The following is a 133,472-nucleotide window of genomic DNA, read 5'->3' on the forward strand; positions in this document are numbered from 1 at the left end:
TGGCCAAGTTTAGAACACCAAGGGGTAAGCCAGCTGTTGGGGGAAGGGAAAAAAGACACAGATGGTTAAATTAAAATTCACTTTATCAGGCATGGAGAAAGCTTCAGAACAACATGCAAACCTTAAGTTTCCCTTGAGTCAGTGCAGGATATTAATATCATGCAATGCACACACTTGCCCAACCCTTGCTATAAGCCAACGTAAAGGCTGCCTCTTAGTTAGGGACAACACAATGTCACCTGCCAACAACTGCAGAAATTGGAGGGAGGTAAAGGAGTTCAAAGTTTTGGGGTTTTTTTAATTGATGAAAACATTGCCAGGCACTGAGCCAAGTTCTAGCCTACGAAACTGATGTGCCACTCAACTCCAATTTTAGTTAACAAGAATACTGGAGGGCAGAATATGGCCCCATTATTCTTTTTTAAAATGGCATTGACCTTTCATTGAATGAACAGAGTGTAGAACATTTAAATATCTCATTAAAAATTTGAGTTCTGAAGTCAAAAGGAAGGAGAACCTTTCAAACTTTTTTTTGGAGAAGGGAAAAGTAAGAAGGGACCAAGTCTCATGAAGAAAAAAAAGTTCTGAAATGGGAAGAGGAGAGGAATTTCAAAGACACAGTCAGGAAACTGGACATCCTGAATGGAATAAGCTAAATTTATAAATTTTTTTTGAAATATTGTGACAAAAAACTTGCTTGCCTCATTTTATATAATTATTGTAGGCTTTAAATAGGAAATGCAGAAAGTGAATAGGTTATGGCCCTTTATATTTAGAACTCTTCCAGTAGTAATCTCACCAATTGAATAATATATCATTTCTAAAATGTAGCTGTAAGCCCAATAGCCAAATATTCATAACCTTTTTATGTGAAGAGAATATTTACATTAATCCCCTTACCATCGGGACTTTCAGGGCTGGCTTAACAGAGAGCTGGTTTACAAAAATGGATTTCTACTGAAAGATTGACAATTTCTCTGCAGTATCTACAAGTCTGGATACAACTTTCACACAAAGCAGAACAGAGAGAGCAAAGGACATGCCTTTACTGGCTAAAGAGCCATTTGAATCAGTGATAACAAACTACTCCAGTAGTGTTACTGAACGTTAGCTGTGCTAACGGACACAAATTTGTAGAGATATTAATTCCCATTGAAGATTCATATCAATAGTTGTTTGTTAACCTGTGTCCATTCCTTAATGCCCAATTTGATTTTCTTCCACCCTCTTCAATTAATAAATTTGTAAAGTTTCAAGAAATCCTGTCAAAAGCTCTCCACTCCTAAATGTCAGACTGACTAATTCAGAGACCAAAGATGGAGGTGGGCAAAAGCTACACACTGGAATAGAAATCTCTACAAATAAGAGTCTCAAAAGGTCCAGATCCAAACCAGCCCTGCATTTTTCGTTCCGCATCATAGCCAAAACCAGATGGGACCGATGTTTTAGTACAGAAAAGACCCAAATCTTGTGAAGGAAGCTCAGAGTTCAGCACCTTCAGACTTTAAGTCTGATCCTGATTCACCCCACATCCTAGCCTAAACCTATTTCAGATCCAAAGCACCACCTCATTGATTCATCTCTGAACGACATCTCTCCTCAAGTTAAACAGTGCATTTCCTTCAAAAGCCTTTACACAGGACTTTTAAAGCACAGAGAGACTCAGAACTCCTTTTTCAGCTGAGAAGTCCAGTCTTCCATATTTTTGTTTATATAGCAGCAAAAGGAAATTCAAACACTTGCCAGTAAGTAAAATACTTTAACTTAGAATGGGTTCAAAATCTTAGCCCTAGAGAACTTATAATTCAAAATATTGAAGAGGACAGTGCATTGAACAAAGTCAAAGAGGCATGTGCCCATTACCACCACCAAGCTTCACAGAAAAAGGGACCAATTTTTTTTTAAATGATTTTGAAAGAGAAGAAACAGGATAAAAAGACAACGCTAAGGCACAGATTAATAAGTAGGAGCAGAGGAATAGTCAGACAAATGGCACAGAAAGGTTGTGATATTCAGAGGCTTTTGCAACCTGAAATAGGGGAACATAATTCAGTGTGGTGGGAGAGGAGTACAACCTTGACATCAATGTTTGCGAATTCATGCAACAGACCTTCAAATTGCAGTTCATTTGATTTTCACAACACTTCAGAGAGTCTTTGTTTTTGAAAACCCACATCTGCCTGGATTCATTCATTAAGATTGTATATGCTCACCAAAAACATAGATACCTTAAACTATATTTATACAGATATCTACCAAACTTCTTTTTTTAAGTTTCTATTTGTTTTCTACCAACTGATTTCTTGACTTTCTCTAGTATCTCCGCATTGTGCGATTCATATAATTAAAACAGCTCTCACCGAACTCATTTTTTCCAGATTCTAAAGCAGCTAACATTCTATTCAATAATCCACTAGTCACCTTATCAATATAGAAATATAACTGGTACTCCCCATGTTAAGTTGCCTGTTAGGCACTCATCTCTTTGTGGTCCCTTTCATCCTCAAGACGGCTCCAGTTTCAAAGTTTTGATCTAGAGTTCTCAGTGTGTTGTAGTTCTCTTCCAGACACCTTCAACTTTCAGAGACAAGACACCTTCCTTTCTGTATCCTTGTCGAGCCCCTCATCTAGCAGAATTACAAAGTGGTACGCACAACAGACTTCTGATCACAGCAAGTGTTTAAAATAGATTAGATTTGGAAGGATTAGATTTTTATCTGTGTCTGTGAGCATCAGTTTCACCACACACACACACAACCTATTTCTATAGATAAGAAAATTTACAGCTAGGCAGAATAAGAAAAATGATGCTTGAGAATTTAGAGTTTGATGTCTGGATATTTACTACATTTATTTTGGAACGTGATATTGACAATTTGTGTTTTGATTGTTATAAACCTTTCCTTTCTTGAATCTCAACATCTGTCATTAAATAAATTGTCTGACCCCCATATTGTCCCAACTTTTTGCAACTAAACATTTCCAAAGTGCATGATAAAATAAAAAATGCATAAGAACAAACATGGATAGTATCCATGTAAATTACTGTTTTTTTAAAAAAAATCGATTTCAGCTAAGCCTATTTATTAGTTATATCCAGACAACTAGAGAGCTTCCTTAAGTGAAATTCAAAGTTTCAAGTCTCCTTCTATAGGAGATGCTGAGAAAGGGGCATCAGGTCTGGCCTTGCAGAACTGGAATAGGAGGCGAGTCAGCCAGATTTTGTTCATCTCCTGCCTCATCTCCAGCTATTTCAAGCCCCCTCAAGTCTAGTCCAAATCACAGGGGACCCTAATTCCAATAGAGGTCAACTTTGATAACAGCTTAGTTATTAAATACCTAGTTCTATCTTTAGAAAATTTTAGATCACAAAAAGCAGTGGAGCATACACCCAGTAAGATGGCATCTGCTAAAATAAGCCTCTTTTGCTGCTACAAGAAAAGCCTGTCTTTTCTCCTCCTCTTATTCTTTATATAATGGTGTATTACTTGTATTCCAGCAGCACCAAGAGTAAACCAAGTACTGCACACACCTGCAGACGCAGATGTACTCTTCAGGGCAAAAACTACCAGTTTATCCAACCTCTGTTTCCCTCCAGCCAGGAAAAACAGTCAATAGACAAATAATGTTCATTCAGAAAAAAAGAAGAGTTAATCAATTCCTAATAAAGCCCACTAAGGCATCCCCAACCAGAGTGGGCTCAGATTAGGGTTGCCAACTCTCCAGGATTGTCCTGGAGTCTCCAGGAATTAAAAATTAATCTTGAATTGAAGATTACATGTGATGAAGCCTCCAGGCATATGTCCAACCAAAATTGGAAACCCTAGGTCAGATGCATGCCACCCACACTACACTGGCACCGTGACAATGCTCCATATTTCAGTCATATGTAGCCCCTTGGGCTACATGAGAATTAGAAGTTTCTTAGAAAAGTCTTTACTCCACGTACAGCTGCCATCTTCAAGTTTCCTGGCTGTGCAACGTGAGTATCTTGTATTACTCATCTAAAACAAAAGGAAGAGGCTGCAGCTGTCTCTTATTGCAGCCCAGCATTATATACCTTCTGTTAACTGATTGTTCTTCCTTATTTTAGAGAGATTATGACAGAATATAAAGTTAAATACAGGCACTAACTTTGTTTAACATAGTTTCAATAAGATAAGACAAAGTGATTATTACTGTCATAGCAGTTACGTAATGGACCCTGAACTGGGGGTAAAGGACAAAGGCATTACTGTACTGTTCTAAGAACAGTCACAGTTCAAGATAAGAAAAAAAAAGTTCTCCTCACTTTATTTAAAAACAAAACTACGAGTTACTCTTTTGGTTTGGTGACACTTGTATCTTTGAAGAAGCATCATCAAGAACTTAATCTCAGATTTTAAGTCTAATTTCCTTACTCATGTTGCCAATATTAAAATTGACTATGTTAAGAGTCTAGCTTACTTCTAATTATGCTGTTACTTACCCTTCTCTCTCCCCTTTCCTCAGTTTGAGTAGTCAGAAAACTATTGTAGCTCTTTCAGTCTTAGCCATCACTGATTTCACTTCTTGGTTCTCACATACTAGACACGCTATAGTATTTGGCTTGCAAACATTGTAGGAGAATGTTCTGGACACACACACACACACACTCTTTGTTTAACTGAACCCGAAACAAAAGTAGTTTTAGGCACACAAGTTTCATATCTGGGCCGCAGTCATATACTCATGTGCACTTGTTTTATTCCCAAAAATAAAGTTATGCATATGCACACTACTCACAGCACCACAGCATAAAGTTAAGCACATAAGTATGTTCCTGAAACTCTTACTCTTCTTGTCTAACAGAAAAAAGAAATTGGCTGTAACCAAAAATGGCATAGGCCCCCTAAATTTAAGAAGAAACTAAAACAGTTTATTTTAACTTCAAAACTGAAAACTTTGTAGGAACCTAATGAAATATTGTAAGTTAACAAAACTTGGGAATGGGGAACCTGAATATGAGAAGTCAAACAGAGTAATATTTGGCAGGCTCTGGGGTGGGGTGTAGAATGGGACTCTGGGCTGGAGCATGGGGTTGGGGTGCAAGGGGAGTTAGGGCTCCAGCTGGGGGTGAAGGGTTTGAGGTGTAGGAGGGTGCTAGGATCAAGGGGTCAGAGGGCAGGAGGGGAATCAGGGCTGGGGCACGTGGTTGGGGCGTGGGAGGGATGCAAGCTCTGGGCAGCGCTTTCCTCAGACAGCTCCTGGAAGCAGCAGCATATCCCCCCGTCTGGCTCCTATGCAGAGGCGCAGCCAGGCAGCTCTGCACGCTGCCCTGTCCGCAGGCACCACCCCCACATCTCCCATTGGCTGTGGTTCCTGGCCAATGGGAGCTGCGAAGCTAACATTTGGGGTGGGGACAGTGCGCGGAGCCACCTGGCTATGCCCATGCCTAGGAGCCAGAGGGTGGACAGGCTGCTGCTTCCAGGAGTCATGCAGAGCCAAGGGAGGCAGGGAGCCTGCCTTAGCCCCACTGCAACGCCGACCGGACTTAACAGCCCAGTCAGTGGTGCTTCCACTCTGACCGTGTTCTGGTTGAAAACTGGACACCTGGCAACCCTACCTTTGTGCAATGTGGAGAAAGGCAGCTAGTGACCGGAAGGTGAGGCTGGAAGCCAGCCTCTCTTTGACACTATCTCCTAAACCCTATGACTCACCCTTTGCTCCCCTCCAAGCTAGCCAGCAGAAGAGGCAACAGATATCAGGTCCAGGAAAAAGCTCTCTAAACTAGCTTCTTATACCACAAGACTATTAACTCTGGAAGATTGTCTGAGAGTCTGGGAAGTCATTCTGACACTGAAGTGAATATGGGGCTTCACCAAAGGGATACCCAGAATATAGTTTTATTAACTATAGTGATTTGCCATTTAGGATTAAAATCTGCTTTTACTCAGAAATGTGTTATAGCTGGCTGAAATGCTATAGTATTCCCCATAGACAAGAACTTTATTTGACAGGAAACAGCATTAGGCTCCACCAGTGTTCAAAACTAGAGCTGACCAAAAAGGAGGAAACCCTTTCCACAAAAAACTTGTGTTTTTGAGAAAGTTTCATCCTGAAAAGCAAGGACATCAAAAGTGGAAATGTTCACATTTCAAGAAAGATTTCACTGCAGAAAACACTAAATTTTACAGTTTTCCAGCTGCCCTCGGGGTTTTGTCAATTTCACTTGTGCTTTCAGGCCAGCTGCTAGAGAACTCAGCTACTCTGCCCCTCACTTCTCAGCTGGGGGAAGCAGAGCCAGAGCACCCTGCTGTGTTTCGACAAAAGTTTAGTGGAACCTCTACAAGATTCCCTGAAACATTTTGTTCTACCAAATCAGCATTTTCCAACAAAACTTAGTTTTACTGGAGGATTTCCAATCAGCTCTTTTCACAACCCCTTCATTAGGCTTACAAATTTGAAGGTTTCTTTTGTAATTAGATTTTACTACATAAGATATAACGTTCTATTTCAAGAGCATTTTTGTTGCTCAATAAGGGGGAACGGTTCCAATTCTTTAAGAGCATCATGGGGGGGGGGGGGGGGACACACCCAGTGACAGGATTTTTTTTTCCTAGTTTATTATTTGCAACTAAGTATAGACTTTAAAAACTGTCTTTGATGCGTCTTTCCTCAAAACCAGGAGGATATACTATATCTATACATAGTTATCAAGCACTGATATAGATTACCCTACATTTATTCCAATTCTTAGCTTTTGTGTTGCTATGTAAAAAAAAATGCATTATTCATCATTTTCTATTTAAAAGAGGATTAATTTTTTTACTTGTGATTTGTCTCTAGCTCTATTTGGGAGGAAATTAAAATGCACAAAAACAGCATTTTAAAAGTTGGTTGTTTTCTTTTGATTAGTTAAATAAGGCTACCTTAAATCTGCTGGATACATAAGAAAAAAAGGCATCAAAAAGTTATCAAAACACGTTTGTCATTTATTAACCAATACAAGTATTATCAGCAAGTCAGGAATTGGATTGTTTGTCACCCTCTCAAAGTCTTAGAATTAGTAGATCTCATCCTCTCACACCGATATTTTATTCACAGACAGCATGACAAAACTTTCTAGTTTTTCAACTTTGAATGAATGAATCATTGACTAAACTAGCTAAATAAACTGAAATGAAGAAAATATTCTCTCTGCACTTGCAAAAAGGCTAATACTGTAAAAAAAAAATTTAAAAAAAAGCTGTTTTAGTACTTCAACAAACTCTAGTTCCAGGTCCTTAGCCAGTGGCTTCCAGAAGTTTATTGGTCTTAATTTCTTTTTTAAAAAGTTGGCAGTAAACAGATACAAATTAAAAAATTCAAAAAAATTAAGCAAAGTGATTAATAGATTAGAGTAAGTTTTGGCCTTAACAGAGGTTGCCATAATTTCAAACAGGTTTATGTATTAAAAATCCTAATATAAAAAACATTGTTTTTATCCAGTCTGTGTAATATAAGTGGATTGCCATTTTTTCAAATCCACACCCGTATCTTCCTTCAACTTGTCTTTAAACTAAAAATGCCACACATGCTAATTCCTAGAGTTATGCTGGAGTGCTGGTATTCTTGCTTCACAAAAATCATGTCACTATCACTCAGGCAGGTTACACCGCTTCATACAAGGTGTCTCCAACAGAATGCTATTCATTAGCAAAGCTTAGGGCTTTTACAGGTCACATTCTTAACTCCTAGAATTATACTGTGACCTATCCCAGCACTCAGCTAAACATTCCATCACAGACTGTATAACCATAAAAAGAATAGGAGTACTCGTGGCACCTTAGAACCTAACAAATTTATTTGAGCATAAGCTTTTGTGGGCTACAGCCCACTTCATCGGATGCATGCAGTGGAAAATACAGTAGGAAAATTTTATACACAGAGAACATGAAACAATGGGTGTTACCATGCACACTATAGTGACAGTGATCAGTTAAGGTGAGCTATTACGAGCAGGTGAGAAAAACACCTTTTGTAGTGATAATCAAGATGGGCCATTTCCAGCAGTTGACAAGAACGTGTGAGGAACAGTGGGGGCGGGAATAAACATGGGGAAATAGTTTTACTTTGTGTAATGACACATTCACTCCTAGTCTTTATTCAAGCCTATGTTAATGGTGTCCAGTTTGCAAATTAATTCCAATTCAGCAGTCTCTCGTTGGAGTCTGTTTTTGAAGTTTTTTTTGTTGTAATATTGAGACTTTTAGGTCTGTAATCAAGTGACCAGAGAGATTGAAGTGTTCTCCAACTGGTTTTTGAACGTTATAATTCTTGACATCTGATTTGTGTCCATTTATTCTTTTACGTAGAGACTGTTGGTTTGGCCGATGTACATGGCAGAGGGGCATTGCTGGCACATAATGGCATATAGGTTCTCAGGATTCAAGCTACAGTGAAAATGGAGTTTTCCCTATAAACTATGCAAATATATAAGTGTTGTACAAACATTCCTATAAGATAATGAAAGGATGGATTCTGTGGGAAGAGAGTGCCCAGGACTATTAAAAATTCAATTTGGCAAACAGTGGGAGTTTTGCAACAGCTAATCAGAATCCTATGGCCAGCAAAGAAACTAAGTCAAGTCAGATTCACATTGTTGAGGAAAGTCAGTGGGCAGCTGCCACCAAGAAAGGTGCTGCAACTATTCACTTCAGGGAAGACCACCTCAAAAACACCACACAGTTGGAGGAGTAGAGGTAGTAGAGCCCACTTACCTGCCCCCCCTTACCCAGAGCAGCCCGGAGGCTGGCACAAAGCATAGACCAATAGAGAGAAAGGACAGACAGAACTGCTTAGAGGTTCTGCAATGACTGGAAGAGAGAAGAGACAAAGCTCCTTGAAACAGAAGGGGGAGAGAGGTGCTTAGAATTTGTCAAAACACCTAGTAGCTGAACAGAGGCAGATACAGAAGGTGGAGACCAATGCACCCTCTCTATTCCCAGCAGTGAGGAGTGAGCAAAGGGAGAAAAAACTGGGCTGCTTGCCAGAAGGCTGCCCCTGGACCTCACTAGCAGGTTCCCTTTACCTTGTCTTTCATATTTATACCTGGCTAGTAGATCTTTCCTGCCCTGACTGTAAGTGCCTAAGATTGTTAGCTGAAGCATTTTTTAATACTATCATGTTTATATCAACCTAATGGTTCTGATACTGTAATTTTAAAAAGCCTTCTGGCAAACAGAGAGGGTACACATTTGATTAAAACTATACTAACTATAATAAAACTGAGCTAACATTTCTTCCTGTTCCTTTTGTACTGTTTGCAACTTTTTTTATTTGTGAGAACATGCTAATAACTTGCTGGGTGGCTGAGGAGGAATAAGATTAAGAAGAGTAAGAACCACAATGCTCTTTAATAGCCACCCCGCTGGCCCAGCCTGGTGTGATACTGATGGCAACTCAAAGAGGAAGTCATTTACTGTGCCATTCCTGCTGGATAAGGATGGCTGTGGCTGCTCAGGAGCACAGAAGTGAGAAGGGGAAAGGATTTGTCCTCTGGCTTGGAGGAGCCTGTACATAGACATTCTTGGGGCTGGGGGTGCGAAGGGGGGGGGTGGATTTCTGCTTAAATCATGTATTGTAAGGACTCGTTTATCATCTCACTGCCAATTAAGGTTAGCTCTATTAAATAAGAGATTCTCATTTATTATCTACATTAGCCACCCCACTTAAAAACAAATTACACATAACATCTTTGAAGAATGACAGGTTTCAGAGGAACAGCCGTGTTAGTCTGTATTCGCAAAAAGAAAAGGAGTACTTGTGGCACCTTAGAGACTAACCAATTTATTTGAGCATGAGCTTTCGTGAGCCACAGCTCACTTATGAAGTGAGCTGTGGCTCACGAAAGCTCATGCTCAAATAAATTGGTTAGTCTCTAAGGTGCCACAAGTACTCCTTTTCTTTTTGCGAACATCTTTGAAGTGCCTTATAAACATGAGCTAATCTTAACCACCCCTGTTTTAAGTATGCAAACAAGTACAATTTGAGTTTTACAGACTGTTTTCAGATCTGAAAACAGATTTCAGAGTAACAGCCGTGTTAGTCTGTATTCTCAAAAAGAAAAGGAGTACTTGTGGCACCTTAGAGACGAACCAATTTATTTGAGCGTAAGCTTTCATGAGCTACAGCTCACTTCATTGCATCCGATGAAGTGAGCTGTAGCTCACGAAAGCTTATGCTCAAATAAATTGGTTAGTCTCTAAGGTGCCACAAGTACTCTTTTTCTTTTAGAGAGAAGAGAGGCAGTGACAGGTCAGTGGCCTGATTTTCAGAGTTGCTGAGTACCTGTAAATACTACTGACCTCCACCTGTACATTCTGCTGCAAATATTCAGCACATACATTAGAGTAATTGATTTTACCACAGAAGTACAGGTAGGAATATACAGTGAAATTGAATCTGGCTGCACCAGCGTGATCACTTCAAAATTTAAAAAATTTATTAAAAAGGAAATCAACCTTGTCATTTCAGATTTTGTAGCTGTCCAGCCCACTCATATCTAGCCATCCCTATTTCCAAAAAGGAAACAGGCTGTCAAACAGGTGGAAAAATTCTGCAGCTACAATCAGATTTTCTGTTTAAAAGTCTGTGTGTAAAATTAATCTAGTGATTCAGGTTTTATTCAAAGCTTGTCAGGTTACATGGTTTGAACATTTCCCCACCCCAAGCTAGTATACATTAGACTGCAACTGCTGAAAGTAATTTCAAAGTCAATGACCATGAACTCTGTACACATGACTGATTTTTAACTATGGAAAGATGCAAAGGTTCTCCTTTCCTGAGCAGCTTAGTAAGAATGTAACACAGCAGTGTTCTACTTAAACGAACAAGGTTCTTAACAGATCCAGGTTATATGATGGCAGTGTTAGAGAAACTCCAGGTTTTCCATAACACACTACACAGTCCCCAAGACCATGCCATTTTTCCATACTGTATCACAATAGCATGCATCAGAATATGAATAAGAGAACTATTTTAATAATCAGGGCCAGGCCTTCTCTTGGCAAACTGGAGTTTTCATAACTTATAACTGTTTCCAGAGCACACCAGTAGTGTCTTTAAACTGTCATTATTACACTGTTTGAAAATAAATGTGCATTAAAACGCAGTTTAAGTAATTAAACATAGTATGTGTTTTTGAAAAAATATTTCTACTTTTGAATCCGGACAAGTTTGTTCAGAGTTAGTTTAAAAGTAATAAGCCTAGATAAAGTAATAAGCCTTTATGTAACACTGTCACATTTGAGTACACAAAATGATTCTACGATACGCTCAGATACATCTCTTATCTAACTTTTCTCAGCTTGTATCTGTATGAGTAAGAAGGAAGCTAGGTGATCTAGGGAAGTAAGTGCTTAGACACCACAATATTTCGTGTGTGTAGAGGTATTATCTGCCCTGTTGAAGATTATAATAGAACCATTAGCTATATACAGATCAACAACTGCCTTGCCATATATTTTAGGTGTCTGTAATTAAGAACTTTCCCTTTGAGAAGAAAGTTCCATTTCCAAAGCTGATGTGACCACAGATCTAAGAGGAGAATAAGAGGTGACGGAGTCCTGAGTCTGAACGAAATTCTGATTTTAATACAGGTCACAGAAAGACCTGTAATGGTGAAAGCAAATAATGTGTGTAATGGGGAGGATGGAAGGAGAAGTGGACTACTGCCTATTTTGTGGGTGCTTCTGTATATGTAAGAAGTCTGAAAGATTAATTTTAACTAGAAAAAAGGAAAAATAATCAGGTCTTTTTTTATACGATTCTGTGGTAACTGGGGAACCTCATGAAATGATATCACAGGAGGCTGAAAGCTAAGCCAAAGAAAAAAAGAAGGGGAAACATTTTTACTCAGCCTGCCTAAAACATTTTAAATTAATATCCATTTGATCCCAGTACCTGCTGTCACTTGGTATAAAGGATGTCAGTTAAAGAACTGACATTAAACTCTTACAGCTTAACTGGAGGGGTACAGTGAATGTTGGAGGCCCACAGAACAGCTTCAAGAAAAACTACCAAAGAACAAACCTTTGCTGATTTTTCTATGTCAAGAAGAAGACGACTATCTATATGATAAAGCAGCACAAGGGGCACAAAACTTAATTTTTCTACATCTTTTGTAGGTCATTTTTAAAAGTATCTTGATTTCAAAGGCTAATCTCTTCAATGACTTACGCAGCTCAAAAGTTTAATATTTAAAAAAAATTAAATACAAGTGACAGCATTTAACTAGTTTTCAGATAAATATTAATTAGAGAAGTTAACCAGAGTGGAACCCAAGCAATGGTAATAAAGTAATTCAGCATTCAGGTTGGAAAGCAGTTATAATCAAATGGTGAGCTCATTCCCTGTCATCCCGGAAGAATGGCTAGGTCTCCCATGAGTAGGTCTGCAGTAGGAGGAAACAGCATAGCCACAATGAAAAGGGGCCAGTTTCTGCACTAGGACTGCATAAGTGTTTCTGAAGTGATACCTGAGCACAGTTACACACACACACACCCCTATCACTAAGAACATATGCAGACACTGGGAGTATAAGCACGCCCCAAATCCTTAAGGGCGTTTCCTGCTTTAGATCATTAACTGTCAAAAGTTAGACCAAAAAGAAGAAGATGATAGACAGACAGAACAATAAAACCTCGCTCAAAGAGCCAGCCTTCACCGCCCTAAAAAAGGGCACAAAAGTAATATCCCATAGGGCAGGGGTAAGCAAACTTTTTGGCCCAAGGGCCACATCTGGATATGGAAATTGTATGGCAGACCATGAACGCTCACAAAATTGGGGGTTGGCTGCAGGAGGGTGTAAGGGCTCTGGCTGGGAGTGTGAGCTCTGGGGTGAGGCTAGGAATGAGGGCTCTGAGGTACAGGAGGGTCCTCCAGGCTGGGACTGAGGGGTTCAGAAAGCAGGAGGGGGATCAGGGCTGCGGTAGGGGCACAGGAGGGGGTCAGGGCACAGGTTCCACGCAACACTTACCTCAAGCAGCTCCTGGAAGCAGTGGCATGTCCCTCCTCTGGCTCCTATGCAGAGATGTGGCCAGGCAGCTCTGTGCACTGCCCCCGGAGCTCCCATTGGCCATGGTTCCCGGCCAATGGGAGCTACAAGGGCAGTGCTTGCGGTGGCAGCAGCATGCAGAGCCCCCTGGCTGCCCCTAAGAGTAGGAGCCAGAGGGGAGACATGCTGCTGCTTCCAGGAGTCGTGCAGAGCCACAGCATGCAGGGAGTGGGGCAAGCCCCTGACCTCGCTCCCTGGCAGGAGCTCGAGGGCCGGATTAAAACATCTACAGGGCCAGATGCAGTCCCCAGGCCATAGTTTGCCCACCCCTGCTATAGGGGGTTACTATATCCTCTTATTACAATTTACAAACATCTCCCCCCGTTCAGGATCCTTGCAGTTATGTTTTGGTTTTATGCTGCAAGTTTATTCTGTGGTTAGAACTGCAGCCACACATCAGTTAATACATAGTAGTTGCAATGCTGTGGTCATGTAACAATGTATCCCAAGAAGCTAAAGTATATTTTAAGAGAGTCCGGTTTCTCTCCCACAGCACCACTGTGATATCTTCATGTTAATCTCACAGGGCCCAGTCTTGCTCCCTCTGAAGTCAAGCAGGAGATTTGCCATTGATGTCAGCAGGAGTAGGACAGGTGATGGTGAAAAAGTTTATATTAGGGTTTCTGTGCTTCACGACAGGTTCTAAATAGACTGTACAGAATTGGCAAAACTGGGAGTTCTCTTTTAATCTTACACTGACGCCTGACATCCAGACAATTACTGTTTAAAAGTCTACTGAAGTCAGTATTTTCCACTGACTTCAACAGGCTTTGGATGAGGCCCAAACTTACTTTATTGAAGCAGACTCCCAGCAAAGAGGGGGAAGCCCCCCCTTTTTTAAAAAAAAGGGACAATTAAAAGCAGGTTGGATGGAGCACTCAAGACCATACAGAAGGGAACAAACCACACTGGCAGATCAAGAGGATGGACTGCTTGTACTTACGGGTCTTTACCATCTCTGACTTCTATAAGTAGAGTCTAGAATTCTAACATACCCTGCTAATTGATTACTTTTTATTGAGGCTTTTGTGAACTTAACAATCCTTTGTGGCTAGTAGGGAATTTTCAGACTTTTGTAACTATATATTGTGTTCTTCCAGTCACACACTTTTGATAGCTGGTTTCACATATTTGGTCCAGCTGAACTAAACCTGAAGACATTCTTCCCACCTCCACCCATAAGTGCTGCCAACAGTCATGTGCTTGGGGGGCTGAGGGAGGGCAGCAAAAACCCTCCATGTTGTTTGCCCAATGTAAAGGGTCTCCTTAGTCAGTTGCTCTGTAACTGATTGTGTAAGAGAACCTCTTTTACTTTCCTTTGACTATCTTATTTGATCTCCACCCTTCCCCTCCCCCCTGCAACCACCTAATATAGGTAATATGTTTACCGATCAATTGAACTGTTCACCTGCATCTTCATACATTGTTCCAAGGACAGAATGATAAAATTTTAAAATTTAATCCATCAGGAGCCATGGGGAATATGGAGAACTACCCTAAAATATAGGTAGCGCAGAGAAAAAAGTTTTCCCTGCAGGTAAACAAGTATAGCAAATACACTGAATACAGTTTGAACTGCAGCTACTAAAACCCAGTTGCTTCCATCTAAAACATAAGAGCCAGACCAGTGGCTTAAGACAATGGCTACTAACTAGTAAATGCTAGATTAAGACTAACTCTGGATTTTTGCTTCCTAATATGGCAGAAATGATAGCTTCTGCGTTGGGTGGATCACGTGACATTGTACAAAGTGAACGGAGTTTTTTGGGTGCTGTTCTTGGCAGTAAAAACATTCCGGGATTAGGAAAAACAAAAACAGGGTTAGGAAAAAGCCTTGCTGTTTTGGTCAGACACCTGTACTCTCAGAAGATCTTAGAAGAGAGTGTTTCTCTCACGTGCGCTGTAACTAATTTGAAGACACTTTCAGCTGACTCTGTGAAGGTTCAACAACAATTTGTATTCTAGAAGTTTAACATCCAAATGATGAGAAAGTTGGAAGTGGTACCAACAGTATGTCTGTGAGTCACAAGAAGTCAACATAGAGGTGGCAAGGCTGGTGAACTACAGTACTCAGGAACTGCAAAACCACACAGAAATAGGCATTGTTTGATCAGCACTGACACCTCAATTGTCATTTAAGCTTTGCCTTCATTGAGGCTATATCTACGATACACACACTGGCAGCTGCATGTAAGACATGTGTAGTTACATGCCACAACTGTGTCCACACTGCAGCATGTAGCTCAGGGGTGGGCAAACTACAGCCCGCAAGCCGGATTTGGCCCGTCAGCCGTTTTAATCTGGCCCTCAAACTCCTGCTGGGGAGGAGAGTCTGAGGCTTGCCGTGCTCCAGCCAGGAAGCAGGGTCGGAGGCCACTCTACGCAGCTCCCGGAAGAAGCTGCATGGCCCCCCTCTAGCACCTGTGCATAGGGGCAGCCAGGGGGCTCTGCTTTGCATGCTGCCCCTGCCCCATGCTGCCCCCACGGCTCCCACTGGCCAGGATCCATGGCCAATGGGAGCTGCATGGGCAGTGCTTAGGCACAGGGCAGTGTGCAGAGTGTAGGAGGTGGAGAAGGGACATGCCACTGTTTCTGGGAGCTGCTTGAGGTAAGCGCTGCCCAGAATCTCCACCCCGAGCCTCCTCCCACACCCCAACCCCCTGCCCAAGCCCTGATCCCTTTCCCACCCTCCAAACCCCTCGATCCCAACCCAGAGCATCCCAAACCCCTCACCCCCAGCACCCCATACCTCCACCCCAGCCCAAAGCTCCCCCTGCACCCTAAACTCCTCATTTCTTGCCACACCCCAAAGCCTGCACCCCCAACCAGACTCCTCACCCCCTCCCACACCCCAACCCCAATTTTGTGAGCATTCATGGCCCGTCATACAATTTCTATTCCCAGATGTGGCCCTCAGGCCAAAAAGTTTGCACACCCCTGGTGTAGCTACACATCAGTGAAATACTTCAGTGGTGAGGGAGGAGACAGAGCAGAGCAAGAAACAAAAAACAAAAACAAAAACAGAGCAGCAGCAGCTTGCTGCTACTGGAGCCTCTCTCTACAGCAGGGAAGGGCTCCAGCAGCACGGAGCTGCTGGAGCCTTTCCCTGCAACCTCCCCATTTCCAGACCCTCCCCTCGCACTGGGGGAGTCTTTCTGCAGAAGGGAAAGGCTCCAGCAGCACAGGAGCAGCAGGACACTATGCTGCTAAAAATAGCAGTGTAGACAGAAAGCAATGCTTGGGATAGTAGAAAGTGTCTAGGGCAGGGGTGGGCAAACTTTTTGCCCCGAGGGCCACAATAGGGTGGCAAAACTGTATAGAGGACCAGGTAGGGAAGGCTGTGCCTCCCCAACAGCCTGGCCCCCCACCTCCTGCCCCCTGGCTGCCCCCCTCAGAACCCTTGCCCCATCCAACCCCCCCCTGCTCCTTGTCCCCTCACCACCCCCTCCTGGGACCCCCTGCCCCTATCCACCCCCCCGAATCCCACGCCCTATCCAACCCCCCTGCTCCCTGACAGGCCCCCCAGGACCTATGCCTATCTACCACCCCCCACAGAATCTCTGCCCCATCCAACTGCCCCCTGCTCCCTGTCTCCTGACTGCCCCCCCGGGACCTCCCACCTCTTATCCAACCCCCTGGCCCCAACCACCTTACCATACCGTTCAGAACAGCATGTCTGGCAACCACGCTGCCCAGCCAGAGCCAGACACACTGCCACTCTGCTCGGCAGGAGCGTGCAACCCTGCTGCCCAGAGTGCTGCCCATGCAGCGGCGTGGCTGCGGGGGAGGGGAGACGGGAGGGGAGACAGCAGGGGAGGGGCCAGGGGCCAGCTTCCCCAGCCGGGAACTCAAGGACTAGGCAGGAGGGGCCCGTGGGCCATAGTTTCCCACCTCTGCCCCACCCAGAGGTGAAGAGAGATACTGGTCCACATTTGTTCCATACAAATTATAACACAATGCTCTATGTGATCCAATACTCTTCTGCAAGTTTCACAATTCCATCCATCACTTTTAATAGATTTAAATCGGTTTCATTTTTAAGATAACAGAAAGTCAGCATTCTCTTACCTTATCTGAAGTATTTACTAAATTTAAACACAAAAGCATAATTATAGTCAGTCGTGTTCTCTTTGGAAGACAAGAGCTTTCTCCCCCCTCCCCCGTTAATCAACAGTGACTAAGTGATATTTGTATGTTATTGCTTCAGCCACACTGCACCAGCTTTATGAGAGGTGGACAAGATGATCTGCGCTATAAAAGAAACTCATCTTTTTCCATGTACACTACACAATTCAAGAAAAGTTATTTACAAAGGTTGACGATTACCTATCATTTAAGGAGGAAGTAAAATATCTAGTTAGATTTCAGAGTAGCAGCTATGTCAGTACCTTTTGCGAATACAGACTCCTTTTCTTTTTATCTAGTTAGAAGAGTATACATCTAACAGCGTCACAGGTGTTTCATCAACAATGTTAAGACATCAGTAGTGTCAATTCGTCATCAACAGGAAGAAGAAAAAAATTCTATTTCCTCATAGCTTACAGCTTTATTGTACTTACAGCCAGGGATTTCTACCCCACAACTGTGAAGTCAATAGTTTATTCTGTATGGGTTAAGTAACAGATTGAACAACCAAAAAAAATCAAAGCCCTTAAACTGCTGAATTTGTTCACCTTCCTCAGTACGAAGTCAGCACATCTTGTAGGCAAATGTCATGTTTTTTTACCTGTGGGCCCAGAGTGCAAATAACTACAGTCTTCAAGGAAGACATGAGTCAGGAAATAAGAAGCCCTGTAATTAATACAAGTTTGTCTAATTAGAAAATCAGTTTCTATGTGACTTTGGCACCCAGTGTTACTTGTAAGGGTGTTGCATTTTCACTCTGTCTTTTTTGTATTAGACTGTATATTCTTTGGGGCAAGGACTGCATCTTACTATCTCGTAGTCATTGTGTTCCTCTATTGTAATCTAAATAATATATAAGTGAGGGCTCAACTGCAAGATACCTTGACAACCTATACACACATTTCTCCATTAGAAAAGAGGGGTATTCTTGACTGTGCAGGAAGAAGAGGTAGTCTGTAGTTCAGACCACCTGTTTTTTCTAGGGTAGAAAAAAATATTTCATAGTAAACAGAAATATACAGCACAATCACCTTGAAAACAGGCTATTGCCAACAGTCTTGCAGACCAGTATAGAAAACACTACAGGAAAAAAGACACTCGCTCAAGATACAGTGAAATTCTAATCTAATCATTTTGTAGAAGACTCCAAAAAGAAAGAAAGTTTATATATGAAAATCTTAGCAGACCCCCTCCTGCCCCCAAATAGAGTAACAACCTTTTTCATGATAGCATATCAAAATTTGAGGTTGGTCCCAGATTCTGGCTGATCTATCAAGCTAGAAGTGTTTTGAATGACACTGCTAAGGAAGGTTTCCCCTGCTATATCAGACACTCCTCAGTTGTCACATTCATGAAATATTAAGCTCAATCTCCAGTAGGGACCTATGGATCTCTTCAGTCTCACAGGCACACAGATCATTTGAGTAGCACAGAGTGAGACTCAAGGATGTTTGGAGAACTAGAAGCATTTCATATCAGACAGGAGTTTTCCCTCAGAAGTGTAAATATCTTTCATGAAGACCTGGAGCTAAAGACACAGTCTCCATAATACACTGAACTAAAATCAGGTGCTCTTCCCAGGGACTCACTCACTCAAGACAGACCTTCTAGCACCAAAGTCTATTCATGTCCTGCACCCTTCTTGTATATACTAAGCCATTCCCTAATTTTACAAATAGTACAGCCCACATGTCTGAACAAATTAGAGATGACCTGAAGAAGAGCTCTGTATAGGTGAGAGATACAAGCTTTCATGCAAACAGAAGTCGATCCAATAAAAGATATCACGCCGTCCACCTCATCTGTCAGGTTTTGTCAATGCATTTAAGCCTGCAGGTGTGGAACAATTCTCTTCATGTGACACACTGGCCACATTTCCCCCACCCCCCAATCTTGTTAACTAGCTTAAGCGAAGGAAGATGTGTTTGTAGAAGAGAGTCCAATTCAGGAAGGCACCTAAGTGCGTTCTTTTCTCATTCATGGGCCACACAGGAGCTCACTTGATTAATAATAATTAGTATTGCCTAGGAACCTCAGTGCTAACTACTGCACACAGAACAAAGACAGTGCCTACCCCAAAGAGCTTACAGTCCAAGTAAAACTGATGCATGCAGACAGATGGGGTAGAAGTATAAGGAAACAAAATGAGACAGCATTGGTCAGCTGGATTAGGCTATTGTGTTAGCACATCGACAGCCTAGCTGTTGTCAAGTTTTCTGTAGGCTTCATGGCAAAGGAGAATTTTAAGGAGCATTTTGAAAGAAAATAATGAGTCAGTTTTGAAGATGTTTACAAGAAGCTTCTCCCAAACATGAGGGGCAGCATGGGAGAAAGCATGAAGGTGATGATGCTGTGAGCCAGAGGTACAGGCCAACCTTTTGATTAGATATTGAACGAGAGAGAATAGGTAGGGTGAGGCTAGAATGTGAAGGACCTTGAAAATGAAGACAAGTAGCTTATGTTTGATGCCATGAGAAGCAAGCACAGTAAGGAAAGTAACTGAAAGACTTCCCTGACAGATTGTATTCCTTAAATGGACAACCTACCCTACTTCTCAATTACTGAGGGACAATCTCCACTCATTGATATATTTTGCTTTCCACAACCAAATCTCTGTACAGCTTATCATGAGTGATATACTCAAATACTTGGATGCTAATATCTAAACTGTATTCTTAAATGTATTCACCTAAATTTGGGTTATTGCCGATTATGTACTCTATGTATCATATGACTTAAAAACAAACACTGTATTTGTGAATAATCTAAGCACTATACTCAGATGTACAGACACTCTTTTCTCAACTTATGTATTACATAATTTTTTTAACTTTAGCTTTAATAAAAATTTTAAATCTGTTTTTATCAAAAGGTGAACCAGTGGAGGGATTCAAAGAGAAGAATGGTTTCAGAGTAGCAGCCGTGTTAGTCTGTATTCGCAAAAAGAAAAGGAGTACTTATGGCACCTTAGAGACTAACAAATTTATTTGAGCATAAGCTTTCGTGAATGCATCCGATGAAGGGAGCTTATGCTCAAATAAATTTGTTAGTCTCTAAGGTGCCACAAGTACTCCTTTTCTTAAGGAGAAGAATGACAGAGTCAAAATAACAGGGTAGGAAAATGATCTTTGCAGCAACATTCTGAATGGAAATGAGCACAGAAAATTGATTTAACCAAAGACAGAGAAAGAGACACTGCAGTAATCAATGTGAGGAAAGCCTAGATGAGAAGTTTAGCTATGTGGATATATTCAAATGGCCATATTTTAGGGAAGTTATGCACAAATATCTGCAAGACTTTGATATAACCTCGGTGAGAGAGCCTAGAAAGATGTCTGAGTCCAGGCCTGAGTAACAGGCAGAATGGTAGCACTGTCCACAGTGATCAAGAAAAGAGATATTGGGGAGGAGAAGGCAGCTAAAACAGAACTTTTAGTCTACGTTAAGTTTGAACTGACAGACATCTATCCATAAGGGGAGGTCAGAGGAACAGGCTCAGATTTTAATAGTACCCATCACTGAAAATTTAAGGTTCATGTAATTTTTTTGGTCACTTTCCCTTAATTTTAAACTTGCTGTGAGTGCTTATATATTTTACATATTTTAAATTAAAGAAAATTTTACTCTGTCTTGAATTTAAAATGTAAGTGTAATGCTAAATACTTGACCCATTAAAAAGGCATTTAAAAATTCCAATATAAAATTAAGACTTAACTGCTTGAAAGACCACAAAAAAGGTATCAAATTTAATATAGCGAGGCTGTTAAAAATATTCTGCTAAATTTTGTAACTGATCACAACTTGCAGCCATTTGGCTACATGGAGCCAAATCTGCTTTCCAATAGTGTCCTATTGATGTTGATGTATTATGATGACTAATGGAGCATTTCAGAATAGAATTTAATTTAATTTTTGTGGGTGTTTTTGTGGGTTTTTTGTTTTGTTTTTTTTAAAAGATAGACAGTACTTCACTCCTTCGAGTTCCCTCTGGCTGCAGGTAAGGAATGTTACAGTTCCAAATTGGCCAGTCAGGACCAAATTATAATCTGACTCAACCACTTTGGCAGTATATCACTGTATACACGGATGAGATGGTTGCATGCTTGAGGCCATTTTGGAAATGTCTTCAGTGCATGCATATGTACTTTTGTTTTGTTTTTTAAAGTGAGTGATCATTAGATGCAGATCTAGATATAAATGATGAAAGGAGGGTTGTTCCAAATTGACATTAAATATTCCACTGTATTTATTATTTTTGTTAAAATTAAATTGATTCTTCAGCAAGATCACATCTATGCTTCCTTTTTAAGGTCCAAGGGGGGGGGAGAGGAGATTTGTCTTTTGGATCAACTGAAGGATGTTTTCACCTACAGCCCAAAGACCAGACATGTAATCCTCGCAGCAGTATGACAAGGTTTTGATGACATGACACTAAAACCGTCAATTAGCCTTTATACCATTTATACCAACAGTGAAGCTGCACTATTATTGAAAGATGGATACTAATGCCAGGGAAGTCACACTAAATGCTGTTAACAGTTTTAATGGGGCAGCGGCATGCTAGACAGTAGACATTACTAAGTTGTAGTGAAAGAACTTGTAAACCCTTAAACATTCCTATTAGTCTCCACCAAGTCCAATACTGACATCTGCTTATGAAAGAAGATGCTACATCACCACCAGCATGCTGCTGAGATTACGAGTTATACGTAGAATTCCATCCATTTACTTGTATCAGCTTTTACTAAAAAGTAGCTTTCCTATTACTAGCTATGTAAATTGGGGGTTACCTTTACAAGTGCCTAGGGTTAGAGAGTGGAGAACATTGACAACAACCAGATGCTCTAATCATCAGGAATTTGTTTGATCAGGGTTTATTGTATATTTCATCTGCTGCATCATTATTACCATGTACCATCCTTCATGTCACAAAAACAAAGAACAAAACACATTTTCCAACTAGCCCTCTTGTTGATTTTTCTGCAGAAGAAAGTGGGCTACCTAAACCAAGGAGAAAAGGAAAAACAAATCTCCAAACGACACAGCCTAGGAAATACAGAAGTTCCCTGAGCTGTAACAAGAATAGGTTTGCTACTCATTGACTGACAAAGCAGATGGAAAATAAAAACCTGAAAAAGGTTAGAGACCTGGAAGAGGTTGAGAGAGTAGATTTGCATCACATTACACAAGACAAAATTAGTAAGGTTTAGCCTTCTAGAAATAAACGCTCATTTCCTATTCATCACCACTGTCTCAAGCTGGTCAACTACATTAAAATACCTAGGCAAAGAAAGGAACAAAATCGTAGTGAACCTCAAACACCTACAGAAAAATAGCCCAAGTAATCTGCTTTCAGGTGGAACCGACTGCCAGGACAGCCCCCTCCAATGCTTCACTTCGGCTGGTAACGAACCGCGGTGGGTCTATATACAGTACGTGCTTCTGGTTTAGAGCCATTAACTGCGTTAGCCAGCTGCTGATCCTCCTGATTTGGGGCAGTCACAGCGACCAGGTTTCTCCAGGTGAAGGGGAAGGGAGGGCGAGAGGCGCCCAGTCGCTCTGGGGAGGAGGGAGAAGACAGCGGGCGGTGAAGGGATGAAAGGGGACGGGAGAGCAGCGGAAGCAGTTCGCCGGAGAAGGCTGCCCCCGTGCTGGCAGCTGGAGCAGCCTCCTTCCCAGGGGAGGACAGACAGCCCGTGATTAGCGTGTGGCCCGCACCGCGAGCCGAGCGGAGCCCTGCCGCAGCCAGCCGCGCACCCCACACCGCGGCAGGGAGGGTGCCAAGCCCCGCGCAGCCCGGGGGACAGCAAGCGAGGCAGAGCGAGGCACCGAAGCGGCCGGGGACGTACCCAGCACCACGCAGACTACATCCAGGAACACGAAGGGCAGCCGCGCCTTGTCAAACATCCTGCCAGCCCGGGGCGCCGGCGAAGGCTGCTGCGCTGCGAGGGGCGCGGGCTCCGGCGGGGCTCGGTGCCTGGGGGTAGCGGGAGGGGCTCTGCCGCATCCAGTCAGCGCCCCGGGGCGAAGCGTTGCAGCCAACGGCGCCTGGCACTCGCCGCTGCTAATGCCGCCACTGCGACTCCCACTCGGGCTGCGGCTTTAAGGAAGGGGCGGTCCCGGGTCGGGCTGCGGCGCGCGTGCGGCCGCCCCTGTGCAGACGTTCCACTCCGGCACCGCGCAACGGCCGGCCAATCGCCTCGCTCCGCAGCGCGCTACGTGTCCCCGCCCCGGCGACCGAGATTCATGGCCCGCCCCCTGGCAGGGAGCCGCCCTCACCTTCCGCGGCAGCCCCGCCCCCTGGCGGCCAGGAGAGAAGGCGGCAGTTGGCTGTGAGCCCTCAGTTCCCGCCGCGCGGTGGGGGCGCCAGCGCGTGCCGCCCGCGCCTCGGCGGCCGCCCAGCTGGGCCAGGCCCCAGAGAGCCTGGGGTGAGGGTACTGCCCGAGCTGGCTGCGTGGTCACCGCGGGGAAGAGGGGGCAGAATGGCCTGTAACCCCAGACATTGCTCCCCTCTTGAACCCAGGAGTCCAGGGTCTCTGGAGTCCTCTGCTGGCAGCGAGTAGCTGTGAACCACTTTAAGGGTAACAGCCTACTACTTCTATCAGTCACGCTCCTAGCGCAAACCCTAGCAGCCTGTGCTGTGCCTCTAGCTGTCCAAACCCTGCTGATGACCCAAGCTGGGAGGGAGTCAATATATGTGGTTCCACAGGATAGAATTTCAGTTTTTCAGGTTTTTTTTTTTAATTAGGAAATTACATCGAAAACTGCATTAAAAGAACATCAATGTGGCAAAGTCAAGTACTAAAACACCAGGAAATTCGAGAATTAAGGTTGCAGTTGCAATTTTTAAAAACACTCGTTTTTTACTTTTTTCCCCACCACCACCACCACTGGCAAAGGGACTGGAAAGTAAAAAAAGTCAGAGAAACTCTTTTTTCCCCTCACCAAAATAGAAAGAGTTTTTAATTTAGAAACTTTTAATTGAAAAATTAACATTTTCCACCCAAGTGAAAACCTTTTGTGAACATTTTTGTTTTGGTTGATACGGCTTTTTCCACCAAAATGCTGATAGAAAAATCATCAGCCTAATACTGATATAAAGCAAAAATCCATCATTCAAACCCCTGAGTATACCTACATATTTATAAGAAACATAAAATTGCAGGCAGATTTACTGACACCATACGCAGAAATACTAGACCCAAACTATTCTGAGATTTCCCATGTATCCTACCTACCTTCTAATACATCTGTCAGTAAACAGATGGGCTTTGTGCTATGCCTGAAAGGTTGAAAAACAGGTTCTGGCAGATCAACAAGGGAAACAAGTTCCAAGGCTGAAGATGCCCCTCTAAAGATGCTGTATCTCCCATCCCTTAGAGTTCAAATTTAGAGACGGTCAATGAGTGCCTTAGCTGATCTCACCTGTCAAGGTAGTACATACGGGGAAGTGTCTTGAACAGCTAGCAATAGAGCCAATATGACTTTAAAGATTGAGGCTATGTCTATGTTACAAGCACTACAGCAGCAGCTCTGAAGTTATGCCGCTTGTAACATAGACGCTTCCTACATCAATGCAAAGGTTTTTTTCCATCAATGTAGTTTATCCACCTCTGAGAGAGATGGTTACTAAGTTGACTGAAGAATTCATCCGTTGACCTAGCCGCATTTACACGGGGTTAGGTCAACATAACTACAGCATTCAGAGCATGACATTTTTCACAGCCCTGAGCAATGTAGCTAGGCTGACCTAGTTTTTAAGTGTAGACAAGGGCCTTCACAAACACCTTGAATTGTGCTCAAAAGCAAGTATGAAGTCAAGACCACATACAGAGCACGGGTGTAATGTGCTTTGTAGAGATCACAACTCTAAGCAACTGTTCTTACATATTCTATGCTAAGTAACACTTCAGAGTGGTCTTCAAGCATATCCCCAAGTAGAGTGAATCACAGTAGTACAACCAGCAAGTGACAAAGACTTTATTCATAGTGAGGTCCATTTCTGAAAGGAAAGTTTGCAGTCACTTTGCTAACTGGTGTTATGGCCACTACTTCTACCCTGTAATCCAGAAGCAGACAATGGCCAAAAGAACTTTTAAGTTGCAAACCTATTTGACCAAGAGAAGAGGGAAACAGATACCCCCACAAGTACTGTGCCTGTTTCCTTTTGCCCCACACTGTCTTGTCCAGATCAAACTTTGGACAGCTCCTCTCATCCATACTCCTGCTCAGTCAAGTAATGGGAAAGCCAGGACGGCACCATCTAGTTTAAATGGAAAAAAGTTATTGAGATGAATATCATCAGCAATAGTGGTGGCACTCTAGCACAAAACACTTCAAAATGGGAGTTTAGCAGCCTAATGCACAGGAGAAATTAATTGTACTTTGTTACCTTGAAATCCTTATGTCAATCCCTCGAATTAAGTCATTTGACTTAGAAGCCATTTGTGTCAGTTAGGTAAAACCTGCACTGGGGTGGGGAGGAAGCTCTGCACTGTCTCAAGAGCCTTTGGGTCAGAAATCAGACTCTGAAAGCTCCAAGCTTTCCAGTGCACTGGTGGAGCACTTCCCACTGGTACACGTCTTTGTGGGCGTGGCTTATTTGCACCATTATGCAGGCCCCAGTCCAAAGGCCAGCCCACAGAAGGTAGGGGGTGAATCATGATCATTTAGTTATAGTTCATATTGTGGGTGATTTTTCTCTGCCCTGCCTTTGGGGATGCTCAGGAAGGAATTTTGCTTCCTCATACACCCATATAAAGACCAATATGATCGTTGTTGTAATTTGTGATCATAATAATTATATTATCCACATTAACTATTCTTTGAATATCCCTGTTGTTGAGCTATATCATTGGATATGTAGCTTGTAGTGGAGATGTCTGGCAGAAGCAGAAATCATGTTGAACATCAAGGTTGTTTTTTTAAACATTTAATACATACAAAATAAACATCAGAACTTCTACATCTCAATCCAATTTTCCCTATGCCAGGAACATTCTGTAGTGATCAGTTACAGTGACTTTGTCTCATTGACACTGTCAGAACTAGTGTTAAGGGTCATAGAGCAACACAACCATGAATTGGGTCCCTGACTACAAAAAAAGAGACACTTTCCTGTCCAGGTTCTGATTCACCAAGGTACTTAAGCACATGCCTAACTTTAAGCACAGAATTAATCCCATTTAAATTAATGGGACTATCTACCTGCTTAAAGTTAGGCATATGTTAAAGTGCCTTGCTGAACTGCGGCCACAGAGCGTGGCTGAAATGTTCAGTCCCTCCAGTGTGCATTGGTTGTCTTTGACTTAATCTGCCTCTTAAGAATCTCCAGTAAAGCAGTGAAATCACATTATGTTCAAATTCATCTCATGTTTTCATGTCTATATTATATAGGTCAGACTAGATGATCAGAATGGTCTCTTCTGACCTCAACATCTATGCATCTTCTCTTGGAGTGGAAGGTTGGAAGAAGGCAGGAGATGATACTCTCAAGACACATTGTCCTTTAATTAAAATACATCCTTGCTTGATAATGTAATTTGTCCCAGACACCATAAAATACCCTCTCCTTCCTCCTTTCTTTATTTCTTTTCTTTTCTCCATTCCCCCTGTATTTTCTTGTGGAGCAGTTGAGTAATAAAGGATGTTTATGACCAAGTTAATGTCCTCTGAATTTGTTTTGCCTCTGCTGGTTACCCCAGAAATTATCAATAATGTTTTCCTCATCCTTCTTAATAGCTTTGTTTATGCTACTATCCACATCTTAGGAAATCTACTGTCTTTCTCTGGTGATACTTACTTGCTAAGTAGGACTAGCCAAACAGGACTCTTAAAGGCAATTAGCAATCAAATAGACGAGTGACTTCAGTGTGTGACGAGATTTTCCCAAGCTCACAGATGAAACACCCATTTCAGGATTTAGCTTTAGTGGAAGGCTAGTCAGCAATTATACTAGACATGCAAAATTAAAATTAATTAGGACTTTTGGTGCACTCAGAGCCTGATTCTGTCATCCTTTGTATCTCCCTTACTCAGAAATTAAACCCTTTGAGTCAGAACCCCCCCTTGTGCAGTAATAATTGCAGGAGGAGATTAAGGGGAAGGAAAGCTCTGAAAAGATCCCCAGACCAAATTTCTCCTACATCATTCTATCAGAGGAACATGATTTGTCTTCTGTGTAATGACACATGGGTGTGCATCTAAATCTGGAGGATCCAGATTTTACACATTTGGTGTCTCTGACATCATTACCATAAGCCCATTAGTTCTCAAATTGTTCGTAGAGTCTTTCTGAAAAAGAACTATGTAGGCTAGACCTGAATCTCTAATAATGAAAGCAAGCAGAACCTCCTTTCTTCTCTCCCTTTCTTCTCCTCCTCCCTTTAAAGAAAAAAAGTCAGGCTTTCTTTATATTTTTTAAATTGTCATAGTTTGAGAACACTTATAAAATATTGTAGACTGTGTCTGGCCAGTGTGGTCCAGTGACTAGACACCTGGCTGGAAGTTAGGAAATGTGAGCTTTATTCCTGGCTCACCCAGAGAGTGGGGTGGATTAATCACCTCTGTTTTCCCCCCACCCTTTATCTGCCTTGTATTTAGACTTAAGGGCAGAGATCTTCTCTTACTATGTTTGCACAGTACCTAGCACAATGAGGCTCTGATCTCAGATGGGGCTTCTAGGCATTACTGTAATACAAATATATCATCATCATCATCATTCATCTCTGCAACTGAAAAAATACAAGATTTGTTTCTACTACTTTATCATTCCCTTCATTGCTGCTGCTTCTTTCTGACCTAAAATAATAATGAACAAAAATTAAAAGAATAATAATAATGTCATCACTGGGCTGGGGTGCTGCTGTAAAGAGTGGCTGGAGTGGTGGAAGCAGCATGCCAGTACTGGTGTGGGTACAGGAGTGAGTCTGGCTCATTAGATCTGTTTCTTGATTGGAAGCCAGGCTTTTGGCATGGAAATAGAGCAGGATTATCTCTGTCACAGACTGTCAGAATCATTTTTTATGGAACCCAACTCTTCCAGGGATTGTTCCAACTCCACATAATGCTTTTGAGTGTTAATGTCTGCACTGGGACCTTTGCATTAACAGATTAATGTGTAAAAACACATTTCCCGCCATCTGCCTAGTGGCTGCACATCTGGCAAGTTTGCAGGGAGTGAGTCCATGGTCCACAAGGTCCTTGGGCTCCTAAAATTACTTCCAAAGTTTGCAATAACTTGTGCTTCTGAAATTGACTACAGCTAAACAGTTCTCACATGATATAAACATTGTCCGATGTAGTGTTGTAAAACCACTCTCTGGTCTTTTTAACTTTACAGCTTTTAAAAATGTTGTTCTGTGATTACAGAAGAGAACAGAAACACATTATACGTATAAAATGGTCTAATAAATATTGGTGCTGCTGAGGAAAGGAATGAACTAAAATGGGATCAAGCCTCAAATTTAGAATTAGTATTTAACCCCTCCAGAGTTAAGGGGGGGTTGGATATGTTGTTATTATTTAAAATTATTATTAATAGTATGGCAATTCCAAACACCCATTAACTGTGGGGTTTTAGAAATGGGCTTTAGGTCAGACTCTTCACTGGATAAACACTGTCTCTACATTTCAGATAAAGAATCTGAACCATTTTCATTGGATTGCCCGTACCTCTACATTGTAGCAATATCAATAATGAAGAGCTGTCATGATTTCCCCTATAGAGGGGGACTTGTGGGAACCCCTTTGTAAGGACATTAAAACAAGGAATGTTGATATAGATCTGTGCCAGTGCTATAATTAGTAGCTGGCACTTTTGGCACTTAGCAGTTGGCATGTTTCAGTTTGTTCTGAGGTACTGGGTTTCTGGGAACAAGTATGCAGACCCTAATCCTAGAGTCCAATACAAATTAATGGGCCAAATTCTGGCCCACGCTACAGGCCTTTTGCATCACTATAGCCATGAAAGGGTCAAAACAGCCATCTCAGGTGCCTGTGTTTGTAGAATGAACAAGTAATTTGGTCCTTGGAATCTGTGGATCCCCTAATGTTTTTATGGATTTGAGGCCATCCAAATGAGGACACTACCACATACGCTGCCCCATGGCCCCTTGTGAATTGCTGCTTGTGTAGGTTCTCTGTAGATATAACTGAGGGGATAGTTAGCACTCCTACTTTTGTAAAATGGGCCGTGGAATATTAATGAGCCCAGGTGATCAAGACGTTTCTTTTTCATCCCTTTCACAAAGCAGAGACTCCAGCGTGAACTCTAACACTGAGCTGGGCCATCAGTTCAGTACTGACTCAGAGGGAAAAGTATCAGTACAGCACAGTTTGTGCATCGGATATAGCACAGTGGAAAATCTGGACAGTAATTTGTTATAATACTGTTAACTGTTCTGAAAATACATGAGTCACTTCATTTGACCCTTCTGGAATTTGTGACCCTTTTCTGCATATATTTGTTCTAGATACACTGATGTGTAATTAATTTGGAAAGCATAAAAGGTCGTCTGCAAAGTTAGTTTATCCAGCATATTAACAGTGGACCACTATAATCCATCCTTGTCATCTTCCTTTATGCTTTCCCTTTACCCGAATAATAATGCAATCTACAAGGGGAAAGGAGCTGTACAAATGTAAAATATTATTGAAAGTACAGTACTGTACTATCATTCCTGAACTCAAACTATTCTCCCTCCTTCTTTTCACTGAAAGCAGCTGCAGAGTAAGCTCATGAACACTGTTTAATCTCTAAAAGAAAAGGAGTACTTGTGGCACCTTAGAGACTAACAAATTTATTTGAGCATAAGCTTTCGTGAGCTACAGCTCACTTCATCGGATACAGCTATAGCTCAAGCTTATGCTCAAATAAATTTGTTAGTCTCTAAGGTGCCACAAGTACTCCTTTTCTTTTTGCGAATACAGACTAACACGGCTGCTACTCTGAAACTGTTTAATCTCTGTTATTGCAAACATTGATATCTCTGATACTTTCAGACTTCTCCATTTCTCCTTGCTAGGAGAGCCATCACAAATATATTGTTCCTTCACTGTTCCGTTTTTAAATTGTTCTTACTCAATAATGCTTGCTCGTTTTCAATGTGCTACAATGTACATGTTCCTCATTCATCAAACACCCCAAGGGCTACCCTCCTGTCTCCTTCACTGCTGATTTTTTCTCCTCTTTTCCCATCGTCAGTGCCTAGAATCTAAATAAAACATTGAACTAAAAAAATTAATTAAAGTAATTTTCTAGCATTGCAAACTTTAACCAGGGCTCCAGATCTTTTGTTAAGACTATACAGGAATATATGGAGTGAGTTACAACAACGTATGAACTAGGAAATAGACATGAAAGAGGACTAAGGTACCTTTTTTCTTCTTTTTTGAATATCAGGAGCTCTCCTCCAATATTAGTTGCAGATTATGTCTAGGCAGTCTGGAAAGGGAGAATAAGATGATTAGCTACATGCTAACATACATATTTAGGAGGTGCTACGATAAATATATCAGAGTCACTATGACAGTCTACGCTATTGCAAGGAAAAAAGTGTGCTTAGTGGCCTCTTCTATCAGGCTCTTCAGAGGTCCCCAGCTCCCCTCTTCCCCTAGAGACAGCAGGGTTTGGGTGGGGGTCCTTGTTGTCAAGGTTCAGGAGACAGTTGGCCTATGGGATAATACCACTGGTGTCCTGTTCCCCCTCTTTAGAGACAGCAAGATGGTGAGTGCAAGGCCGCTGGCAGCCCTGGTAGACAGAAAGCAACCTGGTTCTTCACTCATCTGGTCTCCAGCGACAGCAGGGGATCCCTTCACCTCACCTCATCGTTCCTTCTAGGCAAATTTGCTTCTTTCTGATGCTATTATACTAATTTAGATTAAATAAATGGGCCCAAAGAGTCAAAGGTGTTAACATGACCCAGTCACTGTCCAGCATTAAATAGTATTAAACAAGGTTTGGGGTTTGGCATATAGAGACCCCAGCCTGCTTAGTACCATGGCAAACACATCATTCATTTTTGTTGACCTTTTATTAATGACACAGAAAAGAAGGGGAAATAAAGATTAAAGTATTTGAAATGTAAAGTATTAAATATGGTTTTCGTGTTAACAGCATTTCTTGTTCCCTTTACTTTAACTGTAGAGCATTTTTAGAAGGAAAACCCCCCTTGTTTGACTGTCTCTTAGTATTAAAGGTGGTCATAATTGTGCTTTTGAGGAAAAGAGAAGTAGTTATGGGATGGACGGGAGCTGTCGCTGCTGATGCTGTTAAAGCTTGATCCTGTTTCCTGAAAGACAAAACAAGGCAAACACACAAAAGGGGAAAGACAGGAACAGCAAAGATGGAAAATGCAGCTTCTGTCTCTGTTATTGATGCTCACTTGTAGCCTTGCAGCTGGAAAACACAGGTCCAGCATAGATCTGATCAGCCATTCCGAAAGCTGTCAAACTTACACCAGCATTCTGCTGTTTAGGGTTTTGCTTTTAGTTGCCTTTCTGGTCACAGGCTTGGAGTGTGTGGCAACATATGCAGTCTTGGCCAGCTAAGCCAGACCTTCATTAGGTAGAAGGAACAAAGAGAGAAATAGGAAAGAGAAGAAATAAGGTAGGGAAGGGAAAGGACACACCCTGCAAGAGACAAAACAGCACATTCCAAGTGATGTTCAGGATTGAGCTGATGGCAGTGTCATCTGTGTCCCTCTCTCTGGCCTGCCCTGGTCAGGACATCTCTCAGGATTAGGACAAAGAAGATCTGGGGTCCCAGGAGATTGCAGGGGTTGACAGCCATGATGGTACAGCTGGCTCCTGTACCTTCTTTCAGTCAGCCAGGAGCCAGTGTTGTGGTAGCCAACATTTTCCCCCAAAAGCCTCTTTTTGAGGATCCCAAAAGTGAGTGATTGGCAGAATTATTTTGTTTGGTTCATTGATTTCCAATCCCATACTTTTCTTGTTTACAAGACATGACCTTAACACAGTCCTTGAGTTACAGCAGAAGGTCTTTTTTGTTTAGACTAATTTAGTCTTTTTGTCTCCCTTTTGCATCTTTTTCCATTAACATTTATTGTTATAGGTTATTGTGGTGTTTTATGAACTTTCACTCACTTTTCACTGTTGAGCTCACAATTAGGGCAAATTTGTAGGCCCAGTTATCACAACACTATTCTCTTGGAACTTGGCTCTAAACTGAATTAAAATAAAAATACTTCAGTGTACTGGGATGAATAAGAATGGTTTTGTTGTGCTGTGTATTTATCCATAAACTTTTTATTGAAATGTTCAACATCAAGGTACATTCCAAATGTACCTCGCTTCAAAAATAACTAACAGTATGGCTTTGTTAGTAGCACGCCACAGAGTGCAGAGACATTACAACAACAGTTATCCCTAAGGACCCAATCCTGTAAATACTTATGCATGGATTTAACTTTAAGCCTTTGAGCAGTGCAGCTGAGGTCAAGTCTCACTAAGGCTGAGTTAAGTTAAGCAAGCACATGTTTGGTAGATCAGGACCTGAGGCCTAAAGCCCTGTCTACTGGTACTGTAACTTTTATCTATAAGCACTGACCAGTCTATGTAAAGTAATTTTGAATATTGTTCATTGCTGTCTGCACTGACCAGGAAAACTATAGTAGCACCCTGCTAGCAAGGACATTAATTGGAAAAGGCTCTTATTAAAAAAGGTTTTAGTGACAGACAGGGCAGGGTATAATGGGAGAACAGAACTAACTGAAAACTGGGAGAGAAGGACAATGGGTCTCCCAGAGTGACGACTTGGCAAATGACTTTACACATTGAACCTCAGTGAAGTCAACGGGTCTCTGTGTGGGTGCAGGGCTGTGACTGTGCACAGGACAGCTGAATTGACTGCAGTTGAAGTCTTGGATGACAACAAGGATTATTTCACAATTAATATTAACTTATGTAACAACAAGGAGCAAATCTGAGATACCAATTGGCAGTGTAGCTAGTAATTCTACTGATAATTTATCATGAAGAATTTTTTCTTGTGTCATGCTAAATAAGCATATTCATGTACTCTATTGAAATAAGGACAGAGAGAGCAGGAGATGCACAGACATATGCCTGACAAGAAAAAAACAAACCTCTTGGATAATTATTGCTATAAAAAGCAGAAAATCATCTCGCCAAAGAACCTGTAGCCTCATAGTCAGATTTTAAATTGTTTGATCCAACTCCTTCTACTTCTCATGGGCCCCTTGTCCAGTGTGGTCATTCTTTGTTATGAAACTGACATCAGTCAACTTATTTATAGCCAGCTGCACTAATAATAAACTGGCAGTGAGCTCAGAAATTACTGGAACAATTTGATCATCTTGAAACTTAAAGAAAAAAACCCTAAATGCCATGTCTATAATAGTAGTTTTTTCACAACAGAAAAAAATCATGTGAAGGTCTAGTTGTCTAATTTGTTTAACGCAGGGTCAGCCTGAGGGGTTTTGAGATGGTGGGTGAAAGGAAATTTTCCCCTGCTCTCAGACTTATTTTAAATCAGCAAACAAAAATTACCTGCTGCAGCAGAACACACTCCAACCACCAAAAGCTTAAAAGCATAGAAATAAAGAGGCTGTAAAGAGAAAGATTTGTGCATTGCTTTCTACCTTCATATTGGCTGCAATACTATAGCTAGATAATGCACTCCAACACCCCATGAGGTTTGCACTCCAACACAAAACATTATCAGTGATCTCAGATGGTTTTATATCAGTTATAATCAACAGATCGGCACTCTGACTGTTGCTCATTCCATGCTGTTGGGAAGGTATTCTGCCATAACACTGTTGAGGTCACTGTCAAGGTTTTGTATTTTGAGTGCCAGTTTGATGAGGCTGGTGTTTGTATTACATATGGGTATCCATTGGAGATGGAAGTGAAAGCCTTCTGGCACAGTGGACTGGGCTATCAACAGTGTGTTGTAGGCAATATGGAGATGAAAAGGAATGCACAAGTATTTCCCCTTAATGCCTTATTTCCATGCTTTTTAGGTGCATGGCATTTGTCCGGATGCAACTTTGTCATTAAATATAGTTTTGGTTTGCTAATTTCCTAGTTTTTTTTAATATAGCTTTGGTCTACCTCAGTGGGTAGCTCCCCAGAGTCAGGGAGAAGGAGAGCTATACCTGCTTGGGAATGAGAGGGAGAAACTGCACCCCTGAAAGAAAAGGAGTACTTGTGGCACCTTAGAGACGAACCAAGTCTCTCAGGTGCCACAAGCACTCCATTTCTTTTTGCTAAAACAGACTAACACAGCTGCTACTCTGAAACCTGCACTCCTGAACTTGCTCATGACGAGGTCAACCCTCCTGAAGAACATGAGATGTTTAGATGTGCCTCAGTAAATCCCTTCTGTCTATAACATTTTATCCCTATTTAAAAGTTACTGAAAGTTACATACAGCAAGAGCACCTCTATGTTAAGCAGTGAGGACATAACCGGTCAGCTGGAGAACACATCTGAGAAGGAATCCCTGTAATCACTCCCTTCCTGAAATAGTCCATAGTCTTTCAATTAGGTGGCATCATAAACAAATATAAGTTACATCCATTGGGCATTAGTGTTAGTTTCACCTATAAGAAGGGGGTGGTGTCCATGACAAGAGTAAAGCTCCCACAACAACTTTCCAATGTCTGTGGCCAAAAGTGCCCCTCCAGCTCCCACTGTTGTGAAGCTTGCAATGTGGTATTTATCAGTGTGGCTGACACCCTCTCCAAGATGTAGCTGCATTTCAATAACCAGTGAAGATTGTAATGCAAAGATGATCCTGAAATCCTTACTCAGGCAAGCTCCCCCATTGAAGTCAAATAGACTACTCATGCAAGCAAGGGTTTCCAAGATCCGTCCCATAGTTTGTAAAGAACTTGGTTTTCTTTCAGAAAGAAAAGTGTTATATAAATGAAAGCAATTGGCCTCCCCTCTATTGCTGAGGACGACACAGAGCAGCTTGTGGGTGGGGGAGATCAGGGAAACTGGGCACAAAAGTGTCCTTTCCACTTCCCCAATCCTGTGCTGGTCTAGTCCCCTAGCTCTGACACCAGAGTATCCTTCTATGCTGGGGTGAGCCTCTTGTGTCCAGTTATACCAACTTTCAGTTCAGAAGCTGGGCTATCGTTATTACTCTATGCAAACAGCTGAATATTCATCAAAAAACTATCATAAAACTTTTTTTTTAAAAGTCATAAATGCCAAACCCTTAAACTTGGTCTATATTTTGATTCCCTTGTGTTAATTTTGTTATTTACGCTTAGTTTGTTTTGTGATCAAACCAGCTGTGCAGCAGGGACAATGTTTCTATTTTGTGTGGCATTGAGTATCTGGAATGTAATGTGAAGACATTTCTCCTCCCCACACATCATGGCTGAATGATTCTGCTGTGCTGATTTGAAGTAACCTGATTAATCTCAGTTTCCTCTTAACATTTTAACTAAATGTCAAACATGTACAAGTTTCGCAGACTTGAAAAACAACAACATTCAAAAAAGATGAAAAGAAACACATGGGCAGCAATTTTTAAATATTCTTTGGGACTATTGGACACATTTCAGTATGCTTTAGCCAAGCTGGTGAACAAACACAGGAAAGAAAGATTGAAAAATGTTTCAGACAGTACTGCATTTTTCATTCAGACTGTGTAATCTACTTATAGATTACAGAAAGATAGGGGCAAAACTACCACAGGATGAGTTTTAACAAAACCTCAGATCAGTTGGTGTTTTGAAACACAAACTGTAAAACAATTGTGATATGATGAAATCTGGGTTCCCTTTAATTCAAAACCTAAAGTATGAAAAGTGGAGGAGGTCTGGCTAAATCATACTTGTTCTGGCTCATCTCCACAATGAAAGGATTCTGGATCACCATTCCTCAACAGAATCAGAAACTGAGCTTCATTTATAAACCCAAAGGACAGTTACAAAATATTAAGTAAAGGGGAAGAGGCGATGGTGCATCTGTCCCTAGTGGGTCACCCCCTTTTCCTATTTGGAATAACAGCCTTTCCCTGCTATCAGGTAATGTTGTTAGTCGTGTACCTCAAGTGTTAGAACCCTGTGCTGCAGAGCTGAAGGTTCAGGTTTCAACCACTTGAGCTACAAGACTAACCACATTACCTGACAGCAGCCAAAGACTGTTATTCCAAATAGGAAAAGGGGTGAACGAGTAGGGACAGATGCTGGAGGTAGAGTGGTGATCAGGGCTGCTCAGTGCTTCCCACCCACCACTACCCCCGCCCCAAGGAATCCAGGGAGGGAGGATCTCCCATGTGGTCCCTTGAGGGCGGGGGAAAATGCTGCAGGGGTAATGTACTGAGTCCAGTGGGTGGAAACAGATAGTTGGAATGGGAGCTCTGCAAATCTGTCTCTCTTTCTGGGAGGTGAGAAACCTTCTGGCCCCTGTGAGACATGTGGGGGTGGGAGCCTGATCCATCTTTTCTCCACCCCTCCCATTCTAAAGCACTGGGCAGCCCCCAGGCATTTCTAGTACAGCAATAGTAATGATGTTACTGCTTCTGGGCCAAAGTGGTAGTCTGGGTTAATGCCCTTCACAGCCAGAGACCTGGATTCCAATGTGACTTGTACCGTGAGAGAGACCGATTACAGTGGCTTTAAGCTTGTGCAATAGGTATTTTAGTTTGCATCACAAAACTACCACATAATACGAAGTGTTGAATTCCCAGACTGCAAGAAGGTGGGAATTCTGCAGTGAGAGAGAGAGAGCGCGCCTAGCAAAACTGTGGGAAAGCTTGCATTGTTACTCAATGCTTGGCTTGTACCAGACTTATCAGCCAAAAGCTAAGAAACACACAGGTTTGTTTTTTCCAGTCAAATTTAATTTTTCTCCTATAAAAAGACAATAAATTACATTTCACAAAACAGTGTTTAGGTCAGGATGTTCTTTTTGCTCTTCCGTTAAAATATGTGATTACACAGTGTAGAGAGTCAGATTTATCTGGCACCGTTACATACAGTAAATTCCAAAATGGGTCAGCACTAATATTAAGTGTGTGCATGTGTGGGGGAATTTGTTATATTTGTCTGTGCCAGGATGAAACTATCTATTTTTTGTCTAACTTTGCACATGACCCTCGCCATTTAAGCTGTGTTTAAACAGTGGCAAAAAAAAAAAAAAAAAAGTCGAGTGAGATTTTCAAAAGCACCTTGGTGAGTTAGGAGCACAAGCCCCATTGGCTTTCAAGGAAACTTGTGCTTCTAAGTCACTTAGGCACTTCTGAAAATCCAACTTTTAGAATGTTCTAAAAATTAGGCTTCAGTTTCTATTGCGTGAACATATTTTAGGTGGAGGCACTGCTAAAAGATATTTAAAAATCACCACCTCCATTTAGTACTAAAATCAACTTATAATGCCCATTGATACCATTATCCCCAAATAATTAAACTGCTCAGCAAAGGGATTTAAATAAACATCACAAAGTCCTTGTAATACTGACCTAAGAAGGGCTTTTTTTGTTTTGTTTTGTTTTAAATGCACTATACAATCAGTTACCAATTATTAACAACCCATCTTAGGCCACAGTGCTTTTTTAAAACTTAGGTAGCACAAGAAATAGACTAGACATGCAGATAGATGCCTTGCCACAGACTCTGATCTCTTTCAGGAGTTTTGTGTTGAATGGTAACATTTAAATGTTGCTTATGAGCCAAGTTACTAGAAGTTTCAGTCAAAAGATTACAGGCATTTTGCTAATTCTTGGGAAAACAGATACAGTGAAGAGGCCATATCTATGTCAGGGTCATCAATTTTTCTAGGGCCTACCCCAGCTCCCATCTTTCTTTATACACAACAGCAAAATCAGCTGTAGCATGTACCTGACCTCCAAGACAGTCTCCTTTTAAATGAGAGGTCTTTAGATTTAAAAACCTGGAGCTATGTTTGAAAGTATATACTTGAAGCAATCATCTGGTTTCCCCAAGAACTTCTACAGCAAGAAAACAAGGTGGCATGTTCACCTTTAAATATATATCATTAAGCTATTTCCCTTTTTTGGATAATGCACCCTCAATATGCTAGAAATAATTGCTTTAACTTGTGTGACAGGGTTGGGCCAGATGGCTATAGCAGAGTAATTTTTTTTTTTTTAAGCAAAAGATGTTTTTATTTGCATAACACACTTACAAAGTAAAAACAGCAGCACATGCAATGTGTAACACAGCAACCAATCACAATCGTTTTCTCATTAACTTCAGGGGAGGGAAGTGTTCAAGCTTGCCTGGGCCCAGAGCGGGGGGCTTCCTCGACTCTCGTGGTCGTCCACCCTTCCGAGTTACCTGGTGGCCCAGAGCAAGGGGGCTTCATCGACTCTCGTGGTCTTCCACCCCCTCGAGTTACCTAGCGCCACGCCCGAGTGTCACCAACAATTCCCTCCTCTGAAAGCACCCAACAAGAGGGGCAGGCTGTGGGGTGGACAATTCGGAGGGGGGTGGGGGGGGACACGTGCACCCACGTGTGAAAGGACCCCTCCAGGGTGGTGGTGTCCGCAGCAGCAATGGCTGGGGTTGGGGTCCCTTACTCTCTCCCCCAATCAAAGGGTCAGACAAAGGGACCCGGACGTGGACACCGAGCAGAGAACCTTGGACAGCGCCCACCACTCCTCAAAAGCATCAAGGGAGTCGGTGGACGCCGCCCAGAGGAACTCCGCCTGGATACGTGAACTGACAGAGGATCGGAAAACGGCCCCACAGTCACAGGAAACTCCATCGGCCAACCTCCTCTCTCTGGTTTTATAGATGGCCATTTCAGCCAGGGCCAGAAGGAGGTTAACTAGGAGATCCTGCGACTTTGTGAGGTCACGGATGGGGAGTGCATAAATAAAAAGGTGAGGGGAAAAAAAACAACCAAAAACGTAATAGGAGATTTGTGAAGAGCTGGAACAGGGGCTGCAGCCTGGCACACTCCAAATATACGTGTGCCAGGGTTTCCCTCACACCACAAAAGGGACAAGTATCTGGGATGAGGGTGAACCGTGCCAAGTACGTGCCCGTGCTCACAGCTCCGTGAAGGAGCCGCCAACTGATGTTCCCAACAGGCCTCGGAACCAAGGTGGAATATAGGCTGGTCCACCGGGGCTGCTCACCCTCCAAAGGTGGCAGAAGGTCTCGCCACTTTGTGTCGGGGCGGGACACTAGGGTGAGGGCGTGAAGGGTGTGGAGCGCGAGCATGTATAGACATTTCCTTGGCGCGGTTTGGAAGCGTACCAGCTGCAGTTCATGTAGCCAGCTCGCAGTGAAGGAGTGGTGGTGGTGGTGGGGGGGGGTCGATTGGATTTGCAGGGCAGGGGTCCAATTAAAAAATCCAGCGGGCCTGGGGTAGAGGGTGGGCAGGGCGTGCCCTCGAGCAGGACCCGGTCAAGGTAAGCTCGAGCAGCGGGCGGCAAAGTGGCCTTCGCCTCCTGAAGTACATGCCGGGGGGTATGAGGTCTGGAGAGCCCCATGCGCCGGGCAAGCGTCAGGGGATCCAGCCAGTCTCCCTGGTCGTAGTCCAGGAGGTCTCCGACTCTCGTGACTTCTGCCAGGATCAAGCTCTGGCACCCAGAGCGGGACTCCGCCACCTGCACACGGAGCTGGAGGTTGTGTAGCAGGGGCTCCGCGAGGAGATCTACCCCCTCGGTGGCCGCCACGGACCTGGTCGTTAAAAACAGTTTCCAAGTCCGGAGGAGGTCCTGGTAGAAGACCGGCAGCCTGGAGAGGTCTCACGGAAGACCTCCCGGACGGAGATAAAAGAGCTGCCGGTCATATCGGAACCCTCGGATGCAGCGCAGGATGGCGTGCGACAGTGTGCTCCACGCCGAACTGCCTGCACCATAGAGGAGCCTCTGTAGGGCCTGGAGGGGGAAGACACGGACCTGAGTGCGTAGACACTTCAGGTCCTGTCCTCCTTCCTTCAGGGGTAGATGAAGAACCCCTACAGGGGCCCAGTGCGTTCCTGACCAAAAGAACCCCAGAACCGATGTCCGGAGGTTGGTCAGGAAACCTGGGGCCGGGACCAGGGTGTTGAGCCGGTACCAGAGCATGGACAGGACTAGTTGATTAAGCACCAGCGCTCTCCCTCGGAGGGAGAGACATAGGAGTAGTCCCGTCCATTTCTGGAGCCGCTCTATCACCCCGCCCTCTAAATTTTCCCAGTTCTCCAGCAGAGAGGGATGCGTGGCAGAAAGGTAAATGCCGAGGTAGAGCAGCGGACCCGCGCTCCACAAGATGGTCTGAAGCGCGGGTGGGAGGGAGCTTGCCTGCTGCCAGTCTCCTACTGCCAAGCCAGAGCTCTTGACCCAGTTGACCTGGGCAGAGGAGGCTGCCAAATAGATGGCCTGGCAAGCCTCCACCCGCGCCAAGTCGCCGGGGTCCTGGATCACAAGGAGCACGTCATCAGCGTACGCCGACAAGATCAGCTGCAGCTCTGGCTCCCACAGCACCAACCCTGTCAACCTCCTGAGGAGGAGACAGAGGAAGGGTTCGATCGCCAGAGCGTACAGTTGGCCCGAGAAGGGGCACCCCTGCCATACTCCTCACCCAAAGCTGACCGGTTCGGTCAGGGTCCAGTTGAGCTTAACCAGACACTCTGCGGAGGTGTACAGCACCCGGAGAAAACCCACAAACTGGGGTCCAAAGCCAAACGCCTGCAGAGTGCTCAGAAGGTACCCATGGTCCACCCTATCGAACGCCTTCTCCTGATCTAGGGACAGGAGAGCGAATGACAGACCGTCTCTACGCCTGAGTTCCAAAAGGTCCCGAACCATAAATAGGTTAAAGACACTGCGGTCTGGGACGGTGTAGGTCTGGTCTGGGTGGATCACGTCCGCCAGCACAGACCCTAGCAGCAGCGAGATTGCTTTCGCTACGATTTTGTAGTCCGTGCTAAGGAGCGAGACGGGACGCCAATTTCGTAAATTGCGGAGGTCCCCCTTCTTTGGCAATAAGGCGAGCACAGCTCGCCTGCACGAAAGAGGGAGGACCCCGCTCTGCAGAGACTCAGCCCAGACGGTGACTAGGTCTGGGCCGAGGACGTCCCAAAACACGCGGTAGAACTCCACGGTCAGCCTGTCCATGTCTGGAGACTTATTAGTGGGCATACGACGGAGGGCTTTCGAGAACTTGGCCAGAGTGAGAGGCAATTCTAGCCAGTCTCGGTCGCTCGCGCTGACCGTAAGGAGCTCCTCCCAAAGCACTCTGCAAGTGCTCGGGTTGGTCGGATCTGGGGAGAAAAGACTTGCGTAGAAGGCTCGGGCCCTCCCACGCATCTCTGCCGGTTCCGTGAGAGGAGTGCTGTCTTCTGCCAGGAGACGGGTGACGTGTTTCTTGGCTCCCCTCGTTTTCTCCAAGGCATAGAAGAAGCGGGAGCCGCAATCCATCTCCCGAAGGAGGCGGATGCGGGATCGAACAAAGGCACCCCGGGCCCAATGGTCCTCGAGGGCCTAGAGCTCCTCCCGCTTCTCCCGGCACGCTCCGCAGAGGAGCGGGTCTTCAGGGCTGGCAGCCAGACGCCTCTCCAGCTCTAAGACCTCCCGTTCCAACTGCTTTATCACTGCATTTCTCCGTCGGCTGGTACCCCGGCTGTAGTCGCAGCAGAAAACCAGAAAAGGCGTGCACCTTCCCCAGGGCCCAACATCGCCGCGCCGAGGGAAAGGCACGCTGCTGCCTTCGCCAGGCCAGCCAGAATTCACGGAAGGACGTCACGAAGCCCTCATCCTCCAACAGGCTGTTGTTAAAATGCCAATAGTCCTGCCCTGGCCTCTCCGCACAGAGGGAGGCTGTCACGGTGGCTAGGTGATGGTCAGAAAATGGGGCCAGCCGAACGCTGGAGGAGTGGGCTCGTGAGAGATGGAAGCGTGATAGATAAATGTGGTCCAACCGGGAGTAGCTCGACCGATGGGCTTCCACCTGGACAAAGGTGAACGTGGAAGTGTCATCCGGATGGTGGTCAAGCCAGATGTCCACTAGGGAGTGATGTTCAACTATCTCCTGGAGGGTGTCCGCAGCGGCCGGGCACTGCTCAATTCGTATGCGTCTCCTGCAGGAAAATCACAGAGTACCCTCCCTCCCGAAGGAAGGAGAGCACCTGGGACCTGCGGAGAGCCATCCTACATCCCCGGGTGTTCAACGTTGCAATGGTGAGAGATGTCATGGGGAGGGCTGGGGGGGATCCTCACTGGCAGGGATGCTCGCATCCCCCAGCGGGCCACGCAACAGTCCTTGACGCATCCCGTAGGTGAGTAATTGGTCACGGAAGACGCGGACCCGCCAGTAGGCCGCGGCATCCTGCTTCCCCGTCCCTTTACCTTCCCCCATGAGGGCCCTTGTGGCCCAGAGGATTTGAAAAAAATCCGCCCCCGCATCGCTGGACAGCAAGCTGTACCTTGTTGCGGGAGCCATGGACATCCTCTAAAAACTTCTGCAGTTCTCCTTGCAGCTCATTGGTGGGGGTGGGGTTACAGTTTCCCAGTTGTTCCCTTGGTGCAGCCCCATGGCCCACTAAAACGGGCAAGCAGGGGTGCCTGATGGGCTGGAGCTTCTAGGCCCGCCTCAAGCCCTAGGGCAATAGGGGGCAGTGGAAGGAAAATAGCAGCCCCTAATGGGTCGGGGCAGGAGAACGCAAAGGCCGCTCCCTGGGGGTCATCGATTGGAAAAGGGAGGGAGACAGCCCCGGGGGCGACGATAACATCGCAGGAGGTAGACTGGATAGGGGTAGGGGCAGGGGCAGGGGCAGAGGCGACGTTCTGGGTTTCAGGAGGCGAGCAGCTGGATGGTGGCGCCTCCCGATCAGGCTCGAGGGTTAAAGGGGTAGGGAGGGAGCTCTCAGTGATACCGGGCACGGGCTCTATGGTGAATTTAGCGGCTACAGCATCAGGAGATGGATTATCTTCTGTTGGGCCCCCGCCCGGGAAGGAAATCAATTGCTCTGTACCAACGGGGGTGCCCTGGCAGCTTGTGTCCCGGTCACGTGGCGCCAGCTGTCACCTGAGCAGGCTCGGTGGTCGTCAGCGGAGTGCCATCAGCAGCCAGGTCGATGGAGGAGTCCAGGGGCTCCTCGGAGGTGGGAGCAGAAGCAGCAGTTAGGGGGAGGGAGCATGGGGAAAAGAGGGGTGGAGTGAGATCGCCCAAATCAAGGTTTGCTGGCAAAAGGTCGTCCTCCCCCTGGGCGACCGGGGTCAGATCTAGGGCCTCGATATCCTCGAACATGGAGGAGAGGACACTTTCCGTCGCCCCAGGGTTCTCCCCGCTGGCACCCGCCACGACGGTTGCCTCGGGGTTCATGGGGGCTTCGGGCAGTGTCAGGACAGAAAGGGCTTCCTCAAGGGTCTCGGAGAGGAGGGTCTCCCGTGGAGGGGAGATACTACCTTCCGGTGCTACCATGTCTTTCCTGGCTGACACCGGTGGATGGGATGCACTCATGGGCAAAGCGGAAGGTTCAGCATCGGTACCCCCCTTCCTGGCCTTCTGGGGGGCCTCTGCCTCGGGTAGATGAGGCAGAGCTCAAGCCTTCCGCTTGCCTCGCTTCCCCTGGACTAGGGCCCAGCCCTCCACGGCATCATGTGGGAGCTGGTTAGCAGGGATCGTATCAGGGGGTAAAGGCGATGGCTCAGGGGCTTGTGGGGGGGACGGGGACGGACAGTGTGGCGGCATAAGGGAGGGAGGATTCTCCCTGGGGCAGGCTCTCTCCCATGCCTGCTGGTATCTCTGCCACACCCTCCTCCATAGGTCCCGCCAGATTGTCAGCAGCGAGGGCGGGGCCCTCCTGCTCGTCTGGGCGTTGTAGGGGAGGTGCCCCTTGGGCCTGAGTGGGAGAAGTGGTGGTCCGAATAGGAGGGGGGGGCGGGGTCAGGTATCGGGCGGCCAGGGGCGTTGGCAATGACGGGGCTGATGTCCTGCCGGGTCTTGGAGATCCCAGGTGCCCCTCCTTGCCGGGCTAAGGGGCAGTCCCTCCGGACATGCCCTAATGCCCGGCAGAGGTAGCACCAGGCTTCCACCGTGGAGAAATACACCTGGTAACAGGCCCCCTGGTGGGGGACTAGGAAGCACCCCTCGAGGAAGGACTCCTCGAGCACCCCACTAGGAAGGACCCCTCGAGCACCTCTCCATCACGTGCCGCCGACGGCAGTAGAAGCTGCATTTGCCGATGGAAGGAAAAGATGTGACGGTGGGTGGGGTCCTTGCAGCCCAACGGGAGAGGGCTGATGACAGAAACAGGTTTCCCCAGGGTGGAAAGGGCGGGTAACAGGGCAGCATTGGGGAGAAAAGGAGGGACAGAGGTCAGGACCAGGCGGACGCCCAGGTCCTCTAGCGGCGCTAGGGGGACAAACACCCCCCCTCACCGCCAGGCCCCTCTCCACTGCTTCCTGGGCGACAGCCTCCGATGCTAAGAAGATGACAACCTTCCCATACATTTTGGAGGCCGCCACAATGGCCGAGGGCCCCACCACCCTTGCCAACGCCCCAGCCACTATTGATGGTGGCGGAGGCAGTGGGCAGAAGAGATGACGAGGTGGCAGGAGGGGGGGCTGCTGCTGCCCGGGCATACATCCTGGGGGCTGAGGGAGGGACATACGCAGAGCTGGTGGAGGGGGCAGTGGGGGAGAACGCCATGGTTACTGGTGGGGCCGCAGCAGTGGGGGTGGCCCCTGCCACGGAGGGCCTGGTGGTTTTAGCGGGGCCCTTCCACTTCTTCTGACACTAAACTGGGAGGGGAGGTAGATACGCTAGAGGGTAGGGATAGGATACAGAGGGACCTAGACAAATTGGAGGATTGGGCCAAAAGAAATCTGATGAGGTTCAACAAGGACAAGTGCAGAGTCCTCTGGCCTGGGCTTTTCTTGCTTTTTGCCCCTGCTTTCTGGCTTCCCCCCACCCCCAACCAGGCCAGGCGCTCTCCCCCTTTCTTTTCTTTTTCTTTTTGTTTTTTTTTCTTTCTCTGCTGTTGCAAGAGTGCTGGCTGGCTGCTGGCCAGCTGTTAGCCCCCGCCCTCAGACGCTGCTGCGGCTCCAGCTGAAACACCCTCTCCCCCCCCCCGAGGGAGGGAGGGCCTGCTGACCCGCTCCCCGGAGGTGGGGAGTGGAAGGACCCAGACCCAGCCGCTTGCTGTTTGTCTGCGGACCCGTCTCCAGCTGAGAGAATTTCTTATCATCCGCTCCGGCATCCCTGGAATGTTTGCAGCTGCGACCCGGAACAGACAGAGAAAAAGCCATCTACCAGAGGAACACCGCCCGGGGAATCTACAAATCGCCGTGGAGGGGGCCTAAGACTGAGTAACTTTCGAACTGTGCTCTCGTGTGGGGGGAGGCCTTGACTGTGTCGTGACTGTGTTTGTAGGGACACGGGGGGGTGTGGCACGGACCTGCCCCCCCGATCCGTCTGTGTCCTCCCAACCCCCACGCTACCATCTTCACAACTGCCTCCTCCACCATCTTTGCTGGCTGTCTAACATCTGCCTCTGGACTTAGCTGCTCGCCCTGATTCCACCGCGTGGGCCAGAAGCACCAGCCAACCAAATAGGGCTCTCTGGACAAGCGTACGGTGGTTCATGTGCCCCCACCCCGAATTGTCCATCCCACAACTTGTCCCTTTCTACCTGACCCCAACTCCTGTCAATCACCTGCCACAGCCCCCGCTGGGGCATCAGCAATGGAGGGCACCGGGGTGACCTCCACCGCTGCCATGCCCATCGCCTCCCCAGACTCTAGGGAAGCCCCCCCAGCTGGCAGGAAAGGCCAGGGCAAGAATCATAGAATCTCAGGGTTGGAAGGGACCTCAGGAGGTCATCTAGTCCAACCCCCTGCTCAAAGCAGGACCAATCCCCAATTAAATCATCCCAGCCAGGGCTTTCTCAAGCCTGACCTTAAACTTCTAAGGAAGGGGATTCCACCACCTCCCTAGGTAACGCATTCCAGTGTTTCACCACCCTCCAAGTGAAAAAGTTTTTCCTAATATCCAACCTAAATCTCCCCCACTGCAACTTGAGACCATTGCTCCTTGTTCTGTCATCTGCTATCACTGAGAACAGTCTAGATCCATCCTCTTTGGAACCCCCTTTCAGGAAGTTGAAAGCAGCTATCAAATCCCCCCTCATTCTTCTCTTCTGCAGACTAAACAATCCCAGTTCCCTCAGCCTCTCCTCATAAGTCATGTGTTCCAGTCCCCAATCATTTTTGTTGCCCTCCGCTGGACTTTTTCCAATTTTTCCACATCCTTCTTGTAGTGTGGGGCCCAAAATTGGACACACACGACTCCAGATGAGGCCTCACCAATGTCGAATAGAGGGGGACGATCAGCTCCCTCGATCTGCTGGTAATGCCCCTACGTATACATCCCAAAATGCCATTGGCCTTCTTGGCAACAAGGGCACACTGTTGACTCATATCCAGCTTCTTGTCCACTGTAACCCCTAGATCCTTTTCTGCAGAACTGCTGCCGAGCCATTCGGTCCCTAGTCTGTAGCGGTGCATGGGATTCTTCCGTCCTAAGTGCAGGACTCTGCACGTGTCCTTGTTGAACCTCATCAGATTTCTTTTGGCCCAATCCTCCAATTTGTCTAGGTCACTCTGTATCCTATCCCTGCCCTCCAACGTATCTACCACTCCTCCCAGTTTAGTGTCATCTGCAAACTTGCTGAGGGTGCAATCCACACCATCCTCCAGATCATTAACTGTAACGCTGCTAATGCGGATGCTCTAAGCAGATGGGAGAGAGCTCTCCTGTTGACTTAATTACTCCAGCTCCTTGAGCAGCGGTAGCTATGTCCCACTGACACAGTGCTGTCCACACTGGCACTTAAGTTGATGTAACTTACATTGCTCAGGGGGGTGGCTTATTCACACATGAGGGATGTAAGTTATACAACAGTAAGTGGCAGTGTGTACAGTGTCTTAGATACAGCAAAACAAACAAACAGTTAAGGCTTTGCTACATTACACCTGTGGAATGGACTCCCATCTGTGGGAAAATAGTATGATTTAGTTGGGAAGGAGAGAAACTGGTCAGTCAAAAAAGGAAAGAATAAAGAGGAGACTAGAAGAGGACCCAGGAAGGGCAGATTATGAAACACACTACTAAAATGACGAAGGAATAAAGCAGCCAGATTACATACAATGATGGCTACCAAAACACATGAAGATAAATACCAAAATAAGAAGGTTTTCCCAGTCTGTAACTTGGCAAGATTGGGCCCAATATTGCAGTAAACATGCAAAAAATCCTGTAGTCAAACACCCTTGCTGACTGCATAACATACTGCAGGATCAAGATCATTGTGAGGCAATGAGAAAAGGGTGGGTAAAATATGCTGCAGAGAACTAAGAAATACAGAAGACTGGAAGATAAGGGCACACAGGAGAATGACAAGCACAGGGCAAGCACTTCTCTCTGGCATAGGACATATGGTACATATACACAGCAGTCCTGCTTGAAAGGCACAAAGAGTTGTGCAAGGTAAAATGAAAAGTAGCTGCTTTGAAGCAGTTCTTTCACTCCACAGTGACTATTCCTGACCTACTCTTGCTTATATTTCTTGCATATTAAGCAATACTATTGAAGGCCTGGGCCCTCTACAGCTTGAGGACCTCTGGCCATGACGTTAATATGACCCTGATCACCTCTAAAGATTTCAAGTTATTTATAAGAGAAACGCAATAACATTATTCTAGACTGCGCCTTCCATTCTACTTTCAGATAAAACAACAAAAATTCTTACCCCCAATTAAAATTCTCTTTTCCCAGTTCTCAGCTTCTCTGAATCCCCCACATCATTACTACTGTTGGAACATTATTCAACTTTTCTCCCCTTAATTATTCTAGAATTCAGTTTCTCAGAAGACCATTCCACTCAATTTAAACCTGCCAATTCTTTATTACAGCCCCAACATTTGGCTACTAGGTGCACATAAGCGTATGCCAGGAAAGCTCTGGGCAGAGAGTGAGCACAAGGAGGGAGCTTTCTGCTTCCCCCAAAACCTGAAGAAAATATTCCCCAGCCACCCTGCAACGGGAGTCACAACAAAATGTTCTGGGTCAGATGTACGAGCCCATCTGACAAGAATCATCTGGGCAGAGAGATGTTGGGGCTGGGGCATACTCCGCCCTCACAATAAGAGGGCACAATAATACTATTTTCACAGCACTGATTGTCTATCCATTTTTGGGCTGGTTCCACAATGGGCCCAAACCTCACCCACAAACTTTACAGTCTCCAAGTTCTCTTTCACCAACTCAGACTCCTATTTCCTCACCAATCTTTCACACTTTGAGACTTCTAACCAAAAGCATCTCTAAATTCATTTTCCATTTTAGCAAGAGGCAATGAAATCTGACATTTGTTTAATTCCATCACGAATCGGATGGAGCGCTATGATTGTCTGATATAGAAACATCACACCAACAATTCCCTCTCTGAATATGTGCATTCACACTTCTGTGTGAACATACCAGGTGTGAGATTATGACTCCATTAGATGCTTTCTAGAGAAGTTAATGTTCCATCACTCAGAAACCAGCATTACACCTGCATCATGTGGTATTTAACGGGTGCTGGCTACTGGGCAACAGCTTTTCAGAGAGACTTTTCTCCCACCAAAACAGAGATCATTCATCCAGAACTTCCTCCCAATGAAGACAATAGGAGTTTTGCCACGGACCTCAATGGGAGCAGAGATGGACCCTTTGTGGACTTTATAACAATCTCAGTCTTTGTGGTTTATACCTGTGCATTTCCAATTATGTGCATACTTTCATAAAGTCCTAAGGGCATGCCTACAAGGTCGTGCCTTGCTATTACTCACTGCACATTGACAGACACAGATTTTCAGAGTTGCATATGTGAACTAGTCATCTAGCGGAGCATCTGCAGGCACAATTGTGCATGGTGACTGCATATACAGATGATGCATTTTCAATTTTGTACTAGTGATTCTGAAACTGCACCACATCGCATAGAATATACAGCACGTGTATTTTGTACATTAGATTATAGTACATTTTAATACCGAATATTTGGCAGCTACATTGAAACAGGATTTTTAAATTTTCACACAATCTTAATTTGTTATTTTTGTCAGTTTGTGTGTATTGTACATCTCTCTGACTATACTGTCATATAACAACATGAATAGAATGGATGTTTGAAAAGCACAGTTTTCCTACAGCAAGGGATTTTCACAGTCTGAAATCCTGCAGGGGCACAAGAACTACACTGGACATACACGAATGCTCTGATCATTTGCGTCCAACGTACATATATGAAGTAAACCTGCTCACGAGAATACACAACACACAGCTATTCTAATGGTAACAGTTATAGGACTTGGAACGAAGAGAATCTCGGTCCTACTTCTAGTTGAACCATCAACTTATTCTGTAACTTTGGACACCCCTCATTACTTGACCTATTCTCAAAGGCCAGATAGTGTGCATGCAGCATTCTGGTTGCAGGTAGAAACGGTATTGATTTCTTATGCTGTTTCCGTACCTGAGGTTTCTTGCATATATATATATATATATATATATATATTTTAAAGGTTACACAAAGTTATATTAACAGCATGCTGTCATCTGATTGGCTATAAATTAGCTTTACAAATACAACCCTTTTGTCAGTAACAGTCCCAAACAGCACAGGAAAATTAGGGCAACTGTCACTGTAGAATATTGCGAGGGTTTGTTTGCTAATAAGGGCAAGAACCACGATTTTGGAAGAAAAGAATTCTGTAGCGTAAAGCTGAAAAGTAACTATTTCTAAAAGTGAAGTGTGGTATGTTTTATCCATGTGGAAATATTTCTCTCTACAAAATAAAAACATTTGGGCCAAAATCATCCCTGATGTACTGTCAATGAAGTCAGTGGAGTTGTGCCATTTACAAATTTGGCCCATTTTATCTATTGTGATGTAGTATTTCCAAAAGATGCATTTCCCTACAAACCCCTGAAAACTGTTACTAAGACACAGTTGTCCTTTGCTTTCAAAGATGCAGATTTTCTCAGGAAGATATTGACAGACAGGAGGTTCTCAGCTTTTACGATAGAGCTGCTGAAGTCAGTTGTCAAACCTCAAAATACTACTTGTGAAAGCCAGCAGGAGCGTTTTCACAGCAAGAACTGTGCGATCAAATTAGCCAGTCCTAGGATGAGTATAAAGATGTGAACGATGAGTGTTGACCACGTCAGCTGCCCTGACTGACGCAGGGAGATCATGTAGATGAGGGATGGATACACAAATACAAAGGCCAGACCACACGTTGCTCCAGAATATCTGCAAAAAAATGAAAGTGCTTTGTGTTAACTCTAGTTCCTTGGGGTTTTTCCTAAAACAGTCTTCCTGAATAATAATTATTTGCTGTCACAGGCAAAAAAACATTGTTTTCTGTTCCTCATTATCTGCCTCCTCCTCCTATGGCATTTAATTACTTGATAAAGTATTTCTCCCCAGAGCAATCCTACTGTCAAATGAGCCAGATGCTTCTGAAGACAGACTTCCTAACTTTGATCTTGATGTATTTTACTTTCGTTTGAGGAATCTATTTACGTATATGTCAGAACAAGGCCAGATAATATCTTTTGTTACTGTTTAATGTAAATATCAAAGATATGAACCTGGTAACATCCCAGGGGCTTAAACAAAATGTATATGAGCTCCTAAAAAGCATTTATCTGGTACTGCAAGAACATGAAGCGAGACAAGCACCAGCAAGGACCAACCCATAGCTACTGAAACCCTTTCCTACGCCTTCTTCCAGTGATGACTCCAGCCTGACTCTCCACTAGCTATCGAAGCCCTCTCCCAATGCCAGTCTGGCTTTTTGACAGCTATCAAACCCCTGGTGCAACCCAGTATTTGTTATTCACAGGCATTTTTTTCCCATTCAACAAGTTTCAGCTGTCCAATCAGGGAGCAGAAACAACAACATATTACTTAGGTGACCAATCGCATGCCCAAGAATAGCAAGTAGTTGAATTACACAGTTCATGAACCATCCACAGGTTGAAAACTGTTTGGCAACTATCAGTAATGAACACATTAGCAAACATCAGGATCAATTCACAAACAGAACAACATGCTGAACACACCATGTAATTTATGTTCAGTGACTAATCTGACTAGTTCTATTCTCGGAGGATAGACGTTTTCCCTAAAAATAAATTAAATAGAGATTATAAAAAATAAAAGAAGACACAAGGAGTTAAAAAAATAAAATAAAAAATAAAAAAAATCTGAGTCTAGCAGTTTCAGAAAATGAGTGAAGAGTGGCTACAGTGACTACACTGGCCCCAGTGCCAATTGCTGTGGTTTTATAATCACATATTCCTGTTTTTTGAAATGCCTTCTTTTCCCGGTGGTTGTGTAAAAACCCAGACTAACAACAGGGGAAACTGACTATTCCGAAAGCATTTCCAAATGCAGAAAGTAAACCCTCTGGAAAAAATTGACAATATTTTCTCAATCTCCCTCAATTACAGAAATCATAGGAGTTAATTGCAACAATAGTAGGTTTAAATAAAAATCAGTCAGAAGTGTGATTTTTATTTCGGCCTTCCTTCTGTCTCAGATTTTTTATTTATTCATTTTTGCTGTTTTTAATCAGCCTCTTTTAAATCAATTTTTAAATAGTCTTTAAAGATTTAAAAACAACCACAAAAACTCCACAGAAACCACTTGTGGTAACATACAAATAGGGCCACACAGTAACTTAGTGACTTTATGCTGAAAAAATCATGTATCTGATTCAGAATAAGCTGGTAAATTATGGGGACCCTGGATGAGATCTGAAGGAAACTTATTCCAAATTCACATCTGTCTGGCAATCATCTCAACCCTCTGAATGACCCTTTCCAAGAACTACGATTAAACAAAGCTCCATATGCTAACATCTGACAGCACTCTAATTTTTTGTATACTTACTATAAACAATAATAAAAATACAGTAGATTGATCTCTGAGAATTTGTCTGGCACCAAAAAGTAAATTTCATTAATATTCAGGACTAGTTCAGAGTGCAAAGGGTACCTACCTTATGATACCTCCTATATTTGGATAGAATATGGCCATTGTCACTCCAAGTCCTACAACTGCTATGTTTAGAACCAACACATGGAAAATACTAGAGAGAGGGGAGGAAAACAGTTAATATATGTATAATGCCACAGTGTAATAAGAACATCTTTCACTTATTGGATTACAATTTAAATGTGCATCCAGTAGGAGTGCTACTTGTAGGACTCATCCTATTAGAGCTAATTAATTTCACAGTTAACTTGACACCTACAGAATATTGCACGTGCCAGATTCTGAACAGATTTAAATGTTTAGACTCAGAAATTTCTTCAGCAGAGATTATGTATAATTTGGCATTTCTTAAAACATACTTAGTTACTCTAGCATATGAAAATCCATCTGAAACATCTGAAGACAAAGAAACAGTACTGTATAACTGAATTCGCACATGAAAAGTGCCTGGATCCAGAGAATGAACTGTGCTATATCAGTGGACTAATGGATACCAGAGAAAGATGCATCACAGAATGGAAAGCATTATATAGAATACATAAAAACAAATCTTAATACCCTGCTTGTCACATTTTGATTGATGGGTAAGACAAATGTTTAGGTTTCTGAATTTCACTTAATGCATGACCTAAAATTTACATTAGGCTGGTTTTTTTGGATAAACAATATATTTTCTACTCTTTTACGTTTAGTGAGTAAACTTGAACAGGTTTTGCTTTCTGAATGAACCTGCTAATGCACAGAAAGCATTAATGTTGTTTAGATACTAGTGATAGGGCTGTGCATGAACTCTCGACTCAGAGAATACCTGAATGTCACCTGCCTTTAGGGTCTATAAATGTTTTTATATCTAAATATCAGGAAGGATCTGACTTAGCCACACAGATGTTCATCTGGGAATGAAAAATACCAAACACAGTCAAGACACAAATATTTATGGCTTTTGTTTACCTACTCTTCTGTTGTGTTTATTTCATTTTGACTGAAGTCACCATTTTTTTTTCTTGCCCAACAAAGGTATTTCTCCGATGGAAAAGGTCAGTCTCTAAATAGATGAGCTTCTAACTATGTCACACTTGAACTGGCATGAGTGAACAATTTAAGGGCTGAAAAGTTAAGTGCTAATTTACAAGGTAGGAAGTGAAATTAATAAAATAAAATGAAATAAAGGGGTCTTATAAAAGTTTAGGGGAAGAATGGATATTTTAACCATAAAAGAATAAGCTAAGATAGACAGCACTAACAACTGTTCTTAAAGGGACATTTCAGAAGGAGAGTAAAATGAATATCCTTAATTACACAGCTAGTGTTTTAATAGCACAACAAGAAAGGGTGGGCATTAGATTTAAGTTGTCCACTGGAGAAACACCAGATGGGGCTTTAAGAAAAACACTGAATATTTGAAACTTTATATAAAAGCAAAGTTACAATACAACATGAACATACTACATCATCTATTACTTATTCATCATCTAGTTAGTATTCAGAGAACCTGGTTAAAGATACCGGCTTGCTGGCTGGGAAGCCCTCCTTCTTGGAATATACTAGAAAGGGTGACCAAATTTCTAAATACCCATTTTTTTTTCCCAGCACTTCTCTTGTGTACATACATGGTGTGAAAGATTTTCCATTACAAGGACAGTCCATATTTTACTACCACAATTCCACAGGAGGAAGGGTCATGTACTTCCAATAATGTGCAATATATAGCCTTAGTGCAAACAATTTGTCATTGTTATTTGTCATTCTACTTAAAGGGAGATCCTTTACGGGAACATTAAGCAAGCAAGTCAGGGGATCTCTCAGAAGCCAGCATTTTGTCATAAGATTAATCTTTTAAAAAATTTCCTCCCCAAATCATCTAATTCTTGAACACAACCCAACACATGTACAAGTACGTTCCCCTTTCCTGCAGCCTCTCCAACAGAGTACCTCCCTAATAGCAAAAATATGGAGGATATTAATTAGAGACAAATGCTATCTGTGCAGTAAGTTATAAAAATGTTCTTTATGAGCTGCACAAATTGAAGATGTATATCTCTTTTGCCATAAAGAGATGCACTTATCCAGATCAATTTTTGTCCAGATCCCTCTCCCATTCTTTTCATCTGGGTTGTTTTCTTAAAAATCTTTTTCATTCTACATTTTATGTATCTTCGAAATTAAACCTTTTGTTCCAGCTTGCTCCTGGGTTAACTCCTGAAATGTTGTTAAAAGTCTAGTTAGAGCCACCTCATATCCAGATTTCACAATAAAGTGTTTGATTTGTAAATATTGAAAATATGGGACCTTTACATTATCACATACCTATTGATAGGATTTCAGATCAGAACCCAGGAACAGCTGTCCCAATTCACTAATCTCAGCTCTAACGCACAAGAAATAATCAAACACTTCCTAAGGATAAATTCCTGATTTTTAATGAAACTAGCTAAGGGAAAGGGCCTCGGTGACAGGAATTTTAAAAATTGGTCCAAAGCTACTAAGGTGGTCTGGATGAATGGGCGATTTTTTATTTTTGGTGATCTAAATTTCTTTTTAATCTAACAATTACTATGAATAGCTGTATCTGGGCTCCAGTCTTGTTCAAGTTTTACCGAGTGTTTGGATGGCCTATTAACTCAATTGAGTTGACATTTTAATTGTGATACTTAATAATAATAAACCAAATTAGGGAAAGCTAGTCCACCTTACTCTGTAGCCTTAGACAGAACTTAGAACTCACCCTTTGTCTTTTATGGTTTACATATGGTTTTAATAGTGCATCCTGCCAGGTTTTTAATGTCAGGGATAAAACAGGGATGCAGTGAAAGAAAGAAACAAACAAAAATACAGTGGATGCCAGTTAACAGCACTCCCAATATTAACAACTTTTGGTTAATAGCAACATTGAATTCAATGTTAATGGGAGTTGGACAGTGGCAATATGCATACCACTTATTAACAAAAGGAGGACTTGTGGCACCTTAGAGACTAGAGACTAACAAATTTATTAGAGCATAACTTTCGTGAGCTACAGCTCACTTCATCGGATGAAGTGAGCTGTAGCTCACGAAAGTTATGCTCTAATAAATTTGTTAGTCTCTAAGGTGCCACAAGTCCTCCTTTTCTTTTTGGAGATACAGACTAACACGGCTGCTACTCTGAAACTTATTAACAACGGTCTTGGGAAGAAAGGCCCCACCACAAGCAGGTTTGTGGGGCTGCAGCCAGGGAAGGAAGCACATGGGGCTTCCCGATACCTCTCCCTGTGTTCTTGGGCTGTGTCCTCCCCTGGCACCAGGGTTCTGGGCTCAGCACATCCTAGTACTTCCTTTCCTGGCTGCAACCTTGCAAACCTGCCTGCAGCTGGAGACCCACTGCCCACACAGGAGGTAAAGGGCCCACAACCCTACCCAGCAGCAGAGCCACTGCTTGAGTCCCAGCACTGTGGGGTGTGGGCAAGGCAGCAGAAGGGAGGGAGGCTGCAACCTGGATGCCAGGGCTCTTCAGGGAGAGTGGGGATGTGGTGGGCCTGCATGGTCCCTCTCCCTGCATTTTCCAGGCTGTGCCCTGCTCTAGCACCATAGCCTGGGCTCCATGTGTCCCTGCGTTTACTTCCCTGGCTGCTGCCCTGCAAACCCGCCTTTTGTTTATTGGCAACTCTCCTTTATTAGCAACTTTTTGCTGGGAACCAAGAGGTTGCTAATAAGCGGCACCCACGGTAATAACTTTGTGAGGACATTCATCTTTACTGAGGCTACCCTACCTAGCCAAGACATTTTCTATTTGTTTTGTTATTTTATTCCACATTGGAGGGTAATTTCCTTTAAAAATATTATGTTTCTCCACAATATTTATTCCTAAAATATTTTAAAGATTCCCTTACCCATTTAAATTTATGTAGCTGACAGCAGTTGGTTTTGATCCTTTCAGGAACATTAATTCCCAGAATTTCAGATTTATCGTAGTTTATTTTGAAGCCCGATACCTGCCCGAATTCTAAAGTCAATTGTTCTATCGTTTTTAACGAGGCTTCTAGATCCTGCAAATATAACAGGACATTGTCAGCATACAAAGCTATTTTGTGTTCTGAAAGAGATGTTTATCAAGGGGCTATTTCTCACATTGAGGGCAAATGGCTCCATAGCCAAAGCAAACAAACTGGCAACCCTGCGCTTCTACCCCTGGACAAAGTAAAAGGAGGGGATTGATGAACATTAACCAAAGAAGATGCTTGAGGATGAATACATAGGGCTGATATGCCCCTATAAAACGAATTTCCAAAACCAAACCTTACTAAAAATCTGGCTGAGGTACTCCCAATTCAAGCCTGTCAAAGTCATTCTCAGTGTTGAATGAAAGCAGCATACAGGAAGAATTATAAGAATTAACATTACGGATCAAATTCAGAGTTCTGATACATCAGATAGGTGCCTGCCAGCAATAAATCCAGATTGGTCTGGGTGAATACATTTGGGCAAAATGGACACAATCTGTTTGCTAGCACCTTGACATAAATGTTAGCATCCACATTTTAATTAAAGAGATAGGCCTGTATGATGCACAATTGGAAAGATCTTTTCCTTCTTTAGGAATGACCACAATTTCTGCTTCTTTCCATGAATCTGGAATCTCATCCCCCTGCTATATACCATTAAATAATCCAGTCAAAACAGGGCCAACACTTGCTTTAGAGCTCTGTAATGCTTCCCAGAAAACCCCTTGGGACTTGAAGCTTCATTGGATTTTAAGTTCTTAACTACATCTTCAACTTTCCGTGCAGCAATTTGCCTATCAAGAGCTGCCACATTATCCTCAGAGCTGAGGTAGTTCCACATTTCTCAAATATTTATTTATGAGTTCAGAATTTGGCTGTTCTGAAGTGTATAAAGTATGGAAAAAGTTAGCAAACATTTCAGAGATCTGTGTGATGCCAGTTACTAAATCTCCTGTTTTATTTCTAATCAGAGGGAGAGCTGATTTATCCTGTTTCTTTTTAAACTTTCTGGCTAAAAGCCTATCCGTTTTATTGCCTGTTTCATAATATTTTTGTTTAATACATCTAACGGTTTGCTCAGCCTTATCTGTTTTTAACAGGTTAATTTTTCCTCATCTCAATTATTTTCTTATATACTCTTTTAGAGCCTGTAGATTTGCGTCTACCTTCAAAATCAGAAAGTTCTTCAATTGAACTCTTCTACCAGACTCTCATATTTTTGAGGTATGAGGCTTTAGTTATGAGCGTCCCCCTCATTACGGTCTTTCTAGCATCCCAGTGAGCACTTACTGAGTCCATCCTTATCGTTTTCTTCTATGTCTTTTGAGACATTTTCTTCCAGGTCTTGAATTCTAAGGGGGTCACATAACACAGCTCTATTCAACCACCAGGCCCTTTGTTTTTCCACTGAGTCCCAGTCTTTTAATCTAATATATGCAGGGGAATGATCAGACCAAGTTATACCTCCCAGACTATCCTTTTAACCAAATTAGCCAAGAAACAGGAATCAGATCAATCCTGGCATAAGACCCATGAGTAGCGGAACAATATGAATCTGGATGTCAGAGACCATACATCTCCCACTAGACATCCACCAGATCCTCATTTTCTAATTTGGGCAAATAGTATATGGGCTAAGACATTACACTAAATAATGGATATTACATCCATGTGGTTATATGATAAAGCGATAGAGTTAAATGAAAACTGGGCTGTACACAACCCAGGATATTATAGGGCATGTCTACACTGCCCTATAGTTTGGGCTACGGGGGCACAAATAGCTGTGTGTACCAAAGTGCTGCATTGTAAATCCCTTGTGGGGGATACTGCAGGCATGAACTTAAAGTCCCTAGCTCACACTAACGTAGTCCTGTTTGAAGAAGACTACATTAGTGTGAACTGGGGACCTTTAAGTGTGTGCCTGCAGCGTTAACGGGGGGAGTTTCAGTTCAGCACTTCGGTGCACGCTGCTACTCACACCCCATAGTCTGGACTACACAGCAGCGTAGACACGGCCTAAAATACCCTGGGTTCTACACAGCCCAGTTTTCATTTAACTATATCCCGACACCATTAAAACTATCTGAATGTAATATCCATTATTTGCCGTGATATTTTACCCCATACAATAATCTTGTTCTTCTAGATTTGGACTGTTTCTTCTGCTGTCGTCTTTCCTTTCGTCTTGGTGACATATCTTTTTGAGCTGTTCTGGCTCTCTTTGACCTCACTGATTCCCAGGGATTTCTTGGTGATGTGCAGGACCAAAGAAAATCAGCAGATATTGTGAGACTTGAGATAAAAATCGCAAGAGCTGGCAACGCTGGTGATGGCATTCAGAAGGTAAATTGCATACTGTTTACCTTTTCCTAATACAAGAACAAGGGAACCTTCAATTACACAGAAAGGCAGCAAATTTAAAGCTAATCAAAGGAAACACAATTAGCCTGTGAAACTCACTGCCAGAAGATATCACTGAAGCCAAGAGCTGAGCAGTCATATTTGTTAGGATTAAACAACAGCTACAATGAAAGATATAAACCCTCCTGCTTCAGGGCAAGAAACTTTCCCTACAGGCAGATTCTCTCTTTTTCCCCACTTGCTCCTTCCTCTGAGATATCCGTTGTTGGCTAGGGTCACTGAACCAGATGGACTACTAGTCTGATCTGATATGACAATTGCTATGTTTCTAACCTGCAAGTCCCTTCTTCTGTTTAAGTAAAATTCACAGCCCATCTGACCTTCAGGCTATAGAGATAGCTCATCCTCACTCTAGGGAGAAGGGCACAAAGAAGGACAAAAATTTCCCTAGTTTTGATGTAATTCAGGAGGACATGTGCGAACAAATGAAAACAAAATCCCTTTAACAAAGTTAGCTATTTGTAAGGATAAGAAAGGAGGTCTGTGAGGCAGGGCTGCTACCTCAAGCAAACTGGAGTCAGACACAACAGCTGCTAGAAACAGGCCCTCAAATGTTAGGAATTTTTCTTGGGGGTGGGGGCAGGAGACATCTTACAAGAGGATGGTTATTACACAAAACCTTCAACATTATGGTAGGTACAATTCGTCCAGGTATAATCTGACTAGACGGGGTGCTGTCATATGGTGAACCCCTGAATGATCACCATTAGGGTTGCCAACTTTCTGATTGCAGAAAACCAAACACCCTTGCCCTGCCCCTTTCCCAAGGTCCCATCCCCTGCTCACTCCGTCCCCCATCCCTACATTGCTCGCTCTCCCCCACCCTTGTTCATTTTCTCCAGGCTGGGGCAGGGGTGCAAGAAGGGGTCAGAGCTCTGGCAGGGGGTGTGGGCTCTGGGGTGGGGCCAGGGATAAGGAGTTTGGGGTGCAAGAGGGGCTCCAGGCTGGGGCCGAGGGGTTTGGAGCGTGGGCTTTGGGAGGGAGTTTGGGTGTGGGACGGGGCTCAGGGCTGGGGTACAGGAGGGAGTTCGGGGTGTGGGCTCCAGGTGGCGCTTACCTCAGGCGGCTCCTGGAAGCAGTTGGCATGTCCCTCTAGCTCCTAGGTGCAGGGGTAGCCAGTGGGCTGTGCGTGCTGCCCCTGCCCACAGGCTCTATCCCCATTTCCAGCCAATGGGAGCTGTGGAGCCAGGGGCAGAGGCAGCGTGTGGAGCCCCCCTGGCCACCCCTGCACCTAGGAGCCAGAAGAAGCAGCCAGCTGCTTCCAGGAGCCATGTGGAGTTGGCCGCTGTGGCCAACAAGACTTTTAGTGGCTTAATCAGCTGTGCTGACCAGAGCCACCAGGGTCCTTTTCCAACCAGGAGTTTTGGTCGAAAACCGGACGCCTGACAACCATAACCACTGCAAAAGCAGAGTCTTGATGGTGCTACCCTCTCTGGAAAAGTCTAGAATTTTACTTTACTGAGAATATATTTATAAGATTTCAGAAACCTTAAATCTGATTCTGTATCAGCCCCTTTACCCCTAGCCAGCCTACTGGGGAATTCCCCTGGTGGGACACAGTTGACTCAGTGATTGTACTACTCCCCCTCAAAGCCCCCACCATAGAGAAAGTAGTGAAGGAAGCCTGTAGGATTAGATGGGTGCATGGCCCACTAGCTATATTCAGTTGCCAGAACAGCCCCTTAAGAGCTGTTGCAGCAAAGCATAGGTTGGAGTAGCTTCAGGAGAGTTCTAATTTACACTGGAGGCCAGGCAGGCTCCCAGATGGTCCCACAATTTGGATGCAGCAAAGATAGCTGAAAGCCATCTATGTTCCACCCCCAACTCCATCCTTGCATTGAGTGGCACTTAGACAGAACAGCAGTTCTAGCCCCTTTATTCTAATAGCTACAGGAAACAGGAGGGTTGGGATCTTAATCAAGTCTCAGTGATGTTTCATATTGGAGGATTAATCTCAAAGAACATAGGAATGGCCATACTGGGTCAGACCAATGATCCATCTAGCCCTGTACCCTGTCTTCTGACAGCAGCCAATGCCAGATGCTTCAGAGAGAACAAACAGAACATGGCAATTTTTGAGTGATCCATCCCCTGTCATCCTGACCCAGCTTCTGGCAATCAGAGGTTTAGGGACACCCAGAGCATGGAGTTGCATCCCTGACCATCTTGGCTAATAGCCATTGATAGACCTATCCTCCATGAACTTCTCTAATTCTTTTTTTTAACCGATTTATACTTTTGGCCTTCACAACCAACCCTGGCAACAAGTTCCATAGGTTGACTGTATTGTGTGAAAAAGTACTTCCTTTTGTTTGTTTTAAACCTGTTGCCTATTAATATCATTTGGTGACCCTGGTTCTTGTGTTACGTGAAGGGGTAATAACACTTCCCTATTCACTTTCTCCACACCATTTGTGATTTTATAGTTCTCCATCACATCCTCCCCCAGTCATCTCTTTTCTAATCTGAACAGCCCCAGTCTTTTTAAATCTCTCCTCATATGGAAGCTGTTCCAACCCCCTAATAATTTTTGTTGCGTTCCCTGTACCTTTTCCAATTCTAATATATCTTTTTTGAGATGGGGCGATCAGAACTGCATGCAGTATTGAAGGTGGAGGTGTACCATGAATCTATATAGTGGCATGATAGATAACAAGACAGAAAATATCATCCATTTTTAATGGTTCCTAACATGGTTAGCTTTTTTGACTGCTGTTGCACATTAAGTGGATGTTTCAGAGAATTATTCATGATGACTCCAAGATCTCTTTCTTGAGCGGTAACAGCTAATTTAGATCCTATCGATTTGTATGTGTAGTTGGGATTAGGTTTTCCAATGTGCATTATTTTGCATTTACCAACATTGCATTTCATCTGCCATTTTGTTCCTCAGACTGCTAGGATCTGGGGGAAGGTCTGACTCTCTGAAAGAAGGTTGGGGAACCTGAGCTAGAAAGAACCTGCTTTTTATCGAAGCAGTAACTACAGTTGAGCAACTAAGCAATAGTGACTACAATATAATTAAGTTCAGTATCCTTAGAGGAATCATGCCAAAAACTGAAAAGAAACTGTAGAGAAGGGGATTATTTTTTTTTTAAAAGAAGTGAAGATAGTGACTAAAAAGCCTGAAAAAGAAATTAAAAACATTACACTCAGCATGGTGGCTACTTAAGCCCACCATGCTCCAGTCACAAGGAGGCACGCACATCACTAAACAAAAAGTAGGAAAGCAAGGGGGAAAAAAAAAACAAAAAAAACCCCAAACAAACCAGTATCATTAAATGGCAAAATTAAAGAGGTCATTGAAGGCAAAGAAAGGTATTCTTCCAAACTGGAAATCCAGCCTAAGTGACGCCAGTTGAAAGGAGCATAAAACATGGCAGGTAAAATGTCTGATGGATATTAGGACAGCTAAAATGGAATTTGAAGAGCAAATAATCAAAGACAAATAACAAGCGTTAACTGTAGAGTACTATAGAGAGCTACAATATAGTTAACTATTGAGTGCTAAGAGTTTAACTATAGCAGAAGCAGCAAGCCTGTGAGAGAATGGCTGGGTCGGCTGGGCTACCAGGCAGAAAAGGGAGCAATTAAAGAGGAAAGACATTGCAGAGATGCTCAATGATTTCTTTGCATCAACCTATTTATCCTCTCAATACAAGAGGCAACGAATTTAAAACTCACAGAATGAAATACCTTTTTATATCTAACCCACAACACATAATTAACCAGGGGAACTCACTGCCACAAAACATCATGAGAGCCAAGAGCTTAGCAAGATTCAAAAAGGATTAGCCATTTATACAGGCAAAGAGAACATGCATAATTACAATAGACAGGACAATAAACACTCATGCCCCAGAGCATAAACCACCATTAAGTACTGGTGATTAGGAAGATGCTTCCTTCCAATGGTTCAATTTTTCCATAGTTCCACTACAAGATTTTTTAATCTTCTAAAACATCTGGTACTGGCCACTGTTGCAGACAGGATACTAGACTAGATGGACTTTGGGTCTGACCCAGTGTGGCAATGCCTGTGCTAGTGATTTACAAACTCAGGACACATCTTGGCCAGGAGAAGACCATGAGAAAATTATCTGCCCTTTTGACTTAACTCCTTCAACTACCTGTGAAGAAAAGCAGTGGGGCAAATATGTGCAAAAAGATGCTAGCACAATGAATTGTGAAGGTACCTGCCAGAGGACTAATGTACTTGGAATAATGTTTTGGAGATGGACACTCCCCACATCACCAGGTATAGGTCTGCTAGAGATCCTTTACTTATTTGCCAGGAACTGGAACATGGCAGGGAGGAGAACCCTTTCTTCAAAAGGTCAAGCTTTTCCTTAGAGCATCTGGGAGATAGATCTTAGAGCAATGAGGCATTCCCTTCCTTCCTCCATGAAGAGTTAGCAGACTTGCCTATGTAGGACTCCTGGAGCTCTTTGTTTCCTTATTGGGTCTAGTAAGCTATAACTGTTTAATTGTCTAACTGACCAGCATTGGTTTGCCTAAGTGAATCTGCTGGAATGTAAACTGGCAAAAAGTTCCCCTTCAACCATTCTGAGTTGTGGAGTCAACACATGAGAGAAAATTCTGCCCAGAGAGGGATGCTTATCCTTTGTCTAAACTCAGTTCCTGATTGCAGATAGGAAGAAATAGCTATATCGTGTCAGGCACCAGACCAGCTAAGAACAGCTGCTGGTCTGCTCCCTGACTAACTGTGCTGCTAATAGCGTTGCCAACCCCCAAGGATTGGCCTGGAGTCTCCAGGAATTAAAGATTAATCTTTAATTAAAGATTATATCACATGATTAAATCTCCAGGAATACATCCAACCAAAATTGGCAACCCTAGCTACTAGGCAACTAATGAGCCCAGCTGTACTGCCTTAGCACTGTCAGAGTGGCCACAGCCCAGCTGGCTGCTGGTTTAGCAGTCCTGCTCATAAGCCTGGCCCCCACAGGAGTTCAGTGGATGTTCAGTGCATACCATGCACTTGCCCTTGCTCCTATCTCTGCTCTCCTCTGGCTTCAGACTTCTGGCTTTGACTGTTTATCCACAGAACAGACACCTACAGAGTTCCAGGGAGAGGTGGGGCAGTGTACAAACCTGCCCACATCTAAAGGCCCTTCCCCCAGCCTAAAGGGAAGAACCACTGAACCCAGGACTCAAGCAAATACAGGGGACAACAAATGAAAACACAGGGATGGGAATGAGGGTCAAAATCAGAGGGTGACACCAAACAGAAAACCCCAGATAGTATCCACTCTGTTGGAGGGGCACCTATTGAGTTCCTGGGGTGGGGTGGGAAGGGCACAAGCCCGGTTACATCTAAAGTCCCCTCCCCCAGCCTAAGGGGTCCATAGAACAGGCAGCTGAAATGCAAGATTTCTCATCCTGCCCCAACAAATGCGTCACTGCCCTGACCTGCAGAGCCCACTTCTGAAGGCAAGAGCAAAGCTTATTTTTCCATGCTCATCCAATCTTTAGCCTTCACAAACTTAGCCATCAAATATGTCACTACAAAACTGCAGGGGTAGTTTTTGAAACACATATGTCTCCCCCACTGCAAACTCCACAGCCTTAGTGGAATATCTGACACAACAGGACACCAGTGAAGCATTGTATGTCAACCCCTTGACACAGGGTAGAGTCCTTACCTTGGGTAAACGTTGCCAAAGATGTGTCCTAATAGCTGAACTCGTGCCAAATAGCCAAGCAGTGGGTACACAGTTATCATCTGGAATAGCAGGAACAATCTTGCAACAAATGACATGATGTCATTGCTGGGAAAATTGTCTAAAAAATTCTAAAATAAGAAAGGCTAATTAGGCAGGATTGACAACAGTTGTATTAGATTCCTAACAAGTGTTGTGAGAGGAAAAAATGAAGCCTGAATAGTGCTTCTCAAATCAAAGACATAAAATTGAACTCTCTCTTGTGCAGCCTGTATACAACTAAATATAACCTAAGGTTTGTAATATGAAAGGCCAGTGATATAATTTGTGTATTGCCCTCACTAGATGACATTTATTTTTCCAAACAGCACACATCCCTGAGTACAGAATATGGAGCTGGCACCGATCTTCATATGCAAAGGATTTCAAATGCCCCTATTATCCACAATATTGTGTTTACATGAATTAATTGTAACTTAATGTTTTGTTGGCTCTAGGTCCCTTTACCTTGGGAATCATGATATTCCAGCAGTCATCTAATTGCCCAATAAAGTGCATAAACAGCTCTTGGTGCAAGTGAAAGTATCCTTCCTTCCTGTGAAAATTCATAAAACCTTATTCGTTTTCGGAAACCGCAGCTCCATGACAAAGCCACCTTTTTGGGGACCTATTTGTAATAATTGAAGCTGGATCCTATACAGATAATAAGCAATGGATGGATTCGACAAGCTGAAATATCTGTTAAATGTACAAACTGTTCCATAACTGTTTTGTATAATTACTAACAATAAAAGAAACAAGTGTTTGACAGCCATTATTTAATCATGGCTCTTTCAAATGGCTCACAGAAGAGCTTCCTCGTTAAACATTATCTTCAGTCCTGATATGGCTATAGCCTGTCAGTAGCCTCCCTCCATGTGGTGCTCCACTGGGGTCTCCACATGGTTTAAAAGAGAACTAGATAAATTCATGCAGGATAAGTCCATTAATGGCTATTAGCCAGGATGGGTAAGGAATGGTGTCCCTAGCCTCGGTTTGTCAGAGGGTGGAGATGGATGGCAGGAGAGAGATCACTTGATCATTACCTGTTAGGTTCACTCCCTCTGGGTCACCTGGCATTGGCCACTGTTGGCAGACAGGATACCAGGCTGGATGGACCTTTGGTTTGACCCAGTATGGCCATTCTTATGTTTTTATGCTAAGTTCTCAACAGGACATGCACAGCATCTTGCAGTAAATGATTCATGAAAAGACAACCTCTTTTTGAAGCAGCCTGAGGCAAAGGGATCAGGGTGGCCCAATGGATGGATGAGAGAGTGGAAGGTATGACAGCCTTCCTGCCAGTGTATTGCACTAGTGCCCAGAGGCCTCAATCAGGGCCCCTCACAGTACTAGGCACTGTATGTACAGATAACAAAAAGATGGTTCCTGCCCCCAAAGATTTTACCATCTAAACCACCAATCCTGTACAGATTAAGGTGGGTATTTCATTTTAGTAGCTATGAATAGCCCCAATGACGTCAGTGGGATTAGTCACTGCACATAAACTTAAATTCACACATAAGTCTTTGCAGGATCAGAGCCTAAGGAAGCCTGACCTGTTCAGCTCATAGTCAATTAGCCTTCAGACAAATTAGCCAGTGTAGTGCCCCTCCCCCGATAAATTAATAAAACCTAGCCAGCTCACAAGTTTGATTTAATTTGTTTTTGAGCACACTTTGGTCCTCCCAGCCCCAATGGTTAGACATCTGTTTTACCATGTTTATCCTTACATGGCTATGGAAGTAGTGGCAGGCAGATTAGTGAGTCGATGCAATCATCAGTATTTGTTTGTCTAAGTGTCCACAACATGCTAGTCACTTTCCACACATTCAAGAACAGACAGTCCCTGCCCCAAAGAGCCACCAGTCACACAGATAGAGACAGACAGAAGTTAGTAGATGAGGAACAAGTATGGATTTTTACACACAGTAATTAGAAGGGATGGAAACAGTGCAGTAAAGTGTCTTTCCCTACCTGTTCAATGCACTCTTTGGACAACGGCGGAGAGGGAAATGCAGCAAAAATTAACAGTCCAACATAGAGATATGTTAATCCCACCAGGAAATAAGCAATGGAAAGGTCTCTCACCTGCAAAAACAAAATTCTCTTTTTATTCTGGCATTAACATACACAGCAAAGAACAAATTTGATGAACTAACTTACTGGTTAACAATATACTAGATATACCACACTAAGTTAGTTTCTTTGTAAAGCAACTTATTTGATAAAATGCGGACCATTAATGCAACTACATGAAAATAATTCATTGCAAGATTCTGAACAAGACAGCAATAAAGAGAGACAGACAATCTTATCTTAGACAATGACAAAAGTTAACTTTGGAGTCTGATCCAATTGAAGTCAATGGAAAGAGTCCCATTGACATCATTGGGATTTGGACTCCATGCACAGATTTTTGAAGTATTCTCCCCTCTTCTGTCCTTACGCTCTTAAATTCTTATGGGGTTAAATGGGCGATCTGCCTGAGTGAAGGCAAATTTGTCCCTTTAAACAGGAAGAAGGTACACAAAAGCAGTCACGAGGCAGGTATTATAGATCTATTTAGATCCGACATCAACAAAAGGATCCCAGGAACAGCTTCCTCGACAGATGTAGGGTATTACTGCTAAACACCACAATCATGCAAAGAATACAAAGGCTAAATAAAGCCTCTACAGCCTTCTCATATACACCCACCCACTAACAAGTCTCAGGACACATTCAGCACAACTAGCAGGGATAGCCAAAGAGTCCATTGATACCATATGTCAAGTCTGTTGTCAGGACTAAAAACTGGCAGCTAACACACATCAGCAGACCAGATTCAAGCTATAATGAAAATGATCTTTTTTAACAAAGTGCTTTGAAACCCAAGAATATGGTCTACAGAGAAATCTTCAAAATGCACACATTTATCATGTTAGTTCCTATGGATGTAACTAAAGAGCATAATCTAACATCTTATACTGTAATATGAAAAAAACCCACATGCTGAAAGAACACAACATAATGTAAGCGGGGGAATAGTCCCACTATTGTGGGGAACTTTCCTGGCTTCTGCACTACACCGGTGAAGTGGGCTAGCGAAAGGATCTGAGTCCTCGCTCCCACTTCCTTTACCCAGTGGCCTCCCTGCCCTTGAGGGCTCCCCTTACACTCTCCTGTCTGGCAGAGTCCTCGTAATCCCAACAAGGCTGGGCCCAGGATTCCTGGGGGGCTCGACCCCCAACCCTGCTGTGGTCACCTAGGACAGGGGGTAGGGTGCCCCCACTCTGGGGTACTCTCCCTGCACTGGGCACTTCTCTGACCCACCGACCATTACATACTATTGAAAGCAAATGCAAGTTATTTAATGAACAATTAATTTTTAAAAGAATAAGGAAAAATGGGAAAGGTTAAAGGAAACACATCACCCCGCTCTGTGGCAGGGAACATCACAAACAGTGTCTCTGGAATGTCAGGACAGTTCACAGTCTGTTCCTTGTAAGTTCCAGGCCTTCTTCTCAGGCCCTGGCTGTGCTGTAGGGATGCTGTGGGTGGGACACTAGCTCTGATGGTGGCCACACGCTCTCAGGCTCTAAGTGGTAGGATGCTTCTTCCCATCGTGGCCCCCACCCTATCAGGGTTATGATCCAAGCCTGGCCTGCAGAGCCTCTTGGCTGGGCCCGCTGCCCAGGGTCCCCCTCGCTCTCCCCAGCTGCTCACAGCACCCAGCTCTGGACTGCTCCTGCCCCAGCTCCACCACTGTCTCTGCACTGCTGCTGCTGCTCTGCCTCCAGCTCCCTGGGCTGCTTCTCTGGCCCCTCTGGCTCTGGTTGCTACAGCTCTGCTCCCAGGACAGGTCTGCTCTGCAGGCTGCTTCTGTGACTCTGCTCCCAGCACTGACCTGCTTCGTGGGCTGCTTTTCTGGCCCCTCTGGCTCTGGTTGCTGCAGCTCTCCTCCCAGGGCAAGTCTGCTCTCACTGGTCTGTGCCTCTGGCTTTGGGGCTGCAGCTCTGCTCCCAAGACAGGAGCTGCTCTCTCTGGATCTGGCACAGCTCTGCTCCCCAGCTCAGCTTGCACCCCTGCTTTCTCTTCAGCTCAGCCCCATTCTGTCTGATCCAGGCAATACCAGCTCACACGGAGGACAGGACCTCCCTGGTCTCCTGACTCCCTGATTAGGCTGCCCACCCTGTCATTCAGGATGACCTGGAGTACTGCCCTCTCCCCCTTGTTCCTGAGGACACTCAGTCTCAGGGTCCTCGTTTCCCTATCAACCCCCCTTTTAGTACTGGGAGCTAGCAACTAAAACACCCCCACTGAATGTTAGTAAGGGGGCAACAGTGCCCTTAAAATGGGAAGGCTGCTGGGCTGAGAGAGAGAGAGAGAGAGAGAGAGAGAGAGTGTACACTTATTTTTAAAGGCCAGATACAGCAATCCAGAATAACCATATATTTTCTGTTTCAATCACTCCCTACCTCCCAGAGGTATTATATGCTTTTAGAACCATATTTTTATAGTAAATCTTTTCACTATAATTATTTGCCTTCACTATAGTGTTCTGTATAAGCATTGTACATTAAATTATGGCCAAAATTTTCAAAAGTGGGTGTCTAAAGTTAGGCTCCTAAATCCATATGTAGGTGACTAATTATAAGAGATGAAATTTCCAAATGTGCCGAGGACCCAATAGCTTCCAATGAAGTCAAAGAGAATTAATGGGTACACAGCCCCTGTGAAAATCACTGATTTAGGTACATAAATACAGATTTAGGAATCTAACTTTAGGCAAAGACTTTTGAAAACCTTGACCTAAATGTATATACATTTAATACATGTAAAATTTGTGTGGACTCCACTTGTGAAATTTACTAAATTTACTAGCAAATTTCACATAACAAAGGATAATTAATTAATTAGTGGAAAAGCAATCACATCCACTTTTGAAATAATTTTCCAAGCTGCAGAACTTACTGACACATTAACCTTTTAAGTACATTAAAATAGCCTAATAGCAACTAATTTCCTACATCAATCACTGCTTTGGAACTGCATTATGACACCATTTGTTTTTGGTTATTAACTAGCAAGATTCTGTATTATTTGTCTGCATGCTTTCTCCAGGACATTCACTACCACTTGCCAAACAATTTGTTCTGATGATGCTAGTGATCAGCTTCTTAAAGGATTACAGGTAACACTTTTGACATGACCTTATTTTACTAGGACTTATAGTGACATGATCAGGATTAGTAGGCCTCCAAATTTGTCCTACTTTTCCCCACTTATATCTGTTCACAAAGTCCATATATGTACACATTTTTCTTCTAATCAAATAGTCTAATGTCTTTTTCTTAATAAAAAATCAACACACTACCAACTGAGCATCCAAGGAAAATCAAGCCAGTGTGCAGGACACCAGTAGAACCCTATTTAGTAATATATCTGGAAGATCCTCTCTCTCGTTTTCAAAATCTTTTTCCCCCTAGAGGATGCATCAACAGAGCACCTACTTCTGCTGACTACATTTTTGTAACCAGCACATAATGATCTAATTTCTAGGCTTGCAGCTGTGTTAGATTCCCAATGCAGCCACTACAAACTCAGCCAACATATTCAAAATAAGAACTGTAACCTGCAGCAATTGTTTGCATAACATTTAGAAAAATATCTCTGGGGTAAAATTTTCGAACACAAGCACGTAAGCTGACTCTACATAATGTGTGCACACAGAACAATCACGCGCATGTGGAATGGGTACTCTAAGCAAAAATACCAACACCCAAAACAGTGCCTAGATACTGTGATTGGTGCTCTATAAATACATTAGCTAGACTAGATAGATATACAATGACAATTGTAGGCTTTGTTCATGTATATTTTGAGTGTGAAACTTATGCCCTGCCACTGGAAAATGTTGTCAGTGTACATACACTGCTACCTAGTCAGGAAGCAAACGAGGAAGCGGTAGGACAAAGCATACTGCCTGACCAATTTGTCTGAGTGGATGGTATAAATGTTATATGGTAGTGGTGATCTGAAGAAGAGCTCTGTGTAAGCTCGAAAACTTGTCTTTCTCACCAACAGAAGTTGGTTCAGTAAGAGACATTACCTCACACACTGGAGCCAGGAGTGGAGTTCCCTCCCTGCCCTCTGTGGGGGCTGGTCCAGGCCCCAGCTGCATCCCCCCTGAACATTACTCCATGTCCCCCTAAGGGGGCACACACCACGGATTGAAGACTTCTGTTCTAAGGTCTAGGTAACATACTCATTCTATGCACCTCTCTCCGGGGTCCTTTGAGGGGGAGCCACCAGTTGGGAGAAGGTGTAACTGACAGGCTGTATGCTAGAAGGGGTTTCTTTAAACAGTAGGACAGCCAAATAGCCTTTAAATAAGGGTGGAGTCTTAAAGCTGGAACCTCCTTTCTGATACTACATGGTAGAAGAAAGGGTTGAGCATTGGAATTTTCTCAAAATTATTTGAACTGACAACCAGAAGATGTTTCTTGAGTGATCAGAGAAGCGGTAGGAGATTAGGGATAACATTTTCAGAAGTGCTTAAGTGATTTAGGAGCCCCAGTCCCATTTTCAAAAGTGACTTTGGCACTAAAAGTCAGTGGGACTGAGGCTCCTAAGTGACATTTGAAAACGAAATTTAGGTAATTTTAAAAATTTTATTCTAGATCTTCTATAGAAACATAAGTACCTGTGCTCACTCTAGTTTAAAAAGAATTATTTGAAGTGGTTTTCCTATATATATGTATTATTTCTGCAAAATATGTATATAGTCCCTCTCCTGCATTCTCTCTCTCTGTGTTATTTATATTTAGCCTGTAGTCAGTAAATATTAGATTTAACAGACTCTTTCTTGTGACTACCGTTTGTAGTTATGAGGGAAAATGTCCTGAAGGAGAATGACTCTAACATGACTGTCCTTGATACAGAGGACTATTACAGCTAGACTCGACAATGGTTAGACAGCAGTTGTGCTGGGACCACTGCTTTTGCCAATCAATATCATCTATCTCATTGTTCCCTTTATGCTCCCTCCAGCTATATATCATACCACATGTTGTCTCTTATCCTGTGCTAAGATTGGGGCAAGGACACTCTCTGTTATGTTTCTACAGTGCCTACCACAATGGACCCTGGCCGATAGGTGTTACTGCAATACAAAAAAACCCAAACATAATAGGGAGATCAAGAAAGCAACCCTTAGCTCTAAATACTTTCTGCAAGCCAAAAAAGGGGTTCATTTGGTGGTATGGGCTGCACATACAAACTGAATTTTACCTTCTAGAAATATCCACTAGTTCCCTTGTTACAATCTGAGTCAGGAAAAGCAAGCTAGGACAATTACATTTGAACAACATATGGTTATTATTTGCAAACAATGAAAAATTTTTGATTATTGTTAAGCCAGCCTCAGAACAGTCTCCGAAAACTAAGTATGAACAGCTTTTAGAAGGCATGATTCCAGATAAAATTAAGAAGGGATTATGAGTAATGAGACAAAAGGTGATTAAATCTAGACATCTGGACACACAGTTGCATTATTTTTAAATATTTCTGTTGCAGTACTGCCTAAAAAACCTCAAATAGGTTGGGCGCCATTGTACTAAGCACTGTACAAATATTAAGTGACAGTCCCTGCCTCAATGAGTTTACAGTCTAAAAGACAAGACATGGCAGAGGCATGAGACAAACAAGCAGGCTGGAGAAGATGTGGTAATGAATAAATATAACAGGATGAGCACAATTCATAGCTGGTCGGTAGAAGTGGTTACAGCTTGCCACCTGCCTATCCTTACTGGGTTACTGGTTGGATAGGTGGGGTGGGGTTAAATTATGGAAAGATTTGAAAGTACAAGAAACTATTCACAAATTTAAATTAATTGCATCAATTGCTTACATAAAATCACAAATGTAAATCAACCACTTTAGTGCGGATTACCCTAAGACGACTTGTGGTCTAAGAGGCACAGGACTGGGAGCCTGGCAACATGGGTTCTATGCCTGGCTTTGCAGAACTTTCTTGTGTAATGCTAGATTTAAAAAAAACACAAAAAAAACAACCACTTAATTTCTGTACCTCGGTTTTGCCATCAGTCAAATGGAGATAATAGGCCCAGATCCTCAAAAGGCATTTAGGCTCCTAACTTGCATCAAAATCAATGGGAATTAGGCACCTAAATACTTTTGAGGATCTCGGCCAATAGCTCTACACCTTTCAGGGGTACAGCGAGACTTAATTAGCATTTGTAAAGCGCTCATCATTTCTCGGATTGAAGGCACTACATAAGTGCAGGTATTTAGTATTACCATATTAGAGGAAATAGCTTTTGATCAACGTGACTTCAGATTGTTCAAGTGTTCTGCATATAAACAGAATCTGACTCAAAATACAGACGTGTCTCTGCTTCCCATTTTAAAAGGAACCTTCCAGATTCTGATTTATGTATGAATAGTAATAATAATCATGTTTAACCAGAAGCAAACATTCTCTTCGAGGAAATGTGATTTAGATGCAGTTACGATAAATTGGATGCAAAACTGGTTGGAAAAAAAACCCCACACACTCAAAGAGTCGTGATCAATGGTTCACTGTCCAACTGGGAGGGTGTATCTAGTGGGGTCCTGCTGGAGTCTGTCCTGCGTCTGGTACTATGCAACATTTTCATTAATGACTTGGACAATGGAACGGAGGGTATCCCTATAAAATTTGCGGATGACACCAAGCTCAGAGGGATGGCAAATGTTTTAGAGAACAGGATCAAAACTCAAAATGACCTTCATAAATTGGAGAATTTGTCTGCAATGAACAAGAAATTCAATAAAGATAAGTGCAAACCACTATATTTGGGAAGGAAAAGAAAAAAAAAAAAACCCCAAACGTACAAATACAAAATGGGGAATAACTGGCTGGGCAGTAGTACTCCTGAAAAAAGATCAGAGGGTTATAGTGGATCATAAATTGAACATGAGCCAATAATGTGATGCAGTTTCAAAAAAAAGGCAAATATAATTCTGGGGAGTATTAACAGGAGTGTAGTATTAAGACACAGGAGATACGTGTCCCACCCTATTTGGCACAGGTGAAGCTTCAGTTCTGGGCACCATGCTTTAGGAAAGATGTGGATAAACTGGAGAGAGTTAAAAGGAGAGCAATAAAATGAGCAACAAAAAGGTTTAGAACACTGGGCATATTTCATCTTGAGAAAAGACGACTCAGGGGACCTGGTAAGAGTCTTCAAATATGTTAAGGGCTGTTATAAAAAAGGTGGTGACCAATTGTTCTCCATGTGCACTGCACATGGGACAAGAAGTAATGGGGCTTAATCTGCAGCAAGGGAGATTTAGGCTAGTTATTAGGGAAAACTTGCTAACTGTAAATTTAGCAAAGTACCACAACATGTTACTAAGGTAGGTTGTGGAACCTCTATCATGGCAGGTTTTTAAGAACAGGTTAGACAAAGACCTGTCAGGAGGGTCTAGGTTTACTTGGTTCTGATACAGCAAGGGGGTAAATGGTCTGGATAACCTCTTGAGGTCAGTCCAACCCTACATTTCTCTGATTTTATGAGGTTGTAATATACTCAAAGGTTTGTGCACTTCTGTGCCTTTTCACAGACTCCTCATTAAAAGATGACTGACTGAAGAACAAAAACTGATTTTTGGCTGTGTTAAAAAATGAACTTTCCACATGAGCCCATAAAATTTTGGTCTCAAAACAGGTTAGAATGGAAATTCTATAACTTGGAAAATCTCTTCAGTGGAAATCTGCAAGTGTAAATTACCACCACACCCAGGGGCATCTAACACAGGCTAGCACTTGTTAACAGATACATACTTTCTGCTTGTTGACCACTTACAGGATTAAATGATGCATCAGCTATACAGAAGTGTTTGGGTTTAATTAAATGTCTAAAATGTGCTTTGAGATCTTTGGATGAGAAGGTGCTGTAGAACTAGGAAGTATTATATCAGAAAGGAAATTAAAAATACAGACTTGACATGTTAAAGATATTATCTGAGCTTATACAAGCAAGGAAATTTTTAACCTAGGGAGAGATTCTGGGCCAGATCATGCCCCTGAAATCCATGCACAGCGATGGGTTCCAACTGCACATCCTCTCCAACACACATGAAAGGAAGGGCATCAGACACCTCCACTATGTGGTGTTTCACCACTTCCCAGGAGCCCTAGAATAGCCCTGGGGGAGGGGGTCTGAGATCAATGTGGTGGCTGGTCTGTGTACACACCCTCCCCCTCCCCCACACCTCTTTCTCCTCCTCAAACCCCATGGAGAAAACTTCAGAAAAGTTAATACTGTCCCTGCTTTATTATACAGTTGAAGAAGGGGTTCCAGATGCTGCTTTCAGCAGAGGAAGCAAGCAGAGCTGTACTGTCAGTGAGTGGGGAAAAACCACAGAAGAGGCCTTGAAGCGGATGTGAAGGCATCAGGACTCCTCCACACAGACGACTCTGGTTTCCTGAGAGATCCAGAGTATTGGCTGGCGAAAATTACAGAATTTCTCTTGGTGATGGGAGGGAAAATCCTGCCTCTTTCCATAACAGAAGAATGTGAGAAAGCTCAACAAGTTTCCTTCTCAAGGGCCCCATCCTTAATTAATTTATAGGGCTGTCAATTAATTGCGGTTAACATACACAATGAACTAAAAAAAAAATTATATTGTGATTAATCGCAGTTTTAATCACACTGTTAAACATTAAATATTTTGGATGTTTTTCTACATTTTCATATATATTGTATTCTGTGCTGTAATAGAAATCAGAATGTACATTTTTTATTACAAATATTTGCACTGTAAAAATGATAAACAAAAAAATAGTATTTTTGATTCACCTCATACCAAGTACAGTAGTGAAATCTGTGTTGCGAAAATGCAACTTACAGATGTAGATTGTTTTTGTAACATAACTGCACTCAAATAAAACAATATAAAACTTCAGAGCCTACAAGTCCACTCAGTCCTACTTCTTGTTCAGCCAATCGCTAAGACAAACAAGTTTGTTTACATTTACAGGAGATAACGCTGGCCTCTTCTTATTTATGTCACCAGAAAGTGAGAACAGGTGTTCGCATGGCAATTTTGTAGCCAGCACTGCAAGGTATTTACGTGCCAGATATGCTAAACATTCGTATGCCCCTTTATGCTTCGGCCACCATTCCAGACGACATGCTTCCACGCTGACAATGCCCGTTTAACCTTTTTTTTTTTTTTTAAATTAAGTTAGTGACTGATCTCCTTGGGGGAGAATTGTATGTCCCCTGCTCTGTTTTACCCAGATTCTGCCATATATGTCATGTTATAGCAGTCTCAGATGATGACCCACCATATGTTGTTCATTTTAAGAACACTTTCATTGCAGATTTGACAGAAACGCAAAGAAAGTACCAATGTGAGATTTCTAAAGTTAGCTATAGCACTTGACCCAAGGTTTAAGAATCTGAAGTGCCTTCTAAAAATCTGAGAGGGAGAAGGGGTGGAGCATGCTTTCAGGTGTCTTAAAAGAGCAACACTCTGATGCGGAAACTACAGAACCTGAACCAGCAAAAAAGAAAATCAACCTTCTGCTGTTGGCATCTGACTCAGATAATGAAAATGAGTGTGTGTCGGTCCTCACTGCTTTGGATTGTTATTGAGTAGAACCCCGTCATCAGCATGGACGTATGTCCCCTCGAATGGTGGCTGAAGCATGAAAAAAACATATGAATATTCAGTGCATCTGGCACATAAATATCTTGTGACACCAGCTACAACAGTGCCATGAGAACACCTGTTCTCACTTTCAGGTGACATTGTAAACAAGCGGCCAGCATTATCTCCTGCAAATGTAAACAAACTTGTTTGTCTGCATGGATTGGCTGAAGAAGTAGGACTGAGTGGACTTCATAGGCTCTAAAGTTGTTTTATATTATTTTAGTTTTGAATGCAGTTATTTTTGTACATTATTCTACATTTGTAAGTTCAATTTCATGTTAAGAGATTGCATTACAGTACTTGTATTAGATGAATTTAAAAATACTATTTTTTTTTACAGTGCAAATACTTGTAATGAAAAATATAAAGTGGGCACTGTACACTTAGTATTCTGTGTTGTAATTGAATATATTTGAAAATGTAGAAAACATCCAAAAATATTTAAATAAATGGTCTTCTATTATTGTTTAATAGTGCAATTAATTGTGATTAATTTTTTTAATCACTTGACAGCCCTATTAATTTATTTTCAGTAGCACCCATAACATGCAAGACGCTTTCCAAACAGAAAAGGCGGCATGGTCCCTGCCTAAAGGAGTTCACTTTTTGGCCATCCATCGTTGACTTATTACAACGTGCCTAAGAAGTTATTGACAGGATCATTAAATAGTGGGTGATCTTATTGTGTATCATACACATCTAGGGACAAGCTGAGCCTCATTTTTGAGCTGTCAAGTCAGAGCTTCAACCACAGTTGAACATTTATCTACTTTGTGATGTAAGGCGAATTACATTTTCATTGAAGATCTTGATAAGCCTGGACTGGACCCCTGAATTTGAACACACCTAAACTCTGGGAAAAGTTGGATCTAGATCTGAATATTATAGTTCAGCCCCCAGCCATAGTGATAATTCTAGTTAAGGCTGCTCAAGTGTTTTCATTTTAAATGGTCATTTTCAGAGCCTTTACAGCTTCCAACTTGCACCTTCTTGGCTGAAATTTGGCAAGTTTGTTGTCAATTTGACAGCAAATAAGTTTGAAAAGCCTGGTTACATGTGAGTTACGAGTACACTTCCATTTATCCAAACAGCCTGGGGGACGGCCAAAGTATTTGGATAACCAGGCATTTGGATATATAGAAGTGCTATTTTGAGCTGCAGTTTCACAGGTATAGAAATCATCATCATCTGAATCCAGTGTCCCCCCAGATGGCTCTATATTAGTTAATTACTTGCTAATAGCTTCTCAATTAACAAACCTCTCAGTCTCTTGGCACTAAAACAGCTTTGTATTAATAAGCACTAATGCTAAGACAATAATTGAGAAGTTAACTAACACAGGGCTAAAGAGAGGCATACTATGGATTCCAGTAACTACAATTTTTGGATAAACAGCTATTGGAACGGGAAACTGTAGTGTAAATTATTTATATGCATTTTTGGTGCGCCAGCAGAAAGCCAGCATAAATGACTCCCTCACTCTTATCTGAAAAAGCAAGAGAGGTCTGTGTTCTGCACCTGCTATAGCCTCTGGATCAATTTTGAGAGATGTCCATCCAGGAAAACATTAGTGTGGGCTATCATCTTTAAATCTAAACTGACAATTTCTCATGAAGTTACTTACATTGTTTTCCTGGTTCTTGTTATTCTTAAGGAGAGTGATAACACAGTTATGAATGAAGAAAGCAAGTGTCAGGACCCCTGTGAGCTGAGGAAACTGAATTCTAAACTCTAAGAAAACAAAAGAAAATTAAAATTAGTTTTTATATTTGCATCAGTGAAATAAACAACAGCTGCCAAAGTGACACTCAAAGTTTATTTCTAGATGATAGGAATGTAGGAATTGCTATTCTGGATCAGGCCAGTCCATTTTGTTCAGTATCTTGTCTCTGACAGCAACCAGTTCCAGATGCTTCAGCAGAAAGAAGCAAAAACCTGCTCTCAGGGAAAGTTTCTTACTAACTCCCAGTACTTAGAGGTCTTGTTATTCCATGATTTGAACAATATAAACTTTTCTGCTTCTCTACACTGCAGTTCATGGACATCCCAATGCCTTGATGTGGGAACAAGTTAGACTCTTGTTGATCAATCCAGAGAGCATCACCAGAGTAGAACTCTGAGGAGGCTGCTGACCATCACTTTAGGAGGAAAAGGGACATATGTGTTGCTGCTTACAAGAGAGGGGATTCAAATCATTGCTTACAAAATAAAGGATTAGGAAAGCCTCAAGATACCATCTTGACTGCCCTTCAAATGGGAGAATATAAGGGCCACCAGCCAACCAATGACTTTACCCCCCTGAAAACAGCACTGCTGCTTTTAGTGTCATTCTCAGAAGCGTTCTATGCAGTGGACAGTACTTCTGGGAATGCTGCTACTAGGCCAGGAGTGCTAATTCACTAACGCTAGAACATCATTAAGCACCATTTTGGCAGCTAGTACCAAAGTACTAGCAAAGAGATGGCTGGTCCAAGATAATAGAGCACTGATGCTGTATCAGTGCTAACTGAAAGAGGAAAAAAGTGTCTCACTTTAGGCTTAATTCCCCACTACTTTAATCCTAACAATAAATCACACTGGCAGATTCATAGAATCATAGAATATAAGGGTTGGAAGGGACCCCAGAAGGTCATATAGTCCAACCCCCTGCTCAAAGCAGGACCAATTCCCAGTTAAATCATCCCAGCCAGGGCTTTGTCAAGCCTGACCTTAAAAACCTCTAAGGAAGGAGATTCTACCACCTCCCTAGGTAACGCATTCCAGTGTTTCACCACCCTCTTAGTGAAAAAGTTTTTCCTAATATCCAATCTAAACCTCCCCCACTGCAGCTTGAGACCATTACTCCTCGTTCTGTCATCTGATACCATTGAGAACAGTCTAGAGCCATCCTCTTTGGAACCCCCTTTCAGGTAGTTGAAAGCAGCTATCAAATCCCCCCTCATTCTTCTCTTCTGCAGGCTAAACAATCCCAGCTCCCTCAGCCTCTCCTCATAACTCATGTGTTCCAGACCCCTAATCATTTTTGTTGCCCTTCGCTGGACTCTCTCCAATTTATCCACATCCTTCTTGAAGTGTGGGGCCCAAAACTGGACACACTACTCCAGATGAGGCCTCACCAATGTCGAATAGAGGGGAACGATCACGTCCCTCGATCTGCTCGCTATGCCCCTACTTATACATCCCAAAATGCCATTGGCCTTCTTGGCAACAAGGGCACACTGCTGACTCATATCCAGCTTCTCGTCCACTGTCACCCCTAGGTCCTTTTCCGCAGAACTGCTGCCTAGCCATTCGGTCCCTAGTCTGTAGCTGTGCATTGGGTTCTTCCGTCCTAAGTGCAGGACCCTGCACTTATCCTTATTGAACCTCATCAGATTTCTTTTGGCCCAATCCTCCAATTTGTCTAGGTCCTTCTGTATCCTATCCCTCCCCTCCAGCGTATCTATCACTCCTCCCAGTTTAGTATCATCCGCAAATTTGCTGAGAGTGCAATCCACACCATCCTCCAGATCATTTATGAAGATATTGAACAAAACCGGCCCCAGGACCGACCCTTGGGGCACTCCACTTGATACCGGCTGCCAACTAGACATGGAGCCATTGATCACTACCCGTTGAGCCCGACAATCTAGCCAGCTTTCTACCCACCTTGTAGTGCATTCATCCAGCCCATACTTCCTTAACTTGCTGACAAGAATACTGTGGGAGACCGTGTCAAAAGCTTTGCTAAAGTCAAGAAACAATACATCCACTGCTTTCCCTTCATCCACAGAACCAGTAATCTCATCATAGAAGGCGATTAGATTAGTCAGGCATGACCTTCCCTTGGTGAATCCATGCTGGCTGTTCCTGATCACTTTCCTCTCATACAAGTGCTTCAGGATTGATTCTTTGAGGACCTGCTCCATGATTTTTCCAGGGACTGAAGTGAGGCTGACTGGCCTGTAGTTCCCAGGATCCTCCTTCTTCCCTTTTTTAAAGATTGGCACTACATTAGCCTTTTTCCAGTCATCCGGGACTTCCCCGGTTCGCCACGAGTTTTCAAAGATAATGGCCAATGGCTCTGCAATCACAGCCGCCAGTTCCTTCAGCACTCTCGGATGCAACTCATCCGGCCCCATGGACTTGTGCACGTCCAGCTTTTCTAAATAGTCCCTAACCACCTCTATCTCCACAGAGGGCTGTCCATCTCTTCCCACCATATTCAAAAATCTCTCATTACTCTGTATTGTATCCTTCCCACCATAGTGACATCAGCTGAAGCTATGCTGTATATATCATAGATGCATGTTCTATGTACACAAGTCTGGCTATATCTCTGGCATACTGGTCATCTTTCAGACATAATTATAACAGCTGTACACAAAAAGTGGGAGTGTGCTAATAAAGTTTGCGGATGATACAAAGCTGGGAGGTATTGTCAATTTAGAGAAGGACAGGGATATCTTACAGGAGGATCTGGATGACCTTGTAAACTGGAGTAATAGTAATAGGATGAAATTTAATAGTGAGAAGTGTAAGGTCATGCATTTAGGGATTAATAACAAGAATTTTAGTTATAAACTAGGGACGCATCAATTAGAAGTAACGGAGGAGGAAAAGGACCTTGGAGTATTGGTTGATCATAGGAGGACTATGAGCCGCCAATGTGATGTGGCCGTGAAAAAAGCGAATGCGGTCTTGGGATGCATCAGGAGAGGTATTTCCGGTAGGGATAAGGAAGTTTTAGTACCGTTATACAAGGCACTGGTGAGACCTCACCTGGAATACTGTGTGCAGTTCTGGTCTTCCATGTTTAAGAAGGATGAATTCAAACTGGAACAGGTACAGAGAAGGGCTACTAGGATGATCTGAGGAATGGAAAACTGGTCTTATAAAAGGAGACTCAAGGAGCTTGCCTTGTTTAGCCTAACTAAAAGAAGGTTGAGGGGAGATATGATTGCTCTCTATAAATATATCAGAGGGATAAATACTGGAGAGGGAGAGGAATTATTTAAGCTCAGTACCAATGTGGACACAAGAACAAATGGATATAAACTGGCCACCAGGAAATTTAGACTAGAAATTAGACGAAGGTTTCTAGCCATCAGAGGAGTGAAGTTTTGGAATAGCCTTCCAAGGGAAGCAGTGGGGGCAAAAGATCTAACTGGCTTTAAGATTAAACTCGATAAGTTTATTGAGGAGATGGTATGATGGGATAACATGGTTTTGGTAATTAAATATTCATGGTAAATAGGCCCAATGGCCTGTGATGGGATATTAGAGGGGGTGGGATCTGAGTTACCCAGGAAAGAATTTTCTGTAGTATCTGGCTGATGAATCTTGCCCATATGCTCAGGGTTTAGCTGATCGCCATATTTGGGGTCGGGAAGGAATTTTCCTCCAGGGCAGATTGGAAGAGGCCCTGGAGGTTTTTCGCCTTCCTGTAGCATGGGGCACGGGTCACTTGCTGGAGGATTCTCTGCTCCTTGAAGACTTTAAACTACCATTTGAGGACTTCAATAGCCCAGATATAGGTGTGAGGTTTTTTGCAGGAGTGGTGGGTGAAATTCTGTGGCCTGCATTGTGCAGGAGGTCAGACTAGACGATCACAATGGTCCCTTCTGACCTAAATATCTATGAAATTCTTATGATGACATACAGCACTATGCATTGCTATAAATCAATCTATGCCAAGGCTGCTCAATAGTACATTGGGTCTGAACCTCAAGTACACTTGAAACCAGTCTAGTCTCACATTACTGCTGGTTAGCAACCCTGGAGTAAGTTGGCTTGAATTTTGTTCACATCCAGAGTATTCAGCAAGCTTGGAGATGAACTTTTTTTGACCTGTTTGGATATTCATGAATATTCTGAACATTCTGAGACTGCTTGCTGGTGCAATGCAAAAATCAAAGAACATTTTCAGACAAAGTTCAGTTTGGGGTTTCTCAGAGAGAGGGGGCAGGAAGCTAGATTTTAGCTGAACTCCCTAATACAATTGGATACACCATATACATTTTTAACCCTAGCTTCTGTGTCTGAGACTGTCAAACAGCAGCCAACCGTAGCACTTCATTATTCTTAATTTCATTAGCTAGCTGGAAACCAACTATTGCTGGCAACCAACCAACCATGAGCTGGAAACCAATGATTTTAGGACTCATTTTAATCACACATATTACTACAGGATTTTGGCAAGGGAAAAGCTCCCAGGCTCCAAGTCCTAGCTTCTGAATGTGTGGATAGCAGTCCACCCTATCTATACAAGTCATGCATCAGAGCAAAGACATAACCTTTTTGTCTCATTAGCGGACTCTGAGTGGCCCAGGCTAGCAAGTTACTCTGAATTCCATCTGTCAGTGGAAATAATGCCATACCATCAGAGGTATGTCATTATTATAGAAATTGCATCATTAATATAGATGTCAGGCATCAAATGCTGTGAACGGAAATTGTTACACCAAATTAAGTTAACTGGCTTGTCCCTAAAATACTCCTCTTCATTCCCAGTCCTCTCCCTCTGCTGCATTTAGAGAGAAGGTTAGATAGCACTGACATGACGATTTGTGTGTTGATGATCTCAGAATCTTGAGATCAGTAGCCCAGTAGGATCCTTAGGGACTTACCAACCACATTCTTGCACCTTGTACACCCTAAAGCAGAAGTGGGCAAACTATGCCCGGCCCTTGAGCTCCCAGCCAGGGAGACCAGTCCCTGGCCCCTTCCCTGCTGTCCTCTCTCCCCTGCAGCTGCGCCATCAGCGCTCTGGACAGCGGGGCTGCGCGCTCTTGCAGGGCAGCGCAACAGCATGTCTGGCTCCAGCCGGGCGGCGCGGCTGCCGGACATGCTGCTCTGAGTGACATGGTAAGTGGGCTGAGGATCCCGGGGGGCAGTCAGGTGACAGGGAGCAGGGGGTGGTTGGATGGGGCGGAGGTTCTGGTGGTGGTGGGGGAGCAGTCAGGGGACAGGGAACGTTGGATAAGCATGGGAGTCCCCGGGGGCCTGTCAGGGGGCAGGGGTGTGAATAGCGGTCGGGGCAGGCAGGGAGCAGGAGGAGTTGGATGGGTCAGGAGTTCTGAGGGGGCAGTCAGGGGGCGGGAAGTGGAAGGGGTTGGAAAGAGGGCAGGGGCCAGGCTGTTTGCAGAGGCACAGCGTTCCCTACCCGGCCCTCCATACAGTTTGCAACCCCGATGTGGCCCTCAAGCCAAAAAGTTTGCCCACCCCTGCCCTAAAGGGATATGTTCTGGTGCTGGGTACAGCTGTACCCAGGAAGAATTTACTGGCTCTGAGAGGAGTGTTGCAACCAGAAAGGAAAATTATTTTGGCCGAGATAAAGGAACTACTTTAATCCATATTCCCCCTTGTTGCCTGGTACTGAGGTCCTCTTTCCAAGAATAAGCACCGTTGGCCTCCATGCATGAAAACATTAAAGAACAAATATCAGAGGCTAGGTACTAGCTGGAAAAGTGATTTTCAAGCAGTATTCTCAGCCAGGAATACACAGAACACATTAGCCAGACTGTCTAGTTTCTCACCTTCTACAACAGTTCAATTTGAGTTTAACTAAATCCACATACAACCCTCTGTCCTCCCCCACCCCAAAACACCACCACACAACTGTGGCTGTGTAATACTTGCATAATACTGTGCTGTGGTAGAGAAGTATATTCAGATAATGTCTCTATCTTATTTCAGCTTGCTTTGCAAGACTCCTCACCTCCAGCAATGAGTCAGCTAACATAGCTGTACAAACATTCCAGAGGAGTCTGTAGCAGATTTCATGGAAATACACCGTCTGGTGTCAAGCTGTCCTTCGGGGTAATGTCAAACATTTATTTCCTTATGTTACAATAAAATTAATGTAGTGATTTTATTTGGCTTTTACTGACAAGTATGGATTTTTAGAAGCATTTGCCTATTCATTAATCCCCATCTATGCAGAGTTTCTCTCCACGGATTGATAAATTGGTTCACTGGCTCAGGGCCTGTTGGGTGCTAGATGCCCAACAACCGAGAGCTACGAAAGACTCCCACTTCCACCTGTACCTGCCCAGGAAACCTCACCCCACCCATCACAGATAGGCCTAGCCTACACACACAAATTGCACAGGCCATAGAACTTGCCCCAAATAACTTCGAGAGCATCTTTTAGTAAAAATATCCAATCATGATTTAAAAACCTGACGGTGATGGAGAATAAACCACAACTGCTGGTAAATTGTTCCAATGGATTAAATTACTCACTGTTAAAAATGTATACCTTATTTCCAGTTTGAATTGTCATGTTTCAACTTCCAGCCATTGGATCATACTATACCTTTCTCTGCTAGTCTGAAAGCCCCCAATAGCAAATATTTGTTCCCATTGTAGGTACTTATAAACTGTAATCAAGTCACACCTTCTCTTTGTTAAACTAAATAGATTGAGCATCTGGAGTCTCACTATAAGGAAGGTTTTCTAATCCTTTAATTATTCTCGTGGCTCTTCTCTGAGCCCTCTCCAAATTAACAACCTTCTTCTTGATTTTGTGGACACCTGAACTGGACACAGTATTTCAGCAGCAGTCTCACCAACGCTAAATACAGAGAAAAAATAACCTCTAACTACTGCTACCTGAGATTCCCCTGTTTTATGCAGCCCTGATTGCATCAGCCCTTTTGGTCACAGCATTGCACTGGGACCTCATGTACAGCTGACTATCCACCACGACCTCAAAATCTTGTTCAAAGTCACTGCTTTCCAGGAGAGAGTCCACCATTCTGTAAATATGGCCTACATTTTTTTTTCCAGATGTATACATTTAACTATGTCAAGGTTCCTCCCCCACTCTGAACTCTAGGGTACAGATGTGGGGACCTGCATGAAAACCTCCTAAGCTTACTTTTTACCAGCTTAGGTTAAAACTTCCCCAAGGTACAAATTAATTTTATCCTTTGTCCTTGGAATATCCACTGCCACCACCAAACTCTAACTGGGTTTACTGGGAAACGTAGTTTGGACACGTCTTTCCCCCCAAAATCCTCCCAACCCTTGCACCCCACTTCCTGGGAAAGGTTTGGTAAAAATCCTCACCAATTGGCATAGGTGACCACAGATCCAAACCCTTGGATCTGAGAACAATGAAAAAGCATTCAGTTTTCTTACAAGAAGACTTAATAGAAATAGAAGTAAATAGAGGTAAAGGAATCACCTCTGTAAAATCAGGATGGTAGATACCTTACAGGGTAATTAGATTCAAAACAGAGAATCCCTCTAGGCAAAACCTTAAGTTACAAAAAAGACACACAGACAGAAATAGTCACTCTATTCAGCACAATTCTTTTCTCAGCCATTTAAAGAAATCATGATCTACCACATACTTAGCTAGATTACTTACTAAAGTTTAAGACTCCATTCCTGGTCTATCCCCGACAAAGACCAGCATATAGACAGACACAGACCCTTTGTTTCTCTCCCTCCTCCCAGCTTTTGAAAGTATCTTGTCTCCTCATTGGTCATTTTGGTCAGGTGCCAGCGAGGTTACCTTTAGCTTCTTAACCCTTTACAGGTGAGAGGATTTTTCCTCTGGCCAGGAGGGATTTTAAAGGGGTTTACCCGTCCCTTTAAATTTATGACAAGCTATCTTAAATGCATAGTGTTTGCTTGCACTCAGCTTATGAAACGATTGAGATCGCTCTGTATTAGTGACCTGTCCTCTTCATTATTTACCACTTCCCCAATTTATGTGTCAAGTGAAAACTTTATCGGTGATATTTTCATGTTTTTTCCAGGTCATTGATAAAAAAGTGTTAAATAGCATAGGGACAAGAACAGATCCCTGTGGGATCCTACTGTTGGGATAAAGATATTCAGGCCTGTCTGCAAAGGCCTGTACTTTAAGAATTTAGGTGTATTCTTATCACTTGGCTAGTTCTAGAGGTATAAAAGAAAGAATCAAAATCACTGTCTGCTGGTGTAAGGGCCTTCTCTTACTGTGACAGTCTGAGGCCCTGTTCTTAGGCTAAGGCCTTTGGCTAAGCAGCAGAAGCAGCCATAAGCTAGGAAGCGAACAGTCACATCCTCACATTCCAAACTAGTCACATTGAAATAAGGTGCTATTGGGCTGTTAGGCACTATCAGGACAGAATTGTATTCCTATCATCTCCAGAGAAAGGAAAGTGCCTAGAAAATGTAAAAGGAAACTTAGTTTGATAGCATCCTGTCTGGCAAGAACTCACTTATCCATAGCTGGGATGTGAAATCCTCACTTCTGTATTGTTTTGTCATTATAGTTCCCACTTTGCTATTGTTTGTCTGTATAATCTCTCTGGTTCTGTGATTGTTCCTGTCTGCTGTATAATTAATTTTGCTGGGTGTAAACTAATTAAGGTGGTGGGATATAATTGGTTACATAATCATTTTACAATATGTTAGGATTGGTTAGTTACATTTCAGGAAAATGATTGGTTAAGGTATATCTAAGCAGAACTCAAGTTTTACTATATAATCTGTAGTCAATGAGGAAGTGAGTGAGTGTGTGTGGGTGGGTGGGGGAGGGAGATGGGAACAGGGAATGGGGATAAGAAAATTGGAATCATGTTCTGCTAAAGGGGGAAATGGGAACAGGGAATGGGAGTAAGGAAGTTGGAATCATGTTTGGCTAAGGGTAGGAATGGGAACAGGGACACAGGTGTAAGGCTCTGTGGTGTCAGAGCTGGGAAGGAGGATACTAAGGAAGGAAACTGGAATCATGCTTGCTGGAAGTTCACCCCAATAAATATCGAATTGTTTGCACCTTTGGACTTCGGATATTGTTGCTCTCTGTTCATGCGAGAAGGACCAGGGAAGTAAGTGGGTGAAGGAATAAGCACCCTAACACCTACTAGAAACACACCTGTTCGAGGATGATTCCCCAGTTGCAATTACATTTTGAGACTTATCAGCCAACTTTTAATCCATTTAATATATGCCAGGCTAGCTTTATACTGTTCTCGTTTTTGTTTTTTTGTTTTATCAAACTGTCATGTGGTACCAAGTCAAATGCCTTGCAGAAGTCTAAGTATGTTACATCAACACTGTTAGCTTTATCAATGAAACTTGTAATCTCATCAAAAAAAAAAAAAAAAAAAAAGAGATCCTGTCAAACTAACTTGATCTGTTTTCCATAAAGTCATGGTAATTGGCATCAATTACATTACCCTACTTTAATCATTTATTAATCAAGTCCTATATCAACCATTCTATTATCTTGCCATGGATCTATGTGAGGCTGTCAGGCCTACAATTAACCAGGTCATCCCATTTATGCTTTTTAAATATTAGCTTTCTATCAAACTTCTGGAACTCCCCCGTGTTCCAAGACTTATTGACAATCAACATTAATGGTCCAGAGAGATCTTCAGCAGCTTTTTTAAAACCTTTGGACACAAATTCTCTGGACCTGCTGATTTAAAAATGTCTAACTTCAGTAGCTGCTGTTTAACATCCTCCTGAAAAACTAGTGGAATGAAAGGAGTATAATCATCATATATGACATGTCTACATCATCTGTTGATTTTCCAAATACAGAACAGAAATATATATTGAACACGTCTGCCTTTTCTGAAATATTATTGATATTGTAATTTCCATCTAGTAATGGACCAATAACATCGTTAAAATTATTTTTGTTCCTAACATATTTAAAACACTTCTTATTGTCCATAACTCTGCTGGCCATAGATTTCTCCTTGTGTCCCTTTGCTTCCCTTATCAATTTTCTACAATTCCTAGCTTCTAATTTATATTCATTACTATCAGCTTTCCCTTTCTTCCATTTGTTCTATACTTTTGTAGCTGCCCTCACTTCCCCTCTAAACTAGGTGTGTTTTTTTTAAACCAATATGGTCTTCTTCTTTGATCGTGATCAGTCAAAAAGCCACAAACTGATCCTAATCAACGTCTTAACGGAGAAAGTGAGTGACACTCTGTGGCAGTGGTGGCCATTTAACTTCACTGATTAGACAGATTCCACCACTGCCCATCATTTGTGGAACCATCCACCTTCTAGTCCTCTTTTATTTTTACAATATCCAATTAAAATTTCTTCATATATTTGATTATCCTAGTTGTCCTCTTCAGGTCATTGTTCTTAGTTGTAACAACAGCCAGTGTTGCATTTGTTAAGTTGTTGTTGTAACTTGTATCATGACTGGGAAACCTACATATTCGTCTTCTCTTTTGAAAAGCAGTACATGGAAGGAAGATGGAAACCCACAAGGGAAACCAAATGTACCAGATGGATGAATGTCCCCAAGCTTCACATTATGCTTGAGTCAATAATTAAATATTAATGACAAATAAAGTTACTCCCCCCATTCCCAGAAGAATGATCCAATTAGAAACTATAGGCATACATCTCTTCAGAGCACCAATGTAATACTGCCTCTTGTAAAGAGGGGGATGACCTTAGTGTCTCTTTCCAAGCCTTCCACAAGAAAGAAAAGAAACAGAAGTTGTTTTTCTCCACTAGAATCTTCTCTTTTATCATTAGCCTCCTACTCCATTCATCCAGTCGTGATAAGTTCTTGTGTTTATGACACCTCATATATTGAGCTTTAATATCCCTTAAACAATTGGTAACCAATGCTGCCAGGAAGAGACAGAAAAAGGTATAGGACAGTTAATGGGCGTTTAAAAATACAGGGCTAAATTATGGGTTGAGGACCATGAGAAGTGGGGAGTTGGTGTGAGGTGCACTTGGACACATGGTGATGGGTACACATAAGAACTTAGTGGAGTACTTGCTATACTTTATAAATCAATCAATCTCACTTAGGTTTGTCTATCATGAGCACTACTTTAAATAATAAAACATGGAAAAAGGTGCCAGCACACAGGAGGGATGGAATGATGGCCTCACCTTGCCTATCCACAGACAAGTTTTCTCTGAGCTGGTGCATAATGGAGGTACCAGGCAATGACTAGCCTTCAACCCCTGTGTTTCTGGATCCCAGGGAGCAATGTTATTACTATCTCCTATGTAGGAGAACTGGGAAGGAGGAAGAAAGCGGTTCTCTGTACCTTTGTCACTCAACCTTCAGGAGGCACTAATAAGTGCAGTCTTCCCTAAACCCTCTGGAGGCATTAGCAGACAACAACATTTACTTACCTATTGTAGCTCACAGGGGTGTTGGGAGGATAATAATGAAGGTTTATAAAGTGCTTTAAAGATTTTAAGCACAATATACATGCTTACAATTAATCATGGTGTTTAATTTTAGCTATTTTACCTGGTACAAAAAATTCATTAGCTGTAAACCAGTTGAATTCTAAATGGAATCCCAGATGTGCAGCCTTCAGAGTAACAAGAAAAACTAAGTAGACAACTGAAACGGTACCTACACACACACAAAAAAGAGACCATCATCAGGATAAATCATGACAGGAAATTATTTATGCTCCATTCTATATTGGCCCCCATCTAGTTAGTTGCCACCAGCCCAAAGAAATTGGGGTGCTAGTCATCCTGAAAATTGCAGGACAATCCCAATTTTTAAACACTAATTCTGTGATCCCAGATTCCCTCCCTCCCCACCCCTGTAAAGAGAGAGATAGCTGCTGCATTACATCCATTTATTTAAATTTTAAGTGAGTCTAGTGCCCTTGATAGGTGCTGGATTAATAACCCAGGAAACTATTGTCCCCAGTTATCCACAGCACTGGTTGAGCATGGGCAGCAGCAGAATGAGATTCCCAACCAACTTCCTCAGGTGTACCTGCAGGGACTCTCACTAGTAGTGCAAAGTAGCTTTCTCCATACCCATTTACTTGTTGGCCTTTTGGGTGAAATAATTCACCAAGATGCCAATTAGTGCAAACTGCAACTAGCAGAGATTCTGCTGAATGCTGTTGTGCTGATATTATTTTATATGTAAAAAGCTAATAAGAACAGTGTATATTTAATCACTTAATATTTACTCTAAATACAATGAAACCTATTTAAAGGGTTACCCACGGGAGCAGCAATACCCAACTCCCTTGCAGAGGCTGATCATTCACTAAAAGGTCAAACAAAACAGTGAAATATCTCCAAGGTTTCCAGCAAAGAGTTTGCTTAAGACAAGGAGTTGGCCACCGGAGGTGGGGTCATTACTACAGGTTTCACTGTATTTGCTATGTATTTTACCAATAATAAATCAACAATCCAGGAATGTTATTACCTACCTAGAATGTTAAACTTCGCAAAGAAAGAGGGAGACTTAAGATTCAGAAGGGGCAGAACAACAACGATCAGATAAAATGGCACAGTTCGTGATTTGCTCCACCACTCCTCAAACAGCTCAAAGCTTGTGTTGTTGACAGAAGCAAACATCCCACTTCTGTTGCCTGGTTGATCCTTATTGGCAGTACCTGGACAGATGACTGAAAGAACAAAAACAAAGAACAGGGCTTTGTTTACATGAAAGCTATGCAATGAGTCCACAAATTCAGTACCTGAATCTCCAAGGGAGTAAGTTCTACCACTGGGAGCCTAGGAGCACTCAGAAGCAGTACTCTGGCAGCGCAGCTGCTGCTCCTCTGCTTGCCTCCATCCATTCGGGTCCACCACTAAGGCTACATCTATGCTTGGAGCTGGAGGTGTGATTCCCAGCTTGAACAGAACATATTTGTGCTAGGGCACTAAAAACAGTAGTGTAGCCCCTATAGCATGTGCAGAGGCAAGCAGTGGCACAGGCTAACTGCCCTGAGCCTAAACCTGCTAGACTTTGTAGGGGTGTACTTGGAGCAGCTGGCCTGTGCCGCCACTGCCCATGGTCTTGTGGATACACTACTATTTTTAGCATACTAGCTTGATGAGAACTAGTGTGAGCATGTCTATGTGAGTTGGGAATCACGCCCCCAGCTCCAAACGCAGACATAGCCTACGTTTTCACTGCTGGGCAATACCCTCTTCTCCCTGCGCTCTCAGCTGGTAGCTCCTTCACCTCAGCACTGAGTGCAGAGAGTTATCACAACTTAACAGCTGAATGTGAGGACAAGCAATACCAACTAGGCCTGCAGTCTGAGCTGACTGCTGCACAGGATCAACATCCAGGGGCATGCATGACTGCGGACATGTGTGCATAGCGGTCTGTATGCAAGAGTGTGTGCGTGTAGCGGTGTGTACTCCAAAGTGCATACATGTGTGCCTGTCTGTGTGTGTGTGTGTGTGTGTCCCCGTGTCCGAGCAGCTTGCCTGTGCTGCAGTGCTTGCACACATAGCAGTGTCTGCAAAGCTGCCTCTGTGCCTATGAGCAAATACATGGCTGAAGGAATGTCTGAGTGCGTAAGTGAACATATCTGGCTGTGCGTGTAAGCTCGGTGCCTGCATTAACAGTAGTGGACACATGGTTTTGTACACATCTCAAGAGAGCAAATACAATCAGTGGCTGTTCTAAAACTCTTGAATTAACACAAATTGCAGTGTCATATTGTTGGTGTACCAATCACAGCCACCAAACATTATGGAGGATGAGACACCTAGAATAGGAGACCCTTAAAATGTTTACAGTTTAACTTATGGTGTATACTTAGCTTTTTGTGGAAAAATGCAAACAGCAATTCCTGTCTTGTACTTTGAAATATGAACCTGTCCTAATGTTCTCCTCGTCTCCATTTATACCTTTGTACTTCACAATGCTTTGTACCCTGTTAATCTCTTCCTCCCACGCTGGCAGCAAGCCTGCCAGGTTATAATAACCTACAGACAAAACTCTAGATAGTATTTTGACTTTTCTGAAATTTAAAGCGAAAGAGTAATTTTAATTACTGTTTTCTAATTGGTTTTCTCTCCATTGTTTCACAAACCCTTGACAAAAATGCTTTTGTCCCTACTGATTTGATCCCTTTCTGTTTAGCAGAGAAGTATCCAGGGCTGCCAAGTGACACTCAAGCATCTGACAGCCCTGTCCTGCCTGCCTGCAGAAGCTGCAGTTGCACCTTTTGGTCACTGGAGAAGATTGTGGCACTGTGGCTTCAGGCAGCCTGACAAAATGTCTGCCTCTCCTCTGGCTGCACCTCCTGCTGGATCTGAATGGGGGAAGGTGCAGCAATAGTGAGAGAAAAGTGCAGGAGCAAGTGGGTAACCTGGCTGGTGGAGACAGTAGATGACAGAGCCTCTGAGTGCCTCAGCCACTTCCCAGATTGACTCCCCAAGACCCTCCTCTCCAGAGACACTCTAGCCACCAATCCCCCAGAGAGAGACCCAAGTTCCCTTGCCACTCACCCCAGCATTCCCAAACATCCCAGTACCCACTCAACCCCAACAACACGTATCATTCCACCCACTTATCCCAGAAACCCGTAGATCACAAAAAACACATCAGCGTTGAGGGGAGTGGGGGAAAGGAGGGTACCAGGAGGAGGTGGGGGTCCCAGGACAGTTAAAGATTTGTGTATGTCCAGGTATCATGTAGAACCTTGTCCTTTGGAGTACAGTGCAGTGGGTACTGTACTTCAGCAGGGCTAAACTGCTGAGGGATGGGTTTATCTCCACATTCAGAACCCACCAGCTTAACCAGACCCTCACCCTCCCCAGCACCCCAAGACATCCATTGCCCATTCTCCCCACAAGTTCTGTGCAGCTCCATCTCCTCTTCCTGACACTTGTTCGGGAATGGTGCATTGACCATAAAAGCGGAAGTTTATGATTATACACAAATTATTTTAAAAAATGCAAATTAGCTCATTAAATAATGTGCACAACATATCACACATGGAACTATGCAAAACTTGGTAGCTCTGAGAATTTTCGCCCTTGTTTAGCAAAGAGTTGGAGGCCTTATCTACACTGGCAAGTTTCTGCACAGTAAAGCAGCTTTCTGCGTTATAACTCCCAAGGTGTACACACAGCCAAGCCACTTCGTGCGCAGAAACTGCGCCATTGCAGCGCTGTAAAAAACCAACCAAAGTTGCACTCCTCTTGCCTTTGTAGTTTAAGGAATAACTCCACTGCCACTTGTGATATGTTAGTGAGAGCGAGCAGCATGCTGGTCAGCAGTTCGGGATCCATTTCTGCAGACCAAAGAGGCAGTGCGCGTAGTACACAAACCGTTGAAAGATAGCGCCAAATGCGAATGGCAGCAAAGGGATTGCTGGGATGCAAAGCAATGCATCATGGGGCATTGGGACAGGACCCAGAATGCCCTGCAATGCCCTCCGCCTTCCCACAACTCTTAGTGGCAGAAGAGGAAGAGATGCTCTGCGCTGCAAGTGCCGCAAGTGCGAACACGCTATTGTGCGGGCAGCTGACAGTGTGAACACACAACAGCCGTTTCCCTTCAGTGCTCTGAGCGGCACTGTAACTGCCAGGGATGTAACTCTGCCAGTGTAGACATAGCCAGAGTTAATGTAGCTTTTTAGTGTAGGGTTGTGTAAAATATTGCAAAGTACAAAAACCCATTCAAATTCAAGATAGGTTTGGGTTTTATGATGAAAGGCTCCCAGAGCTGGGCTGAGTGTTCCCTCAGCCTCTCCTGTCCTTACTGGAAACTCCAGGATTTCTCTCCTTAACTGATAGTGAGAAAGATATGCCGTCAAGCTTACAAAGAGTTCAGGTCAGAATTTTCACCCTTCAGGTCTGAAGAAGAGCTTTATGTAAGCTCAAAAGCTTGTCTCTCTCACCAACAAAAGTTGGTCCAATAAAGATATTACAGTTATCATTGTGGGCCGCATCCAATACTACATGTATGGCCCTGAGGAGGTCACATCGGCGGCAGCTGGGTGCTGATGGGCCGCAAGTGGCCCACGGGTTGAGAACCACTGCAACGGAACTTCAGAGTTACGAACAGCCGAGTTACAAACAGACCTCATTTGGAAGCGTAAGTACACAACTGGGCAGCAGCAGAGATGGAAAAAAGTAAATACAGTACAGTACTGCGTTAAATGTAAACTACTAAAAAAATATAAAGAGAAAGCAGCATTTTTCTTCTGCATAGTAAAGTTTCAAAGCTGTATTAAGTCAATGTTCAGTTATAAACTTTTGAAAGAGCAACCATAACGTTCTGTTTAGAGTTATAAAGAACCTTCATTCCTGAAGTGTTCGTAATTCTGAGATTCTACTGTACCTCACCCACCTAGTCTCTCTAATATCTTTGGACTGACATGGCTACATCACTGCATGTAATATCCTTTAGAGAGTTATTTTATTGCGGAACACAGTATTATTTTGCTTTTCTTACCTCTATTACTCCCATTAGTACCAGGAACAAGATCTGTTACGTTAATGTCATGCACATAATCTGAAAATAAGAAAAAGAATTTTACTATGATTGCTCTACTCCTGCTGTTATCCTGTTCCTTCTTTCTGTAAATTTTTAGGACTGAAGTGAGAGAGGTAGAATAGAGTTTTGCAGTTTCTCAGTAACTCCCAAATGAATAGTCTCAATCCCATCTAAAAGACACCTGATTATTTCACTTGCAGCTTAATTGTCTTTATCTCCACAATACTAAAAGCAGCTTTAGATTACATGGGTCATTTCCTAGTGTCAGTTCCCATGTATCCATTGAACTTCTCTCATAGCTATGAGAGACTCTCCAGTGATTCAGGGCATTATAACCCATGATATCATTATCTTCTTTGTATAAGACACCTTGCTTTACCTCTGTGAAAAACTAACTCTCATTCACTGAATTAAAGAAGTATGTAGAATCATAGAATATCAGGGTTGGAAGGGACCTCAGGAGGTCATCTAGTCCAACCCCCTGCTCAAAGCAGGACCAATCCCCAACTAAATCATCCCAGCCAGGGCTTTCTCAAGCCTGACCTTAAAAACTTCTAAGGAAGGAGATTCTACCACCTCCCTAGGTAATGCATTCCAGTGTTTCACCACCCTCCTAGTGAAGAAGTTTTTCCTAATATCCAACCTAAACCTCCCCACTGCAACTTGAGACCATTACTCCTTGTCCTGTCATCTTCTACCACTGAGAATAGTCTAGAACCATCCTCTTTGGAACCACCTCTCAGGTAGTTGAAAGCAGCTACCAAATCCCCCCTCATTCTTCTCTTCTGCAGACTAAACAATCCCAGTTCCCCCAGCCTCTCCTCATAAGTCATGTGTTCCAGACCCCTAATCATTTTTGTTGCCCTTCGCTGGACTCTCTCGAATTTTTCCACATCCTTCTTGTAGTGTGGGGCCCAAAACTGGACACACTACTCCAGATGAGGCCTCACCAATGTCGAACAGAGGGGAACGATCACGTCCCTCGATCTGCTGACTATGCCCCTACTTATACATCCCAAAATGCCATTGGCCTTCTTGGCAACAAGGGCACACTGTTGACTCATATCCAGCTTCTCGTCCACTGTCACCCCTAGGTCCTTTTCCGCAGAACTGCTGCCTAGCCATTCGGTCCCTATTCTGTAGTGGTGCATTGGATTCTTCCGTCCTAAGTGCAGGACCCTGCATTTATCCTTGTTGAACCTCATCAGATTTCTTTTGGCCCAATCCTCCAGTTTGTCTAGGTCCCTCTGTATCCTATCCCTACCTGCCACCGTATCTACCACTCCTCCTAGTTTAGTAACATCCGCAAATTTGCGGAGAGTGCAATCCACACCATCCTCCAGATCATTTATGAAGACATTGAACAAAACCGGCCCCAGGACCAACCCTTGGGGCACTCCACTTGATACTGGCTGCCATCTAGACATGGAGCCATTGATCACTATCCGTTGAGCCCGACAATCTAGCCAACTTTCTACCCACCTTACAGTGCATTCATCCAGCCCATACTTCTTTAACTTGCTGTCAAGAATAGGACCAAATCTATTGTGTGTATGTATATCAATACACTAAACACACACAGGTCCATCAGCATGGAAAAGTAATAGACACACACACACAATAATTACAGCAAGCAGAAGAGGTAACAAAAGTCATCCTTGCTTTGTGATGCTCTTTAAAGAAAGTCTAACTGAAAATCACTCAAAGAAAAGCATGCACCTGGAGAACTGTAGAACTTTTAGAGAGGTTATAAATTGGTGCTCAAAATTAAATTTCTCCAGTGCTACAAAAAAGCTGACTGATAATTTGTCCCCATTTTTCAGTCCCTAGAATTTTGATTCACACCAAACTGAAAAGACTTAAAACACTGATACTTACTGTATATAAATTTTCCTGTGTTGAACAGGAAGTTGGACATAAGTACCCAGTAAATAACCATGGCTCCAACAAGAGACACCATTGAAAATAAAAGACTGGACCATTGACCAAAGGATCCAAAATAGTACTTGCAAACATCTGGGAATTCCCAGTTTGAGGTATCTATTAAAGCTGAATAAAGACAAAAATACACACAAAAAATGAAACAGGTGATAAAACATGAAAATACTCTGATTAAGAGAGATTGTGCTGTTTACATAGAACTCTGACTCAAAGTAAAATAAGTCTCCTTTCACTGCTAGATAAATGCCACCAAACTTAAAATACACTTGTCAGGGGACAACACTTGTCAGGGGACAACATTCTGTTCCATAACTTGATTTCTATTACATCAGATGGTTGGTAGAGTTTGACTGAAGGAGTTCAGATGTGGTTAAATTTGCTTAAGAAGAAACAGGTCCTTATAAATTAAAGCAGCAATGTGACAGGTGGAGATGGGCCCCAAGCCACAAAGTCTCAATCCAGAACCCAAACTTCCCCAAAGTTCAGGGGCAGACAAATGAGGCATTTTTGTTTGGTCCCATATCTAATGAACAGTAAATCAAAGAAATATTCAGACAAACACTGGCAGAAACACAAACAAAAACAGTAATAATGAAAATCATCATCATTCAGGATCTCAAGATCTCACACAAGAAGACTTTGTGTAACGTAACAGAGTCTTACGTATCATTGTCCGTGATTTCACAACTCTGTAACAGCAATAAAGTGTCAAGCTGCCCATTAACAAGATCAAACAGATTCCAGTGGTAAATCCTGCCTGTTTAAGAGGAGAAATACATTTATATTTTTGTGCGTTAACAATAAATGTTGATTCAAATAGAACACTGCAAATTTTTTCCATGCAAATTTTTTTTGAATACACATTGATCTTACCTGTTTTATACCCCAGGGCATACTTAGTATAGATGTGCCCATCATTGTATTCCAGATCATAAATCTGAAGAACACAGAGAATTAAGGAGCATTGTTATTTCATGCCAACTTTTTAAAAACAAAGTTATTAAATTTACAATAGACAACTTCAAAAATAATGCAATTTTGGGCTACCATACAAGAAAGTACTTAACATACATTGTCACTATGCTGGAGTTTTTGCCATAACCATCCGTGCAACCATCGATTTTGAAAGCAGTTCCTAATGGACTGTACACATACATTTCTTCTGGAGCTGGAAGTACATGATCAGGAGCAATCTAATAGATGGATAAAACAAGATGTATTAGTAACAAAGAATTTCTGATGCTTCAATTATACATAAATAGTCAACTTAAACAAGCAAAACATGACAGTGACAGGCTATACACAGAAAATGCCCTAAACAGGCTTGGATACCTAAATTTAGGTGCCTAGATTTCCATGTTGACAACTTAAATATGTATTTATTAAAGTTCTGTTGACCAAGTATTAAGACTGGGCCAATATTGTAAGACTCAGGACTGTTTGCATCTCTTAGTCATATTTTTCTCCACCTAAGCAGGCAGTTGTGACTTGTGGTTCTACGTAAACTCAAGCATGCTCAGCCAATAAGACCTCATTTAAAAGCAATCCTCAAGGTTTGTTTTAACTGGGGTTTTTCCTTTTTATTTTTCATCTGTAAATTGCAGAAGTCAGGCACTTACAATACCCACTACACCCTGCATGTCATGTCCGTTAATTAATGGCATCTTTAACCCATCTTTTCCTTACCAGTGCCCTATCTGAAGGAGAAGTGAGCTTGCTATAGTAATGAATCCGCTTATTCATTGCTGAGGCTTCATCTGTAACTCTTTGTGTGTCATCATTCACACTGACAATATTTGAAGGCTCTACGTGGAATGGCCTAAACAGAAAAGGCACAACAAACAACCTTTATGAAACTGTTAACAGAAGAGAAATAAAACAGATATTCAGAAAATGATTTTGTATCACTCAGGAATAGATTGCAACTGCCTAATGCACTGCTTTACTGCTGAAAGAAGAGAAGGAGCATACCACAAATGCAATATTTATCTCCTTATATAATCCACATTAAAAGGGAATTGAGCCAAATTCTGATGTGTTGGGTTGCACCTAATTGAGAGCAGAATGGTGACCAGTATCTAATTAAAAAATAATGGGCCAAATTGCATTGTGTTACATTAGCATAAATCCAAAGCTCACTTAAGTTAATAGTTATTCTAGCTTTATACCAGAATTTGGCCTAGTATATTTTTAAAAAGTCAATTTTTTAATCCTCATTTACCTCACTGTTTCCCTTTGAATGGCATTTGATTAATCACTAGGAACACGATTCTCAGGAACAAAAAAATCCCAAGCGACAGATTATGGCCTATCCCTAAGCAGTCGTGCGGCAGCATACACAATACAGAATAATATCTCCACCTCTCCTTCTAGCATCGGATGTAGAGGTTCCATACCCAGTAGTTCCTCAAACACAGGCATGTAGGGAGTGGGTGGAGGGGGTAGGTAGTGGGCTCAGTTCCTTCCCTGGACTGCTTCTACACTGTCCTTAATACAGGGCTAGATTTACCAGAGAGAGACAGACAGAATCTTACCCCAATTATGGTAAAGAAAAATGATACTTTCCACTTCTGAATCAAAGCAATATATAGACAGAGTCTGAAAGCTTTGTCAAGAACCCTTTATTTCTAAGTAGGTACAGGACTCTACTGGCGTAGTAAGACATTAGCCAAAGTCACATGAGGATTTATTCCTCAAGATAATAGAAATAAAAGTTGTATTACTTGCTTGCAAACCTTACTAAACTTGTATTGCTTCCCTTCACCTGTGCTTTTATTGGCTAAACTCACGAAGATTTACAAACACAACAACATGCAGATTTGTTCATTCACCTTACACACACTCAAAGAAAAAAGAAAAAAAAGTAAATCACAGCAAATTACAGATAACAACCAAACCCACAGCTATTACAGATAACAGCAGCAGTAAAAACTGAGTCAGGAAGAAAATATTATTTTTCCTGCAGTAAGAACCAGATCTATTTGAATGTGTAGAGTCTGAGCCAAGACACATAAAAAGATGGTGGCCAGTTCCCTTTTACAGCAGCTCCCAATAACAGGATGATCTCTAAAGGGTTGCATGGTTTTCAACTCTGCCTTCATTCTGGGACACCATTTTCCCTGACCAAGTTCCCATCCTCCTCCCAGCTACAAAATTAAGCATCTATATCACAGCACAAACTTGCATCAAGAGATTAATAAAGCCTGATCTGGAACTGCAATGCATCTCTGTGACTGGCTGCTAAGAGACTCCTGAGAGAGATGGAACTTGCTGCCCAAGCCATGATTCTCTCAGCATTCAGTTCAGTAATACTCCCCACTCTTAACAGCACAAGACAGAAATGCATGTTTTTCTCTGAGCTGATGTAAGCAGATAGGAAAAGCATGGTACTTTGTAAAAGTCGCAAATCGTTTGTCCATCTGGAAGTATTAAAGGAAAGACAGACATTATTTCTAGATGAACTTCTATAGTCTATACATTATGTTATATTTTGTTCATACTCCCTCCCTCTTGAAAAAATTGTTTAATACACTAGATCCTTTCCCACATCTTATTTTTTTTTTCCATTTTTAAGTACTCCCAATCCAGATTTTTTTTTGGACTGTAAAGATATGAAGGGTGAAAACACTGGCTTTATTTTTATCTAGACCTGAGACATGGAGGTGAACCTCTATTGATTAAGAAAAAATAAATCCTAACTAAATATATTAGAACACAATCACAAAGTAAAACTGTTGCTGAATTTAGTTAAGTGTGGAAAATGAAGGGTTAACTAGTTCAACATAGGTACAGAAAGGACACATCTATATCTCATTTCAAGGTGCACTCATTTTAGTTGGGACGTTATTGAAACTCTCTACATTTGGTCTCCCCCCCCCCCACTTCTAATGTAAATAACTTTCAACAACAAAAGCAAGATTTATGAAGCTAAGGTTAAAGTTATTCATAGTAAAGGGATGAAACCGACAGTATTTTTTAAATGACCTGCATGAATAATGTGTTTCTCTATCTTATTTGGGTTTTTGTCACATGCTGCTTTCCATATATGGGACATGGTAGCATGAGAGGTGTACATCTATTTATACCTTACTCAGACTGAACACACAGTATAAAGATCCAGTGAGGTCTAGCTTCTTCTTCCTCACCTGGAATTAATATTGTTGGCACATCGCCTCTATTGTTCCTGTGGGACAGCTACACTAAAGAGGTGAGGCTTACACCCCACTTCCATGTGGTAAGAGCTGTGGCAGTTATTGCCTCTTCCGGAGTGGCGCTCAATAATCTTGGACCAGCTGCCAGGAAAGCTCTCCCCTTTGCTATGTAGCACTAAGAGCACTATGTAGCTGTTGAGGGAGATTAGGTTCTGAGACATTCTTTTCAGCAGCTTGGGCCCATACCATAGAGCACCTTACAGATGGAGACCAGAGATCGTTAATTTGAATGAGTATTCTATAGAGAGCAAGGCATCAGGGAGATGTGCTTTTGGTGGTGACCACCGTATAGTTCATGTCACCAAGAGAGGGGTGTGAGCAATCTTCATAACTATTATAAGCAAAGAGTTCTTCACAAGGAGTATGGAAGTAGCCTGGACTGATGAAGAGATAGTCCAGAAAAGTGTGATTTAGTAGCAGTTCAGAAAAAGACTATGGCTGTAGAGGAGTATTTCAGGAATTTCTTGAGGTCTGCTTTTTCTTCCTCTTGTTTTGTGTCAATATATTCGGGATTCCTTAACTCCCACTCCATTCTGTCACATCAAGGAATCATCAAGTGCAGAGTCCTACACTTAGGACGGAAGAACCCAATGCACAGCTACAGACTAGGGACCGAATGGCTAGGCAGCAGTTCTGCGGAAAAGGACCTAGGGGTGACAGTGGACGAGAAGCTGGATATGAGTCAGCAGTGTGCCCTTGTTGCCAAGAAGGCCAATGGCATTTTGGGATGTATAAGTAGGGGCATAGCAAGCAGATCGAGGGACGTGATCATTCCCCTCTATTCGACATTGGTGAGGCCTCATCTGGAGTACCGTGTCCAGTTTTGGGCCCCACACTACAAGAAGGATGTGGATAAATTGGAGAGAGTCCAGCGAAGGGCAACAAAAATGATTAGGGGACTGGAACACATGAGTTATGAGGAGAGGCTGAGGGAGCTGGGATTGTTTAGCCTGCAGAAGAGAAGAATGAGGGGGGATTTGATAGCTGCTTTCAACTACCTGAAAGGGGGTTCCAAAGAGGATGGCTCTAGACTGTTCTCAATGGTAGCAGATGACAGAACGAGGAGTAATGGTCTCAAGCTGCAGTGGGGGAGGTTTAGATTGGATATTAGGAAAAACTTTTTCACTAAGAGGGTGGTGAAACACTGGAATGCGTTACCTAGGGAGGTGGTAGAATCTCCTTCCTTAGAGGTTTTTAAGGTCAGGCTTGACAAAGCCCTGGCTGGGATGATTTAACTGGGAATTGGTCCTGCTTCGAGCAGGGGGTTGGACTAGATGACCTTCTGGGGTCCCTTCCAACCCTGATATTCTATGATTCTATGATGATCTCAGGGAGCAATTGGAAAGAAGAGAGAAACGAGAACAGGACATTGGTTTAGCCACCAGTGTGTCTATGGCAGGGGTGGGCAAACTACAGCCCGCAGGCCAAATCTGGCCCTTGAGCTCCTGCTGGGGAGCAGGGTCTCGGGCTTGCCATGCTCTGGTGCTCCAGCCGGGGAGCAGGGTCAGGGGCTGCTCCATGCAGCTCCCAGAAGCAGTGGCATGGCCCCCCTCTGGCTCCTATGCAGAGGGGCAGCCAGGGGGCTCCACTTTGCACTCTGCCCCCGCCCCAAGCACCACCCCAGAAACTCCCATTGGCTGGGACCTACCGGAGGTAAGCACTGCCTGGAGCCTGCACCCCTAAGCATCTCCCTGTGCCCCAAGCCCCAGCCCTGATCCCCCTCCCACCCTCCAAACCCCTCGATCCCAGCCTGGAGCACCCTCCTGCACCCCAACCCCCTCATCCCCAGCCCCACCCCAGAGCCCACATCACCAGCCAGAGCCTGCACCCCTGCCCGCACCCCAACTCGGAGCCCCCTCCCACCCTCCAAATCCCTCGGTCCCAGCTCAGAGAACCCTCCTACACCCCAAAATCCTCATCTCCAGCCCCACCCCGAGCCCATACCCCCAGCCGGAAACCTGCCGCAGCCCAGAGCCCCCTGCCACACCCTGAACTCCTCATTTCTGGCACCACCCTGGAGCCCACACCCCCAACCACAGCCCTCATCCCCTCCTGTACCCCAATCCCAATTTTGTGAGCATCCATGGCCCACCCCAAAATTTCTATTCCCAGATGTGGCCCTTGGGCCACAAAGTTTGCCCACCCCTGGTCTATGGTCTTGCTCAACATGTGGTTGTGGCTAGAAGTCATTGGCCTGTTGGTTGGGTGGGATTCTCAGAGGACACCAACTGGATCCATGAGCTTATGTGGGCAGACCACGATACCCTCTACCTACTGTGCCACTTTCTCCAAGCGGAGAAGTCCCCGATCTGTTCAGGACAGGGGAGTGATTTTTGTGTTCTCTACATCCAAACCCAGTCTGAAGATAAGGTCTAGAGCAAACCCGGGCATGATACAAAAATTACTAAAGATATTTAAGACCCAAGCAGACTGCGAAGAGCTACAAAAGGATCTCTCAAAACTGGGTGACTGGATAACAAAATGGCAGATGAAATTTAATGTTGATAAATGCAAAGTAATGCACATTGGAAAACATAATTCCAACTATACATATAAAATGATGGGGTCTAAATTAGCTGTTACCACTCAAGAAAGGTCTTGGAGTCATTGTGGATAGTTCTCTGAAAACATCCACTCAATATGCAGTGGCAGTCAAAAAGCGAACAGAATGCTGGAAAACCCCTTGCTCCAACATTTCAGTTTTGTAATAATTTCATCATTAAATACTCTGGATACTAACTCAGCTGTGGAAATAACGAATCCCTTCCTGCAAAAAGAAAAAACACAGAGAAGAACCTTTTTGCTCAATTACATAGTCTATTATTTCTTTGTACTATGCACTTAGCTACACCTCTTCTGTGGTCAGAAGATTTTAGCCTTCAAAGATGTCTATCCAGCATCTTTCACCATCTCTATATACAAGAAACCTTTAAAAAGGGAAAAGAGAACCACTTCTGAAGAAAAGAAACTGCCTTTCCCCACGCTAATACGCTTTTCACTAGTGAAATTTGGAGAGGTTTATTTTTCATACTGACTGCTCCTGCATCTTCTTTCACCTTAACTTCTACCCTTTCATTCTTTTTAAACTCCCTGCCTTTTTCTCCCATTAGTTTCCCCTGTAGCAGAAGACCAGGAACATCCACTACAGTGGTTTCCAAACACTTTTATATTGGAGGATTACTTCTAACACAAATGCCTTCAAGTATCATCCTCACAACTCTAAACATTCCTTAAGACAGTTACAGAATTTATTTACATAAATATGTTATAATCAAAGAGTTTGAAAGGCAAAAACCTCTCCCTAACTTTAGCTCAATAGGTACTGTTGCTACAGCTGTATGGTGACATCCCAAAATTAAGGTCTCTATAAACTTACTATATTAAGATATACCAACAACCTGAGAATTACATAGTTAGCAAATCATTCATATGGAATAATCAGAAATTCTAAAGAAATAAAAAAGCAACAGTTGACTTTAATACGCTTGTATTGTTATTTAAAAAAATCTGTACTAGATTAACAAAAAAAGTACACTAGAACTGTAACTGATTTTTTCTTTAAGAAACAGTTACATACCAATAAAAAATTATTTTGTGCAATTCAACAACATATTTTAAACCAATAAACCCAATTAACCATCTTACAGTTTTTAAAAATCCATCCAAGACTACTCAGCATAATTAACAAGACCTATTAACTGGGCAAAGAGTCAACTATGAAACAAATATGAAACAATAACATCCCATAATATACAACAGACAAATACTAAACATAAAAACCTTTAAAAATACAACATTAAACTAATCACAGGAAGACATAAACACAAGAAGGAAAGAATATTCTAAAACCAACCAACAGTGGATAAACTAGAAAACACCACAAACCTGTTTCTGATCATGGTAGCCACAGGAACAGAATTAAAAAAAAGCCTTCTGTTAGCACACCTGCACTCCTCTCTCTCACCCATTACTCTTAGCCTAAGGCAGATCTTTCCTCTCTTACCTATGCCTCCTAAAACCAAACAGCCCACTTTGTGCTAGACAATACACCACCCACACACAACTAGAAGAGGTTAAGATGGCCAGGCAGGCCAATTAACTCCACAGGCTGCACCTGGAGGGGGAGCCAAGGAGAAGGGAAGACTGAAAGCAGGCTCAGCTGGGCAGGAATAGGTGAGGCCTATAAAGCCAGGAAACTGGCAGCAAACAAGGGCTCTTAGGAAAAGCTGCCATTGCTTCCTGGGGAGGGGACTTGGAACCAGCCCACCCAGAACAAGGAGAGATACTAGAAGTTGTAGGAAGCAGTCTGTGGAAGAGGCAGAACTGATGGGTCAAGGGTCCCTGAATTAGAACCTGGAGTAGAGAGTAGGCCTGAGTTCTCCTGCCAGATGCCAAGAGTGTAGCACCTCAGGTGAAGAATAGGAAAACTGCCTACTTCTAATGAAGAAAGAACTTTAATATACCCTGGAAGTGGGGGAAATGGTAAGTGACATGGCTGCTTGGCTAAATCATGAAGAGGATACTGTCCTCCCTAGGCTGAGGCACTTTAGACCTTACTCAGGTGGGGTTGCCGGGTGTCCAAATGTCAACCAGACTGGTCAGTCAAAAAGGGACCCTGGTGGCTCTGGTCAGCACTGCTGACTGGCTCTTGCAGGACTGGTTGGTGGCACAGCAAGGCTAAGGCAGGCTCCTTGTTTGCTGTGGCTCCTGGAAGCAGTAGCATATCCCTCTCTGGCCCCTATGCATAGGGGCAGTCAGGGGGTCTCTGCATGCTGCCCCTACCCCAAGCACTAGCTCTGTGGCTCTCACTGGCTGGGAACTATGGGCAGTGGATAGGGCAGTGTGCAGAGTTGCCTGGCTAGGCCTCTGTGTAGGTGCCAGAGGGGGAATATGCCACTGTTTCTGGGAGTGGCCTGAGGTAATCTCTGCCTAGAGCATGCACCCTCCTCCCCCCACTCGGCCCCTGATTTCCCCCTCCTGCCCTCTGAACCCCTCAATCCCAGCCTGGCATGCACTCCAAACCCTTCATCCTAAACTGCACACCAGAGCCTGCAGCCAGAGCCCTCACACCCCCTGCACTCTAACCCCCTTAGTCCCAGCCTGGGGCACCTTCCTTCATCCCTGCCTCCAGCCAGAACCCTCACACCCCCTTGCTCCAGCCTGGTGACAATGAGCATGTGAGGGTGGGGCAGGTAAGTGAGCAACAGGTGGAGTGAGTGGGGGTGGGGTAAGAGTGTCTGGCTTTGTGCAAGTAGAAAGTTGGCAACCCTAGACCTGAGAGAGATCGTGATGGTGCGCAACCACAGGAAGGAGCATTGACTTTGAGAGCTAATTGCCAGAGTGACTAGGAGGCCGTGCCATGCTAGTGGTGAGTGGAGCACCCCATTACAAACCCTTTCCAGGGACTGGCGACTCAGGCAAAGAAGACTATGCAAGGTGTGCATCCCTACTGGTGGCTATTCTGCTATTCAGCAATCTTAAGTTTATGGTGGAGAGGAAAAAGTCTTTCCAAAGACAATAGTGCCATCTTTGGGTCTCTTATGCAAACTCTACCTCACAGACAGCTTGGTAGTTAGAAAGGCAGCAGAGCTGAAAAGCTCGATCTGGGTGATTGAGAGGCAGCAGGGGCACTGACTCTGCTTCTCTCAACACTGCTTTTAGCTGAGGTGGGTCAGAGCAGCTGGCCTCGCTCTTCCCTTCTGCTCTAGCAACACTGGCCACTCTTGCAGAGGAAGGCAAGAAGGAAAGTGAGCCTTGTAATGAAAGCAGATACCACTAGATGGGGCTTTTACAGGTAGTCTGTCCCTTGCACCTCTCCTCCAGAGCCTCCTGCACACCACGAAACCGGTGCAGGGAGGGGGAGGTGTTGATCGCTGGGGCTGTGGGTGGGAGGTGTGGGGAAGGGGTGATTAGTGGAGGAGGGAGGAATGGGGCTGCTGATTTATTACTGTGGCTCTTTAGCAATGTACCCTGGTAAATTCTGGCTCCTGCTCAGGTTGTCACCCTGATCTATTTCCAGGTGTAAGCAGCTAGTTCTGAGAGATGCTGAGTGTCTGCTCCTAGCACTTTTCTGTAGCTCTCTAACCAAAATACTTTCCTTTGCTGCAGCTTACAGACTAGTCCCAAGTAAGGACAAGTAATCAAGAGAACCAGCTTAGGTATAGGTGCTGGGGATCCTGCTACACTCCTGGTTTGTAGTAATAACCCAAATACATGATTTCTGCTTTCAGCACCCCCACAATAAAAGTTGTTCCCGCACCCCTGGGCTGAGGCCAGCTAGGGAGGTGAGGGGGGCAGCCCTAAAGACAATGACCTACAAGATATGTCTCTGCTGCAGCTGAGAAGCGTGATTCATGGCACAGGTAGACTAACTTGTTAAAATGGCAGCATAGACATTGCAGCTTGGGCAGCGGTTCAGGCTAGCCACCTAAGCTTGGACCAGCAGTCAGTTGGCTTTAGAATCCGACAGCTAGCCTCAGCTGCAGCCCATGCAATAACAGCCACATTGCTATTTTTTGCATGCTAGCTCGAGCTGAGCTAGTGCGAGTTTGTCTAGCTGTACTGGGCATCCCATCTCCCAGCCAGTTGGCTAGTCATGGGTATGCTCACAAGTCAAGGAGGGAGCAAGCCTGCCATTACTATAGGCCCAGCTGTATGGGGGGGGGGGAAGTGCTGCCCCAAGAGGCAAAGCACGAAGCAGAAAATAGCAGGTCTGCACAGACAATGAGAAAAACAAAACAGGAAGGTACGCGCAGGAAAAGCTTTAGTTTATCTTTGTGGAGGACAAAGGTCCAGCTCCTAGGTGGAGGTACACAAGTGGTTCCCTGCAGGCACTGCCCAAACCGACCAATGGGAGTGCAGAGCCAGTACTCAGGATGGGGGGCTGCACGTGGAGCCCCCATGGCCCCACCCTGCCTAGGAGCTGGACCTCCTACAGGCTGCTTCCAGGATGCAGTGTGGTGTCAGAATAGGACTAGCCTGCCTTAGCTGGGCAGCACTGCCAACGGGACTTTTAATGTCCTGGTTGGCAGTGCTGACTGGGGCCGCTGCCACCTAGTGCCTCACATTCTGTGACCCAATACTGCGTCATGACCTGCAGTTTGAAAACCACTGGCTTAGATGATGGGTTGGGAGGGAGGAACTGGGCCTGGCTGGACAAAGACTGGGGCAAGGAGCTGGGGAGGGTTGGAAGAGAACTAGGAATGGCTGGGCAAGGAAACTAGGAGCAGGTGTAGACTGGGTGTGAGGGAGGGACTGGAACTTGATGTCTGGAGTAGGAGATGAGAACTTACTGTATAAGGAGACTAGGACATGACACCTGACGAATAAAGACCAGGAATTTCTAAGTGAGGAGACTGAAACTGGAATAAGCCTAGGGTAGAAAAGTGATAGGACTGAGACAAGGAGAGGTTGGAGGGGAATAGGCAAAAGGGGTAAAGGTTGTGGGGGGAAATGGGCAGAAGTCTGAGCCCACTAGAGCATGCTCCTCTCCATAGTCTAGAACAGAACCTAAGATTCTTGAGTCTCACCATCCCTTTGCTGTCAGCAAATATCAGTAAAACTGGTAGTGTTCCATCCCCCTCTAATGCTGCTCCATATAGAGGATGACAACCTATAACTGAAAAAAGAAAAGGAGTACTTGTGGCACTTTAGACTGATGAATTTATTTGATCATAAGCTTTCAAATGCATCCGATTAAGTGAGCTGTAGCTCACAAAAGCTTATGCTCAAATTGGTTAGTCTCTAAGGTGCCACAAGTACTCCTTTTTTCTTTTTGCAAATACAGACTAACACTGCAGCTACTCTGAAACCTATTACTGCTATCAGTTACTCTGTTAGCCCAAGTGGCAGAGGTCTGTGTGGTGAATCTAAAGATTCTGACCCTGCTGCTGACCATGAGAGTGTGAATATGATGCCATATAATGCAATTTGTTTTTTTAGTTTGCACTTTTAAGGACATAGGAAATTATACACATTCTATGCTAAACGAATATTACTAAGGTTGCAAAGTCAAGCACTCAAAAGTAGGAAATGCCAGAATTAATGCTCTCTGTGCATCCTTAATTCAGCCCCACTTGTGTGTATGGATTATGATAGTTTAATTAAATGATCACATACACCCCCCCTGCCTCCCTCCATAGGACTCCTGCCCCAGGCTTCTCATCCTGGTCTCCTTGATTGTACTAATCTCACCCCTCCAGCTCCCTGTCCAAGTCCTACTCCACACATTTCCAGTCCCAATCTACTTGACCAGCCAGTTCCAGTTCTCCCTGCCCTTAGTTCCTATCTGTCTCTGGCCCCACCACTGACATCCCATCTTCCCCCGACCTCCCATCACATACCCCCTCTAACCATATTCCTTGTCCACACACAACTAGTCCCAATGTCTCTTCCTGGGCTGCTTCTCCAAACTCCAGTGTCCTTGTTAGGTTCTATAGGGGCTAGAAGCTGGGGTCTGCAGGATTGCCAACACCTCCATGCCACAACCTGGCAGCCATGATAGGGCAGTATGCATCATCACTTAGACCCTATGGAGATGAACACCTTGGAAGGCTTCCCTTGTGGCCCCTGATGGGTCCAGGTGCCTTATTTTAGCTCAGGAGGAATTCCAGTAAGTATATGTGCAATGATGTGGACTCCCCTGCCAGCCTCTCAGATAGAGCTCGGGTCAGGAGTCCAAGAGCAAACTCCTGGTTCCTGACCCTTGGCTCCAACCTTTGATGTGGTTCCCACCCTCTGACAGCTATTGCTCAGACCAGTGGGCATGACAATTGTCCCCACAGCTTAGTTCCAGTCCACTTGTCCAGCCAGTCCCAGTTCTCCCTCTGCACTCCAGCTCTTTGTCAGACCTGTCTCCATTCCCCCCACATCTCCAATTCAAAAGTTTCAACATTTTTATTTTCCAAAAAATTCAGCCTGAGGCAATTGGACACCCAGCATGGCAAATTTCAGCCTGACTTGTTTGGCAAAATTGTAAACAACTGAAAAGTCTTAAAATGGGGATGTCAGACAGCCTTAATGTGTTACAAGCCCCCCTATGATTGTACTAAGTATAGCTGACATGCTGCCATCACTTCCCTAAGAATGCTGCAGGATTGCCTATTTCTGAAGCATAATGACTTTTGGAGGCCCTCCAAACAGCATGTCACAGTGGGTTCCCTTCCTATATGCACACTCATGCATATTTAAACTCGTATGTGCCTATGAATTCATATACACACACACAGCATTTATTTATATACCTGTATGCACACAGCCATGCAATCTCTTGCGTACTTGCACCATTTAAGTCTGAGGTTTTAAATTTTATAAGATAAAAATTTTAATAGACATGGGAATCAATATGTACTCATTCTATTCAGTTTAAGATAGATTTGGAAAGCGACCAATATCTTTTCTAACAAGTTCTCACCTATAAAAGGATAGGAATCCTGCACTACCCTCCCTGAATTGTCAAGTTTTCAGCCAACTCATTAGAGACTCCTAATCCTAGAAAAGGATAAATATTTATAACTTAGGAGGTATTTAAAAATAACACCAAATGACACACAGTAGGATTTTTAGTTATTAAAATAACCAGACCAAAAAGGTTTGGCTTTTATCTTTATTGAATTATTCTTTTAAAGGTAAAGATAAGACAAATCACTATCATGATCACTGTATAAGGTTAGAGTGCCCCATACCTCTTGCATTTTAGGTCTGCTGGATCAAACTGAATGTTCATGATTCCATAATCTCTTTCATCACCTCCAACAGGGATCAGGAGAGGTTTGGTATCCTCTTCCATATTTGAAGAATGCATTTCTTCTAGATCCTGTAAATTATTCTGACCTAAACAAGTGAAACAAGAGTAGTATTAGTAATTAAGGTCCTGGTCCTGTTACAACTTTGGCATGGGCAGACGCCTGCATGCATATAGAGGCCAGGTGGTACAAGGCAGCCAGAAAGCCAACTTAACAAGCTACCTGGAAATTCCCCTTTCATAAAAGGAACTTGGTTGGTGGTGGATAGCAGGCAGTGTCTCTACAGCATGCTACTGCTTCCAGTGTAGGGATGCAGCCAGAAGATCCATATTCTCCAGCTGCTGGAACAGCCATGCATAAATTAAAGTACCCTTGTGGAGGACTAGACTGGTCCCTCCCTAGCTGGCCTCGGAATCCAGGAGCCACAGCCACCATTCCTCATCTTTCCCAGGCTACACTGATCACAAATGAAAATCAGACCCACAGCATTCAAATTAATGTTAAATAGGGTGACTTCCTTCTAAGCTTCTGTCCTGTTCAAACTTTTATAACATGGGACTAATTTCTGTTCTCAAGCTTACACTGGTGTAACAGAAGTAAATTCACTGATTTCAATCAAATTACTTCCAGTCTGCAGCCATGTAATTGAGAACAGAGTTTATCCCATTTGGTGGATTAGATGCTTTGTTTCATTCCACTATTGCAAACTTCCCAGAAAATACATCCTAAAAGTCTTTCCAAAGACAACAGTGCACAAAGATTTCTTTTATATTTCCCAAAATAAAGATCAGAAATCCTGGTGGAGCACAGCCCTCTATTTAGGGCCTTCCAGCCAAGAATCTCAAAGCATGTTGCAAATCCATTTTGTTTTTTTAGTTCCCATGAACAGGCAAAGCACTTAGAGAATGGGAGTAATGTTTTTTCTTGAGTGTCCAGTATCTGTCTCCTCCCCAGCCTTCAATCTAATCTAAGACTACATCTAAACTAGAGACCTTACAGCATGTAAGATCTCCAGTGTAGTAGCTCTATGCTAACAGGAGAGAGCTCTTCCATCAGCATAATTAAACCATCCCCAACAAGTGGCAGTAGCTATGTTGGCAGGAGAGCATCTGCTGCTGACATAGTGCTGTCCACACTGGCACTTCTTTCAATGTAATTTGTCAGTCAGAGGGGTAGTTTTTTCACACTGCTGAGCAACTTAAGTTTTACTGACAAGTGCTAGTGTAGATAACCCAAGTTTAGCTGTCAAGAAGCTAGCAATTTATAGAGAGCACGCTACATTGTGAATGTCTCACTTCAGGAAGGGTACATGGCAAAAGTGTATGATGTGTGAACTTGTGGTTGGAGATGGATGTTGCAGATAAAAAAACCTGTTGGGTTGTCTGAGGATACAGTAAAATCTCTAAATTGTTGTGCTTGTGTGAGAATTATATGCTACAGAAATACCTGGGAAAGTTTACAATCTAAAGTATCCTAGGACTGCCTTTCAAAATGGAGGGGTAATCTTAAATATTTGAAGTTAATTTCCTCAATGCCATGGATAAGCTACAAAAGCATTAACCAGTTCAACTGTGCTACAAAGGTATTACCCTACATCTACAGTAAGAAAGTTTGGGCTTTGGTAGTATGTGTTGGCTAAGAAAACCTAAACTTGACCACTTTTCCTAGCCAAGCCAAAGTCTCAGACCACATAGCTTCCCAGTCTGAGATTAGGTATGGTGAACAGAAGTGGGGATTGAACTCCACATCCCCCCCAACCCATAATTCAAGGGCCTGACTTGTGACTTTTGTCAACATTATATTTGTAATGGAAAAATCATACAGAAAACACAACCCTTTTAGGTCATCCTGAGGCATCCTAAACCAGCAGAAAAGGCACAAAGCATTTTCCCCCAGCTTTGGATCAACACTGCTTTCAGGTTAATAGCTAACCAAGGTGAAATGGGTTGTCTGCAATTTCTCTAGCTAACAACTGTTAGTTTTCTGTAGGTCACATCTGGACTGGGCTAAGAACAAAGACTAGAAACAGTATGTATCAACACTTGATAACTAAATGAAGGTGATATGAAGTGCCCACAGAAGGTGTGAAGTTGTCCCCTGCCCCCCAACAAATCAGGCCTAAGGCTGGGAAACTGGTAAAGCAAAATTTTCAAGAAAATCTTTCAGTACAAGCATAAAATCTATTCCCTCTTGCCATAATAAGTTGATACATTTACCATCCATCAGAGCAAATCATGGATGAATGACCAGAACCTTGAAAGCTGCTGAACGCAGCTAAGCCACCTTTACATCCAATAAAGAAACTTATTTTAATAGCACTCACAAGCATGCTAGGCACCTGCCAGTACAAAAACCTGTTTCCCTACCCCAGTGAGCTTACAGACAAGGTGCTATGACTGCAACCAAGCAGTAACAAAGAGGAGGAAAGACTGGGGAATATCAGTGAACTTACACACAGCTAGCTTTTATTGGAAAAATAAATCAAATAAATGAGTAGAAGCTCTAACTGGCAAGCTTCATGTAGGCATTCCACACATACCTGGTCTTCAGGAGACAGTATGGCTTGAATGCATTTATGGGACAAGTGGACAAACAGCAGCAAAACTACTGTAATTGGTAAGGTGGATGGGAATGATATGCTAAAAGACAGAACCAGGAACAGGTGGAGTTATCCAGGACATTGAAGGATAAGTTTATCCTAACACTTAAAAGCAAATTTTCTATAAATAACACCTCTGTCAATTTTCTGTCCTCTACTATTGTCTCTCACCCTCAACCATTTCTCTCTATTCTCATTTCCCACAGCCTCATATTTACAATCTCTCCTCTCATTTTCTGAATATTTGGTGACCCTCAAACTGCCCCCCCTCACCCAGGTCCTTGGTCATCTTCCTCTGGATTTCCCCAGTCCTCTGCTGCCAGTAGTACGCTCTGGGTTCCTGGTTATCCCTCTGTACCTTCCTTGCCAAGGTCCTTGATCGTTTCCCCATCAAGATCTACTGCTCCCCCTAGGTCCTTGCTTGTCACCCCCCTCCAATGCCATCCCCACCTCTGCTGGGTTCTTATTAATCACTATATAATAGATGAGCTGGTAGCACCATCTATTAAGGTTGCCCAACTACTCCTATTATATGATCCTATTTTCAGTTGCTTATAACATCCAGACTTTAATTATTCAGACTGAAATTTCCCATGTGGAGTGTCTGCCTTCTCAGACTGAAGGCTTTTGACTGAAATTCACGAACAGTTCAGCTGTTTTCAAAAATGAAGCTAAGGGAAAATGTTTTCCTTTTTACACAAGCTCTACACCCCCATGCTTTGGAGCAGGGACTTGAAATTTGGCAGGGGAGGGAAGGAGAACGGTCTGTTTCAGGGATGTAACTCTTGCCATCACTGTGAAAATTCACACAAGTTTGGCCAAGTTACAAGCCTTAGGGGGGGAAAAAAATCTCATGAGCAGAGACTTGTTAAAGCTTCACAACTAAATTCTCTGAAGGGTCTGCCTGTAGTGGGCATGGTCCAGCCTGAGGCTGAGCAGGAGAACTTCCTCTGTAACTGCAGCTCCATGCTGCTATGGGCCATGTTGAGGCCAGGCTCTGGCACTGAGAGCAGGGCGTTCAGGTCTTCTGTGCTTTTGCAGGGCACAGGCAGTCTGGAGGAGGGTGCCTGATTCAAATGCAGTGAGGTTAAGAGTTGGACTAAAGGCGTGGAGGCAGGGAGAATACACTGGGACAAGGAGCCTGCAGGGAGCCACAGTAAGAGTCAACAAGAAGACCAAGGAGGGAGCCTGGGACTAGGAGCCATTGAACATGGGGACTGTGGGCAGATGGGGTTGGCTGGGGGGAAGGGAGAGACTTAAGTGCTTGATTTTGTACCTTAATCTCTTATCATAGGTTTTTGTGTGTCCACAATATGAACACCTAACAATTATAATCACTGTATCTACTCCCCCAGCCCCTGGTATCTTGAGTTCTTCTCCCCAGGTCCTCTATTTGCCCACCATCCACATTCTGCCCTTCTTTCTAGGTCTTCTATTCTCTATCCTCTCATCCCCAGGGATTTGTTTTCTGCCATCCCTTCTCTCTTCTGGCATGTCACTGCAGCCACTGGTAGGAACTAGGAGAAGAAAGAGGAAAGGGGCTGGGAGAGGAAGGCTGCAATAAACATTCTCCTGAGCCTACAATGCTACTTGAAGGGCTGAGGGAAGAAGCACTGCACCTGGGTTCAGTTCATTGCTTTCCATCTTCCCTGCAGCAGGCAGTGTTGAAGTGACTGGCCACATCTCCCTCTCCCATGGGTTGAACTTTCCCCCTCATATGAAGTTAATATTTGAGTTTGGATGGAAATGTTAGTCTCCCCTGAGGGTAACTTCAGTACTATAGTTAAGGGATGTCCCTTTACTTGATACTTAAAGTTGGGATTCTGAAAAGTACTCACACCTGCCTAACTTCTTCCAATGAAGTCTACTCCCACTGAAGTCAGACTTTTACAATAAAGTTAGGCCAACGCTGAGTGCTGTTGGAAAAATCCCACCCTGAAATCCTCTGGTCCATATCCAATAAGGAGCTAAATGTAAATATATACATCTAGGAACAAAGAATATAGGCCCTGCTTACAGGACAGGGGACTCTATCCTGGGAAGCAGTGACTCTGAAAAAGATTTGCAGGTTGTGGTAGATAGTCATTCAGCTGAACATGATTTTTCAGTGTGATGCTGTGGCCAAATAAGCTAATACTGTCCTGGGATGCACAGAAAGGGGAATCTCAAGTAGGAGGAGAGGTTATTTTACCTCTGTATTTGGCACTTGTGAAACTGCTGCCGAAATAGTGTCTAGTTCTGGTGTTCAGTTGAAAAAGGATCTTGATAAATAAGAAGTTTCAGAGAAGAGCTCGGAGAATGATTAAAGGATTAGAAAACATGATACTCAAGCAGCTCAATCTATTTAGCTTAACAAAGAGGATTAAGGGGTAACTTGGTGACAATCTGCAAGTATCTACCTGGGGAACAAATATTTAATAATGGACTCTTCAATTTAGCAGAGAAAGGTACAACACAATCCAACAGCTGGAAGTTTTAGACAAATTCAAACTGAAAATAAGGCATCAATTTTTGACAGCAAGGGTAATTAACCATTTGAACAATTTACTAAGGGTTGTGGTGAATTCTCAGTCACTGATTGGATATCTTAAAGATCTGCTCTGGGAATTATTTTGGGGAAATTCTATGGCCTGTGCTATATAAGAATTGAGATTAGATAATCAAAATGGTCCTTTCAAGCCTTAGAATATATGAATAAGAAGCACTTGACCAAGTAAAAGGTCTCCAGTGAGATTCATGTAAAGAATCCTACGTTGTAATGCAAATGTATAACTCTCTACCATGAATATAACACAGGTGAAGTTGCTTGTTGTCCTATATTAGTCATACAGTTGTGCTTTATTTCCTTGAGGTGTAGGAAGTCAAGCTTTTTCACCCACACAACATGGGTGGAGAGGATGGGCCGATGTCTTCAAATAGATTTAAATAGTTCCAGCTAAACTGGCTTCTAACAGCGTGGACAGGGCCTGACTGCTAGAAATACCCAAATCATGCTAGAATAGTGATCATATATTGGTGTCTTTTTTTTAAAGCAGCTACGTTTTTTAAAACCTAAACCCTTGAATTCTGTATACACACACAGTTCTAACATGGTTTGGCCTTCTCCACAACGAATGGCAGAACCATGAGATTTGTCTGTCTATATTATGAGTTTAGCCATATCAGCCATGGGACACAGTTAGAGGTCTGTGTACTAATTTCTTTTGTTTGTAGCAGGGCTGGGATAACCATTTTAAAGAACTGTTTCTAGGGTTACAGGTTTCTAGAGTTACAGCCTTCCTCTAGACGGTGTAATATTGTTCCCTAAGATGTTATCCACAGCAGACACAACTGTTAGAACATAGACATCCAATCTGTCACACAACCACACATTGGAAAATTAGACTTAAAGGCCCTGTCTTCCTTGGAGAACTCTAACAACAAAATTACATTAACACTGGGTTACTCCTGAGGGAATTCTGCACTACTGCACAACTTTGCAAAAATTACTGTTGGGCCTGCAGAATTTCCTCCCCCCTGCGTGCCCCAGAAATGGTCTGCAGAACTGTTGCCCACCACTAGGGGCCACTGGACCCAGCAGAGCCCAGCTTGCAAATAGAAAACAAGGTGTGGGGGGGGAACTGGAGGGTTCCCAGCAGCTGCAGTTCCCAGCATGCCCTGAAGGAAGGAGGCAGCATGCAGGAAACTCTGTGCAAGCCCAGGACCCAGCATTAGGCTTTTTCCCTTTGGATCCCTGGGCTCTAGGAGAGTAGGGTCTGTGAAAGTCTGGGCTGGGGGGGCACAGCTGTCCTCTGGAGGGGAGCATGTGAGTGTGTCTGGGCTGGGGAGGAAGGGAAAGATGTAAGCGTCTGGGTGACTGGGCAACAAAATGGCAGATGCATTTATCAACATGAAATTTCGAAGAAATGCACACTGCAAAACAATCCCAACTATACATATAAAATGATGGGGTCTAAATTAGATCAAGAAAGACCTTGAAGTCATGGTGGATAGTTCTCTGAAAACATCCACTCAATGTGCAGCAGCAGTCAAAAAAGCAATGTTAGGAATCCTTAACAAAAAGGATAGAAAATAAGACAGAAAATATCATTGCCTCTATAAAAATCCGTGGTAGGCCCACATCTTTAATACTGCATGCAGATGTGGTCACCCCATCTCAAAAACAATATTGGAAATGGAAAAGATTCAGAAAAGGGCAACCAAAAATTAGTAGGGGTACAGAACAGCTGCTGTATGAGGAGAGATATGACTGGGACTTTTCAGTTTGGAAAAGCGATGACTGAAGGGGGATATGGGGAAGGGTAACCACCTTTCTGTATACAGTACTATAAAATCCCCCCAGCCAGAGGCAAAACTTTAACCTGTAAAGGGTTAAGAAGCTAAGGTAACCTTGCTGGCACCTAACCCAAATGACCAATGAGGGGACAAGATACTTTCAAATCTGGAGTGGGGATGGACAAAGGGTTCTGTCTGTGTGATGCTTTTGCAGGGAACAGATCAGAAATGCAGCCTTACAACTCCTGTAAGGCTGCATTTCTGATCTGTAAGTAATCTAGCTAGAAATGCGTGTTTTCCTTTTGTTTAATGGCTGGTAAAATAAGCTGTGCTGGAGGGAATGTATATTCCTGTTTGTGTCTTTTTGTAACTTAAGGTTTTGCCTAGAGCGAATCTCTGTTTTGAATCTGATTACCCTGTAAGGTATTTACCATCCTGATTTTACAGAGGTGATTCTTTTACTTTAATTAAAATTCTTCTTTATTGTTAAGATCTAAGGGTTTGGGTCTGTTCACCTGTACAAATTGCTGAGGATTCTTATCGAGGCTTCCCCAGGAAAGGGGGTGTAGGGCTTGGGGTGGGGGGGAAGGGGATATTTTGGGGGAAGACATCTCCAAGTGGTCTCTTTCCCTGTTCTTTGTTTAAAATGCTTGATGGTGGCAGCATACTATTCAAGCACAAAGCAAAGTTTGTACCTTGGGGAAGTTTTTAACCTAAGCTGGTAAGAATAAGCTTAGGGATCTTTCATGCAGGTCCCCACATCTGTACCCAAGAGTTCAGAGTGGGGAAGAAACCTTGACAGAGGTCTATAAAATCATGACTGGTGTAGAGAAGGTAAATAAGGAAATGCTACTTACTACTCATAACACAAGAACTAGTGGTCACCAAATGAAATTAATAGGCATCAGGTTTAAAACAAACAAAAGGAAGTATTTCTTCACAAAACACAGTCAACTTTTGGAACTCTGTGTCAGAGGATGTTGTGGAGGCCAAGACTATAACAGGGTTCAAAAAAGAACCAGATTAATTCATGGAGGATAGGTCCATCAATGGCCATTAGCCAGGATGGTCAGGGATGGTGTCCCCAGCCTGTTTGCCAGAAGCTGGGAATGAGCCACAAGGGATGGATCACTTGATGATCTGTTCTGCCCATTTCCTCTGGGGCACCGAGCATTGGCCACTGTCAGAAGACCAGATACTGGGCTAGATGAACCTTCAATCTGACCCAGTATGCCCGTTCTTATGGATGGGGGTGGAGGGGGTTTAGTGTCTGGGCTGGAGGGGGGTAGGGGAAGAAGTAGGAACTGGACTGTTGTAAGGATTTCTTTAACTTTCTATTCCTGGGGGAATTTTTGTGTTACCAACATACATGCTGACAGCTATTTTGAAATAAAACACCGAAGTAATTGAAACTGGTGTGATTATCTAGTGTTTTGACAAATAAAATTTGCAGAATTTTAATTTTTTTTTCAGAGTAGCAGCTGTGTCATAAATATAAAGGGAAGGGTAAACACCTTTAAAATCCTTCCTGGCCAGAGGAAAAACCCTTTCACCTGTAAAGGGTTAAGAAGCTAGGATAACCTTGCTGGCACCTGACCACAATGACCAACAAGGGGACAAGATACTTTCAAAGCTGGGGGGGGACAAAGTCTGGGTCTGTCTGGGTGATGCTTTTGCTGGGGACAGAACAGGAATGGAGTCTTAGAACTTATAAGTAAGCTAGCTAGATATGCATTAGAATATGATTTCTTTAAATGGCTGAGGAAATAAGCTGTGCTGAAAGGAATGGATATTCCTGTCTTTGTCTTTTTGTAACTTAAGGTTTTGCCTAGAGGGATTCTCTGTTTTGAATCTAATTACCCTGTAAGGTATTTACCATTCTGATTTTACAGAGGTGATTCTTTTTACTCCTATTCAAATTCTTCTTTTCAGAAACTGAATGCTTTTTCATTGTTCTTAAGACCAAGGGTTTGGGTCTGTGATCACCTATGCGAATAGTGAGGATTTTACCAAACCTTCCCCAGGAAGTGGGGTGCAAGGGTTGGGAGGATTTTTGGGGGGAAAGACATTTCCAAACAACTCTTTCCCAGAAACCCAGTTAAACGTTTGGTGGCAGCAAAAGTCCAAGGACAAAGGGTAAAATAGTTTGTACCTTGGGGAAGTTTTAACCTAAGCTCGTAAAAGTAAGCTTAGGAGGTTTTCATGCAGGTCCCCACATCTGTACCCTAGAGTTCAGAGTGGGGAAGGAAACTTGACAGTCAGTATCCGCAAAAAGAACAGGAGTCCTTGTGGCATAAGGTGCCACAAGGACTCCTGTTCTTTTTTTAAAAAAAAATTTGGCACAGAATTCCCCCAGGAAGTAACTGGTGAAACTTAGTGTTGAAAAATGGAGCCAGAGAGGTGTATTCATTAGTTTCCACTATTACAAAAGTTCTTGCAACTGTGTTTGTTAGCAAGTTTTGTAACACTCCCTAATGTAAAAAGGCTCAACTATGATTTCTCCAGCCATTATGAACAAAGCTAAAATATCAGAACTACATTTTAAAAACCTATTTAAGGCATGTCTTTTTAACACAGTGCAAGCGTGTCTTGATACTTTGGCCCTAGAATGTTTGGTTGGATTTTAACAATTTAGCTAGGAAACCAGTTTAAGCACACTAAACTCAGTTCTTTAACCAGTATTTTCATTTGGCTGCAAACCAACCATAGACTGCCTAGCCTGCATAAATAAAACTTATTCAAACATTTTATAATGAAAGAAACTGTAGTTTTTAAATGTTAATGACCATATTTGAAATTAGCACAATCTACTCAAAGGAAACTGAACTAACAACAAAATGATGAATCTTTCCTACTCTTAACTAAACCACTTCATGCCAACTCACTGACCACAAAACAGAAGCGGACTATCTTGCTAAAATATACTGGATTGGTGAAAGACAATACTAACTAAAGACAGTGCAGACTCCAAGTAAGTGCATCTGGAACAAATCAATAGACACGGCAGTTGACAACCAATATATCTTAACCTAAAAGAAAATTTGAATGTGGAAATGACTTAATATTTACAAAAAACAATGCAAGCTTTTGCAAATATTACTGGACAGTATCTTCAAATATTTTTGCAAATTACATTCAATTAAACAGTTATCTTGTCCAGGGACCAACTCAAAGTTGTACCAACTCCTTCATTAGGATGAAGGGGAATACTAGAACAGGGAGCACCTGGATTCTAAGGTTGAATTAAACTCATCAATATGTGTTCTGTTTTAGGGTCTGAGGTGACACAGAGCCATACACTAGCTGCAACCTGGAGGCTCCAGAACAGCCCACTTCCCTTAAACTTTCCAATCCAGTTCTTACATGAGAAGTAGAGGATGTTATCAATCACTTTAAGCTGGCTGTACCAGTTACATTAAGAATTAGTTTTATTATATGATAAAGAGGACAATTATATTCGTTTTCTTTACAACAGCACATATGATCTCTACAATGCTGTCACAAAAAAGGGCTGTATGAAAAATGGGGCAGTTCCATAACAGATGTATCAGAGGGTGTAAATCAGTCAGGTCAAAGCAGTGCAACACTTTATAACCATCCCAATACATGCTGTACCGATCATCAGTGAGGAGAGATCTACAATTTTCTGTAATTGGTCAGTTATAAACCATACAACCTATAACTCTCCACAACTTTGTGGCAATATCCTAGTTCATTCCCGTTTAAAAAGGCTTCAGGAGGAGTACTGCTTCTTTTATAAGTACTTAGTTTCCAAGCTTTATGCCCTAGCTGTCATTTCCCTTTGATACAAGATCTAATCGCTCACCTAAATTGTCAGATATTCACTCTGAATAGTAAAGGTGGCCGTCACTTGAATCGCAGCAGGCAAGAAAGAGAAATAAAGAGCTAGGCTGAAAGCGTGGCCCCACTGAGCTCAATGGCAAAACTCCCATTAACATCAGTGGGGCTCGGAATTCATCCCTCGTGCTTTCCCTGCCTTTCCTCTGCATAGGGAAACAGCTACCTCGTAGGCTCCTCACACCTATCTCCCCTGGCCCCGGGACCGGCTTGAACTAATAGCACTGCAGCCCTGGGGAGGGCTGGGGCCAGCATTAACAAGATGTTCGTCTCTACAGCGCTCTTCTCACCCCCAAGGCGGGAGCCCCGGATCCAGGGCTGCCTGAGCTCCCCGTGAGCGGCAGCGCCCGGCCCAGCACAGAGCTGTACCTTCAGCAGCCGGGACCTAGCCGCCTCCGCCGCAGCTCCTTCGCGCCCGGCCGGACTCTTCAACCCCATGCTTCGCCGGCACAAACAGGAAGGGCGGGGCGGCTGCCGGGGAGCGGGACTGGAGCCTATAGGGCGCATGGGCTCGGAAGTTTTCCGAAGCAGGGGAGTCTCAGGCGAGCGAAGGGGACGTTTGCTTGCTGCGGACTACAACTCCCAGAGAGCCTTGCGTCAGGCTCTTCTGGGGAGGGCAAATCGCAGCCTAGAGCGGCTGCCTGTATCTCCCAGAGTGACTTGCGCAATAAACCCTCTTCTCCCCCGTCCGCGCTGAGACCTTTTACCAATCCCAGCGCCCCCGCGCTGTGTCCAGGCGCGCACGTGCGGTGTGTCTACCGTAACGCCTGTTTTCTGTTGCCTCCTGCAGACTACGGAGAAGGGTGTTTTATTTCGATCGGGTTAGCTCAAGCCACTGTTTAATTTGAGGGACCCTACGCTGGACCCCACTCCATGCTTAGGGCCAGTGTTGACGCAGTTTGACACCCGTAGCTCGATTGTAGAAAGGTTGAGTTTTAGCCGTGCTAAAGTCAAGCTGAAGGCATTAAACTCTCCACCATGGTGTTTTCAACAAGTTAAATTAGCGGAAATGAGCTAACTTTATTGGAAAAAAAGCAGCTTTTCTCAGTGCTTAATGGTCTGGAAAAAAAAAGCGGGGGGGGGGAAGAGATCTGTCTCATTCTGTTAGCAGTCGTTTTGAAACAATATATAAAGTGTGCTGCTCCACAGCCCAGCTTGATTTTTAAGGGGCCCTTGTTCTCCTTCCCACACACACACTTTATGCCCTGTCTTTTTTTTTTTTTAAATCTACAGGTAAAGTGTATTTAAGCCCAAGGTAGCTGGTAGAGCTGAAGGGGGTTGGCTCTAATGAAAAGGGTACCCTGGGCAAACATGTATTGTGGTGCCCCTGGCCAGGGTGCTAGAACAATGTTTATAAAAGCAATACTAGCTGCCTACTTAATTTTAAAAACAGCAAAAAATATCCACCTCCCTTTCCATTTCGTGTAAGGAGTCTTGAACTTTAAATCTCCTCAGCGTGAGATATGCTTGCTTTGATCTGCTTAGAAATCCAGGGGCTCCGGGCTGCTGGCCCTGTGCTGCTCGGGATTCCTAGGGACAGCTCTGGCCGCCATTAGGAAATTTTTTTCCGAGGAACCCCCTGTAACATTTTGCGAACCCCAGTTTGGGAACTACTGGTTTAGACACAACAAATCCTGCATCTTGGCAGGATTTAGACTAGATAACCCTTGCAGTCCCTTCTAACCCCATCAATCTACTGTTAAAAATCTAATCCATCAAAGTCCACTTATGAGAAGACCAATAAAGGTCTCTATGTTACAAACTGATATGTCCACTGTGAACTGGAGACATATTACCAAAGTCTTCAGTCCTGCCTAATTATTGTTCCTCAAGGAGGCAGGCAGACCTGCTACCAAATCTCATTGTCTTGGATGAGTGTGTATAAATACTCCCTCATTATAAATTAACTTTCAAGTAGTGTCTAATTCTTCTTGAGGTTAAAAAAAAAATTGTGTGTTCCAATGAGGTATTTACAAATCTTATTAAGGTTATAAGAGGAGCTGTTATCACCATCTATTATGAGTGTTGCCTTGTATTTCCCATGATAAGAACCTGTTTTCAGTTTCTTATAACTTTGCCAAACTTCAAGTGTTTGGGCTGAAGTTTTCCATGACAGTTGTCTGTCTCAGGCGAACATTTTTTAATGTTTTAGCCAAAACAGTTCAGCCATTTCTGAAAATGAGTCTAGGGAATAATATGTTGTTTTGCTATATAAAAATTCTGGTAAACTTTTATTTGAGATACTCCAGCATTCCTATGCTTTGAAACAAAGACTCAAAATTTGGCCTGTGTGTCAGAGAGGCATCTTTTGCTGTTCTTTCAAAAATCCACCCAGATTTGAACAAGTTATAAACCTTTGAAAAAAGTCTGTTTCACATGCTCAGTAGAGACTTCTAGTTTAGCACCTAAAATACCCAGGGATTCCATCCAGGTCTACACTACACAATTTTGTTAGCATAGATATGTTGCTCAGGGGTGTGAAACAAATATTCCTCCCCTACTCCCAGTCTAGATGCAGATGTGCTGACAGAGTGCTTCTAGCAGCATAGATAATGTTTTTTCTTTGGGGGGGGGGCATAGTAGCATTACCATACTGACAGAAAAACTCCTTCTGCTGGCATAAGATTCATCTCCACTGGGGAGGGGTCCTGCTGGTAAAGCTATACCATTATAGCAATATTGGTAAAGGATCTGTAGTGTAGGCCTCTGTGTGTGCTGATTTCAGAGTAGCAGCCGTGTTAGTCTGTATCCGCAAAAAGAAAAGGAGTACTTGTGGCACCTTACAGACTAACAGATTTATTTGAGCATAAGCTTTCGTGAGACTGCCGATATTCCCATGGTGCCACCAGGAGGCATACCCAGAGAGCACTAAGGAGAGTAAGCACTACAAAAAGCATCACCCAAGAGAGCCAGAGTGATGGTGCCCTGCAGCCCTCTGACTACGTGCCCTATTTAACTTCAGGGGTTGGCCCAGGAAGCTGTCTGGGCAACCACACTGATTTTGGTCTGCTGCCATGTCAGACTTTACTTGATCTCCTGGTATCTAGTCTCTGACTCTGACCTCTGATTCTTGCATCCTGATTCCAACCTGGTACTATCTCCGGTCTCCAACCCTGGCCTGACTCTTGCTTACAGAACCTGCCTCTTGCAATTCCTCCAACTCGTGTCTGATGACTACTGTCCCGGTGGGCAGACTTCAACCCAGCTGTGACCACTAGGCCAGACCACCTATGTCTTGGCCCCTTATACTCGGCCCCTTCACACATTCTACATGTAACAGGGAGGGAAAGGAGTAGGTTGGACAAATAATAATGAACCTTTTATAGAGCTATAATTTTTGGGTCTCTCTCTGCAGACTGAAGAAGGCCTAGGCTACGCTACAAATATAATGGAATCAGGTCTCATTTACAACATGATTAACTTTTTTAGCATGGACAGGACTTAACCATCTTATTGTAATGAGGCTAGTGCCTTGGTTGTTTCAACGTTACATTAGAGCATTAAAAAGATTTTTCTTTGCAACAATAAGGGAAACTGAAACTCAAGGTAGTGCCAGAAAAGTGTTAGCAAGAACTTCCAGGCTGATCCAGTTCACTTCAAACCTGGGCTGAATCTAGTGCCCCAAGGAAATTTAATCACTGACCCCATTTTTTTTCAGTGACTGTTACTACTTTAACTTTTGGTGGTACAAAAGAAAAAGAGAAGTTGGATTGAATAATCAATTCTTGCATACTCAGCAGTGTGGTCGGAAGAGAGATGTGGGATAGAGGCTGTAGGAGTTATTCTAGACTAGAGCCTGTGAAAGGATCAAGGGTGTTTGCAGATGCCAAAAAAAAAAAAAAGACTAACATGCAAAAAAACAAAACTGAGAACAAAGTTCACTTTTGATCACATATAAATTGTATCTCACTATCTAAATTATTATGAAATAAGGCAGTTTGAATTTGTATTCCAGTACATACAAAACTTGCTGTGCCTTTTCAGTGTTACAATATCTATGTTTTTTCCTAAAGCATGCTAATTTTCAGCATTTTTTTATACATTATTTAGGGAAAAGCTGCTTTTCATGGGTCACATTTTCTTATGGACCAAGATCCATTTAGTGCAATTGTCAGGAGGTAAAGGGGACCATGCTTCTTAGTTCACAGCTGTTCAAACCACTGGCATGAATTAAAGTAGCTTAAGGGCAGCTGGTGGACATCCCAGCTGGACAGTTACAGATAGATTTTGTCTCCTCTGCACTGCTTGATTGGTGCTATTGAACCTGATAATCAGTGACCGAGTCATCCCAGAACATTGGAATGGCATTCCAGCACTTTTTTTGAGTGGCAACATGGCATTCTTCTACTTCTGACCTGCCTCCCTGTTCCTGAAGGAGAAGAGGTGGAAGAGGCAAGCGCAGCATTTCGTCTGCTCCAGAAGAAGAGATGGTCGCTCAGTAACAATCTCTCCTGCCCGAGCAGGTAGCTGTGTCCAGGGGGTGCCCCTCAGAGTTTGGACCCATCTTTCTTTCCGGAGCAGGGAGATGGGTCTGCGGAATTCTGGCACTTTTTTTTTTTTTTTAGGACTTGAGCACTGCTGATTATAAAAGATAATCGGGCCCCATATTTTTATTTTAAAAATCACAATTTAGTATAAATCTGTACCCAAGAATAGATCTTATTTCAGAGCTTCAGGAAGCTTCACTCCCAGAAAACATCTCCTGGAACCTGTGCTCTGATTCCACTGCTTACATTAGGTGAGTGGTATTAGGTTTTGTCTACACGTGAAAGTTATATTGGCAGAGCTATGTAGGTCAGGAATGTGACAAAAACACCCCCCCCCCGCTCCCCCCGAACAACTTAGTTATGCAGACATAACCCTCCAGTGTAAATTAAGCTATGTTGCCAGAAACTGCTTCCATCAACATAGCTAATGTCCTTGAGGGAGGTGGTGTTCCTATAGTGATGGAAAAACTCCCTCTGTTGGAGTAGGCTGTGTATACACTATGGGGCTTTGCCAGCATAGTTATGCCTTGCAGAAATAGTTATAGTCTCCATAGTTTAGACATACCCTTAGAAAAATCCTGTCCCCGTCTGGTGGCTGAACTCTCTAGCCACATCTACACTTGAGTGTTTTGGTATTAATGACATTCAGTCACCATCTGGCTTCTGCTGAAGCAATAGTGAGACTTGTCTCTGTTAATGTAGTGAGGACAAAAATAGGTATGCAGGTAGCCTGGAAACAGCTTCTTGAAAATGCATATGACATGTACTTTGCTTTGCTAGCCTTTATAAATGTCCAGGAAATAGCATAACTGATGCTGCGGGGCTAGCAGCCTTTTTGGTTCACATATTATGCTTACTTCCTTGGGTACGCACAAAATGGGACTATCAGTGCTATATCTTACATAGCATCAGGACAGTTTGGACATATTGCTTGCAAAGGCCCTCAGTAATTTCAGGAACTGACTCCTGGCAGGTGCATTATGTAATGGCCAGACACTGTGCCTGGGAGACCCTCACAGAAGTGCTTTATCTGTCACAGCTAAAACTGCAGCCTCACAGGAGCTATGAGCTGAAGTAAAAATTCCTCCATATGGAGAAAACTCTTCAGTCTGCAGAGGACTGGTGGGTGTTGACCCTGGATCATCCCCAGAGCCTTCACTTCAAAAGGGGTCCAGTGGTGAAGAGGAGGAGGGGGTGAGGGGAGAAGAAAAAAAAAAAAAAGCAGCCACCAACAGACTCCCCCTGGAAAGGCTCCTCCGAGCAATTGGCCAGCCAGAGAGGTGTTGGCCCTAGTGCGGCCATCTCGGCAGGGATCAGGGAGCTGCCCAGCCAGTGGGACTCCCCAGAGCGGCCACCTCCCTCAGCAGAGGAACCTCCTGCTGTGAGCTCAGCTACCGCAGGGTTGGGCACCAGGAAGCTCTGGAAGCTGAAACCTGAGAAGGGGCTTCCTGCTGTGAGCTCTGCCCTGCTCGGAGCTCTGCTCTCCACCTGGACAAGGGGCTTCAGTAAGCCCTGGGCTGCTCTGAGCTCTACTTTGGGCAACTACTGCACCGAGAGGGGACAGTTACCGTACCATCTTTAAAAGAGCGGCACAGAGAAGCCCTGCTGTCAGCTCTGCTTCTGCACCGAGACACCAGAGGCTTCCACCCTCATGCTCTGAGGCAATGCTACTGTCCCCTAAGGAAAGGGGACAGTTACCGTACCATCTCTAAAAGAGCGGCATAGAGAAACCATTTGGTACCAGATGCAACAAAACTCCCATCTAGGAAGTGTTCTGCACCTTCCCAACCATTGATACCAACTACAGACACTCCTCTGGGGTCCCGCATGAGCCCATGGTAACACAGGTGCTCTGATATTCTGGAGACCTGTGGCCTCAGTACCCAGGAAGAGACAATTACCATACTGTCTCTAAAAAAGTGGCACCAACAAACTTTTTGTACTGGGCAAAACTCTCATTTAGGGAGTGCTCTGCCCAACTATCGGTACTGACAACGTACCACGGACCCTCCTCTGTGGTACCAAATGAACCCATGGTACTGAATGAGCTCTGGTACCCTGGAGACCTGATGATTGGGGTAGAACCACAATCCCCATTACTTGGTACCAGGACCCCGGTATCGAGCATATCTCGGCACCCAGAATCGCTCTTAGCACTGGGCCGTATAGTGCCAATACCCCAGGCAGCAGCACCCTTACCCACTGATGAATCTGACACTGGCCAGGAGGAGATCATTCCCTGGCCCCTCAAGGTGGCCCACCACCACACTACAAGGGTCATCCCCAATTCCATCGCACCAACCGCCCGTGCCTGCCTTCCTCTCTCTCCCTCCCAAGACCATATTGTAACTCTTCGGGCATATACAAGCATGTGATGCGACCATCTCTGGTGTCTCTCAGGGAGAGTCCACCAGATGGTTTGCTACAGCCTGGCACCTGAGCCAGGACAAGGAAAGCACCTGAGCCAGGACAGGAGAAAGCTTTTTCAGAACAGGAAAGAAGGGGGGAAAAAAAACCACCTGAAGAGGAAGCTACCTCTTCAGCACACTTAGTCTCATCTGGGAGAGATGAGGAGGTGCTGCCCACCCCTCATCACTAGGTGAAGATTTAAGAACTTTCTGGATCTTACCAAGAGGGTGGTAGACGAGCTGCAGACTCCCTTATAGGAGGTGGTAGATACACATCACAAGTTGGTGGAAATTCTGCACACTACCTTTTCATCTAGAACTGTCCTCCCAATGAATGAGCTGATTCTAGATCCTACCAAAATCATCTGGCAGCACCAGCCTCCATCGCACCAACCAGCAACAGAGTGTAAACAAAAACAACCCTACATTTCTCCCAAAGAGACAGACTTTGTTTTCAACATCCCCAACCCAACTCCATCATAGTAGATGTTGTGAATGCATGAAGCAAGCAACATAACGCCAAGTCAAATACATATGATTAGGCTTCACAAGATGGCTTATTCATTGACAACATTACTGTTTAGAGTCACAAATTACCAAACTGTCATGGCCAAAACAATTTTGTTAATCTTGGGAAACCCAGATGTTTCCGAAACACAAAAAGAACAGATTCAGACCATTCTTAGAGAAGGTCAGTTAATAGCCAGACCGGTCCTAGAGACACCACTGGATGTAGCTGTTACAGCTGCCCGCCCAGTCTCCATGACAGTGGTACTGAGGTGGTTTGTGGTTTTTTTTTTGTTTGCTACACCTCTCTAGATTGTCCAAAAAGCTACAGACTTCCAATTTGAAGGGCCAAATTCTTTGCGGAGGAGACAGATTTTCTCTCCACATCCTGAAGGATTCTCAGACCACACTACACTCCTTAGGAATTGTCAAGGTTCCTTCCCCACTCTGAACTCTAGGGTACAGATGTGGGGACCGGCATGAAAAACTCCTTAAGCTTATTTTTACCAGTTTAGGTTAAAACTTTCCCAAGGTACAAACTATTTTACCTTTTGCCCCTGGACTTTATTGCTGCCACCACCAAGTGTCTAACAAATATATAACAGGGAAAGAGCCTGCTTGGAAACGTCTTTCCCCCCCAAAATCCTCCCAAACCCTACACCCCCTTTCCTGGGGAAGGCTTGATAAAAATCCTCACCAATTTGCATAGGTGAACACAGACCCAAACCCTTGGATCTTAAGAACAATGAAAAAGCAATCAGGTTCTTAAAAGAAGAATTTTAATTAAAGAAAAAAGTAAAAGAATCACCTCTGTAAAATCAGGAAGGGAAATACCTTACAGGGTAATCAGATTCAAAACATAGAGAGTCCCTCTAGGCAAAACCTTAAGTTACAAAAAGACACAAAACCAGGAATATACATTCCATTCAGCACAACTTATTTTCTCAGCCATTTAAACAAAACAGAATCTAACGCATATCAAACTAGATTGTTTATTAGCCCTTTACAGGAGTTCTGACCTGCATTCCTGCTCTGGTCCTGGCAAAAGCAACACAGAACAAGAGAACCTTTGTTTCTCCCCCCCTCCAGCTTTAAAAGTATCTTGTCTCCTCATTGTTCATTTTGGTCAGGTGCCAGCAAGGTTATCTTAGCTTCTCACCCTTTACAGGTGAAAGGGTTTTTCCTCTGGCCAGGAGGGATTTAAAGGTGTTTACCCTTCCCTTTATATTTATGACAGGAATCTACACTGTGGAACAGAAGAGAAGACATACCTCTCAACCACACCACAGATCACAATCTTCTCAATATTCACCATCTCTGTGCTGTTACGAGCCACAGCGTAAGAGGCCCAGGGCTCAAAAGTGAGAACAGTCTGCACCCCAATCCATGACCTCTCAAACTGCCTCTTATAAGCACTTTGATGAGTTGGCCAGGGGCCTGAACAATTATACCTTACAGCATCAGCTGCCATCTATACACCTGTCACGCCACTCAGAAGTCACCTTACCTTATTTCACAGCAGTTAGGACCAGCTCTAGAGAAAAGAGATTGATTTCTAGCTCTGAACCTACAGGGTGCCTACTTCCATATCTCAATACAACCATCATACAGGAGATTTCCTACTGCTTACCTTTGGGGAGGATCATTATAGGAACAGACTGCTCCACACAGGGTATTCTCCAAGGTTCACTTCATTGTAGTGGCATACTAACCCTGGTACAGTGACTGGACTTTATCAGCACCAACCTGATGCAGTATGAGTGAGAGCGTTCCTCTCGCTACCCACATTCACCACCCTGGGACATATGTCTCCCTAATATGCTGGGGACCTCACCTACACAACAACAAGGTTCAGGACAAATGGCCTTCCACAGAAATGAAGGCCACAGAAATGACCTTCCATATCACTCTTTTGGGGCTAAGGGCTGTCAGGAGTGCCTGTGCACAAACTTTGCCTTTCATCAAAAACAACACACAAAGGTTATGATGGACTTAATCTGACTTGTATATTTTGTATAAACTGCCAAGGAGTTGCCAGATCGCCCTCCCTCTGAAAGACAGCATTCAAACTTTGGAATTGATGCACCCATCACAATGTGCTCATCTCAGCTGTCTGTCTACAAGGGATACAGAACGGGACAACCAACAGTCTCAGTTGGAATTTTCTCATGACAACCAGTGTATACTCAATTCAAAGGTGCTTCAAGATATAGCCACCCTTTGGGGAACCCGGAGTATGGATCTCTTCGCTGCTTATCGGAACAAGAAAGGTCCTTGTTACTGCTCCAGGGCCGGCTTGGGGAAGCATTCACAGGCAGTTGCCCTCATCTTCCCAGAGGACAGGGCCCACTTGTATGTCTTTTCCCAGTTTCCTACTCTATCCAAGATTCTGTTGAAAATTCAGCGAAACAAAGCGAGAGTTATTGTGATTGCCCCTCTTGACTATGACGAGTCTGGCTCCCTCACCTGACACAGATGGCAATATGCCCTCTTGTTCCTCTGATGTCAGCCCATTCCTCACCTGCTTTCTCAAAACAATGGGCTGACCCTTCACCCCAACCCATGGGTCCTCCGCCTCCAGGCTTGGATCTTTCTTTGTTCCAAGGCTTAGAAGAAGAATGCTCTGACAAGCTGAAAGACATGTTGCAACACAACCACAAGTTGACCACTCCACATACCTATCTACAAAATGTAAATGACTCCAAGTTTGTACCATTCCAAATGGACAGACCCAACCTCATTTTTCCTCCCTCTGATTTTGCACTACAGTTTAAACTCTCCCTCAGCTCCCTTAAGGTACATCTCATGGCGAAAATGGCTTCCCACTTGGAGTTTGCTCAACCACTAATGCGTAGATTCTTTAAGGGCATTGGGACTCTCTTCCCCCATGTGACACCACCCACTCCAGCCTGGCACTTTAATCTAGTTCTCAGGGCTTGGACTAGACCTCCCTCCGAGTCCAGGGCAACTTGTTCTCTCTTACACCTGTCCATGACGACAGCATTTCTAATTGCCATCACCTCAGCCAGGCACATAGGAGAAATAGCGACCCTTATGGCACACCCATCATTCACGGCCTTTTTTTTTTTTTCTTTTTTTTTTGTAAAGACAAAGTAACTCTAGGGCCATATCCCAAGTTTCTCCCTACTTTTTCTGCACTTTCCATATGAATCAACAGATCCATCTCCCTGTTTTTTCCTAAAACCACATTGTGACAACTGGGAGACAATTGTGCATATGCTAGATATTAGAACGACATTAGCATTCTACTTGGACAGGACTAAGGACTTCAGGAAATCCCCTAAACTCTTCCTTTTGTCCACAGAAAGATCCAAAAGCTGTGTGATATCTCCTCAAAGACTATCCAAATGGGTCTCTAGTTGCATTAATCACTTAGCAAGGGCGCAACTTGCTTCCGTCCATACACACTCCATGAGATCAGTTTCTACCTCAGTCACATTCCATAAGGATACACCTATTTCCCCAATCTATAGAGCAATGACTGGGGCCTCTGTCCATACTTTCGCAGAACATTATCAGATCACTGAAGATTTGGCCGCTGACACCATCTTCGACTCCATAGTACTCTCTGTAGTAAAATACTCCACTCCGAAATCCCAGCCTCCAGTGGTGGGTACTGCTCCAGAGTCACCTAAAGTGGAGCACTCATAGGGACACTACTCGAAGAAGAAGAGGAAGTTACTCACCTTTTGCAGTGACGATGGTTCTTCGAGATATGTGTCACTATGGGTACTCCACAACCTACCCTCCTCCCCTCTACTTTGGAGTTCTTCAGTGTAGGTAATCTACTTCCCTGAGAGGCAGTAGCTAAATCAATGGAAGAATTCAGTGGAAGAAAGGGACTTAGGTTGGCTTAAGTACACTGCTCAGGGGTGTGGATTTTTCACACCTTTGACCAACATAGTTAAACTGACCTAATTTTCTAGTGTAGACCAGGCCTCACCCTTTCTTTTAAGATTAGAATAATCATTTCTGGTGTCCCAAGAAATCTTCCAGCAAAGGAAGACCAGACTTGATATTCCTCACATGTGTAAGATTAACATCAAAGTATTAAAGTTGTATAAAAACATTTCAAAATGTTTTTATACATCATACAGCCATAAAAAGAACACAAAGCCAAGGTTTTTTTCAGTCAGTGCAAGTGATTATAAGCAGTGGTAGCTCCCTCCCACCCCCTTCCAAATCAAGTATAAACCCAGTGAATATGGTCCAAAGTTGCTCCCTTTCTAGGGCTTGCCTTTACTGTTAACATAAAAAACAAAAACTTCTCTTCAGAGCTTAGCTGTCCCTAGGATGGAAGTGCTGGTCTTGTGATGTTCCCTTCCACCCACACTTCCTTGAGGAAGTTACTCCAACTTGGACTGGAGGTAACAAGACCCACCAAACCTGACATCAGGGTGAGTCAATAACACTAAATATGTGTCTCTATTATAAATCCTGACATTAGAGTGAGTAAATAAATAATAGTAATACTCTTATATTCTGATGCAGGGTCTTAGAACCTCATGCTGTAAGCTCCTGTAAAGGTGCATTTCATAGAGGGGAGTAAACTAAACTGCTTAGGATTCCAGCATACTGCCCATTCATTGCTCTTAAGTGCACAAGAAGCACATACATATTTTCTTACAATTATATAAATGTCTTGTTTTACAAAAGTTATTCACAGTCAGATATAAATCAAATCAAGGAGCACAGAAAAAACCTTCTGAATATAAAGTGTAAATAAATTTATTAAGTCAAAAGGGAATGAGAAACATGACTTAACTCTGATTTATTTTATACATTTCTTTATCATGATAGCCATACAAAGCTTTTGAAACTATGTGCTGAGATAAACATTATGTTCTAATATATTCATAAAATTCAAATGCAAATGAATGCACAGCAAATGGGGGAGGAAATACATTCCTTGGGTATCAGAGTAACAGCCGTGTTAGTCTGTATTCGCAAAAAGAAAAGGAGTACTTGTGGCACCTTAGAGACGAACCAATTTATTTGAGCACGAGCTTGTTATTTGTATGTTAACTTGGTATGTTATTTAATAACTTGGTATGTTATTTAACATTATAGGTATAGGGAAAAGATATTTTGAGAAACGTGAAAGATTTTGCTGACTTACTTTTCTACAAATAAATCACTGAGGGGAAGACTTGATTGCTCTAATAATAGACAGAAGACACACATGTATG

The 133,472-nt window shown here is 43.4% G+C and overlaps 2 protein-coding genes across 6 annotated transcripts in view; both read right to left on the reverse strand.

Moving 5' to 3' along the window:
• PLPP1 (phospholipid phosphatase 1) overlaps positions 1-23,339 on the reverse strand; it is a 131,030-nt gene extending 107,691 nt beyond the window's left edge. The window contains exons 1-2 of one of the 3 annotated variants that reach the window (XM_048851594.2): positions 16,717-16,834; positions 1-33 (exon numbers count right to left, since the gene is read on the reverse strand). The exon at positions 1-33 is cut by the window's left edge and continues 122 nt beyond it. In XM_048851594.2, coding sequence (XP_048707551.1) covers positions 1-33; positions 16,717-16,822 — 139 coding nt within the window. In that variant the 5' untranslated portion in view covers positions 16,823-16,834. Of the gene's footprint in view, positions 34-16,716; positions 16,835-23,031 lie in introns of those variants that run through there. The other 2 variants (XM_048851595.2, XM_075128473.1) reach the window with 2 other exon arrangements.
• A 24,459-nt stretch (positions 23,340-47,798) lies between these two features.
• On the reverse strand, positions 47,799-121,420 carry SLC38A9 (solute carrier family 38 member 9). 3 transcript variants are annotated; one of them, XM_048850837.2, is made up of 15 exons: positions 121,230-121,420; positions 110,069-110,216; positions 97,861-97,993; positions 97,246-97,367; positions 97,048-97,111; positions 96,838-96,931; positions 96,112-96,282; positions 94,192-94,251; positions 90,197-90,394; positions 89,263-89,370; positions 77,655-77,761; positions 66,299-66,412; positions 64,265-64,413; positions 52,200-52,289; positions 47,799-50,443 (listed from the first exon to the last, which is right to left on the reverse strand). In XM_048850837.2, exons 2-15 carry the CDS (start codon positions 110,185-110,187, stop codon positions 50,278-50,280), a joined length of 1,695 nt encoding a protein of 564 aa, XP_048706794.1. In that variant the 5' UTR covers positions 110,188-110,216; positions 121,230-121,420; the 3' UTR covers positions 47,799-50,277. The 3 variants fall into 3 exon arrangements, with proteins under 3 accessions (XP_048706794.1, XP_048706795.1, XP_048706796.1); XM_048850838.2 differs by lacking the exon at positions 121,230-121,420 and adding an exon at positions 121,151-121,215; XM_048850839.2 differs by lacking the exon at positions 121,230-121,420 and adding an exon at positions 109,798-109,874 and having other exon boundaries at positions 110,069-110,139.
• Between the last annotated feature and the right edge of the window lie 12,052 nt (positions 121,421-133,472).

This window comes from Caretta caretta, chromosome 5, assembly GCF_965140235.1.
Source record: "Caretta caretta isolate rCarCar2 chromosome 5, rCarCar1.hap1, whole genome shotgun sequence".
NCBI lineage: Eukaryota > Metazoa > Chordata > Testudines > Cheloniidae > Caretta > Caretta caretta.

Excerpts from the sequence above, each read along its gene's own strand:
- SLC38A9 (XM_048850837.2), bottom strand. The coding sequence starts at position 110,187 with ATGCATTCTTCAAATATGGAAGAGGATACCAAACCTCTCCTGATCCCT. Across the intron at positions 96,283-96,837 it reads GAAATCACGGACAATGATAC|CTTTAATAGATACCTCAAAC; the intron begins GTAAGACTCTGT and ends GTCTTTATTCAG. Across the intron at positions 90,395-94,191 it reads TACTAATGGGAGTAATAGAG|TCATCTGTCCAGGTACTGCC; the intron begins GTAAGAAAAGCA and ends TTGTTCTTTCAG.